The sequence below is a fragment of the Rhipicephalus sanguineus genome, chromosome 1 (genome assembly GCF_013339695.2).
Source record: "Rhipicephalus sanguineus isolate Rsan-2018 chromosome 1, BIME_Rsan_1.4, whole genome shotgun sequence".
NCBI lineage: Eukaryota > Metazoa > Arthropoda > Arachnida > Ixodida > Ixodidae > Rhipicephalus > Rhipicephalus sanguineus.
In genome coordinates this window covers 219,120,180-219,264,358 of record NC_051176.1, presented here as the reverse complement: position 1 = coordinate 219,264,358, position 144,179 = coordinate 219,120,180, and the positions used below count along the sequence as shown (strand labels likewise).

General features: G+C 41.6%; 6 protein-coding genes across 12 annotated transcripts; 2 read left to right on the top strand and 4 right to left on the bottom strand.

Moving 5' to 3' along the window:
- Positions 1–3,012: 3,012 nt before the first annotated feature.
- LOC119372248 (centrosomal protein of 89 kDa) lies at positions 3,013–55,041 on the bottom strand. Of its 5 annotated transcripts, XM_037642731.2 has the most exons (16): positions 54,807–55,040; positions 44,892–45,127; positions 44,696–44,801; positions 41,337–41,466; positions 30,399–30,523; positions 30,164–30,240; positions 29,366–29,451; positions 27,257–27,416; positions 27,106–27,169; positions 18,621–18,824; positions 15,533–15,574; positions 15,153–15,242; positions 14,207–14,253; positions 10,774–10,884; positions 8,000–8,096; positions 3,013–6,193 (listed from the first exon to the last, which is right to left on the bottom strand). In XM_037642731.2, exons 1-15 carry the CDS (start codon positions 54,873–54,875, stop codon positions 8,045–8,047), a joined length of 1,599 nt encoding a protein of 532 aa, XP_037498659.1. In that variant the 5' UTR covers positions 54,876–55,040; the 3' UTR covers positions 3,013–6,193; positions 8,000–8,044. The 5 variants fall into 5 exon arrangements, 2 of the variants coding, with proteins under 2 accessions (XP_037498659.1, XP_037498654.1); XM_037642726.2 differs by lacking the exon at positions 8,000–8,096 and having other exon boundaries at positions 54,807–55,037; XR_005179495.2 differs by lacking the exons at positions 8,000–8,096; positions 14,207–14,253 and having other exon boundaries at positions 54,807–55,041.
- A 5,916-nt stretch (positions 55,042–60,957) lies between these two features.
- Positions 60,958–84,521, bottom strand: LOC119372277 (kelch domain-containing protein 4). Of its 2 annotated transcripts, none has more exons than XM_037642756.2 (8): positions 84,316–84,521; positions 84,147–84,238; positions 83,977–84,055; positions 80,775–80,873; positions 75,178–75,407; positions 68,324–68,580; positions 66,086–66,402; positions 60,958–61,415 (listed from the first exon to the last, which is right to left on the bottom strand). In XM_037642756.2, the coding sequence occupies exons 1-8, from the start codon at positions 84,421–84,423 to the stop codon at positions 61,008–61,010; spliced, it is 1,590 nt and encodes a 529-aa protein (XP_037498684.1). In that variant the 5' UTR covers positions 84,424–84,521; the 3' UTR covers positions 60,958–61,007. The 2 variants fall into 2 exon arrangements, with proteins under 2 accessions (XP_037498684.1, XP_037498691.1); XM_037642763.2 differs by having other exon boundaries at positions 68,324–68,547; positions 84,316–84,519.
- Positions 84,522–85,033: 512 nt separating this feature from the next.
- LOC119372237 (intraflagellar transport protein 74 homolog) lies at positions 85,034–100,311 on the top strand. 2 transcript variants are annotated; one of them, XM_049419502.1, is made up of 9 exons: positions 85,034–85,835; positions 89,805–89,959; positions 91,601–91,721; positions 92,092–92,217; positions 93,575–93,811; positions 94,476–94,576; positions 95,099–95,190; positions 97,227–97,408; positions 100,041–100,311. In XM_049419502.1, the coding sequence occupies exons 1-9, from the start codon at positions 85,332–85,334 to the stop codon at positions 100,290–100,292; spliced, it is 1,770 nt and encodes a 589-aa protein (XP_049275459.1). In that variant the 5' UTR covers positions 85,034–85,331; the 3' UTR covers positions 100,293–100,311. The 2 variants fall into 2 exon arrangements, with proteins under 2 accessions (XP_049275459.1, XP_037498643.1); XM_037642715.2 differs by having other exon boundaries at positions 85,035–85,835; positions 95,099–95,186; positions 97,223–97,408.
- A 7,502-nt stretch (positions 100,312–107,813) lies between these two features.
- On the bottom strand, positions 107,814–130,709 carry LOC119372198 (bifunctional polynucleotide phosphatase/kinase). The gene is made up of 14 exons (XM_037642678.2): positions 130,490–130,709; positions 130,095–130,385; positions 129,790–130,034; positions 124,199–124,278; positions 122,788–123,074; positions 121,084–121,151; positions 118,103–118,195; positions 117,706–117,807; positions 117,595–117,622; positions 115,689–115,750; positions 115,492–115,601; positions 112,780–112,867; positions 112,644–112,711; positions 107,814–108,026 (listed from the first exon to the last, which is right to left on the bottom strand). The coding sequence occupies exons 1-14, from the start codon at positions 130,623–130,625 to the stop codon at positions 107,903–107,905; spliced, it is 1,782 nt and encodes a 593-aa protein (XP_037498606.1). The 5' UTR covers positions 130,626–130,709; the 3' UTR covers positions 107,814–107,902.
- Positions 130,710–131,791: 1,082 nt separating this feature from the next.
- On the bottom strand, positions 131,792–137,860 carry LOC119372227 (protein shisa-5). The gene is made up of 3 exons (XM_037642710.2): positions 137,602–137,860; positions 137,092–137,191; positions 131,792–133,172 (listed from the first exon to the last, which is right to left on the bottom strand). The coding sequence occupies exons 2-3, from the start codon at positions 137,168–137,170 to the stop codon at positions 132,826–132,828; spliced, it is 426 nt and encodes a 141-aa protein (XP_037498638.1). The 5' UTR covers positions 137,171–137,191; positions 137,602–137,860; the 3' UTR covers positions 131,792–132,825.
- A 1,585-nt stretch (positions 137,861–139,445) lies between these two features.
- LOC119372190 (uncharacterized) lies at positions 139,446–142,659 on the top strand. The gene is made up of 3 exons (XM_037642667.2): positions 139,446–139,723; positions 139,790–139,936; positions 142,389–142,659. The coding sequence occupies exons 1-3, from the start codon at positions 139,565–139,567 to the stop codon at positions 142,545–142,547; spliced, it is 465 nt and encodes a 154-aa protein (XP_037498595.1). The 5' UTR covers positions 139,446–139,564; the 3' UTR covers positions 142,548–142,659.
- Positions 142,660–144,179: the final 1,520 nt, after the last annotated feature.

Genomic DNA, 144,179 nt, shown 5'->3' with positions numbered 1-144,179 from the left:
GCGAACCAAAGGCACTTTGGCCATTTCTATCAACTATCTAGCCACCTACGTCTAGGTGCTCACGTGCTCGTCTCCTTAACTTGATGGGCACCAAAATTGGCATAGGAGGACCTGAGTATGTGACGAACACAATTCGGAGATCATGAAACCCTTTCCATCAGTCACGTGTGGCACATACCTGCATATTGCTGCCCGTGGTATGCAGGTGTGCAGCACCAAGACTTTGAAAATCTTAACGTGACAGTGTGAAGTAGCCAGTGTCTGAGAAAATGCCATGATCAGTGGTGTTGTCGATGGTTGCAATACCCCTATAGGAGCAAAGAATGAAAATTGCAGCTCATGCTGGACTCGAACACCGGCATTCTGCGTGGCAGTCAAGCCACGGAGCCACGCCAGTGCTTCAGAAAAAGACCCTATATAAGCGTTGTGTCACGACAAAGCCATTGTGGTTGCAGTGTTCGCTGTCCGCTTCTATATCAATGTAACAAATATTGCATACTATGACGCCACAAGTTATACCGTAAAATTCCAAGCAAGCGCCCCTTTCCCGTTTTCCAGAGATCTGAAATAAGCGCCAGTGACCGAGCAAGTGCCCCCCCCCCCCTCCCCCTCCTCCCCTGCGGCCACTTTTTTTTCCAAGACGAGCATCGCTTGCTTAAAAAGAACCACAAGAATGAGTACACTGAATGCGTGTCTAATGTTGTTTATGAAATTCCGTTGTCATGTGGCCAGTCGTATATTGGTCAAACTGGTCGCTGCTTCAATGATTTGACAGTGACGAAGGAAAATAAAAACAGTACATAAATAAAGCATTTCATTAGAAATGTGGATGGTCATTTTTTACTTTAAGCGGCTCTCCCGCCGCCATGTTGAATTTCGGTACAGGACCGAGCAAGCGCCCCCCTCCAAATCTGGTCAGATTATCCTTCACCATAGGGGGGGGGGCGCTTGCTCGGCATTTTACGGTAATCGAGCGTTGCACGAATACGCCTATGGCCGCTACATATGATATGCACTTAATGGCGATTAAACTGACGTCTCTGCTTTAACGGGACTGATGATGTTACGTCGGATCATGAGTTGCACTGACACCAGTGTGCTCACCCTGCCAGATGAGCGCACAATTGTGCACAACTACTCAGTTGCACAAAGACGATTATCCACCTAGTGACATTTGTCTCGATAAAAAATCTGGCAAGGCCACAACTCGCTGACTGCTTCACATGAAATTGATTCCCACAATGCGTGGGATCTGCCCACTTTTTTTTTTATTGCGCGAGCTAAAGTGTGTGTCCCTATGATGTCTAACTGGTCAGACCATGTGACCGCCATGATGGTTGAGTGGTTGGACGGATTCTTGCTGCAAAAAGCACTTAAGGTTTTCCAGTGAATGTTTGACTCATATCCTTGCCTGCCTCTTGCTCTCGCATGTCACAGTATTGGTGAAATACAATGTGCACCGCTTGATCGCTGATGATCGTGCAGTACACCCCACCCACACACTTAACCATGCAAAAGCATGGTTAACTGTGTCTCCTGGTAATGCTTCATTGTGGAACACTGCAAAAATAGTGTAGCAGCCACAAGATGGCGCGCACCTCGGCGGAACCGGAACCAGCCAGAACCACTCTACCAGTGGTTCTGGCCGGTTCCGATTCTTTCTGCAGGGGTGTGCGCCATCTTGTGGCCGCTACAATAAATTGTGTTTTGTTTTATTTTGCGCTGTTCCACAATTGTCCATTTCACCATGCAGATATGAATCAATATTGCTGGTGTTAAGCATACCACAACATTGCGCGGATTTCCAAGTACAAGCCGATGCTACTGTTGCTCATCGCATGGTTCACTACCACAAGATAGCCAGTGTTGCTAGGTTTTCATATGGTGCCGCACACCAATGTTCTCCAGCACTTAATAGCCATGATGACTGGGCAGGCCCACGAGAGAAGTACACACATCTACGTGGCATGTGCTTGCAACTGCATGACCAGGCCACTGTAACTGCATGCACGACTTTATTTGGTGACGTACCCCTGTAGATGTCTATACGAAGTGTTTCAGCTAACTTGTTAATTAAGCAATCTTTGTTAATTATCCAGCTTGGCAGATTGGAAAAATATCCTGACGTGCTGCGCACAACAGAATAATACTGGGCCAATTCGACACATGTAGCACATAAGTTTTTGTAATACTAGGTGCAAGTTAGCTGAAACACCCTATATATACAACAGTTCTTGTTGGGATAATTGGTGAAACATCGCTATAAAAACGGAGCTTGTCCTATCTCTATTATTTGTGATTGTGCCACCCATCATTTTATAGCTATTCAAATACATACTTATCATTGACGTAGCCAGAAGGTAGATTCAGAGAGTTCAAGCCCCCGCCCTAATATTTTTACATCTTGCATATATATTGTGTGTGTGTGTGCATGTGCACATACAGACTTGCATCAACATACATAAAGGGGAGTGAGACCCACCCCTAACCCCTGACATAAATTTTTGTCTATGCCCCTGATACTTACAATGAAAGAAGGTTAGACTAACAAGGCTAGTAGTAACATAGTAAATTAACTGAACAGCGATGCACTTCATATCACATGTGCAAAAAAAAAAACTTGTCACTGTAGTAGTCTCATCAGTTAACAGGTCCCCACCGCAAAAACCACTTAAGGTTCCCCAGTGAATGGTTGCCTCCTTTACTCCTTGCCCGCTCCTTTCGCTTTCGAGCGCGATAACATCGGCAGAATTCAAGGTATGCCACCTGATCATCGATAATCGTGCAGTTCACCCCACCCACATAATGTGGTGTTCAGCGTACCACAACAAATGTCGCTCATTTTTGAATACAAGCCAATGTGTCGCTCCTTGCACGGTCCACCATATATGGTTCACATTGCAAGTAAACCCAGCGCTGCTAGTTTTCCATCAGTTCGTCACCAAAAGCCCAGCATGTGTGCATCAATCACTTGTGTGCCAAAGATTCATTCAGCACAGCTCGGACAGAAAATCGAGGTGAGAAAGAATGTTTATTCATCGTTCATGTGAACAAGTATAAAATAAAGTCACTGGGTGCACATCACTTGCATAAAGTGCTGAATTGCACTTCAGTCCCAAGGTGTCCTAATGGGGGAATGGGATGCGACAAATGCAACATGGGAAAATGAACACTGTTCAGTTCAAAGCTCTCTCCCCGCACAGCATAAGGAACCAAATTCAATGGCTGCAAGATGGCCAAGGCATGCCAGTTTGCTCCTTGAGGTTGTTATTCTGTAATGCCGTATAAGTAAATGCTACCACTACCCCGAGTGCCTATGTGGTTCTAACCTTGGCAAAACTTTTATTTACAAACTGCAACATTTCTGGTTCCTTCATAAAAATGGTCGACTACTATTAAGGAAGCTGCACAATATGACCAGAACATGAAGAAACAGACATGCAAGCAAAGGCTTCCAACTTCAATAAATAGAAAAACCATGAGTGCCTAGCTCTAGAAAGCCCATTATTGGTTACAGCTGCATGTGAATGCAGATTTTTAAAGTAAAGCTTTTAAGGGGGTTTTGTGATAGTTTTCATGTGGCAAAAGCTGGTGGGCGTGTTTGACAGCTGATGTACTCAATATGTGTGCTAAAGCCCCGAATTTGCTATTTGCAAGTATACATCATTCAAATAAACTTGTAGGCATAATTTGTAACTTTTGTTTCTCGCGTCTTTCAACACCTCCACGTTGTAGGTCGACTAGAAGTTTGCACATATGAAGTGGTGGAACACAACACGGTACTGCAATGCTACCTCTGTGGTAGCAGTTGCTAAAAACAGCCAGCCACGATAGTACATGTAACTTGGCAGCTCCCATTTGAACGAGGCCATGAGCCATCAAATGGACTCCTAGTATATATACATCCAAAGGGTGCGAACTTGCTTATGCAGTTTTACTGTAATTTATGCATCAGTTTTCAGACAGGCATGGAAATAAGAAGGGTCTTTTTGTCGTGCTGTTGTACTGTTTGCGTAAAAAGATCAAAATTTTAATGGAATGCTTGACATCATAGGTTGCTTGCAGCTATTTCCTGCTCCCAAAATCTTGTCAGCATTCTCGCTTTGCCTAACGCTCCCATACTGCCACTTCTTGGCAACTCCAACACACACAGTGGCAGTGTTAAATCGCACGATTCCACTGTCCTCTGGGGCATTGTGCTACACCCGACATTCAAGCATGCCAACTAATACCAGGAAATGATGCCAATGCAGCACGTTCAATTGGAGAATTGCAGGAAAATTATAATACCCCTATTTCAATTCTGCTGCAAATAAAATGCTGGGCCATCTTATTTTTTGTCCACAATATAATTTTTTATACTTCTGCATTCTGGTGCTAAACCGGGTTGAAACTGAATTCAGTTAGCTTCTCAAAGTGCCTAGTGCTTTTTTTTAGGTGAAAAATGACATGGCAGTCTTCAAAGATACAACAAAAAAGCAAATAACAGAGGTAAGTTTGTGATAATATGAGTGCAGTACAGACAGTATAAACGAGCAGGAAGTCTCTGGAAACACTGCTGCACAAAAAGGAGCTTGCAGATTGTTATTATTCTGTTCAGCTTTGTCAGGTTGACATATCTGCTAATTTATGGTTTGTATTCTTTTGGGGCATTACTTTTTATGGTGTGAATTGGCATTACTGTATACATCTTTCTGCTCACCATTCCCATGGTGAGTAGAAAGGTGTATACTGTCGAGTTGAAATGGATTGAAACTGAAATAGTGTGCTGCTTAAAGCACCTATTGCTTTTTTTTTATATGGAAGTAAGTGCGGAGTGCCATCATGTTAAACTCCAATGTTCATTAGGAAAGCCAACGTAACCACTACAATGCCTATGCAGTGTTAGTTTCTGCACTTGTTTATGTAGCATACAGTTGTTGCAATTATTTTTGCTTAATGCTGACAGTATTGTTGAGAGAGGATAGTTGGTCCTGTGCTTGGCCAAATTATGACCATTGTTATCGGAAGGGAACACAAGTTTTATTCCTAATATACTGCATTGTTGCTCTGAAAATGAACAGGGGCGATTGTTGCAAGCATGCTTTATCTGAAATCATTATTCATTGTGTCGTACTGTTTGTCTTGTTCATGTAAATCAAAGTGCACTATAGCAACATAGCACCATCTGCTGCCAGGGAGATGCTATTCTTTTTAAAACATTTGATGCACATTACTCTTTTCAAACAATGTTTTCGAAGGGGAACATTCATGTGTGCAATAAATGCTATGTTACAATTGTAATAATACACAATAAGGTGCCAAAGTATGTTTTGGCAGTCCGTAACATGGTTTTCCTTAAGACAATAAATTTAGATAAGACAGACCTTTGCATAACTGTACAGTTGCGCTCAGTATGACTTGCAGCACGGGAACATGTGGCCTCACTAGCTTAAACATTGCACATAGCTTCCGCTAGCCCTTATTTCCCCAACTACACACAGTTCTCTCAATTGGGGATCCCAAATGAGATCATATCATTAGTTGTGCGAAAAAGAACAATTTGAAGCTGTGCGCAATGTTAGAGCTTGCGGGGCCACGTGCTCCCGTTTTGCAAGTCGTACTGAGCGCGACAGTACATCATTTGTGCAAAGGAGCATACAGAGGTACCGAGTGTACACGTACGCAGACTCATCCACACAATCTACAAGGAAATTCATGGTCTGGTGTTCATCTAATAAAGGCTGGAAGGTTATTTCCAGGGTTTACGTTGTTTTGTGCTACCAACTTCCCTCACTAAAGTCCTGGATCATGGCATCTGTAGCACATGTCAAGCTTCCCGTCTGGCTGACATGAAGCAAGGTATATGCCCAACATACATTTAGCAGTGCCAGTTCACTGTTGTAACTGTGCTAGCTGTCTTTTAGTACTTTCAGCTGCAGTAAGTATTTCAACAGTTTTTTGTTTAGTTTTTGTAAACAATATATTCAACTGTAGATCAGCATTGAATGCTTAAAATCACATGCCAAGAACACACAGTTGTGAGAAAGGCCCACATTGGATTGCTTTCATATTACTGTAAATTGCACAGGTTTAGTTTTGTGATGCAAGCTGATGAAGAGCAAAAGCTTGTGCTGTGTCACCTGGCAATGCCTTAAGTTCAGTTTCATGGGCAAATACCTGCCACAGCTGCTCGAGCTCTCTCTCCAGCTTCCTGAAAAAGAGGAACAGGTGGCATTTGAATCAACACCAAGAATATGCAGGACATGTCACTGTAGAATACCATGCACACATCGAAGCTGCACAATTATATTTGTGTTTATTTCTTTACTTGCGAAAGACAATCGCAGTAAAATGCATGCATTCAGACAAAGCAGGAAAAGTTTCTATGGTTCAGCTGTCAACTTCATATGTGATAAAACCAATCCTGCATAACGAGTGTACAGCGTGTCTAGAGCACAACCAAAGATGAGTAAGCCACTTTGTGTTGCATGCTCCGCAAAGTAGAGCTCTGCTTCCAAAGCGCTGCTAAATTGGAAGGACAATGCATTGGAGTGTCTGGGATAAAATATTGGGCCATGCTGTGTGGCCATGGACCACTGACATAAAGCTGCACACAGACTTGGACAACGTTCTCATGAATGAAAATTAGCATAAAGACAAATTTCTGCTGGTCAAAGTCCATGTCGTGGGTAAACGCCAACCATTGCACAATTACTTGTGATCTGTGAGCTATATTTAACACGTAACTAGAATCCAGTTTCCAGACGTTCATTCCCTCCTTCAAAAAGTCTTGATATTGGTGCTGGCTAAGTTCTTACTGGTCGGTTTCAATTCTGCAATTGCAACATGTACACTAAAATAAAAATTTTTAAATTCTACATCTTCAATTGCTAAATGGCAGGTAGCTGTCACTAAAACATCTCATGCATTACGTAATGCATCATTTAGCTAGTTTTCTTGTACTGGTGGAACACATAAGCTTTATTTGCTAGCTGCTTGAAGGCTGCTCGCATACATTTAGCAAGATATACAAACTAAAGTATTTTTTTATTGGTGTCTTCATGACCTTTTCATCTGTAGGGCAGCTATGAAGCCAGGAAAAGGCAATAAAAGTTCAGTGTGTGTGTGTGTTGCACACTATCACTTGCATTTATTTCTGCATAGAATCTTGCATGTATTTGACTAAGAATTTTTCTCATGAATGAGAACAAGGAGACTGCAGACTTGTTGAGCAGCCTGCCTTACTTGGCAAAAATCTGCTTTATTATCATCTGCAATAAACCACATTGAACAGATGACTGATGAACTTGCTTGTGTTAATTATTGTGTGCCTTTGGAAAGCATGCACTCCCATTTAATCTTCTTGTGCATCACATTTTGAGCAGAACACTCTGCAAGGACAGCTAAATAATGTACCACTCTTTAATTAGCAAGCAGGATGGCTAATTCCTGGAGAAGTAGAGTGAGTTGTTGCCATAAGAATCGCAGTCTGTTTTCCCTAGTCTAAAAAGATAGCTCAATCCACAATAGTTATCGTGCTGCCAACCACAAAACCTTTCTTTTTTCTCCCTCACTCTACAAATTCAGTCTTGTTTCACAATTTAATTCTTTCACTACTACTTGGAATGCACATCCAGCTGTGGCACTTGCAGGCGTGCTGACTTGACATGCAGCACAACCAAACTAAATTGAGTGCATTTATTTTCCCTGTGCCAGCATCACACAAGCACTATAATTAAGTTCCATCCACTTGCCTAATTTGCATATGGCCACATAAGCTAACAATGTCGCAAAGCCAGAACAGGCTTTCAGACTGGCAAGCAGGTGCAAAAAGCACATGGTGCCAACCTCCTTACGCTCTGAACCAGGTGATCGTGCACCTGCAACAGTGCAGCATAGATTACAGCGCTACCAAGGGTGCCCTTGTATTCAAGTGTTCACAGCTTCCTGGTACTGGTGTCGGTGACCACTACTAAGAGAGTTTGCACTGGTGCTGATACAGAAGTGGGGGAAATACCCTGCAAACTGCTTCCAATGATGGTAAACAGGATGATGGTGAGAACTACCACGAGTGGATGATGTGTCTGAGCAGAGCTTTACTGTTTTTGTAACACCTGCAACAAAGGCACATTATGGAGGCATGGTTCACTGGCTAAAGGCAAAGTTCTGTGTGATGTTCAACAGCTGACACCATAACTGTGTCATCTGTGAAGCTCAAACAAGCAGATGGGATTTTATTTTGTCTAAAATAAAATGGCTCACAAGGAAATCTGACATGAAGAAATACTGAAGCATGAATAATGTCGCCCGTGAGTGTTATGGTTGTTGCATCACTTTGTAAATAAATATTTGGTCATATCTTAGGTAGAAATGTGCATATAAGTACTACTATTTAAATTGCCAATAAAAATTGCAAAATTTATTCAAATTAATAGCTGAAAATCTGCTGTTCTTTAAAGCTGGCCATTGTGAAATAAATACAGTTACTGAGGGCTTAGAAGAGACAATTTTAAAGTTGTATGTCCGGGTAAGTTGCTTCAAGTCCCTGCTATTTGAGCCTACTCCAACAAAAATATTAAGCCACTCTTGTGACCTATATAGAAAAATTCTCCTGCAGGAGGCAGCATTGCTCTGCACAGGCAGTTTACTGAGCAGTGATGTAAAGCTGCTACTTTATTTATTATAAGACAAGACCGCTTGTCGAAACGTCGACTCCAGCAACACCCCGTGTTCCAAGGATTTTTCATCGCTTCAAGATTCCATCTTCCCTGCAACTTGTACCTTATCTGTTTTTTATAAGCAGTCATACATGTAACTGGCACATGGGCTTTAGAAACGAACATAAATGTTCGTTTCTGGACATAAAATTCTATTTCCTTGGTGAATTTTACTATCACTAGCGTGATCCTCAGTGTTTTTACATATTATATGCTTTACTCTTCTGAGTTACATGAAGCAATCATTTTTTCACCCTATATTGCAATGTGATCAACCAAACTTCGATCACCATATTCATTTTGAAAGCAGCTAATTTGTTTAGTTACTGTTATATTGTAACACGGAATGTGGTCACCATTTTGTTCTTTCTAATTCATAACCAGCCTATTTGCCTGGGCTTTCATTTCTCAGCATTAAAGATATTCTAGAACACCCTAAAGCTTATATATAACCATTTGTCTCCATCGAGTTTTTTAAAATAATTTTGGAAGTGCTTCATATTCTATGCTCAACTGAATATACAATTTTTTTTTGTGTGCTATATGAACATTTTTAATGATGAAAATATGTAAACTATGTGAACACTCCCCCTAATGATAAAGAAACTCTCATACAATGAGCAAAAAAAACAAACAATAAAAAAGACGTTTTTAATTCAACTTCATGATTTAAGCCTGTGTCAAACAAATAAAATTAAAAAGACACCATAAAGAAACACTACTAACTTCATTTAGAGTGATAAGATCTTCGTTGAAAACCCTACTTACATTGATTTTGTGATATAAGTTGATTATCAGAAGAGGACATGAAGGTCAAAGTTTCATTTTTTAATTTCATGTGAAAACCCCAATACCAGCATGTCAATGTGACGCTGCACATTTCAGTTTTTTTTTTATATTTGGACCACAATGACTATAGTAAACATTTCTAAGACTTGCCATGCTCCTTTAGAATAAAGCAATGTCATCCATTTTTTACTGATAAATAATTAATTGGGTTCTAGCAGATGTGGGCAAAATCTACAATGTCATGGTTGATTAGAGTGTGAGCCATCTACATTTTATATTTCTGCCAAAGAACTGATGCCTTACACAGGATGCATCATATTTTGTGATTTGTGCCAAGCTCAGCGAAAGAAGTGCTGTACTGCAGATGAACTTTGGGAAAATGAAGCATTTTTCTGCAAGGTGCCTAATTAGTAATAGTTGTGCCAATGTTTACTAAATGTTCATTTTGGGGCAGAATGGTCATTTAAGGAGTTAAGCTGTGGCACACCACCCACATCCAACACATGCACATGGCAGAGAAAAGTTAAAAAAAAAAAAGGTGAGAACTCCTGCTTCATCTGCCTACTTCTGTGCACGATAAAGAAAGCTAAAAAAAGTAAAGCTTAAATATTGACAAGGATAGTGTCTTAACCCATTAACTTGGGAATTGTTTACCTAAGAAAGACCAGACCTTGGGGAGGCTTTTTTTTTTTTTTTCAAAGTGTTATATTCAAAAAGAAAATTGTTAATCTTTTTTTTAAGACTGCCATGCAAGAATAAATAATTACAGTTATTTAACATCGTGTTTTGCTCTTTTTCAGTTCAGAAGCTAGTCTTAGAGTACAAAACATCGGAATGCCATGCAACACGCAGTGCAACATCGCTCTTTGTAGCGATAGATTTTCTCTCCGCATTATGCATGCTGCACAGTTTCGCTGTCTCTCGGAGCTCTTCACCTCTTCAAAGAATCCACGTTTGAAAGTTGGCTGCTTGTGTGAACGTAACTCCTTACAGTGGTTTCCACACTTTATTTTCTACAAAAGCAATCCGGAAAACACCATCCAGCAAAGAAGACCTCACCACCATTTGTTATTTTTTTTAAAGGGAGGATAGCACACGTCCTGCCTGAATAAAAATGTAATTTGAATTGCATTTTTCGATGCAGCAATAGGTTTGTGTGCCTGAAGACTTGCTCCCCATGGCATGGTCAACTTGGCTACAGACGCCCTTTCCAGTAGGCTATAAAGTGAGGCGGTCTGAGCAAAAGGTATAAGCGCTTCTTTGTACCACGAGAATTATGGCTTACCTTTTTTCTCTATGAACGCTTTCTAGTTCTTGCTGCTTCTGCTCCACCTTTGTGTGCAGGTGAGATATCTGCTGTTCATATTCTTCCTGAAGGTTTCCCTCTACTTCTCGCCTGCAACAAAGTTAGAACAAGTTCTGTACATTTATTTAAAAAAACACACCGTCACCAGACCTTGAAAACTGCAACTACCTCGCAGTAAATTACCGAATCCTGTCCATAATGTTCGTCAGCCGAAGAATAGCAACAGTCGATGCCTGGGAGCATAATATATACCCTCAATGGCTGAGTAAACTGATTATAGAACTAAATTTGAGTGGTCATTATCACCTTTCAAATTATTACCAATATCACTTGGCGGGTCCTGACTAGGAACACTGTAGAACTGAAGAGAAGGAAAATAAAAAAAAGATTGGCTGGGAGTGAACTACACAAAAAAATGGAGAGCTACCATGCATGCACACCTACAAAGGTGTATATGTGCAGTCAAGCAAGAAAATGATGCCCCAAATATCTTAATTTGTGCCTCATCATCATCACCACAGAAAAAGGGTGACACATTACCATGCTGTTATGTTTTAATCGTGGCCAGAATGGCTAAAATTATGCATACTTTCTTTAATTCAAAAGCTGCCCATGCTAGTGGGAACACTGTACTACTGGGTACAGATACATTTTTGACCAAGAATATTGCTATACAAGAACAGGTATTGATGATGTGAAGTGGGTGCAGATGTGACTGTACGTACATGCTATGTGAGCATTAGTAGATGCTGTGGTGCCTAAGGACATGTTTACAGAGTTTGACCTCTCCCAAGCAAAATTATTTCTAGAAACCAATGCCAGTGTAATACAGGGCGTTTTTTTTAGAGAATATACAGATTTTTTCATAAAAATGCTATGACAGTCAGGATCCTGTCATCTTCGCACACGAACTCTACGTCAAGGTAGAAATACTTTGTCACACCTAAAGTATTGTTGAAATTATTAATTAACAAAAATTTACTAATTAACTTTTTTTTACAAACTTGAGGGCAGTTGTTTATATAGAAAAGTTGTAGGATGTGACAACTAATGGCATACCTATTTTTTAGAAATCCCAAAAAACACACATAGATAGTAATCATCAACATTCGAGGCCCTGATCGAGGCGATGTCAAAAATGAGTGCGCCAGGTGTGCAGGAAATGCCACCAATGTGTCATGTCACACCGAAACTTCACATGACAAACTTTGAAAGAAGGTGCGTTGCAGCCAAATCTGGTAAGGCAAAATGTCAAGTCATCTCAAATACACAAGTGGACCGCTTATTCTTTGCATTTGGTTTGTAGTGCTTATCTGTTCTTCCTTAAACAACTCTTCCGCTTGTCTGCGAGAAGCACCACAGTGGCTTCTCCCTAGTTTTATGCTGTATGGAGAAGATAAAGTGGAAATTGCGGTTTTGTTGAGTACAGCTCGCCAGAATCAGATAAGCACAAAACATCATACGCAATGAATAAGTGGTCCACTTGTGTACTTGAGATGACTTGCCATTTTTCCTGACCAGATCCTGCTGTGAAGTGCCTCTTTTCCAAAGTTTGTCACATGAAGTTCCAGTCTGACATAACACAGCAGCGCCATTTCCAGTGCGTCCGGCACGATCAGTTTTGGTATCGGCTGGATCGGGGCCTTCAATTTCGATGATTGATATCTCAAATTACATGTCTTTTGGGATTTCTCGAAAAAATGTTTGTGCTACAAATCATCACATCCTACAACTTTTCCATACAAACGACTGCCCACAAGTTAGTAATTAAAAAATAATTAACTAGTTTTTGTTAACAACTTCAATGTAACTTTAGGTGCGGCAAAGTATTTCCACTGTGACGTACAGTTTGTGTGTGAAGATGACAGGTGTCTGACTGTCACAGAATTTTATAAAAAAATCTCTATTGCCTAAAAAAAACGCCCTGTATAGCGATTCCTTCCACTCACTTCTGCTCCAGAGTTATCCATAATTCTGTTATCCATAATTCCGTCGGCCCTGTAGATAGTATGGGTGGAGTGCCACTTTAACCACTGATGAAGCATGAAAATGAATGGCATGGACTCATTACCTTATCTCTGCCCAAATGTATTTCTGGCATTTTTTTAAATCATGCCAAAGGGGCCGTTACATATTACATATGTACAGCCCTTTTATATTTAAACCATTTAGCACTGTGATTTTCAGAGCTCTAGTTACACTGAACTGAGCATACTGGAAAATATTCAGCTGACAGAGGAAGGGGAAGGAATAGCTGTCTTAAGGACTAGGGTTCATCCTTGGCAGTATCTTCACAAACTGTGAAAAATAAATACAACATTGGCAGGCATGTTAAACATTGCACATTCAATCAACAGCTGGTGCAACAAAAACGAAAGTGAAGAAAAAAAAAACAGTTTTTGATCATAGTCTGCAGCTGTTATGTTCCAAATACAGTTGCATGTTGTTATATAGTAAAGCCACACCTAATACCAAAAAATTTGTTCATCATGTTCTATATTCATTACAAGTATATATATTCGTTACATGTTAATAATGGTGAGAAACATTCAGATTATTGCTTTGCTTTTTATTGCGATAGCAATTATATGGACACTCTCGGCTGATTTTTGCCGTCGCCGTCATGCCCTGGATATGTATATGTAGGTATATATATATATAAAAAAGGCACAAAGAAAAATAAAGCAGAAGAAAAAAATTCTGAAGTACCCAACTGCGGATTCGAACCAGCAACCTCTCGCTCCCCAGCGCACTGCGTTAGACAACTCAACCACACGCCATGTAAGCGCCGGTGAAATAACGGCGAGCTATTTATATACACCATTTACCCCTGGTGGTAAGCAAATCTCGGAGGAGCGTGAGCGTGTTTTCTATCGTGCAATGCTCCTAATTTTCTTTCAGTTCGAAAACTGCCCTTGAGATGCGCACGACAAAGTGGCCCTTTTCTGTACCCGCTCGTGATGTGGAAGGAAACAAAAAGAAACAAAGACCAGGCACACCTTGCATCAGACGCCCCCGTGTGGCACGAGACGCAGTGGGTCACTCCACGTGCCGCAGTTTAAAAGAAAAAGAAATATCTAAGAGCGTCTGATTCTCAATTATTGCCACTTGCAGTGCGTTGCTCAAGCACATAGACGTAACAACTGTGAGAGTTGTTAGTTCACGCTTGCGCTGTGCATGCCTGTGCGTTCTTTTAGGGCGTCCTTCTCTGTGTTTCAGCGGCGCGCTGCAAGTATTGAGCTGCTTCTGGTTCTTCGTCTGACATTTCAATTTCTTGCTATCGCATTCATGCTTCGCCCTTGTGGCGAAACTGTGACTTTTCTTTTTTATGTTCATTAATTTGTTACAACCATTGTGGTTCAGTGGCAATGCAAATATGTATATCTAGCAAGTTTTGTCTTCACAAACTCACCTAAGCTTTGCTTTGTACTTCTCATCCTCTGTTTGGTCCTGCATGCTCTAATTAAAAAAAAAAAGAAACATTTTTTTTTTCTTTTTCTTCAGTACTGCAGAGCAAGTAACACCACAACACAGAACTATTCATCAAATGCGATACACGAATTTCATTATTTCTCTTAAGTCACACACTGTTCTTAGTTATACATATAGCTTCTCATTTGCACAGTCGGGTCTTTTGAAATTTATAAATTGGGGACCTCACATTAACGAGGGTATGAAACATCATTGATACACCAGCTGCAATGATAAAGAGAGAGAACAGTGCACCACTAGAAACATTGACAGTCATTTCAACCGTGGCATTTAGCATAGGAAAGTACCATTTCATAGCTTTACATTTTTGCCCCACCAGTATTTTTTTATTCCTTGACATCACTCTGCACTATTTTTCAAGCTTGCTGCTCAAAATTTAATGCAGTAGCAAAACTGCAGTTGTTGTTTAACATTTATGGCAAGACAGTTGCCATTTCAACAAAGAGCAATGAAGCTGCTTGTGTATCTGAATAACAAGGTGGCATGGAAAAGCAGCATCTATATGTTCCAGGAGCTACAACCTTGCTCTCCATTTTATGAATCATAACACATTGTTTTATTGAGTTATTTTAAAGACTCAACAAAACTATCCAAGCATGGTAATTTTGCAGTAAAGGGCAGTGTGCAACTTTTAAGTTACTTTAACAAGAGCAACCAAACAAGGTCAAATTTCGACCCTTTTCAAATTTCCATTTGGACCTCTTTTTTTATTGTGCTATGATAAAAGCTGGCCAAAACAAAGAAAACTGAATGATCAAACCTTATGTTCTTAATCAAGAGAGCTTTCTTTAGAGTACCTATTAATTAAAAAGAAAATTTGTGCTGTCATAAAGAAGAAAAGAAACAGTAACACCATTTACACATACCTTGAGATATTTGTTCAACTGATCTATATCCACATTATGCTGTCCAAGGAGTTCCAACATGCGTTGGCATTCTTTCTCCTTTTCCTCGTTCTACAACATACAAAAAGAAAATGATCATGGAAGATAAAAATGCTGGTTCTAGCAGTTTATGTGAGATCACAAACCATAGGGCTTCTCGGCCACCTGTATCTCTAAACTACATGCTCTGTCCCACTCATCACGTTATGTTTGTGCAGTGGTGACTTCTTGAGAAGCTTAACAAATTAATCCAAGCAAAAAAACTTTTCCAATACACATTGCACCATCACAAAAAACAAAAGAGAAGTGATTCACTTAAACATCTTCATTTTTACCAAGCAGTAAGTGTATTTTTAACTCACCTTTATTTCTAAGCTGTCTCGTTCAGAAACTACTTGGTGAGCCTGGCAATGAAAAGGTAAAAAATAATAACAAATTACAAGCACATTTTTAACAGACAAGTAAATGAATAAAGGGCTTCACAAGCTGAAAAAAAAACTGCAAAATTGCCAAAGTTTGGAACATATACAGCATGTAGGAAGCTGGGCAGCCTTCACTATTAGAGTTTGAAATTTAATACAGCTGCTACCAGCATTCGTAGGAGTACAAGTAGCAAGGCCCAATCTTTATATTGCCTTGTTTTTTATTACTTTGGTCACTGTAAGCACTGCACAGTAAGTAATGTTGGCTGATAATGCTTATAGTTATACAGCGACCAAAATGCAAAATTAAAGCATTGCAATGTGAGCTACCAATGTCTATTGGTTAGAGCAAGATTTTTTTTATTATTAGTAAGCTTAAGTAGCAGTGCACATGATGCATCCCCTGTTACTATGCTGTAAAAAGCAGTTATACAAGATGTCAACGTACTTTAACAACAGCTTTATCTGTACGTAGTACAATAAAATCTCTCAAGAGAAATCATTTAAACAGAACTACTGCTTGAACAGAACAATAGTTTTTTGATTGATTGATTTTGTATTTGGATAGTGCAAAAACATCTAGCAAAGCCTAGTCCACTGAATGGCCGTCAATCGTGCCCCATACCATGGGACAAACTAGCTACTATATTCATTTAGTTATGCTTAACACAACCTAACCATGTCAAAAGGGTGTATGACAGATAGTGCTGCATCTCTGCATATCCTTCTCGGTAAACAAAAGTTTCAATAATCAGAACACATTCTTTCGGTTTCTTGAGGTTCCGTTTGACGAGATTCTACTGTCGTTAGTTCATGCTTCTTTTTTAAAATCTAGCCTGAATCCACAAACAGGGCGTAAAGGCAGCAAAGTGACACATGGCTGACTCACATTATGTATCATGTTGCCTCCTTCATATTTTGTAAATTTTGGCTGTACACTGCAATAGCATCTATGCAATTTTGTATGGGAGGACTATCGCAGTCGAAATATCAACAGGCGTGAAATCAACATAGCGTTGCATTGTTTTCCTTGGAAGCATTAACTACTCGGAGAGTCATCTCCTTTTGTAGGACCCATGGCAAATAAACTTCTGGTGACAACAGTAATTGCTCAATTAGTTTAGTCTGTAAATCCTTTGAGGCCATCATGCACATGCCGTGTGTCATTGAACAAGGTGCAGAAACCCCTGCAAAACTTGCATTGCTCCTGAGTCCTTGCTCAGTGCTTCTCACTCAACTAACCATCAAGGTGCCGGGCATTACATGTTGTGTTACTTTCACATATTTGGAGTTCTTTTTTTGTCTGTGGATGTGCAGAAAAAGTTTAGAAATGCTGAGGCTGAGCTTTCATTTGAGTTTTAAAGCTGTGGAATTGTTTTTAATAACTAACAATAAACTGTGTATTCCTGGCAGATATTCACACATGGTTAAAATACCCAATTTTTCCTTTTTGCCTGTTTCTCTTGCACACAAAGCCTCCCTGCTCAGCAAAAGTCAGCTTTTTGCTATTCCAGCACTGAATTACTTGTGCAACATGAGTAAGCACAAAACTCACTTTACACATTTGCATACAAAACTTATTAAGAATTTATGTACTACTATATGCTAATCTTATGTGGTGAAAGATTATATGTTGCATTAGTATACATGCATAAATTTACTTCCTCATCTTTTGTGTCCCCTAAAAAGATTCTTCTCAACATGTAAAGGTTCTTATAGCACGCAGGTTATTACAGTAGCTGAGCTTTTTATCTTTCAGTGTTCTGTAAGTACTTTTATAAAAAGGAAATGCAGACTCAATAAAGATAACACCAACGTGGTGCTCTTGGAAGTGATGAATGCAAGTAATCATGTTTTGGCTCAGTAAAAGTTAATACTACTAACTATGAAAACATTGCAAAATTTTTTAACAGAAAATTGTTCTGCACTGCATTCAATGGGCCAGTAGTACTGGTTCCATATTTGTTTTCTCCAAGCACTGAATAACGGGAGTAAATCAATGAAATCGAAAAGGATTTGGTCAACTGGTACTGCAACTGTCCTTGTGATGAGACAAGGAGAGGTCATAAGGTAAAACATGGTGCATCTGAGCTGTGGTCCAGCAAGGACAATTACAAGAGTACATGTCTGCTGAGCTTCTACGTCCATAGCTTGAAGTAATTTCCATTATACATATGACTCCGTCATATTGCATATTAAAATAATGCCCTGCAGTGCAATGAACAAAAGAGGGGAATCAATTAAGGGGCCTGTCTTTTGTTAGACACAACCTGATGAAGCCGAGGAAGGCATAGGGGCATTAATTGTAGCTTTTAATTGAAATGTAATAATTATAAGATAAAGTAACTTAAAACAGATGAAAAAGCAACATGCGACTAATGGGAACCGAACTCGCAACTCACAGCGAGTGTCTTAACTCGAGCAGGTTTGACAGCCTTGGGTAGCATGCAAGGGTTTATTGGTCAGTGACCTATTCGTAAAATTCACATAGTACATAGCATCATTGAGTCAAAAAGAGTGTTCCACATTTGCCATCATGGCTAAAATTGGCACTAACTAACACTGCCAGCATTACACGTATACAAATAACGAAGAAACGTGGACAGGGGAACAGCCAATGCCCTAGTACAACTGGTACTGCATTGCACTTGTAATGTGAAGGTTGTGGGTTCAGTCCCCACCGGTGGCAAGTTGCTTTTTCATACTTTCATTTTCCTTCATCTCATAATTACCACACTTCAATTAAAAATTACAAATAATGCCTCCTATGCTTCCCTTTGCTTGATTTTCTGTTGGCTTCATACTGTAGTACTACAAGGACACTTTACATGGGCAGCCAAATCACTCTAACCTTCCAAATTTACATTCAAACTTTTTCTTTCAGGCTTACTCCAGCGTTACCTTTTTGTCCATTGTGCCTCATTTAATATGTACTGATTTCTCTTGCTTGTTTTTTTTATAATGCGTAGGTTTTTCATATGTGTGTGTGCATATGTACAATCAGACACTCGTAGCAAAAGTGACATACAGTGACAAGAAGTGATGACAGGAGTGAGTGCATCTCAGAGTCATCATCCTGAAGTTCACGAAGATGGGTGACTAATGTGTGGTTTTGGCGAACAGCTCGGCGGTAGGCACCTGAGAGAGCACTATGGTCACTCCGTAGCCATCCCACTTCTTCTTCCAGCTGTACCAGCTGCTGTTTCAGCTCCTGCCGTTCTTGTTCGGCCAGCTGCACAATTAGAAAAAGGGAGATGTGTGCTTTGTCTTCGAACAGCACATAAATTTCACTGTCGTGGAGAATGCAGACACAAAGATGTCTACCATCACAAAATCCAACAATGTAATGAACAGATGCCATTTGGCCTTTCAGTGTTAGATGTACAAATGTGACAGAAAAACAAAACATCAAAAAGCCAAACATATTACTCATACATCTATGCTAACCTTTTTATCTGAATTTCGAATTGAGGAAAGCATTTCCTAAGCCCAACATTCATTATAAATTAAGTATGCGTGCATTTATGCAAAACAAGAAATCTACATGTTTTCTCTGTTAACCACATAACCATCATTAGCTAATCTTTTTGAAAAATTTATAATAGTTCCTGCAGGCTATGTATGCAGTCAACATTCAACATGCTCTTGCAGTTATTGTTTTACTAAAGATAATATTACTAAAGACATTGCTATGATAAGGATATGGCTTGTAAACGCACACATTGAACATGAGTAAAATGCGTGGTGAACTGCTTTGGTATTCAATGATCCTGCCTCCCAGTCAATTTTACCTAACATTGGTGATGAAGATTCAAGCACTGGGCCAAACTTCAGGACTTCTACTAAAGAACATGCTTTGAGTGCAATAGATATTGCGATTTGTTGTACATGTCATGGTTCTTTTTTCTTTTAAGAGGCAGATACGCACTATCTGCTAAATAGAGTTTATTAATATTCTGGATGAAAAAAAATGTCAGCAGTCATAAGGCGCACTAGGCAAGCAATACGGCAGCTGAGTGATGTGTTAGTATTGTACTTTCACAGCTACTGTACACTTTCTTTTTGCATTTTACCGCGTGTGGAGATGCTAGAACAGTCCTTAGCAGCTTCTGACTTTAAGATGAAAGGCAAAGATGTGTCATTTTTCGCTTTACCCAGTGATGCTGAGTGGTTGAGAAGTGTAATCGGGCTATACAGCATGAAGAACACAACTTCTCTTTCAACTCTTTAAATGTTCAAATGTGCAAGAAGAATTTTTAACTGGAAGACATTTATTTCAATAAGTGTGTCACGATACACTTGTAACATTGCTGCACCAGAGATCAAAACTAAGGGCCAACGCCATTCTGCGAGTGTTTTGAATAATCTGAACTGCACTGGCAAGTATATGTAGAACAGAACCAAACAGCACAAAAGACAGGCTAAACAGCACACACGAGGGCTGTGTCTTACGCCTGCAGTCTGCGCCATCTTTCGCACTGATGCCCCAGCTTATTTGTCAAAAAATGAAATCAACACCTCAGCTGTTACCACAAAGGTAAAAATTATATTAGCCTGAGCATGCCAGCCCAGCACTTTTGAGCTTCAAATTATATCTGCTGTTTTTGTCGTTACGCATACATGGTGTCAAAAGGAAACCGAGCACTCACTCGGAAGGATCGCATAAAGTAATCACATTCCACAGCCTTTGAGAACAATTTAGAGCCTTGAAAATTTTCATGAGTATTCTGTTAAAACTTACTTTGGGCTGCTTTTCAAAGCTGGACTATCATATGTACATGGTCATTTTTGTAAGCAACTATGAACGTGTAATCAAAACACACATGGTGTGCATTTTATTTAGCGGCTACACTGTAATACACATACGTTTGCTGCCTGCTACAAAAAAAAAAAAAGAGCTACAATATGTCAACGTCATTCAAGTTGTTGATAGCGATGCTTCGATGTGGAGCTGAGCAGTGAGGTCATCTCAAGCACGCAGTTGTTTCCAGTGCCATTTAGCTAGAGATTTAAGAGCTTGAAAAAAAATGACAGAATTTTGGTTTAAACAAACTGCTCTTCTTTTCTTTTTCGGAGGCATAAAAAGTGAAAAAAAAGCTTACGGTTCGAGTTTACTTAATGAACTGCAGTGAACTGTGCAAACCACACAAATGTCAGGTTGGTGTCACTTTAGAAAATGTTACATGTATTGTTTCATCCAGCTTGTGTAACATTTTTTATGTTTGTGGTGAGCTAAACATCCATAATTTGTTGCACAGAAACACAACCTTGATACACGTTTCATAGCCTACTGTGCCACTAAAGGCTCTGGCCTTTCATGGATGATAAAAAAAAAAAAAAAGAGACACGACAAGAGGGCCATTTCACTTGAAGCTCTCATAAAATTCATAATGATGAAGAAACTGGTGTTGAAAGCCATGTCAGATGCTTGGCTAGCTTATTAAAAGAAGTCTGAGTCAGTACACAGAACTTGGCAGTTCAGTGCAGCATTTTCAAGTAGCTTATCCTTCAGGTTAGGTGTCAAAGCAAGCACCATGATCAGCTGAAGTTGCATTTCATTTTCACTATGGTGGCACAAAGGCATGCCCCCTTCCATCCCATGGCTGTATTCCTAGGAAAATTAAGCCACAAGCTCTTTTCTGCAAAGAAACAATTTGAATTTGCTTTCTATCATATACTAACCAGGGAAGCCTCAACAGAAGTTCCTTCTTTTTTTTTTTGACCATCATTTTCTATTCAAGCCTTCATTATGCCATATTTGAAGGCATTCAGTAGGCTGTCTGCCTGCTGAAGTCAAACTGACACACTTCTAGATGAGGAATGAGGATGTTGTTTCTTTAAGATAAATTAATTTACTAGATTTCATGCCATGTGGATCTCTATTCTAAAATGCATTAAACATGTTGAGCAGTGTTAGTCAATTACTCCTCAAAAATAACAAAAATTTCTCTTTTATACTGCAAAAACCAAGACAGTAGAAAATGCAATTTATAGAGTCCTACTTGGGACATGTTTTGCAACCAGGCTCATCAAAACGTCAATTTTCGCAGCATTTGCATGGATTTATTTTTCACTGTTTTTCATAAAAAAAGTACTACAAGCCCTAAATCGAATTTTGAATCAGGCAAAGATTTAACCTAGTAAGTTTTAAAAAACTTATCTTGTGCCAAAATGTCCTATATATGAGAACAAGCACTGAAATTCGAGATGGCACATGTTTGGATGAAAAGTTCAGAAAACAAAGCTTACTCTTTATTTTATGTGTTCGTACTGACAAACTTTTTGTCACAAAAGAAATGAAAACATTTTTAGAAGAATATATTGCTCTTGTCAACTGCTTTCAAGAGCACCTACTTGTAAATGCTCCATTCTCACCTATTCCATACGTCCAAGCACATCTACACATTCAACCTATGGTTTTTGCCATTTTGAACTCGCGACACGTAATTGCCCACATGACATCCAAAATCTGGAAAACTAATCTGCTAGAAGTGTGCAAGCAGTACACTGACTTCTCCTTACAAATTGGGCAATATAGTGAAGCTTTTGTAATCAGTAGAAAAAAAACCTGAGCTACCAAGCATGTCTGAGGGAATAAAAAAGGATGTTACTTGTTTTAAATATCAACATCTAGCCAAAACTTTTGAAGATTATATATATATTAAGACTATAAATATATTAAGAAAGGCTAGCACATTTTTCCAGCCTTTCCAACTTTTCCATGAAATGTGCTCTTTCTTACGTTTTATAACAGCTTCAAAATTTTCGTAAGTTTTACATAACCACATTGTCTACATAGCACATGGTCTTACATTGGAGATTGTCTACTACTTCTATCCTCTTCACTACTTAACAAAGATTTAGGCATGAAAAAGAAATGCAGCTTGCAAAATCTTATTTCTCGGGCTTCCAAGAGAGGAAAAAAAAGAACATTGCGAAAAAAGTTTTGTTTTCAATTTGCGTAAAACTCGGTCTCAACAAATGGGAAGTTTAGTTGCAAACATTGCAAAAACACAGCCGATAAATGCGAATTCTGGCTTTTTTTTAAATGATTGCTCAAGTCCAATGGAATATAACTTCTGTTGGCACTACTTTGTATGCCAAAGAAATATTAATTCTAAAACATTAAGCAGCTAGGCCTATGCGGCTGCGTGCTGCGTGATCTGCACACCACCTTTTTGTTTTGTTTGCACACCAGTTGCTAATGTTGTCTTTTGCTGCTCACGCTTGGAGTATGAGTAAAGGACACTCTGGGGGACAACGGCGTGAGTTTTCAATGACATTGATCAGTTTCCTGTTGTGTAATTTGTTTAAGAAGTCATGTCCGCAAACGTGGACGCTGGTAGTGAAGAGGTTATGCTTAGCTGTGATGCTGTAAGATAACCGAAAGTAAACTTTTAAAGTAAAATCAGTCAGAAATATTTAAGCATTGCGCAGCATATCATTTTGGTACAAGAATCGCTTCAAACAGCCAATACAGTGTCACAATGAGCATCCTCATGTCACTTGAGTGTTCTGCAAGCTATAATTTTACCCTAAATTTTTTCTCATATATTAAGGCGAAAGCCTTATATGCCTCACTAAACACGAAATCTGACCGTCGGTGTCGGTGTCTCGTGTTCTGCGGCGTTGGGGACGAGTGGTGCAAAAAATCATCATCATGGGATGACGTCACCAGATGATGTCATCATGACGTCACAGATTGCAAAAATTTGTGACGTCATCATGACGTCACAAATTCTGGCGTGACATCATGTGATGTAACGCCACATAATGCCGTTAAGTGCCCTCCTTTGGGCGGCGAACAAAACCAGAGAGCTCGCGACCTCAAGGAAATAAAGGCGGCGTTTCTCAGTGGCACGTGAAGCCACGGCTCGTGTTCCCTGCTGGAGTCGATTCTGGTTCAGCCGTCTCATTCATTCACTCCTATGGCATAAGCCTATATCGTCGTCACATGACATCGTAGCTTGGTCAAAGGTGGCCTGATCACGGAGGCAGTGCAAAACCAGGTGAGGTGCCTCCGATCCTGGAGGCAGTGCAAAGCCACGCTAGGTGCTCAAAGCTTTCGGAGGGTGGCGGGGCAGGATAAATACATCTAGGGAGCCTACATGACTGGCCATTCATGTAGGCTCCCTGATACATCGACTGAGAAGAAAAAGAAGGTGGCTTTTGCCTTCAAGTCGTCTTAGGTGATTGCACAAAGGACCCTGTGAATTTTTTTTCTATGCAAGCGATAGGCTTAAATCATTACTGCAAAACTATGTGAGCAAGTTTTTGCAATGGAAACCGCCAAAGCAAACCAATATCAGCATCAACTGTAGCCCCCTTGTCCGCAGTGGCACCCCTCACAGCAGCTGCTGTCACTATATCAAGCTTGACTAAAATTTTCATGACAATTAAAAAAAAGCATTAAGATACTGCAATGCTGGTGAGCAACAATTAATTAGCAGCTTAGACGAAATTGCACGAAGTGATACTCTGTATCATGAAAGAATTTGGTACAGGCCATTTTAAGTGCATAACATGTCTTAGCAAAGAGGAGACATGATCAAGGTACAGCCAATGATGTCAAAATCTGCAACATCAATGCATTGTGTAGTTAAGCGAATTGGTTGCTCATAATTCATCCAATGAATATGTCTTCTGAACACCGATTCACTGATTTTAATATTGTAAAGGCTCCAAAAATGGCACACGGGAAAATATGTGCTCCTGAAGTGGAATAACAATGTGGTTTTGTAAGTTTCATCGATATTGTTTAATGCAGTGTGCTTGGGTGGAGCAAAGTATCTAACCTTGTTAGTAGAGGATGGTGATGGAGCAGTTAACTTCATTATTAGCAAGGGTGAACTGAACAAATTGGCATTTATACATGCACAAAAATCTCGGTCTAAAAATTAGAAAGACGAATGGAGAGAACAATTGTGTTTGTGTCTTTCATCTTTGCATTGTTTCCAAAGCTAAATTTTATGACATGAACCATCATATGTTACCTGAAGGTGTCAAAGCTGATACGAGTTTTGATGGCTGCTTCAATGCCCTTCAGCAGCATAAGCATTATTGATTAGTGACCCTCTCCAAAGTTCTGAGTACCATGCAACACCTGTGGTTAAAAGGACGAGCCACATCTGCCACCATGGTCATGAGTGGAACTGGCCAGAACTCCCAGGGAAAGATCTTGTGTACTTACGTACATACCCAAGAATGTGGACGTGAGGACAGCCGTCTCCTTAGCTCGCGTGCATAAAAGCGTGGATTTGGCTTCCACTGGTGGTGAGCTTCTTTTTGTATACTTTCACTTCATAAATCTAAACATTTTGATAGAGATCTCTCTGGCTGAGTGAAATAATTCTAGATGCCAAAATAGCTCCAGCCAGAGTTTTTGAAACAGACCCAACATTTCGGGTTCTGTTTGGTCCCGAAAGGGTCCTGAAACGTTGAGTTCATTTAAGAAACTGTGGCTGGAGCCATTTCAGCATCTAGAACCTTCATTTCTCTAACCCATATAATTTCTGCATTTCAATTAAACAAGCAAGTAATTTCCCAAATGCTTTCATGTTGGCTTCATGTGTTCATGAACAACTGAAATTATGCTGCTCTTTAATGTTACGTTGGCTCTTTTACAGCATTAATGACCTCCACTCCAGTGATTCACTTTTTAAGTGCTTAAAGCATGTAGAGAACAAGAAATGTAAAAGCCACAGCGGCAAAAGAATGCTACATCGACCACTGCCAGTATGACGACTTGAGTGCTTGGTGAGTGCATCACAGTCAACTTGCATTCCGACAACGGCATGCTCAGGTGCAATTAAAATTGCATGTCCGGTTGAGCATCAATTCTATGTACGTCTTGTATTTGATCTCAATGTGATGAAGAAAGACTCGCAGACCAAAAAAAAAGCCATATGAAAGACCAAAGTATCTTACTCATTGTTCTATTGTGCAACGCTCATTAACAGTGAATCTCCAGAGCAGCACATACCTACTTTAACACTTCCAAGGAACTTTGTTGGTGCTTTGACAACAGTAAATGCAATACCTAAGTAAGCAGTACAATTAACCTAATTCAGATGCCTCTTTGTCACAATTACAATGTCACACAAACAAAGAATTCATACAATGCCAATTCGCTGTCCCTACATTTGACAGAGCTCTAGTTACAGAAATATCTTTTTGTAAAATGCATGTGGGATGGGCCGACACAGTCTTGTAATCTAAGTATTTTTTATTAGCATATTCTTTTGCAGTTTGAGTGTGCGCAGAAATCTTTCCCATTGCACAACTATATGTGTCTATAAAGGGGCCCTGCAACAGTTTTCCAAGTAGCCATTGAATGGCTTCATAAAGAGTTTATTGCCTCACGAATTGACCGCCGCAAAAAATTTTAGAATCCATCAAGTACGAGCAGAGTCACAGAGGTTTGTCACACGCTGTAATTGCTTTCTCTCTTCTCTCGTCCCGGCGAGCGCGCTGGAGGCTAAGCAGGGAGGGATGGCATGGGGGAAAGAAGCTACGTCACGCATGCATCATGACCTTGAGCACTTTTTCTGTTTTTTTTCTTCGAACACGTGGCTTACTTTCAGTGTGATCGCGAGCGTGCGCACTAGCAAGTGGTGGCTGCCCGTGGCGGCCCTGGTCACACAGCTCACGATGCTCAAATCAGCCAATGGCCATGAATTTGGGTATATGGCATCATTTGTAGAAAGAAGAGGGAGCGATTTCTATCTGACTTCGATAATTAATTGTAAATTCCAGGCTGCGTGCTGCGCTATAATGTTTGGCTTGCATGTTCTCAGGAGCCTCGACTACCGATCGGCAGCGTTTTCTGATCATGCTGAAAAAGTGTTGCAGGGCCCCTTGAACACATCACTGCCTATCGAGTGAACTGACCAGACCAAATGCAGTCAGCTGCTTTAGATCACTGCACTGAATATTGAATTTACATATTTTATGTTTTTTTCACTCTTTCTGCTTTTTCCTAAGAAACAGTGATTTGTTTTATAAGGTCAAATGACATCCAAATTTGCAGGGAGCAACCAGTTTACAAAACAAAGTGATATAACAGAATGTGTAAAAAATTGGAATGAGAAAGTACGGCATGAGCAGGTAGCCAGTCACAAGCCACACTTGGACTGCATAGATCTTAAGCATAACAATTTGTAAATACACCAGCTGTGATCTTAAGCAGAGGGTGCTAAAAGGCGCTTTGAGGTTGGGTTGTATGTGCCTAGCTCTGCCTGAGCATGGCAGAAAAGGGCTGCAAGATGTAGATTACATTTGTGCCAAAGCAGTTCACGGGAGAAAAGTGGGAGTGTTAGTACTCTCCTGCTTTGTCATTATTTCCAGGCAAGGCTGCTAAATGTGTCCACGCTTACAACAAATAGTGTGCACAGCAGCTCTAGTGATTGTGTGCTAGCTTCTGTGCTTGTTTGCCATTGCATTCATTAGCGGTATGTGCAGCACGCAGCAATACAGAGGAGCAGCAGGAAGCAAGACTTCTGTTACAAACTCACCTGGACCTTAACTGTGAGATTTTCCTTGTCATTTTGGTACTTTTGTTTGAGCTCTTCTAAAAGCCTAGAAAGCAGAGAGCAGAGACATGGAGTTACCACACAATGGCCCATTTATTACTAAGGGCGGCTGCAGTTGATGTGGGGTGCGCACCTCTTGACTTCAAGCATAGCTGTTGTGTGGAACTGGAAGGAGACAGAGTTCTGAGTGGAGATGAGCAGCTGGTCATGCTCCTGCTGTAACTTGGCTAAGGCCCCTTCCAGCTCTTGCTTCTCACGCTCCAGCTGGCTCACCTGCTGGCTCAGGTGGTCCACTGTGCACCACAATCCAGACAGCATAAATAAGCACGTTAATCAATATGCACGCCATCACAAAAATACAGCAAACTTGCGCAACGTCTCAGGTTTGAACAAACCGTATTTCCAATGAAGCTGCTGCTTCTCTACTCCTGTAAGAAACATTCTTCAAGGGCCATAATGAACCTGTAGCTTTATGTGCACGCCACTGAGAGCACGCCCTTTATCCTCCACATTAGGGGTCGGCAACCTGCGGCCCGCGGAGCAGTATTGTGCAGCCTCCGGAACGATGTCAGAACCCCCGCTCTCCTTGTAACTTCCTATATGATGGCCGACATGCAGTTTCGACCTCAGATAGGGTTAGACAGGAACAAAGAAAGATCACTTCCATTTGGCATTTCCCCCCATCTTCACACCTAGCCAGATAACGTCTTCACTCCCTTTCTTTGCACAGGTCCAAAAAAGGGGAAAGAAAGATTCTTTGTAACTTTGTCACATGCAATCTTGTGACCTTGTAACATGCATGCTGTCACAAGGTGACAGACAAGCTTGTGACATGCATGCTGAAAATAAACATGATTTCTATTCCAGTTTTGTACATTCTTGTCAAATCACCGAATTTTTTCTCTTTGCCTGCAAAGACCCCCCCCCCCCCCGTTTGCTGTGCGGCCTCCGCAATGTCGGCTTCATGCAACTTGGCCTTACGCCTCAAAAGGTTGCCGACACCTGCTCTGCATTAACTAGGTGGCATGACCACATCTCCCAGGATGCCAGGAAAACATGCACAGAATAATGCTCTAACACTTACACACATTTGCGTTATTATTATCTTACAAAGCCCATGATCATTAAGTAATGCAAGTCAAACTTTACCCATACATCGCCCAAAACGCCCCTTTAATACCCACGCAAACAGTAACTGACTGCCACATTAAACGCTCCCAGGAAAGCGAACAAACATTCAACACACTTCATAAAACATGTATACAACGTTTTTGAGCGCTTGTATTGTATTGTGATTTTCAACAAAGCCTGCAACTAACCCAAACAATTTTTGAAAACTTGCCTGCACATCACCCATAACTAGAGTTCAGCATTTCCAGCTTTATTTTTCCAAAATTTTGAATACCAATCTTGGTTTTTATTTCCATCTAAACTTTTTTGTGCAATATTGTTCTCAAATGAAATTTCAGCATTAATTTCTGAGCGAAAAATATTTTGCATTGAGGTCATCATGCAAAATATATTTCCTTAGAAATGCCTGGCTTGCTAACTGCGTTACGAGTAAGACATGCAGTATAACTGCTGATTCTGCGCTTCAGCACTGCATCCAATACAAAAAATACCAAAGCTCGAGAGAAGCAGTCTAGCAAAAGCAGAATGAAATTTAGTGTGGCAAATATGTGGATGAACATGCAGATGGAATATGTATGATGGTATATGACTTTAGCACTGCCTTGATTCAATTCTGTAGCTGTAACATGCACCTTAGAACAATTGACTTAAAAGTTAATCAGAAAGACTTTTGTAGTTGAGATCAGACTACAGTTTACCTTATGTATGAGCAATGTTCGTCCCTCCATAAATTTTACTCATGCATCAGAATTTCGCTATATATATATATATATATATATATATATATATATATATATATATATATATATATATATATATATATATATATATATATATATATATATATATATATATATATATATACATATATATAAAAGTTCCAGCTATTGCTTTAAAAAAAGTTGTTGCGGTAGTAACCTCACTGAAAGGAGAGCTCACAATGAGAAATATCCATTAAGTCCAGGAAATCAGATGACACAAACTCAACCACAACGTTTCATCTTTTCATCTGCTAGGTGGAGGTTATCAGAAATCATTTGTAGTTCACTTATTCCATGATCAGGAGCTGAGTAGGGGCATTCAGCTGAACAGCAAAAATTCCAGTACACACCATCATACTTGTACTGTGACTGTGCGTCCTTGAGCTGCTCAAAAAGGTCATGCTTCTCTTGTTCTGTAGTCTTGGCCTCTGTAATGCTAGAAAATGTTGGCCAAACAAACACAGAATATTAAAGCAAACTGATTTTATAGAGGTGCAACATGATTTACCAAGACGAGCGACAAGAATACTACAGCCACACAGGAAAGCAAAATTCATTCTTTATTAACTGTCAGGAGCAGGGTTTTTTATTTAAACCCTCAGAAACTTTACAAACAATGCCAGAACTTAAAAATTTTCAAAAAAAAATTTAGGCACTCAATGTACAACATTTTAACTCCACACCAAAATAAATATTACCTTTCAGCAACAAGATTCAGCCTACAAGATTATCTAAAGCAGACAAACACAACATGCTAGTTTATAACTGACAGTTCATAGAAGTCAGATTTTGCCGTGCTATAATTTAGACCAAATTATTTTACATATGAAATGTATGCAAGAAATGTACAGGCTTCATGTTAAAAAGACAGGGCGTGTAAACATGGACACAAGAGAGAAGTCAAGACACCACAAACACCGATCACTGTCTTGACTTCTCTCTCTTGTGTCCGCGTTGGCACTTCCTGGCTTTTTAACATGAATACCTACTAACTCGGCTCTCTATTGTTCTAAGCTGTATAGGCCCATTTGCAGCAGCTGTAAAGAAGCAAATAATCTAAGTTGCTGAATTTTTTTATCTGGATGCAGCCAACCAAGAATCATACTTTGGACATGCAATGCGAATGTTACCTCCTGTAACATACTCACCATTTCTCATACTGCTTGAGCCTTTTATTTTCTTCTGATACCCTTTCAACACTCTGTTGAAGCTCCTTCATGACTTCCTGCAGCAATAAAAATGTGGCACTAATACTACTCCACCATCCTCCCTCTTAACACCTTTATAATCGATACAAAGCAAGAAGACCATGCGGTTAGTATAACATGAACATCAATTGACCAATTTCCTCAACCTCGGTACATATTAGATGGCTGTGCTTACCGATATTCCTTCAAACTGTTTTAGTTTAGTCGTAAGGGATTTTATCCGATCCTTGTAGGTTAGCAGTTCATGCTTCATAGCATAGTTGTCCTGGAGTAATGATGCCAACTGCTGACAATTGCACCCTGGGTACAGAAAGTTTGTTCATTATTTCTAAGCATTTGCAGGCACATGCATATTCTTTAATGACAAAAAATCTCTCTGCAACATTTACGAACACTATAACTTTGTTTAAAAAAATCAAGTTAAACCTGGCAGTAGTACAGTCTCACTTTGGACAACCAACTGTTAGGTAAGCAAAACCAAACCTATAGTCACACCTGAAAAAGGCAGACCGGTAGCTGACTTTCAACTTATTTGCCTTCATAATGCCTGTGTTCCAAATACTGTGACATGGCTTATCTATGATACCTGAATATGTGCAATTACATTTTAAATCTCAAAGCACCCATATCGCATTGATAGAGTGCTATGCACACCTGTACTAAAAGTAGTGACTAACACGTTAAAAAGAGGGGAAAAAAAGCCCATGGCAGTGACACACACAAATCTAGCTTCTGTGCAAGGTCTTGCCGCCTTGCCAACTCGTATGTGTAGTTTCTAGAGCACTGCACGGGCTCGGGCCTACCCGAAAACCCGGGCCCGGCCCGGCCCGTGGGCCGGGCCGGGCCGGGTAAAGTAGTTTTCACGGCGGGCCCGGGCCGGGCTCGGGTATGAAGCTCCGGGCTTAGGGCCGGGCCCGGGTTTGAGGTGGCGGGCTTGGACTCTGCTCAGTTAGGGCCGGGCCCGGGTTTGAGGGCTGGGCTGGACTCTGCTCAGTTCATAAAGGGACACTAAAGTGATACCACGAATCAGTTAATACTGATAAAGTGTACACTGAGAACTCGAACGTAATTAGTTTCATAAGGAGAAAATCAAGGACAAAATTAAGTTCCATTTTTAAATATCGCGCCGCAATCTCCGCGCATGACGTCACGGATTTCAAACTGTATTTGTAGTATTTTTGGGTCATTGGTTCAACGAAACTTCTTGAAACTTGGCATGGCCCTCTCAGAAGTAAATGTACTTCATTTTTACCGATTAGGAACCGTACGTAGATCCCAGTAGACGCCGTCAGAGGCTATGACGTCACGGTGTTTGTTGCACGATTTTCAAGGTGGCGTCCGCACCCGAATTTTCTTATCTTGAAGTGTCTGTCCCTTCAAGTGTGTTCCTCATACGTTGCGCGTACATAATACGTTTCACGTTTTATCTCGATGAAACGATTCTTTTTTTAACGCGATAGCGTTAAAGAGCTCGTATCGCAGAAATTGCGCTGTCGGCGTCGGGGCCGTTGGTTGTGAGCGAAAAATCATCATGTCCGTGACCGAAAAATCGAAAAAGCTGCAAATAAAATAAATAATAAAAATGTTGGGTCCGAATGAGAATCGAACCCAGGCCGTCTGCGTGGCAAGCAGGTGTTCTACCACACAGCCACGCCTCTGCTTGGAGCTGCACTGAAAGTAACTTTGATGCTTCCCAAAAATACGCGTCCTGTATACAGGTGTCACAGTACGAGATGTAATATCGCAGTAATATTGCGTGGTACAAGTGTACATTGCCATAGGGCGTCACACCATGCCAATATCATAACGACTTCGTGATTTAAAGACAGCCACCCATTACAAAAGGCGCACACATTAGTGCGCGTATTCCCTTAAGACCACGTAGTGGGTGCATCGCAACTTCGAAGAAGTTTCTCGCGCATAATTGCTCCTGGTTTAAAGCATGCTACCCATTACATAAGGCACACGCCTTAGTGGGCGCATTCTGTTAAACTCTCGTAGTGTTCGAACTGCGCAGTAGGAGCAGAATATCGCTATCGCGTTCAGCTCTTAAAGGCGAAGCTTAAGCGTCCCCCAATTTTTTTTAGTGTGGGTCAAGCTATTTGGCGAAGTTTTATGAGCGACAAGTAGTGATCTTCTTTCGCTTCTTGTATACGGACCTACTTTTTTATCCAAAACAAGCGAACTGAAAGTAAATAGACCAGGCGCTTATATAGCTAACATCTCGCTATTCCGTGCTTTATTTGCACTCGTTATTATTTTATATCCCGAATATTATTCTGTAATCGCAGTGGTAAATGTAATATAATTATTTTATAGCTATAACTTATCATCGCAAGTGCGATCGCGGAGCCCCAAGACGGGCAAGCGTTCTTGCAAGTTTCAGCCCTCGACTAAAACGAAAAGACTGCGCGGAGTCACGTTGCATAAAATTCCTATAAAGACATTCTTTTTCCGTGGCTCCGTCTAGGCTCCCAGAGGTCATGTGACGCGAGATGGACATGCAGAGCTTGCTTTGTGTGCCCGCCCACATTGTTAACATATGAGCGTTTGTCTTGTTCCGCTATATCAGGGGCCTTAGGCTCTCCTCAGCTAATGGGCCGCATTCACGAAAATTTACTTACGCAAAGGCCAGTATAGTGACGAAGGTAGGAGTGGACGGTGGTGGGGAGGGAAGAATAGGTTCTTGCAGATGTCAGCTAACATTGAAATTTTAAAGACCTTCTTTAGATTTCATATATAGGTCATTTCTGAAGGGTATTTGGCGGCAAGTTTCCACCAATATATCGATAGCTATCTCCAAAATGACTAAACTCTGGACGGCAATTCTGCAACACAGTTTTGTTTCACGGTTATGTATCAACGCATGGTGGCTTCAGATGGTGCCTCACGAAAAGAATGCTTTAGACCTGCATACCTGTGTAGCTCAAGAACGTACTTACAAAGGAAAAAAAAAATGGGACGAAGACAGCCATGTGCGGGCCGCAGGCCGCTAGCCAGAGGTTCGCGGGCTGCGTGTTCGAGACCCCTGCGCTGACTGACGGAAAAAAGGAAAAAAAAAGTAGCCGTCATGGCTACTGGCGGCGCTGGCTGACGCTCCCACGTTTAAATGTACATATATACCCTATAAAGTGGGCGGAGGGATGGACGCCGCGGTAGCTCATTTGGTAAAGCATCGGACGCGTTATTCGAAGGTCGCAGCTCGGTCCCTGCCCGCGGCAAGCTATCTTTTCGTTCACTTTTCTTTCTTCACATTTACCTCACATTTCCTACTAAAAACATCCACTATACTTTCCTTGGAATTATTGTCTGTTAGTGCTCATTAATATTGGCTTGAAATAAGAATCACGAATTCCATGACGGGGGATGTCCCCTTACCTCGAATCATATGCATTCAATGAGTAAACGACAAGAAGCGTATTCACATCTTTATTACCAAACTGGAATGAACCCCGAAAATAGATCGCGATCACTTCGTCCACCTATTGCCAGTCCTACCAGTGTAGTCTTACCAGCGTAGGCCACCTTCTACCGGTACAACATTGTTAGGAAGGCACACACCGTTATAATATGAAAAAAAAAAGAGCCCTGTGCAAGCCGTGCATGACAAACACCGCTAAAAAGTGCAAGGAGAAGCCCTCAGAGACATTTATAGATTATATTGAAGAGTGACACAACGTTCGGGAAGAGAAATGAACGGATCAGCTGGACAGCTATTTTCATTCTGCAGAGGTGCAAAAAGGCATCCTAAATTTGCTCCAGTGGTGGAATTCAAGAACTACGACTGCCGACGCCTTCACATTGCTGAAGGCAGATGTGCGCCCCTGCAGCTAGCGCAAGCAGTGCAAGAAACTTCAGCGCGGCAGGACATGTGGTGCAACGGCGCATGGTGTGCTTAAGTGGAACCTCTTTATAATTTGATTTTTTGTACAATAAAATGCGAACAAATAAACTATAAACTTTGTCACAAAAATTTATAGACTGTATATAATAGCAGTGGTGTGGTATATGAAAAAGATGCTATGACCAATAGTTGCTTTTTTCCATTCGGCTTCTTATACGTACAGTGAAACCTCGGTGATACGATCACAGCTCATACGAATTTCGGGGTGATACTAATTTTTCGTTGGTCCCGGCCAAGGCCCATTGGCCTGCAATGTAGTGGAGTACGATTGTTGCGAACCGATTTTCCCCCAGCGACGTTTGATACGAACTTACGCTGCCGCCCAGGTACGAAGAGGTGCTGTGCGCGCTATCGCGGAAGACGCGCCAAGCACGTGCGAGTGCGGGAACACAAGCGTGGGCATGCGCGCCGCACCGCCAAATCGTCAGAACCACGGTGTAAGAAAAACACTTTTCTTACGGTCATAATAAACCTTCAGAGACGCGTCAGGGCCTCCGAGATTGCGCGCGCGAACCTTTGAGGTTCTTATGTGCCTCCGTGTGCCTTCGTGTTTAGATTACAGAGGACATTAGCGCCATGCTTTGTTAGATGCGAAGTATCTCTTGCTCGGGGGTATGTCACGCGGCGTAGTAGTCCGCACTCACACTATGCAAGCGCAACTCTCCTCCTTCCCTCTCTCCAACAGCTGCGCGTTACTCTCTCCACTTCTATACCAGCACATGCTTGCGCTTCTCCTGCGTTCTCGCTTCTGCGCTCACGGCGCATACGCTACTCTCCTCCTCTAGTCTCCTCTCCTTCAAGTGGTAGAGCGCTGCGCGCGTTCAGTCCAGCGCTTGCCTCGGTTGGGTCCTCTGAAATGCGGGCTCGACATGCCGAAGTTCTCTCCTGCGCAGCGCCGTGATGAGGGCCAGCGCATGCGTGTGCCCTCCCCCTCTCTCTTCTCTCCTACGCTGCCTCTCTCTCGCGCGCCTGTCGACCGCGTTCTCCGCACGCCCTGTGAGAATTAACGGCCAGGCTAGAGGGAAGACACGGCGCGCGTAGTGATTCCCTTCGCGTTCCACGACGCGAGGTCGGTAGCATGTCCAGCGAACGCTAACGGAACGCGATCGTGCAAGTGCTCCGGCTTCGCATCGCCTCATGGTCCCCTTTAGCGGGAGATGGCGTACTTATTTTTAAAGCGTCGACGCGGGCTGCTGTCGTTTTACTGTGTTTACACATGCCTGCACCGTGCATCAGACATGAAAGTCAACATGAATGTCAACATGCGCGACCGTTGAGGTCGCACTTGTGCGGGCACGGCCGTAAATCTCCCCAAAAACATTCCTAACACCTCCGCGGTAACAAAATCATAACACAGGACCGTGGTTCTGTAATTTTGTGGCCTTGACCAGTCGCGTCAAAGCGCTTCTTTTGTTACTTTCGCTGCAGTACTCCAGTGTCATGCAAAAAAAGCATACTAAAATATGGAGGGGGCTGGGTGGCAACGCACCTGCTTCATTAATTAAAAATACGCGCGTACGGGCCGTATATTTACGAGTGCTGGTATGATTGCCAACATCTAAAAACTTAACTGACAATCATTTCGGGTTCTTCCTGACGTTGCTGCGGCGCTGAAAAGCAATAACAGAAAATGTACGCCAGCTTTCTTTTGTCGCATGATAATTTTCCATACTTCCTGGTGATACGAATTTCGGATGATACGAATATTTTTGGTGGTCCTGTCAGATTTGCATCACCGAGGTTTCACTGTATTTCCACAGTCCACGTGCTGCGTGCAGTTCGTTATAATCTGGGTTAGTGTATTTACAACAAATCTAATAAGTTTGAATGTTTTCCTGTACTTCTCTTCATTGGCAAGGTGCTACCATAAAAGTATTGAGGGACTATGGTGCTACTATTGAGGGACTATGGTGCTACTATTGAGGGACTATGGTGCTACTATGATGAAGATATATGCTACACATCCAGAAGGGTGCACTTTGTCGTTACAGCATGCTTTAAAGGGACATTAAAAGGAGGAAACGATTGTTGGCGTATTAGCAAATTACTCTTTCACAATTCCAAAATCACCACGCCTGCCGCGAGAAGACGCAAGGGAAGCGCGAAAACGCGCAAAAAGAAATTACGGCTGGTAACTCCACCGTGAAATTCCCGCATCAAACGCGTCATAGATTGTGACGACGTCTGCTAGATCGCACGCAGTTTCTAATCGGTAAAAATGAATGTGCATTGTCTTCCGAGGGGGGGGGGAGGCATAAACTTAACGTACGAAGCTTCAGGAAATTTCGACTAGCCAAAGTCGCCAAAATACGAAAAATACGCTTTGAAATCCCTGTTGTCACGTGTGAGATTTTGTCGGGAAATTTAAAAATGGAATATTGATCTTGATTGTCTCCTTTAATAATGAATCTCTGTTGGTGAAACTAACGACATTAGATTTCTCAGTGTAAAATTTATCAATCTAAGCCGATTCATTGTTTCACTTTCGTGCCCATTTAAATTTCAATAGAGAGCGCAAAAAACAAAGTGAAGAGAGCGTTCTGTTCTCTGTCCCCTCTGTTTTTATTGCGCTCCTTATGAAAACCGAACGCATACTGGAAATCACTTTTCTTCCTACAATATCTGCTACAAAACGCTCTTGATGATCCCTATTATAGTCCTAGAAAACTAGGTACAGTATACCACAGCCGAACAAACGTTCATCGTACCCAGTATGTCCTTTCAACTGTTTCCACGGTGAGCCAGCCCTTTTTTACAAGAAAGCACCGTAGGTTAAAGTATACTTGCTAGTGAAGCATGCTCCAAGCATGCGTAGATAATTGCCGCCTAAAACGCCCTTGCGGTCGATTGTATCTTCAGGCAACACCACCTAGAATATTGGCTCGGGCCTCTGTCGGGCCCGATCTGGGGTCGGGCCGGGCCGGACCGGGTAGGCGAAATTTTTTCTCGGGTTTGGGCCGGGCCCGGGTCTCGCTTTGAGTCGCCGGGCCGGGCTCGGGCGGGTAAATTTGAACGAGTCCCGGGCCCGGGCCGGGCCCGGGCCGAGAATCACGGCCCGTGCAGTGCTCTAGTAGTTTCCAGTGTATTCGAGGAAATTAAAGGAGAGAGAAAGCTATGCACTGATGCAATATGAACCTCCAACTCTGCTCATTAGAACAATTAGAAATTTTTGTTGCAGCAAGATATTTGCAAGGTAATGTATTCGTGAGGCAACAGTCATTCTGTGATTACTAGAAAGTTTTGTTTGGGCCCCTTTAATTGTATGATGTATTTTACCACTGACAATAGTGACTAGGCCTCTGATGTGAAGATACTTATTTTCACGTGAAAAAGGTTAACCAACTGCACGGCAACATAGGATTTTGAAGTGTCAGTTGGTACAATTGCATCATCGAAGCAGCGTGAAAAGACGCAAACAAGAAAGGCACGAACAGCACTCGTCCTATGTGTTCGTGCCTTCCTTGTCTACATCTTTTCGCGCTACTTGGATGATGTCAGTGTAAAATTCAGTACACAGCACGTAAGCTGAAGTTTTAGGAGTGCAAGCAGATGTGCGCCTCTAAAGCAGCCTTCATGTTTCTTCTCGCGTTTCTTTCTCTTTTTTGCTTTTTTTTTCCACCTTCATGCGCGCATGTGTCGCGACACTTTCTCCCATCTCGCTTGTAGTCCGACGCGTCTGACTTCCTCACTCTTGCTGACGAGCAGGCGGGCCACAGCCGCCCAAGGTCAAAGGGCATTTTTTCTCGCTTCCTCCCGTTCACAGCAGCCGCTTGAAAAGAATCGTGTTTTTCTTTTTTCTTTGTTTCTTTTCTTTTGTTTTGCATTGGACTTATTCCGCATGGGATTTTATTCTGTGCGTTGAGGCACGCCACCTCTGGCCAGTTCGTTATCCAAAAGCATATACTGAGTGTGCATGCCGTGCCAATCGGCCATCAAGGGCTTGCAGGCTTTTCCTTTTAGTTTAATTTTGATTGGATGGAAAAATGACATAAGCGGAGTCATTCTGTGGTTGAAGTGCTGTGAGAAAGCGAGCCTGACGATCTAATGTGTGCCCTCTGCAGCATTCCGTACGACAATGTACGTATATCAGTCGACGAGATGAAGAAATCATTGATCAGTGCGTTCATGAATTTATTAAGCATTTTGAGAAATTTGTGCTTTCTTATGAAAACACACTTCTTCCCCCTGCACAGCTGCATGCATGCCCGCCAGCACTGAAGGCACTGTAGAAAGCTTCGGAAACAAATAAAAAGGAAACATGCATGACAGAGGAGGTGAAGTGGGAGATTTTTGTTTGTCTTGTTCGTGATGAATGACGTCAGATCGTGAATCTACCTCCTTTCTTCCACCTTTTATCCACATAATTTCTTCAAGAAGTAAAGTTGAGGACGCAGAACCTTATTACACCCACCTCATTACACCCCAAGGGAGTATGGTCCAGATGCAGGTAGTATTAAGGAGAATTGCAGCCCTTAAAATGCCCAATTAGGCTCGTTTGCGTTTGCAGTGTACCACACACAACCTCTGTTTCCCATGGTCAGTGACAGCCGCAGGTTCCCGAGTTGCAGACCTTACAGGTGTGTCACTATAAGGGTCGAAACCCATTTCCCGTGTTGTACGTTCAATCCGTGCTTGGAGTGCTTGGAGTTCAATCCGTGCTTGGAGTGCGGGATCTACTGGCGTGCTGTTATGCATGCTGCCGACGTATGCGCACAATCGAAAACAAGCCGCACACAGAGGACGTAAGCATGCGCGCTTCCGAGCCAGTAGGCGTGTGACTAAGGGAAACACAGCGGATTACACGAGTATCAATGCAAATAGATCGCGTCAGCGCCTAGACCCCACACGCGATACACCATGCCAGACCACACAGCTACAGTGCAGCGAGAAGCAGCCACCTGGAACTATTAGTTGCCAGCAGCAGCCGTCAGCACCGCCAAGTTACGCGGAAAGGAAACCACACAACATTGAAACGCGGTGACGTGATGCACTGGGCCGGGCACCTTGAATGGCGTTGCCCTCTCCTTCGGAATGAAGCGAGGTGAGAGGGAATGTGTGAGGTAAATATAGCTATCACTATATCTCCAGTCCTACTATAGCTTTTCGAAAAATTCTTTCGACTATATATTCCTGGGAGCCGTCCATCTCATTCCAAGGTGTTTTTCATGTCAAGCGCGAGGGGTGGTTCATAACCCCTTTGAGAGACATGTCATAGTCAACTCCCAGAGCAATGGCAATAAGACCCTCGCTAGAGTTGATTAGGGAACTGTCACCAAGTTTCATCACATGCAGTAAGAAAAGCTGTCACTCACTCACTCTCTCACTGAGGTATTTAATGGATGTATTGCAGGAATACCCCTGCTATAGTGCAAAATAAGGAAAATATTAAGCTTATATGTATCTTCATTGCAGATCAAATGGCCAGTAATCTGATTCTATGTATTATAGACTTTGTATAGGAATCGTTTTAAACGTGCCTGTGGCCAGGTGTCACGAGCCATGCAGAAAGTTCTAAAACACCCGTTATGAGGAGAGTTTGATTTTGAGCAGAAGGTAGTAAGTGCTTGTGATGAGCTGTCATAGTGAGGAGCCCTTAATAGCACTATTTTTATGAATCCTGCCAAAAGCAATAACCAGTATGTCAATCATTCACCATTACCTCTCCATTTTTATTTTCTGAAGAGACAGATGCATTTGTTTACCCTAAAATGGTTCTGCTTTATTTAATCTGCTATGTCTCTGCAGCAACAAAATGTTTTTGAGCAAGGATTACAAGACCTGATGATGAATAGAACCTGTACACCACTATGGATGTGTGTTAGAACCTGTCTAGTTAGCAGTGCTTTCTTCTTGTATCTTCCTGGTTATTAGTACACAGAGTGTGCAGTCCTGATAAAACCTCAAGAGACAGTAGCACACTTCCTTTCCATGGCAATACCATTGGAAATGGCGATAATGAGTCAAAACAGGAGAACAACAGAGACACACTATGCAGCATGACAGCAATGAATTGCTCTGCTGCTGATACAGCACAAGAGAAGATGCGCAGTAGCAATATCATATGTTACAATCACCACTGATCAACACTGTCACCAATGCAATCTTTCCTATTAGACATTCCAATCACACATGTTCAATAGCTGGCACAGGAATGAAATGTGCAACAATCTGAATGACTAATGTGAAGGGTCCCCACATGTTCACATTGGTTGCCTCTGCTGTGAGCCTTAAGAATGAGCACTCAAACACATACACTGCATACATTTTTCATTAAGCACTAGAAGCACCTGAGGGTGCCCCTTGGACTCTGGATAACCATGAACGATCCCGCTCAGGATGTCATGCACCTACTGCTAGGCACTCACTTCACTCTGCCTGTGCTCAGAGCAAGAATTTATTAAAAAAGCATAAGAATACATTTTCAAATTCTACTACTTAAACATGCCAATACCATGGCAAAGACATATTCAGGTAAAAAAAAACAAATAAGAATGTTCTTCCATATTCTCCAGGATAAGCCCTCAAATGAACCCGTAATCCATGTGCATTGTTTTACTCCAGTGGGCTTGTTTTTTTCCAGAAATAAAAATTAAAATGCAAATTAAACTTTGATAATGCTGAAGAACTGATATCAATTTGAAGAACACATGGACGTAAAAGCAAAAAAAAAAAAGTATCAACATTGCGCAGAAGTGTGAAAAACAAATGGAAAAAGTAACATAGCGTATCACCTAACGGCACATGTGCTGAGAAGATAGGTGAACTTCTTGTCCATAAGAGACAACAATGCCTCACTTACGCATGCGTTACCCATTCGGTTAATATGGAATGCCTTATCACTTCTTTAGTTGTATGGGAACTATGTTTTGACAATATCTCCGCATTGGCAAAGTTCGGTTTCAGCATCGGTTTCAGTTGTGAGTCAGCGTTCATCCGTATCCCTTCTGTTCTTTCCGTCTTTGTCGATCCTCGCGCTGTACACAAACATGCTGCCGTACCAACTAGCCCAAATTTCAATACTGTTGCAACTGATATCAGAGTTCATTCCATGGAGTTTACCTATAATAAAAATATATTTTTATATATAGCAATATGTCATGCATTAACACATTGTTACAGCTTGTACATTGCCTTTACATGACAGCACAAAAAACTTATCAGTAATTTTCTGTCGTAGGTATATATATTTTACGTTAACCACCTGCTCACCAGAGGAGCTCTGTGAAGGCTTTGGGGGGCTCTCTTGCGATATGTGCAGTTTCCAGAGTTGAGGGCCATCCTTTCCATTTCCAAAATCCTTGGAGCCTCGAGACCCTTCCCTTGATTTAGATTTCTTTGGCTTAAAAGAAAAAAAAAAAGCAATTGTGCACTGAAAAATCAATACTGGATCACCACAATGACCATTCCAATGCTACAGAGGTTAATGTCTGTATAACGATCTGCAACATTTTCAGTATTTATCACACAAAAATGAGTGCAGTTATGTCACCTTTTGTACACTGCAGTTAAGCACTGTTCAACCAAAAGCATGTTGTCACTTATACAAGGCAATTGAAAATAAATTTACATTGAACAACTAAATTGAACAACAATGTGTGTTGAACAGCAAAATTTATGCTTGTGCGTGTACACATTAGAAAATACAAAATAAGACAAAAATATCACGATTATGCTTATGCACAATAATTATTACTTAAAGGTTCCGAACAGTGCATAAACTCAGTAAGTCTATCCTTTTAACCTGAAAGCAATGCCAAATAACAATGAAGCATTATAGAAAATAGTGGCAAACTATCATTTCTACAATGTGTACGTTACAATGCAGTTTTCATAATGCAGTGACTACATGATTTATAAGATATTACTATTATCACTGAGTGGGGTCGATGCGTCCCAAAGTGAACAAAGCGTAAGACATGAATGGTGATGTGTTTGTGCAAAGTTGAAACCAGTGAATTGACAACAATTACCACCATTATTTGGTAGACGCACAGTTTTAGGGGTCCACAAAATCTAACAAAGTGGGAGGCTGCACTGAACCATCGTCGCCAGTCCTTTGGTATGACTCAGTACGGGTAAAGTAAAGCATGCTACAATGTTTGCCAATAGAACACTAGTTATACAGTCAGAATACTAATTACTAACTGGCAAGTGAACATACCCCTGCACTTACAAAAAAGCACATTGCTGATGCCATATTGCCACTTCTGGGAATGATACTGCCTGGGTGCCAATGCCAACACATGTGCTCATGTTCCTCACCAGTAGGTACTTACGCGTTCACATGAAGAGGGAAAAAAATGTGTGCATACCAAATTGCAATTGATCCTATCCGGCCACTGGTGCACTGTTATTCATAATGGGGTGATTGGGGACGAGCAACTGAGATTTCAAAGCTAGGCCCCATCAACATTATGGATGTTGTGGATGCCAGTAAGATGCTCTGCATCTTCAGCTCAACTAAGTACACAGAACAGCAAATCCAATATGACTTTCTCATCTGTATAAAACTCCCTGTAACTGGTTGTATATATTACACATAACCAATCACTTCGAACTTAAAGGGGTCATGGCATCCTCACCGAACAATTTGCGTTTTTCAGTGAAAAATAGAAGTAGAGGGTTTATTGTGCCTGTAAATATACAAAAAATGAACTGCAAAAGAATATTTCAGTGCAAAATGAGCCCTAGAAGTCACCGGCTATAAACTCTGCCCACCGCCGGCGACCGCCATTTTGCCATGCCATGTGTGACGTCATGTTCTGCATAGAGCAGAGCCGTCGTCGTCTACTAAGGTTTCAGCCACTGTAAATTGTTCAGTTTCAATGCCAAGCTGAAGAAAAAAGCTGAAACAGCTCGATTGTACGTGCAGCTGACCACGGAACAAAATCGTTCGCCGGAATGCAGACGCTCACAAAGCAATCAGCTCATCACGTCACGGCTCGTGAGAGCACCAGCGTTGCCCAACTCTCAGGCCGCTCGCATGTTTATAAAAATATTCAATTATAAATTAAGTGCCTGCCCAAATGCACTAACATTTTGCTAGCTTGTTTGTGAACGCACAAGGATTAACCCACATAACACAGATTATGATCGAAAATTGGGAGTCATGGCCCCTTTAAATGGCCTCTCACATCCCAACTCTGATGGAAGGAAATGACAACGGCAGAAGGCAATTAATGTACGAGCTTTGACAAGACCGAGTTTGAAGCAAAACAAAAACAAAAAAAAGTACAGCAATACTTTAGTATGTGACTATTGAAATTATAACGCTCAAATAGTACGTTGTGCCAATGCTAAGACGACTGGACATACAATTAGTGTGTCAGACCATACCAAAGTGCCACCCTACCAACAAAATTAAGGAAGTGTTTTAACACAGAATCTTTTATGCGAAATAAACACTGTTTAGACATCACCTCTGCTAGGAAAATATACCAGTATTGCCAGTGCAGCCTCCATGGTCACTGGGCATTGTCGCCATTGAATTTATGCAATACTCTTTCTCATAGAACAATGATTACAGCCACAATAAGGTTTGAAGTAAGTAAGCCAGTTAGCCCCTGAACCATTCTGCTCATAAGTGGCTCATTTTCACCTGCACGAAGAAACACAAGTTTAATGATGACAGTGCTCAAATGGCCATATACGGTGGACATGAGGCGTCAATATCAAAAGTACAGACCATTAAAAATTCAATAGCAACAAGGTGAATTTCGGCAAACAATTGCCCAATTACGTTGACTGACAACTTGGTAACCTTAAAAAACTTGGAGGACTCTTGAGCTTCGCCTTCAAGAGTAGAATGCGATAGCGTAATTGGGCCCTGTGCGTATCCTTCTCAACTGCTAGTCTGGCTTCGGCACTAGGTGCATGCCTCAACTGTGCTGTCAGGAAACGAATGACTGTGCATGTAACATTGGCTGTTTCAAACTATCCTAGAATGCCTACTGCAAGTACAGTTGTTAAGTGCCCACTACGCCACAATTCTTCCTTTTGTGAATCAGCGAAGGGCCCACTACACGTCTGTAAGGCAACATGCGAACCTACGCAGCTACTCACTTTGTTGATGCTTTTGCAGCTGATGATGATTAAATATGTCTGTGCGCTTTGTAATTGGTGGGCCTTTAAAATACCCACTCGTTGCTCAATTCACATGTTTTGATGCCTGGCGCCATTCTACGCTTCTGCCACACCATATTACATGCATTAAGAGACTCCTTCCACTACATGACATTCATATAGTGTTTTTTTTTTTTCTGAAACAGTTTCAAGCAATAGTGTGGCTTCAACCCACATGCCAGTGTGCAAAACTAGCCAGAAAGGTGAGGGTCTTTACACAGTGAAGCATGTTAAAATGTGGGTGCGTGCATGAATGGGATAGATATACACTTACCATGCATAAAAACATGGAGGTCCACAGTGATGACTTCTAAGTAATCTACTCATGAGTAACTTCACAACAGAAATATGAAGTGATCAACCACAAGTGACAACTTCTTTAATGCGATGTGAAACCAGTGCACACTGCTGTGTAAATACGTATAGATGAAACTAACACTTCCTACCTTAATAGGCTTGGTGTAGAGAACCTCAAGCTGTTTTGGAGGCAGGGGGGGAGGTGGTGTTCCAGGACTAGATCCACACTCGTGTTTTGGCTGAATTGTAGAATAACTGCGTTCATTCAAAGCACCCATAAGGCTGTGCTGTTGCACGCCACATCCTGTACTAAACAAGCATTATCATGTAAACAAAATCACTTACAGAGCTTCTTCTTGGGGCTGTTCCAAGCCACCATCAAAGCTGGGGTTAGTGACGATATTGATAGCTGACGTTCGTCGCTCTGGTGGAACAGGAATATCCACAGCAATAGGAAAGCGAGAGGTCTTGCCCGGCGAGGGCCCCGACATGTTTGGGCGGGCTGGCTCCAGGCTGGCTCCTGGCACTGCCAGCAGGCTAATGGCTGGCAGGAGGGCACACGCCACGGGCGAACGCAGCAGCTACGCACACCAAGCATAATACGCCAAACACATCAAATGCAGCCTTTAATCTCGCTTGCACTTAATGCCACAACCAGAGTTCCAAACGTCACAGAATGCAACCTAACCCACAGAGCAAGAATTCTTGAGGAGGTGAAACTGCACTCGTTAGGGCGTTCTAATAAAGTCACGGAATTGGGCACAGCACTGACGCGCCTTCTGTCATGAGAGTCCACTAGCAGAGAGGGGAAAACGCGCGCGTCGCACTCTCCGACGAAGCTTGCTGGTTCAAGGAGATTCGGCGCCGATTCGACGTTCGTGCTTTACGTCCAAGTGGATGTTTCTTGTGCGTTCTCGCCGGCTCCATATTTTTCAATAAATTAACTGGAAAAAACGGCGTCACATACAAGAAAATTACCCGAATGAGAGATCTTGTAGAATGCGAAATCTATAATTTTTGGAAATCTATAATGCTGGAGGCAGCGCAAAACCTCGTTAGGTGCAGAAAGCTTTTGCACGGGGGGTGGGGCAGGACAGACACATAAACTGAAGAAAAAGAAGAAGTTGGCTTTCGCCTTCTAGTCGTCTTAGTCTAATGCATAAGGGACCCTGAGAGTTTTTTCAACGTATGATGGAACTTACTCTCCGAGAAGTGCTTCTCGCAAACGTAGTCACGAGGCGTGAGCTCTCGATCTTTCCGCGATATGGCCCGAGCTCACGCTTCCAACCACACCAAGTCACTAGGAACTTTGAAGGTTGTGTACCCACTCCTTGCAGGATGCGTACCCACTGTTGCAGTTCGGCACGACAAATTTCTGGCCCATCCTAAATGGTGGAAATCTGCAAAGTGCTCTCCTTTGTTCACAGAGCAATACTTCTTTCTATGTGCCTTTGTTGCGGCGTGAAAAGCGCCCGCAAAGTTAGAGAAGTCAGCTCTGCCGGCACAACGCGGAAGCCACTGAGCGCGATAAAGAGACAAAAAACCCGCAAATCGTGAAGGAATGCACGACGGCTTGCCCGCGCAAACTGGAAATTTTCCCGCCCAAGGCCATTTACGCAAGCGTGTGCACAACATGCGAGCAAGGAGCGAGGGGCCCATGCATGCGGCAGACGTCGTCGGCTCAGGGGCCACGACTAACAGCTCGTTTCAAGCACTGTACGGCCTATAATTTGGGCATTATCTATTAGCAACAGCCGCTAAAATATTTGTCGCATCTATAAATTGATGTCGCAGAGAGAAATCTGAGAACTTTTACAATGTACAAGACGGTATCACGATTTTTATATGTCGTCCATAGAAGAGCATGTAAACGATGGCAACACGGCGGAAGCGTCATCTGTCGTGCTGCAGCAAAAACCGCATTTCCTCTGTGACGCTACTGCGCCGCCCTCGTGCGCTGCGGCGGCCAAGCAGTTTCTCCTCCTCAAATACTTCTTTCTCCGTGACCTAACCTAAGTGGTCTGCCACACATCCTACAGGAGAAGACGTGCAGGTAAGTATATAAAGGCGAACTTTTATCAAAGAACAGAAAAATAGAAGTGCACATAATAACTTCAATAAATTCCAAAGAAAACCACATGTGGGGTGCAGTCCCAGAATATTTACAGCACCGAACAACAAGCTCAGTTTTGGGCATGTTACCAAGCACAGCAGCCACTTGCTGCCATAAGTACTGCTGCACTGAGAAGCAACACTTGAAATGAAAAGCAAACACTACACCTCTTTCATAATGAAACAAGCGCAAAATATACGAAGACTCAGAAAGGACACAGGACGGAGCGCTTACTAGCAACTGAAAATTTATTTTGGAAAGAACAATCTTATATATGCATAACATGCATCCTCGTCACCACACACCACCCTTGTTATCACAGAGTGAATCAACAAAACACCACTTCGATAACCCATCGCATACATCAAGTAAACACGTGTTAAGCCCTCCCCCCCCCCCCTCCAAACAAGAAAAAATAAGAAAAAATTTGCACTGGTTCATGTCATATCTAAAAAAGCCAAAACTTTGTGACACAGAGATAATTGATATGCACAGAAAGCGAACGACAAGAGAGATAATTGAAGCATTTCGAATTAAGAAAGGAGGTGAGATGTGTGTTAGCCAGGCGTCTGTTCTGCTAACCGATTCTGAGTTTGCTTTTTTAGATATGACATGAACCAGTGCAAATTTTTTCTTATTTTTTCTTGTTTGGAGGGGGAGGGGGAGGGCTTAACACGTGTTTACTTGATGTATGCGATGGGTTATCGAAGTGGTGTTTTGTTGATTCACTCTGTGATAACAAGGGTGGTGTGTGGTGACGAGGATGCATGTTATGCATATATAAGATTGTTCTTTCCAAAATAAATTTTCACTTGCTAGTAAGCGCTCCGTCCTGTGTCCTTTCTGAGTCTTCGTATATTTTGCGCTTGTTTCATTATGAACCTATACCAACACGCCCAACTGGCAGTCATACTACACCTCTGTTGCCAATGGAATCATATGCACCAGCCATATGATTGCATATTGAAAGTTGCACTAGGGTAGCATTCTACTACAAAAGGACAAGAGCAGTGACTAAAAACTAAAAATTTGTTCTACAAAGAGAAAAGGACAGCACAGAAGAGAAAAAGCAAAGAAAAAAGACCAAATAAAAATACGTGAAATGAAAAAGAAAAGAGAGAGAGATTGAGATAGAGCAGATAACAACCACCAACTGTTTCACTGCATCACTGCCATAAACAGCATAAAGCAAGAAGTTAAGCAAAATAAAAACGAAATATCAGTGAGTGTGAAGTCGGTCCAGTTGGTAGATTAACATTCTAAATAAAGCTTTTGCTACGGGACTGGACTGTTATTTTGTCTTCCTACAGTCCTGCAGCTAGCACCATTTTTCCTGAACCCTTCAAAGAGATTGTGAAAGCTCAGTAACTGAAAGCACTAGAGACCATAGGTATAGGCAAAAAAATTGGAGCTCAATCAGACTCACTCAACAAGTATATTTTGCTGTGAGGGCTCACTCGAACTCAGACTCACCAAAATTTTCCTCAACTGGACTCATTGGATTCACACTCACTAAACTTTTTCTCAAACGAAATCACTCGGACTCAAACTCACCAACATATTACTCAGCCGGACTCACTTAGGCTCACGGCTTGACCAGAGACTGAGTGAGCCTGAGTGAGTCGACTCATGAGTCTGTTAGTAAAAAATGAACTTTTTCGATCACGGTGTCAATTCTCTATAACACCAATATCTCACATAATCGCTGCTTTACGATATGCCTTTTGATCTTGTGCCTGCAAGTACGAGTTATCAGTGTTTTCAATCCAGTAAATCCAGTAAGAATATTTTTATGAAATACGCGACCCACAGGAGAGATCTTTATCAAGAACTTCCTGTGAAAGAGATTGCGGGGGGGGGGGGTCATGGCACCCCCCCCCCCTAACTCTACCCTCTGATCAATAAGTATTGCGGTGGCGCATAAACGCTAGTGCGTTGAGATATGTGTGAATAGACTTGAGTATAAGAGTAAGCCAATATAAGGCTGATAGTAATGCTGAAGATGAGTAGATAGGACCATAGGTCAGCAATATAAGGTGGAGCTCATGCAGACTCACTCAAAAGATATATTTTGTGTTTAAGGCTCACTCGGATTCAGGCTCAGCAATATTTTCCTAAACCGAGCTCACTTGGACTCAAACTTACCATAACACTACTCACCCAGACTCACTCAGACTCAGACTTACGGCGCGATCAGAGTCTGAGTGAGTCGACTAATGAGTGAGTTTGCCGACCTATGATAGAGACCAAGCATAAACAAACAGACTGTCGACCACCTATGCATTGGTCGAATAAGCCATACTGAAAATAAGCTTACTGAATAAGCATGTTGAAAAAAAAGGGAAAAAAAAGGAGAGGGACTTAATGAGGAGGAAGATGCTGTAGTTATGCATAAATAGAAATGGTCGTTAAACCAGACATGACAAAATGACTCCTAAAAAGTAATTAATTTACATGACTAATTACTTCAGCAACATTATTTAAGGCTTCGAGTTGGAATGAGATGTGGCTTTTCTGTGGGCCTGCCTCCCTCCCACACTTGAGGTTTAGCACTCAGATTAACCTGATTAACCTGTCCTTGCTATTTTTCTTTCCTTTTTGGTCAATTTTTTATGCCATAAAGAAAGTGGACATGCTATATTTATATTATTAAATTACCAGCCCACAAAAGTAATTCATTATACTACTCATTACAGCAAAAAGTAATTTAATTACTGTAATTTCATTACTACCAAGTCTGTTGTCAGACAACTGTATAAGGTGTAGAAGCGTGGAGAGTCAGAAGCACAGTGAATCAAAAACGCTAGACAGAAAAAAAAAAAACAGAGAGAACAAAATGTAATAATTAGGTTTGTGCGAATATTCGAGCACTTCGAATATTCGAACGAATAATACAGTAGTCGAATTCTTTTTGATTGGAATTTAAATTATTGGAAATTTCGAAGTATTCGAAATGAACGAAAAAGTACATTAGTCCGCATATAACACCCCTGTAAAGGTGGTTTCACTGCGATGGAGGCGTGCTATACCGTGAATACACCTTTCCAGGAAAAATCCGCACTGTCGTGAAGCCCTACTTCAAGGTTCAATGAAAATATTACCCTCACATCGATACATCATTTTTTAAGTTTAAAAGCTCGTTATACCGGCTTATATGCTTCAAGTGTAGCAAATTTTAAAATGTAACATATTTTACTGGTTATTACTAGCATTCTACCGAAAGTCAAATCCTGCTACTATTCAAAGTTGCTTCCACTTCCCTTTGAACCAGAAGGAATGAGCAAATGCCTTGTTCCAATTTTAAAAAAATATTGTGCAGGATAGTTGGGTCACGACAAATATGATCATTTTTTTTATAATATGTGATATATACTATTCAAATTCGATTCGAAATTATTCGACCAAATCATTATTCACTTCGAATTTGCTTTGAACCTAAAATTTACTATTCGCACAGGCCTAGTAATAATAAACTACTAGGTGAGCTAATAAGGGCTGTATGTTGTAAATGGGATGATGGCCAACGTTATTTGAAGGTTGAACATACTGTCTGTCTCTTAATGATATCCGGAATTATGCCACGCCTTTTAGTGATTCCAAATTGCCATTTTCCAGATTTATTCCTGAGGGGTGTAGGAATTTAAATTTGTGTATGAGGTATGACTCCACGTATTTGCTCTCGCCTGGTGAACGAAAATGTTTGTAGTACATAAAGTTTTGCTTGGGCAAAGTGGTGGTCCTGTTGATTGAAGTGGCCGGCTACTGCTTTTGGTGAATTGTGCATTGCATCTGCAAGGTGGTTGTTGAGTGTTATACGATTTGGTTTTCCAGTCTGGCCTACGCATTGTTTTAGGTGGTACACTCCAGACTGTTGACTAGGTTGCTTCAGGCACAGGTGAAGATTGCCATGTTACAGCATACTTACACGTGCACATAAGGCTTTTGTTCAATTTGAGAAGATACTACCATGCTACTCTGTGTTTTCTGACCTGCTCTGCCATGAACACAAGGGATATGGGAGCTTTGTCAAGCTGCTTTCTAGTGGCTTTTACTCCCATATGCCTCAAACATGTATGTAAACATGCTTGTTGGAAAATAAATAAATAAATAAATAAATAAATAAATAAATAAATAAATAAATAAATAAATGTGTAACGAGCACTGTCCATGCCTTTGTTTTCCAGTCATCACCACATGATGCCAAACAGGCAACAAAAATGCCTCTCAGATATAATGCCATCTGATGCCACCCTTCTGCACATGTTTGGTTTATGTTCGACTGATGAATCTGCCGCCATATCATCCCGTGGTTGTGACGATGAATAATGCAACATCCAAATCGGTAAAGATTGAACTCTTACAGGGTGAACTTGTACCCAGCAAAACAAAACACTCACAATTCAACAATGGCAACAAGCTTTGCCTCATCGGTCGTGAAAAATTTGATCCGCAGATCTAATGTGTCAGCTCTGTACACGAGTCACGATAGATTCCAGAATAATTGCTGGAGCTCTAGTATGTTTAAGAGTCTGCTCCATCATTTGCATCATGCAAGCATTCTGAATAGAACAATCGAGAACATTTGAGAAGGTTCCAACAGTTCTGACACAATTACGCACAGCTTGTGCTGAGCCTGGTAGTACAGTGAGGAAGTGTCCACTTGGCGAGAATACGAACAGTGACTGACCAACTAACCAAGGTGAAACCACATGATGGTGGGCTAAGAAGGTGCTGCTTTAAATGAAGTACACATTGCTAATTGCACAGACATTTGTTTTGACTTCATTGTGATTTCTTCACAACACTGCCTCCAGTTTCTTTCATCCTGCAGTTGTTAGGCTTCTGATACAATGATATATATGGTGAGAAACACTGCCAAAACTACTATTAACTGAAGCTATGCTAGACCAGCTCCTCTTCAAGAGCAAAATGCTCTACTAAGGCACCTTGAGCTAGTTCCAATGCTTGCAATACTCATATCCAGCACATTAATACAGTGCAATAATGTTCATGCTGACAATATGTAAACAGCAAATGACTTAGCCAAAAGGCAAGCTACTGCATCAATTCGAGCCGAGGTTGACACCACACTGTTGTCAGAGTGAAAACTTCACACAGCCAGGAACCATGTGGCATAACTTGCACACAGGTTTTTTGTTTAAGCGCTAATAATATTCACTCCAGAACACATGCTCAAATGTGAAGCTTTGGTAATGAAATGTCGCACAGTTGAGCTGAATATAAGGTGATGTGACATGGTCTGCTGGCTATTTTTTATTTTTTTTTACAGAACTCCCCTGAAGAAAACACTGGAAAGTAACTAGTGTCCAGAAGTGAAAAAGCAGTCATAAAAGCTACACAGTGGATAGTGTTTCTTCAAAAGCAATGCCAGAATCAATATCTCGTAGTGTGTTGAGAAACCACTAACCAAACTGGATTATTTCTTTAAAAAATTGCAAGTCTCATGGCACTGCATTGTAGTAATGCTTGTTTCTCATTATTTACGTTCCTAAAGTGTTTATTTCTTTTTGTATTTACCTTGCCCTTGCTGTACATCTTGTTTGAAAAATTGAAGCACATTTATTTTTCTTGTATAAGTGACTTTATTGCATAATTGCTATGTATTTCGGTAACAAAATTTATTCATGCTTTCTTATTTGGTATGAGCTGCGTATATGTTGGGCAGCATACAGGTGGCGGGGCCTACGTCAGGCAGAGGATTTTCTGCCTTTAGCCTTGTGATCCCAGACCATCTCCATCTCTAAAACAATTCAAAATAAATAAAACAAATAAATCAGTTGCAAGGCTACTGATCACCAAAGCCATTATTGCTTTCCAGAATGTGGTATGTGCAAAGTGGCTTTATAAAATCTTTTTTTATTTTACATAACACAGTCCTGCCAATGCGATGTTAGGTCCAGCAGTGGGAAATATGGAAGATAAAGCATTGTGAATGCAGGAAAAAGATAAAAAGACTGGTTTGCAGTCCTTTTATTATACTACCATTTGATCATCCATACAGAGTAGGTAATATGTGTAATAACGGTGTTACGTGAGCAGTGTCAATGTAACTGAAACTTGCATATCTGTCATCTGTACAGAAGTCCTCACTCATACATTGACTAACACACAGTCTGGCAAAAAAAAAGGTGTTGAACCTCATAGCTGCTTCGCTATCACCTTTTTATTTCCTTCGCAGCTGTAGGCAAAAGTGTCGACACCTATATACTAAAATACTTAATGGAAGTGAATCCATACATGTTCCTAATTTGAAAAGGTGAATAGTTGGGTGAGTCCGTATTCGTTGCGCAAAAGAGGTGCACGCACATGAGGAAAACAAGAAATTCACAGTCACTGTTATCCTCACAAATCTTTATCGTGTCTGTTCACCTTTGCTAAGAAGAGGTTTCTTTAGATATGGAAAAGAACATTTAAAGAGTGTAATCTATAGATTCTTTCAGATTTAATACTTTCACATCTTATCATTTGAAACAGTAAATACATAACAAGGGTAAAACAATAAAAACAAGGTTTTATAAACTTCATTGGAATGTGACAAAAGCGTATTGATTATACATAAGCTCTCCGGATTTGCACAACTACATAGACCAGCCTTAAAATGCATGTGCAGCTGTGACAGCTATTCGCATGTTCAATCTCGGGGAAAAGCACTGCCTGCGGGTACGACATCAGGAAAAGAGAACTAGTCTGACCTCAATATGTCTTCCAACAATGGCACAATCAGAACAACTGTGCATGCTATGCGTGTTTGACAATGCTCCCCAAGCTGAGACTAGCCATACAAAAAAAAGTAATGTTCACTCTCACAGAGGTCACATTCCTACATGTCCCATTGCTTTACTTATGTAACTATTCACTCTGCCTGGGTGCATAACTGCTCTTGTTTTTGAGCATATTTTATTCTACACACAATTTATGGATTTTTGTAGCTTAATCTTCCTAACTGAATGAATGACATAGGAAGCCTGCACCAATATGAAAAAGCTAGTGGTGTGTACGTGTTTCACCCTACCCATGCTATTTCCATAATTTATCCACGACACCCACTATTCAATCTCGGCTTAAACCAGCTGTTTTAATTAAACAACACGTGTACGCTGAATTAACTGTCCCACAGTATCCTGCTTCACATGCAGGTCTGCTATGATGACCCCTAGCTTTTGAGTATGTCATTACAGTTCGAGTTGGTGTTCAATCGGTTCTGTCAGAGCAACAGTCAAAGCCAGGGCTTCCATAATGGCATGAGTGCTGTGCAAACGCTCTAATGTTCCTCTTGAGCAGCAGCGTGCAAAGCACACATGATGCACACATTGGAAGTCTCAGTGGAACGGACAGTAAACATCAAAATAAGTCTATTTTTAATCCTTTATTTGTGCGTTCACGAATGCTGACGGTTTTCCTTCAGTCTCGTATGTCATGCTCGACAGAGGCTGCGTAGGCAAGAGAATAGTAGTTCCTGACAGCATTTTGGAAGTCCAGTCACCATTGGTGGCTGAATCATAGATGATAATTTCATGATTAGAGTGCACATGCACCCGGGCGACCAAAGTATACAATCTAAAATGCGCACATGAAAACAGTCTATTCACACGGCGTGCGGTTGGACACCTGTGCATTAACTGAACTTAACGTATATTAAATCGCGCTAAAATTCGTTGCGATATGATTAACCTTACTGTAACAGAAACTTATGGATGCTGTTCGGCTGATGGTGTAGCAGCAGCCCAATGTAAACGCAATCGGCCTGCGGTAAAGTAAAAGATCGATACCTTTTATGTTTTTGTAGAGCGACAATCTACAACGCACTTGCGCGCGCGAGCCAACACGCTTTGGGCAAGATTAGGGGTGTCGTGTAGCTGTTGTGCGTATTGTAAAGCATGTCATCAACTGAAATATCTCATACAACACTGCTCCATGTGAACCTCTTGCTCCACTTATATATTACGGAAGTATCAGCCAGGCGCTCCAACTGGCAGCAGAAGTCAATCGATCGAAACTGCACTACTTCCGCATCACCGTCACAACGCTTTGCTGTGCATGTAGGCGTTCAAAACATAATCCAATATTGCTAATATGTGCCATGAACACTCACATAAAGTGAAAGCATGCAGGGAACATGTTTATACCTTTTCTTGTGCGCGCCTTTTCTTTTTCGATGTCAGCGTCGGTGTGCAGTAAACTGCTCCCTCCTCCATCACACCACCACAGAAGCGTTGCCATGACGACAAAAAACAAGAAAAACAGTTGGCACTTGAAAAGCGTCAAAGGTCTTTTTCGAAAGCCTAGCCTTCCTAATGCCAAAGTTTACATTTGTGTGTCGTAATAAAACCATTAAAACGAACGAACGAACGAAATGCGGTCGATGCGGTGCTAGCGGAGTAAGGTGGCACGATTCATCACAGTTTCGGTTTCTGGCCAGTACATGGAGTACTCTACGGTACATACATTTGGCGATTTCCTTTTGAAGTGAAATTACCAGACTGGCAAGCGTGCGGTTGATTTAAGCAGAGATCTGCGCACGAGCTTCAACCACCTCGTGGCCAGGGCCCAACCCATAAATTATTAATATTATTTTTTTAAGTTTGCGGTGGGGGTTCTGGAAGGGAGAAGGGGTGTACAAACTGCACAAATAGAATGGACTGAATGAAAGGGCCCGTATTTGTTTTAAGTTTGCGGTGGGGGTTCTGGAAGGGAGAAGGGGTGTACAAACTGCACAAATAGAATGGACTGAATGAAAGGGCCCGTATTTGTTTTAAGTTTGCGGTGGGGGTTCTGGAAGGGAGAAGGGGTGTACAAACTGCACAAATAGAATGGACTGAATGAAAGGGCCCGTATTTGTTTTAAGTTTGCGGTGGGGGTTCTGGAAGGGAGAAGGGGTGTACAAACTGCACAAATAGAATGGACTGAATGAAAGGGCCCGTATTTGTTTTAAGTTTGCGGTGGGGGTTCTGGAAGGGAGAAGGGGTGTACAAACTGCACAAATAGAATGGACTGAATGAAAGGGCCCGTATTTGTTTTAAGTTTGCGGTGGGGGTTCTGGAAGGGAGAAGGGGTGTACAAACTGCACAAATAGAATGGACTGAATGAAAGGGCCCGTATTTGTTAGTCAAACATATGAAGCCAAGGAAGTATTGAGGCGTGATTAGTGGTTTTTAATTTGAATTTTATTAAAAAACAAAACTGGACGAAAACACACTTGCCTTCCCTACGTTCGCAAAGCTTCCACTTCCCTTGCCAGAGTTCTGTTCTCCCCAAGGGGGTGAGAGGGTGTGGCAAGGATGGCAAGGCAGTTTCTGTATGTGCTCCTCTTGGGGAGCACATGCAGAAACTACTTCGCCATCGTTGCCATACCCCCCCGCCGCCCCCACTTCCTTCTCTCGCAACCTTTTCTTGAAACAGACATACTGAGCCAGTTCAGCAATAGCATTGACAGTGGCCATAGTTCTTGCATTTTTACCACTCATCATAAGACGAAGTACACCACCCACCTGAAAAATCTTCATTCATGGTTCTTATCCACTTTTTGAAAGAACCCAGCACCCGTTTTCTCCCTTTATTCCTGCCCTGCGTACTACAGTAAACTCCACTTGAACGAACTTCAAGGCACCCCAGGAAAAAGTTCGTTAAAGTGAAATTTCGCTGAACTGAAACAGCTATGTTGCAACTTGTTATCAGGAGCTAAAGAAAACATCAGTTGTTGAAATGAAATTTGAACTCTTTTATTTGCAATGCTGCTTATTTAAATGTGAATTTCCACTTATTTAGCATGTTTTGGAGAATGTAGTAATCTTTTGCTGCACTTGTGCACTTAGGACTGTCGTGGTCACGAACTGAGTGAAGTGTCCAAGATCTCGTAAACCTTCTCTGGCAAAGCACTCTGCTGGGCAGCAAAGGACATCACTTTTTCCAAGTACATCAGTGCTTCTTTTTTAGCTGAAATTCTTGGTGCTTCTTCTACAAAGGTTACTTCTTCCTCCTCCTCCTCTTCTTCCATAGGTAGGACGCTCGCTACAGTCTCCGATTGCAGACAGAGTGGCGCATGTCTCAGTGCAGGAGTCAAAGGTGACGTAGTCCTCAAAACGCAAAGTGCTGTATGTACCCAGTCTTTCAGAGAATTTCTGATGAATATGACGCAAGGGGCATTGGATGGTGTCAAAATATGTTGGTAGAACTGAAGTGCGCTCTGTATTAATTTTGTTAAACTGAAATGCGTTACTATTGGGTCCAATGACTCTTCAGCGGGGTATTCAAAAAAAGTTCATACAACTGAATAGTTTGTTCAACTGACGTTCGTTGAAGTGGTATTTTACTGTATACAAAACCTCCCACTGTTGTTCCCATCTTTCCATCTCCTGTCCCCAGTTTGAAAGAACAACAAACCCAGCCTTGGAAGACGTGTACACAAGAAAAAATTTTCACGAACAGGCGCGCTAGAACACCCAGCGCGTGTGTTTGTGAAATTTGCTCCTCTTGTGCACGCATCTTTCAAGGATGGGTTTGTCATTCATTCATCCTGTCTCCACTTCTTTCTTTTTTGCAAATTGTTGTCCTTTATCACCACCGAGGGTGGCGGAGGGCAAGCAAGGCATACATAACGCTGCTAAGGAAAGCAGTTGCTGCTCCTACAAAGGCAAGTCCCCTTGTGGATATGCTGGCACCAGCATTTCCTGCTCGATGATTTCTCATCACCTGAAGTCTCCATCTTTCCCAGATCTTCCAGCTTGTTTGTACAGATTTTCATTAGATTGTGTCAAACAAAGGAACGCGCCCTTGATCCGTCCCCCCCCCCCCTTTTTTTGTGCAAACTAAGGCTTATATAGAGACTCTCCCAGTTCGTTTATCTAGCCACAAGGGCTACTAGTCGTCATAGATACTGCATATGCAAGAAACAGATATACTGTTAGCTGCTCTAACAAATACTGCTTGGAATATATTATATTACAAAACAGACATGTCAATTGTATCAGGCTGGTGTTGACAAGTGATGTGATACAGTAGACGCTGCTGTATGTGCTTGCTCGCTCATACAACTTTTTGCTGTTCACCCGACACCTGAAAGTGAGCCGCATGCCCACATCCCGCACAGCACCGTCTGCTATATTTCATTGCTTGCCAGCACCTGCCTGATACTGACCAGGACGGCTTTGCTAGTTGTCACTTCAACTTCTCATTGATATCAACCCACATATTGCAGTACTGTAGAACTGCCTATCAAGTGGCAAAATATCACCTTAAAGGTGATCGTGTTGTATGTGGCTATGTCAGGGATGACCAAGGGTGGAAAGACTGAAAAATGAAATCGGTCACCATAAAATACACCACCACTACACTGTGCAATGCACAGTGTAGTGCATTGCAAAAAAAAAAAAGTGACCTTATTTTTAGGCCTGGCAGTCCCATGCCACCAATTTCCCACAAAGTGGGTGCCCTCCCAAGCGACTATGAACTTCGTTCTGCCGAGCACCAGGCCGGAAGTGCGCTTGTCCGTTTTACCGGTAGGTACCTGGCGGCAGCAATTCTCTGCCTCCCACAACAGAGGCGGATGCTCAACTATACACAGCACATGGACTGTGCAATGCACAGTGCATGTGCTGTGTATCGTTGCATCCATGGTTAGATGGTATAGCAGGTACCACATGCAGAGAACCTTTGAACCAGAAGCCATTCGATACTACGAGCAATGCGTAGCACAATGAGTGCACCAGACACAGGGCAGTGTGGAAGCGGCCAGGAATGGCGGAGCACGGTGCAAAGCTGCAGCGTATGTCTGCGACTACGTATCAATTCAGCACATGGGCAGTCAGAGTCATTTCAGGTTTGCACAGGTTTAGGCCAATAGCTTGCAGGTGTTCTGAACTGTTGTACTGAGAAGATGCAAATAGCATACAGGGAACCCAAATTTGGCCTTATCAGTGAAATGCGATCAGTAAACCTTCATTTAGGAATAGAGAAACTGTTTGCTATATCATTTAAAGAAAACTTCTACTTTGTACAAACAAGGTTACACTGTGTTCCTTTTACAGTAAACATCAATTTTTAAATATAGAAGAATGATGTAGGCTTTTAAATATATTTAAATCTTGCTTCAGCAGGCCTTTACATGGCAGGGTTCTTGAAGTGAACTGCACAGCACCACAGTTGCTACATGCAACAGAAAACTGTGCAGCACCAGAGATGGCTTTCCTTTTGAGTACATGTGACAAAAAGAAACTGTCCCTGCACACTGCCACTGACAGTGGTGCAAGCACAAGAACTAATAACTTAAACGCAGTTCTGCGGCAGCCCGCAAGGTGGTGGAAGGTCCGTGGTTTAAACCTGGGACTAACACCTTTTTGTGATTGCCCCATAAAGGAGGATGAATTTTTCAACTCGGAAGCATTGTTTCTAAGGAATCCATATGGCAAAAGTAGGCTTGGGCATGTTGGTAATCCATTTCACTATTTTACACAGACACAGAGCTATTAGTAGTGCTACAAGTGCACTACAAAAATTCCTGTTACAAATGGGTTACTGTTACATCTCAGTAGTAGCAAACCGCATTGCAATTTAAATTGAAAACTATGTTATCGTTATCACTTATTTTTGGCTTTTGTGCAAAACTTGCACATACAAATCACAAGCAAAAGTCTGTGGAGTTCCAGGGGCTTTGAAAATTTATTTTTCCTTTGGAGCCTAGGCATGCAGCTTGATATAAAGTGGTACAATTCTCATGAACCGCTTCGACCAACACAATGTATTGAGAAAATTTCATATTGCATGGCTGCACTAAAAAATATTGATATTGTTTGCTGATTCCATGGTCCACAAACTTTCACTCATGACCTCGCATCAAAAATGTGCATAGCATATACACCCTTAGCAGTCATTTATATAGAGCCGAAAAAGAACTATGCATTCCTTGAGATGCAGCACTGCCTAACAGTGAAACACATTAAACATTACGCTTCACCATGTATAGGTAGGTAACTGCAGCAGTTGATTCTCTGCACATAACGTGTAATAGCGCGGTACATAAAAAGAACACGACACAGATGTAGAGATAGGTAGGTGCTAACCTATCTCCACGTCTGTGTCGTGTTCCTTTCTTTTATGTACCGCGCTATTACACGCTACGTTCATGGATGACCAACTTGCCCGATCAGCAACCCTTCCGATTCTCTGCACTGATACGGATGCAGTAACGTTGTAGCATCATACTACAGACACTGAATGGCAATCTTTAGAAAAACCAAAGCGTAAAAAATGAGATTTCAAACTAGCATGACTATTTTTCATATTAGTGGATGCAATTTGTTTATACAAGAATGTCAGAAGTCTAGTTACGACACTGTTACATGGCCGTTATTCCTCCCCTTATCACTGCATCAAAAAATCATATCCAGTGCACCACTACTTCAATTGCAACAGTGCAACTATGATGAAGTCTCTATGACTTGCGATTGTAAGGTTTAAAGGGACACTAAAGGCAAATAACAACTTATGTCAGAGTGAAAGCTCAATGTATGACAACGTCTAAAACGGCAATATTATCAACAGAAATGCCCTACTTACCGAGAAATTAAGCTAAATATATCACACGATGAGCGCCACGAGCGGGACATTTTGGAAATGATCCCGATGACGTGAGAGAGTGCAACTACAATTAATCACTTGTAATCAAACTAGCTGCCATAAAAAAAAGAACCTTCCGTGCATCAAGAGACGTAATAAAATGCTGCTTGTTCGTTTCTGTTTGATTCATGGAAAAAAAAGAACCTCTTTGGCATTGCCATGGGGAACAGCGCGCATGCTTCAAAGGTTCCATTTTCGCCGAACTGCGCTTCGCCCGGCACCCTGCTTCGCTCACGCGGTCGCGTTTCAGTGGTAGTTTTGGTATCACGTACTGCCGCGTGTTTTGCGCGCTCGTGAAAGTCGCTCTGACAGAAAGTTCGACAAAATGCCGCATGCATGTGTTGTTACCGGATGCCCGAATGGTGCATGCCATCAGTGAACGCCGCCGTGCAGTAAGGGCGGGCAACGTTGGTCACGGTAACAGTGACGTGAGAAAGGCCGCTTTCAGACGGGTGATTTGAAGTGCGCTAACGCGATGCAGACCACTAAAACATGATTTTATTTCAAAATAAACATTTCCTTGGCACAAAAGTAGCACTAAGAGGTTTCTGGAACGCTATTTAAACAATCAATGTCCACTTAATATTTGTCTTTAGTGTCCCTTTAATAGTCTAGGCAAAACACCGAGCCACTACTTCACAACATTCTTGAAGAATGGACACTTAATCACACTGGAGCAACTCATTTATATGTAGCTGACATAAAATCCAAAAATATTATTTTTTTGTGTCAGGTGGAGCACATGCACCTTCCTCGCTGTCTTCGTCTTCATCCTCTTCATCTACCTCCATCTCTTCAGAGTCGGCATCTGAGTCATCAGACCCAAGCCATTCATGAGCTTGTGGATCCAATGGTACAAGCACTCTCCACTTATCCAACTTGCGCAGGTCTAGTGCATACATATCGGAAAGTGTAAACTGCCGGTCCTCGTCTTCAAACATCCCTCCGTACAAGTAGAGGATCCCGTGCTTGATGGCCATGCAGCTTCCCATACGAGGGACAGGTACAAAGACATCCTTAGGTTCCCCTGAAGTTGTTGCCTCTTGGCACAAAGCCTCAGCTGGTGCTTTGTCCTTTGAGGCACCAATTGTAACTGTGAAGACACCATCATCTGATGTCACAACCTGAAGGGGAAAAAAACTGCACAATGAAAAAGTGTGAACCCTACTCGAATAAAATTGTTACACAGGTGACCTTACATGTTACCCACTTAACCAAGGTTCACACCAACCACGGTCCTCTGGAGTTAAACGGGCCTTCTTAATGACAGCGGTGATGCATAAGGCATGCTGCCAACTTCAAAGTGCCACTAGAATTATAAAACACCGCTGCATGAAATTAACTATTGCTTTAACACAATGTTAAGATGTATACATGCTCAACATGCCTGACAATTCATCAGGCATTTTGCCATCTTTGTTACTGATGCATCTGCACCAAACGTCGAAGTAGATGCGCCAGCGTCACTGCAAGTTGTTGATCACATAATTCACAATGCAGGCTCTCTTGCATTGCACACATGTTTCAGTTGCTTCAGACAGTTACCAGCAAAAAAGATGTTCGAAAGCAAAACTCAAGACAGCTTTTTACTAGTGAAAACAATGCATTTTTAAGCAATAAGGGCAACCAATAATTAGTTTATCTGTTAAGGGGAGACCCTGCTTCTGAAACATGTTTCTTGTTTTTGAGCTTATCATTATGAAACTTTCACAGCTTATGTATTTTTATGTGCTGATTTCAAACATGCAATTACTGTTCTAATACAATATGTAGTTTTGAAACAATTAAATAGTTTTTGTATTTATAGGAGCAGGCTTTATTTCTAAACTGTGAGAGTTATCAAGCAAATCAGCCTATCACAATAACCTGGAATCAATGCTGTATGCAATAAGACAAGAATGGATGTTCTAGGCCCATTTGAACGAAAGTTATGGTATGTTGAACATTCCCAGCTTGATCCCAGTTTGACCGAACTCGACATCGCTGACTTCCCAAGTGTTCAACGTACTATAACTTTTGTTCAATTGGGCCTAGAACATCCATTCTTGTTTTATTGCAAACAGTATTCATTCCAGCTTATTGTGATATGCTGATTTGCTTTATAACTCTTACAATTTATAAATAAATCTTGCTCCCAACAATATACATGAAATGTTTGATATTTTGAAAACAGCATAGTGTACTAGAAAAATAATTGCATATCTGAAATCAGGACATAAAAATACATAAGCTGCAAAAGTTTCATGAATATGTACTCAAAAACAAAGAAATATGTCTCTGAAGCAGGGTCCCCCCTTAACAGCACGCTTTGTTTTTGCTGATTTAGACCAAGGCAAAGAAAGGTCAAAGTCAAGTGCTCTTTGGTTGCTTAGCTACTATGTTCTTACGAAGTGCCACTAGCCACCCTGGTGCAGCGAAACAACGACTTGCTGTATACTTATACAAGTTGAACTAGTCAACTGCCGATTTTTCAAACATGCTTGAAAAATCGGACACTTTCTCGGCACTGCCACATGCCCCATCGAGTCAATGTATAAGGGTGTCTGAAACTTCGAACACTGAAACTCTTCGGCATCCGACTGTTCTGAGTTCCTGGTCAAATTACAGGCCTGAAATGGCAGCAATTCAGGTCACCATCGGCGCTGCATCGATAATCTCACAGGCTCAAACCAGCAGTATCATGGGTCATTCCATTTGCAATCGCAGATTTCTAAAGTCAGCTTTGCCACAATGCTATGGGGCTATAGGGTGAGGCATATCTGAAGGGGCCATTGTCACAGCGCAGGGCAGCATGGCTGTGGCCCCTTCACATGTGGCCCCACATGCACTACCGAGCTTACTGCTATGTAGTGTATGTGGCCTAGTGCAGTTGTGAGCGTACTGTACGCTTTTAATATGTGACAACCCAAATGTGCCGTGCCGCCATTCACTGCTGCCTCTTAGTGCGAGACTACTAAATGTACAGACACATTGCTTCGAGGAACGAAACCAGCTTACCACTACCGTGCCCGTGTGCAGTCGGGAACAGGGTGGGCACTATGAAGAGCATGTGTACAGTACAGCAAGCGTCCCGGCAGTGACTTTGTGAGCTTAGTAGGCAAAGTGCAGCACACAACCACATGGCAGCAAATGCTGCGTTTCAATGAAGCAGCGGAGCTTTTCGTACAGTAGCACATCATTCACGTGCACACACGCATCGGGAAAAGCTGGACAGTTGTCCACCATCCTGCAACAGCCTTTGTGTTCCACAGAGAGCAGCAATTTTTTCCACGCTTTGCTGACTTCGGAGGTGCTCATCAAGATATGCAAATTTGGCACATAGTTAAGCGGGGTTCCCGGCAGGTACCAAACGTATTCACAAGAGCCTGTGGGAGCACTGAAATGCCTGATAAGTGTACTGGGAGGTCTTGAGAGCTATTTCGGATGTGACCGTGGCGATTTGACCGCTTGAGAGAAGTAAAAAAGCATGAACTCGTTTTTTCGGACTGCCCAATTTTTTGGACGATTACGTGGTCCCTAAGGAGTCCGAAAAATTGGATGTTTACTGTATACCATTCATAGCAAAGTAAGCTCTAAGATTGCTGCTAAAATGCAGAGTGGCGTCTTGTCATTTTTCAGGTAGTTCTTGTTTTAAGGCAGCTTGAAGACCCACACTATATTGCAATTTATGGGTCTTGGGCAACATTATCCCAAGACCCATAATTCTGCACATTCTGCGCATGCGCACTGGCAGCGTGCCATTATCGTGGATCCCCGATCCTCAAACTCTTCCGTAGCTAGCAAATTTTAAAAATTTACTGCCGCACTCCCACATAAGAAATTGTCCGTCATAACTACACATAATAAACACTGCGGTTCAGAATACATGTAGCCTTGTAGCAAAAATGTCAAATACTGTCAGAGACCCACTTTTGTGATACCAATTTTTTAATTTTTTTTTTTTTCACTGGCGACATTACTCAATCTTTGCAGCACAGCCACCTACCACTAAAATGACCATAGCACCTATAATTAGGGGTGTGCGAATATTCGAAATTTCGAATATGTTTAGTGTTTACTATTCGATTCGATTCGCACTGGAATTTCACTATTCGAACAATTCCCAAAGACAAATACAGTCAATGTCCGATTGAAAGTGACCCCTTCAGATTTTCAATATGCTTCACCTCATTACACTCTCGTACTGCGGCAAAGCTGCCTTTCAAGCTCTGTTGCGGTCGAACTTAGCCAACACACAATCAACGTCCGATTGGACTATTGCTTCATCAGCGCTTGTCTGTGTTTCCTCCTGGTCCTTCGTCCTTTTTTGCGCTGTTAGTAACATTATGGACCCTAGACTTTCAGTGTGCTTCACCTCATCACACCCCCGTATTGCGGCAAAGCTACCTTTCAAGCTCCGCTACGGTCGCAAATGTATTAACTCAAGAAAACACTGGTTCCAACATGGAGATGAAAGATGTGGTAGAGGTGGGGGCTCAATTAATGCTGTTTTGGACCTGAAATTTCGGCAGGAAGCCCGAAAAATCGGACGTCGAAGCTTTTTCGCATCCAAAATTTCAGATGTTCTCATATATCAAAGTCGTCTACAAAGCAGATTTGAAACTCTGGACCTGACGGGAGCACACCCTTGTCTACCACATCAGTTGGGCCTCCACAGAAGTTGAAAGAGGAGGAGAGGCTGAGGAAATGGCATCTTTGCCTATCACATGTAAAGTGTTGTCGGCAACACTTTGGTTGCATCAAATCATGTACGTAAGTACAATTCGGCCTCTACATTGCCTCATTCTTGATAAGACAACTATAAAACACCACCCCGACAGTGCTTCATCAACCTAGCGAAAAGAAACACTCTCATGTTGCTATCTCATAAAAATATGCTTAGGAATCCTCTCCAACTTTTTTTTCTGCAATTTCACTTCGAAGTATTAGAAAAATATTTGAGAAATATTCCAAAAATATTCGATTCGATTCGCTTCGCACCCAAAATTTTGCTATTCGCACAGCCCTACCTTAATATTAAGTGAAAATTCCTGACACAGCACTGGTTTGTCACTCATTTTTTCAGATTATTCAGATATGATACAGCAATCGTCACCGTAAACAAATTCGCCTACTCCCTATGAAGCAATAGTGGTTAGGCTTGCCAGCCTCAGCAGACTGGCTTTGATGAAAATTTGTCAATCAAAGGCACAGTGGCTGGAAAAAAGCTGTTGCGAGGAGCTCATTGTCAACAAGTTTGTACCACTTGACCTCGTCAGCGACCAAGCATGGAAACTTATGCATTAGGTAGACAGACGACCAAGGCAGCAGGGCTAGGGTCAGCATGCATGCCCCTCTTGGTCGGAAAAAAATTTGGTTCGTTGTTCAGTGACTGTACTTGGCAGACACCAATTGCATGGTTGTGTATTAGTGAAAGAGCACAGCGTGTACATGTAGTTATTGTTCTCATGCCAAGCACTGGAATAGCAAGTCACCAATGGGTGTTAACAATTAGCAGGACACCCTTTGCTAGCCCTTAAAAGGCATTAATATCTGCTTTTCTTTTGCATAGACCTGATAAAATTTTTTTCCCCTATGTAGCATTCGTGTTTATTACAAATGACGGATATCACTTGAGCATTTTAATATCGAGTATAACTGTTATAACGAGGTTCAATTGTATTCAAACAGTCGCAATACTTGATTTGTATTCATATACTCCTACACCTTCAGATAAAATGGTTTCTTTAAAGCTACATGCTTGACCCCAAGCAAAGCAAGCACAACTCAGCAGCCTTTGCAGTGTCATACTTACAGGCTCTTCTATGTGGAGCTTGTGCAAATCTTCATGTGGTCCCTGCTCTTGAGAACTGCCATCGCCCAACTGTGCAACGTCCTTGTCACCAGCGACATTCAAAGTGACTGACCGCCAGAATCCCCTGTCCATGTCAAGGCAAAGTAGATCATTGAAGAAGTGGCCCACCAAGGCGTCTTCTTCCTCCTGGTCCTGGACACCCCCAAAAAAGTAGGCCCGGTTGCCTTGTTGGCCAGCTACTGACATGCCACTCCGAGGACCCGGTCGGCATCCTGACTGCTTCACTGTGGACCACTTCCATTTGTCTGAGCTGTGTGCTATGGATGAAGAGCACATTTTACATCAACCTGCAATCTGCTTTATACCGTTGAAGATAAATTTCTAAGCCCAAGTTATACTGTAAAGTCTATATCAATGCAGAAGGTGGTTCACCACTCCCAAAACGGCACCTCCCACTGTGCACCTCCGTAAACCCCATCTCGGAACAAAAGGGTCTTTTAGCAGTGCCGGCTGACTGTATGGTAAGTACAGAAATACCGTACCATCGTAGTCGGCACGTAGTTACTTTTTATTCTGCAAGACCTCCATTAAATGTTACTTTGATAATCTCATCATGTTACCTACCGCCCACAATGAGCAACTTGTGCAGCTGAAAAGTTTTTGAAAAGCTGCGTGTCGACCACGACGGTACAGTATTTCTGCACTTACCGTATGGTAAAGGGGTCCTGCTAAAACACTCTAAAATAATGTTTACTACAGCTACTGTACCAGGCAGCAACATGTCTGTAAGGAATAATGAGAGGCACAACCACAAGGGCACGCGATGGGCCATGACAAACTGATCTTTAAACAGACATTAACCTCCATTACAACTCCCGCGACTTGACTCTACTAAATAGCCGAAACGGCGCTGCAGTGGCCATCATGAAGCTGTAACTAGCACAAAAGAATGGGTGCCAAGCACTGCAAAAGCGACCCTGCAGCCATATTTCCCCCTTGTTCCACCCCCTCCCCCTGCTCTCTCTTTACAATCCTCCAAAATGAAGAGGTCAGAAATGAGGTGAGGTATTCCTGGCAGGTTTGAAGGCAGAATGGTGCTTTAAGCATGCGCTGATGGAATCAGTCGTTAAAAAACGGTACGCATAAAGAAGCTTGAAAAGACGTAGGGTATATGACATGCCACAATTAGCTGTAAAAAGTAATAAAATAGGTGAGCTAATGAGGGCTATATGTTTTAAATGGGCTGAGAATCAAAACTAATTCGTGGCTGAATGACTTGTCTCTTAACAATATAGAAATTATGCCAGCTAGTGCCTTTAGCGATTGCAAAATACCGAGTGCCAACTGTATTCCTTGCGGACGTAGTTACTTAAACTGGGGTATGATGCATAACTCCGTGTATTTAATCTCACGGGAGGAACAGTAATTTGCTTGTAGTTTTGCTCGGTCGAAGTAGTGGTCCTGTTTGTTCATTTGATTTAGCGCATCTCAGTCTTCGGCGGGGAGCTTGTATAGCGTCGTTTCACCTAAACCTATTCTAACATTGTGGTCTCATGCAGTGTTGTACGGAACAGCGTTCCAAGGAGTAACGTTCTAGGAACTAGTTCCTTTATGGAGGAACGAAGGAACGCCAACGTTCCGTTACGGATAGGTGGAACTGTAACGGTAACTCGTTACGTTTATGAAGAAACGACAGAGGGAACAGCGTTCCATCAGCAAACGTTCTACTACTGACACGTTCTAATTTCTGACAATTCAGTGTTATTTTGAGGTGCTTGCCTAATGCACTTTGCAAAACAAAGAAATCGTGGCTGCTTTTTGAATGCAGCACTGTTTATATCTGCATACTGGGGGAAACATCTAAACTTCCGAGAGATAGGTGGTTTGGTTTACTGCTGAGGCTGTGTTGTGGGCATAAGTCCCGTTGGCGGCAAAAACGGAGAGGAATGGACAGACATACACCACATACTAATTTCAATATAGTATATGCACATGTCACATATACAAGCTACCTTGCCTGCAGCAAATGCACCATTTCAACTGTGCTTTTGTTTGTCAAAAAGCACAGCTGCCAAGGCCGCATTCTTCAGTGAACAAGATTTGATGAACACATTTACTGGCAAATGCATTGGGCAGTGAGCATCACTGTAGCAGTATTAACTATCCTGGTGGCCTGAACATGCAGTTAACACTTCTGAAGTCACAAAATCTGCCAATATGACAGATTTTAACACTCACTGTCAGCCTGAAGAAGGAACATGTCAGTGTGTGCCTTTCCCTGGTCAAACTCCTTTCTGATCCTTTCACGTGAGTAACCGCCATAAAGAAGGACTTTGCCTTCAGCCACTGGCAACAGCTGGCAGCCAGAACGTGGTGAAGGCCGAGAGTTGCTGCACTCCACTTTGGTCCACGTTCGTAGATCCAAGTTGAAGAGGTACACATCGTTAAAGTAACGGTAGTCTCTGCCAGCACAAAAGCCAAAACGTGTGAGTTCCCTGCCAAGTAAGACACAGTTCGCAAATTGCAGCAGCTTTCCTAAAGAAGCAAATCAACAAATACAAATTGCCCTCAAGCGCCCCATCAGTATCAAAGAAAAAGTAGAATAAGATGCTCTATATGTAATTATTCTTTGTTTTTCTCAGCAAGATTGAAAGCATATGATATTTGAATATTTACTAGGGGTGTGCAAATATTCTTCGAATAGCATTTGCTATTCGATTCGATTCACACCGAAATTTTACTATTCGAAGTAGTCGAACTTCCGAAAAATAAATATAACAGTTTCATTCCCTTGAAATCAACTCACAGCACTTCTAAATGACGCACGTAAAGACAATTCTCCTGGCAAACTTTGAGCTCTCGAAAGGTTAACGGCCGTCACCACACCCTGACACTATTTTTAGACAAGGTAGTTCGATCACTGCAACACAGATTAGGAAGACCCTCGCAGAAAGTGAAATTTATTCTGCTGGCAGTTCCTTTCCTTCCGTAATCCAGTTTTGATGGCTTTCAGGTCACTTCTGGATATGCCTCGATTGCGTTCCGGTCTAACTTATATATGCCCAGTGTCCTGCCCATAGGACGCGTCTTTGATGCACTCTAACATCGCTATTTCTTTAACTGATGACTAGCGCCACCTACAGCACACCAAATGTGCTGTAGGTGGCGCTAGTCATCAGATAAAGAAATAGCGATTTTAGAGTGCATCAAAGACGCGTCCTATGGGTAGGACACTGGGCATATATGGGTTAAGGGCCGTTACATTGACGAGCTCCGTCTACACACTGCTGCTTGAGAATGCCTGCAAGGTTCAAATCAAATCAAATCAAGTTTATTTTTTCGTTCCGTCACAGAAAAAAAGGAGCGCGAAAAAAAAAAAAAGCTGTGTACAAAACAGCTTGACTAGTTCACAGCCCCAGAAAAAAAAGTACAAAAAAAGAAAAGAAAAAGTCGGAGCGGTAGCAGCGACACTGTAAACATAGCAACACGACACTTCACGCCATCGTGATCCGATGACATGAAGTGTCATCGAGATCCGAATATTTTCTCATTTTCGGCTCACAGAAACTTCTTCTGGTCGACAGGCAGCTGAAGACTTCCTTCCTTTGTTTGCACCACTCACGGACACAGGTTTCGGGCATGCAAAATAGATGTGATGTAGCTGTCCTCAGCGCGAAATAACTTTTCTTCGATATGAACTTTCATAATGAAAGGGGCGTGTCACCATTTCCACTCTGCTTGGAACAAACTCAACGCAGACAGACCGTAGTCGAGCACGAAATTAGCCTGTTTTAATATGCATTCTGTCGCCATCTTGTGATGGCGATGTCACTGGCGGTCGGCTGTTGCTAATGCCGCAAACATGGTTTCAGTTTCGTCCTCGATCGACTCGTTTTGCAAAACGTGCTTTCCGAGTAATGTCTTAATGCTGCGAAATTAGCGCAATATAAAATTAATTACTATCACCCAAAGAATGGCGAAATATCAAGTTATCCAGGCTCATGGCAATACTGTACGTTATGTCGCCCGCGTCACTACACTGCTGCAAGGTGTACGGGTTGTCGCGCATGTTTTCTTTTGGGCCATGTTTTGCACTACATTTCAACGCGAAAGTGTTACTTGGCCAGGTTTCTGAAAGCGCGCACTCGCCCGGCCTCTCCCACCACGTGACCTCTCTCACTGGCACTGTCACCGGCGCCAACGTGTAAAGTGTTGTCGACATCATTTTGGCTGTTCCAAATCATGTAAATAAACACAATTCGGCCTCTGCATTCCCTCATTCTTTATAAGACGTCTAGGGAACACCACTTAGCAGCACCCCTCCAGTGGTTCACCAACCTAGCCGAAAGAAACGCTTTCATGTTCCTATCTCGTAAGGATATGCTTAGGGATCCTCTGCAACTTTTTCTGTAATTTCGCTTCGAAGTACTATTCTAAAAATATTCGAGAAATATTAGAAAAATATTTGATTCGATTCACACTCAAAATGTAATATATTCGAATTCGCTTTGCACCCAAAATTTTACTATTCGCACAGCTCTAATATTTATCAAACAAATCTGCTTATTGCCTGGTTAGGTCACAACTTGTCTCCCTCCCCCCTCCCCAAGAAGGAAAAAACATAGAAAACAAATTCAACAATGCAGCTGTATGCACTGCCCTCATGTCAAACATGCCCTTTGTTTAACAGTGCTCAATGGGGTGTCGATCTTGAACTTCAGCACTGCCATCAATAGTAAATATATAACTGGATATTCTGAGCACTACGTCACTTGGTACAGTGGGATCACAACAGCAAAGCCATGAGCTGCCTTTCATTCATTTCAAAGTTTTGTCCTTACTATTCCTGTCACTGCTTGCACAATGATGATAAATGTTTAATTGTCCTTCTTGCAGTGCCTAGAATAGTCTTTTTCTTGCTCAATGAAGCGTGAGGTGAACTTTTACTACTGCTTGATCGTGATTTTGAATTGAATCTTAGGCCAGTTAGTGGTCAAGCTATTAAGTGCCTTTTTTTTCCGACATGCAGACAACTTTACAAGCGCACACCCTCTGTCCCATTCTGCATTTGAAAAATGCATTCCTGTTTCACAGAACTAAATGGTATGTTTAAAGGGGCACTAAAGGCAAATAACAATTTATGTCAGAGTGAAAGCTCAATGTATGACAACGTCTAAAACGGCAATATTATCAACAGCAGTGCCCCTACTTACCGAGAAATTAAGCTGAATGTACCACACGATGAGCGCCACGAGCGAGACATTTTGGAAATGATCCCGATGACGTGAGAGTCCCACTACAATTAATTACTCGTAATCAAACTAGCTGCAATAAAAAAAGAACCTTCCGTGCACCAAGAGACGTAATAAAATGCTACTTGTTCGTTTCTGTTTGATTCATGGAAAAAAAGAACCTCTTTGGCGTTGCCATGGGGAACGGCGCGCGTGGTTGAAAGGTTCCGTTTTCGCAGAACTGCGCTTCGCCCGGCACCCTGCTTCGCTCACGCAGTCACGTCTCAGTGGTAGATTCGGTATCGCGTACTGCCACGTGTGTTTTGCGCGCTCACGAAAAAAATGCCGCATGCATGTTATGTTGCTGGATGCCCGAATGGTGCATGCCGCCAGTGCACGCCGCCGCGCAGTAAAGGCGGGCAACAGTAGGCACGGAAACAGTGACGTGAGAAAGACCGCTTTCAGGCGGGTGATTTGAAGTGCGCTAACGCGATGCGGACCACTAAAACGTGATTTTATTTCAAAATATGCACTTCCTTGGCACAAGAGTAGCACTACGAGGTTTCTGGACCGCTATTTCAAAAATCAACGTCAACTTAATATTTGCCTTTAGTGTCCCTTTAAAGGCCAACTCCAGCGATTTTTCGAGGTCAATAGATTTCAATAAAGTTCGCTGGGTACGTTCCTTTTCACATTCCTGTCATTTATGCCAAATTAAAAACTGGAGAGATATGCAGATTCATTACAAATGAATTTTATTGATTACCCCGACTCTCTCCACATTGTTTCCCAGAATTTGTCAACATTGTGTGCATGACGTCACTTTCGGCAAAGCGGAAGTGACGGAACCAAGGTGCCACTACAGCGTCTGCTATCCACAATGCAACAATTGTGTGCGTTTGGCCAACGCTTCGTTGGCTGGGCGAGCGAATTGCAGTTCCTTGTGGGCATACGTGTGATGGGTGGCAAGTGGTGTTGTGTCATGGGCTGCACACGATTCCCCGTATATAATTACCTTGACAGTCACGAAATACTTGCACCTAACGATTACCCCGCGTCTTTATATTAGTGTTTTAGCTAGCAGGGCCGGTTTACCGCACGGAAAGTGCGGTAATACGGTACCGGCTGAAGAGTGCACACGCGTGAACATTACCGTACGGAAACGCTTTTTGTAACAAATGTCGTGCGAAAGGTGGCTCGTACTTGGCTTATATTAAATTCCTTTGGCCCCACTGACGCCATGTTGAACGCCGCTATTGCCAAACTTATGCACTCTTCCCATAGCAATATTAAGAAGCTTTAGTTAGTCCGCAAAAGCATTTTACCCGATCACGGCCCCACAAACGTGAGCCGCCTGGACAGGTGGCGCCATCTGGCGGTGCAATGCGCAACCAGGCAAGCAAATAACTAAACAGGTGTGTTCTACTTCATCGAAGAGGAATGGCGGTTTTAGTTGGCCTCCGAATGCGTCCAAATCGCAGCTGTCATTTTCCGACAGCTCCGGGGAGCTTGTGCACATGGCACGGTCAGTCACAGACATGGTACGGCTGTTGCGACAGGGTCACCTTTCCCCTGAGTGCCTGCTCTTCGCCGTTTTCGCAGCTTTCATACTACACGCTGGCGGGACCGGCATGCCTTGCACGATATCCAGTTTTTGCCGACTTATACACCATTTTCCGGACACGCTCAAGCGCCGTCTTGGACTGATAACATTGCAGTTTTGTATCCGTATCAAATAAACAAACAGCGCTACGGTTAAACGCTTGGGCCGGTACATTCAACGTTTCATGACCATGATGATTTCATATTACGACATAGAAAACAGGCAGAACAATTGCTTATCAGTCCAAGATGGCGGCGCCTATTAATCAAAAATAAAATCGTGTATACGTCATGCGAAGACAGTACTGTTCGGTTGGGTTTCGGCTCCGGTGTTGCGCTTTTTTTGCTTATTTCAAATTATTTTCCAATATGCCGATATTTCTGCTATTGAACCCGTGACACGACCGTCTCAGGAACATAAAAGCACCACTACTTTGACATGGTAAAAAATCACCGGAGTTGGCCTTTAAAAGTTATAAGCATACATATGAGATCAGGCAATTGAAACCCACCGTTACCTCTCTAAAGAAAGCGACCACTACTGAACAAAAGAAATGAGATGAATTCAAAGAAAAAAGTATATGCTGCAACACCGTCGCTCTCAGTCTTCTCAAATCTGAAATGAAGATTCAAACAATGCTGAAGCTGAATGCTCCAAACACATGTTGCTTAAATGGCACTCACTGGAGGTATTTAAGATATTGCTATGCTAAAGCAAAAGAGCAATGGTGGACAAAGAGGAGAACCAAGTGTATTTGTTTTTGAAGCTGCTTGGCATGGCAACCCTTTTTGGTAACTTCATCTTTTAAACAACGCATCCCATGACAGCAATATTTTCACAGTAGCTGATGTAGTATATACACGATATTATTTTCAATTCATGGGCGCCGCCATCTTGGACTAATAAGCAATTGTTCTGCCTGTTTTCTATGTCATAATATGAAATGATCATGGTCGTGAAACGTTGAATATATCGGCCCAAGCGTTTTTGTGTGTGCGGGTTCACCGTATCACTGTTTGTTTATTTGATACGGATACAAAACTGCAACGTTATCAGTTCAAGATGGCGGCGCTTGAGCGTGTCCGGAAAATGGTGTATACCACTGAAGAAAATCATAGCATGCATGCTTTGCTATATGACAATCTTTATGCGTCAGCATAAGGTATGAAGCATATTAAATAAGTAAGGACCATTTAATATACACTGAACTATTGGAGGGTCACAACGAAGTTGTACACATGCATGGCCATCTACTGCCTGCTTCTGAAGGCAAAGAAGTTATTGTGGTAATCCACAAGTAGTTGGCTTGTTGGTGAATGCAGACGATAATGTCCGCGGGATTTGTCACTCCCGCCAGTTGCAAAATGTGTACTGTAATTCGATTTCTTTTTGTGAAAAGGGATCATCAGCTGCCGAAATTCATTGGCAGTTGTCTAGTTGATGGACCTACAGCAATGAGTGAAGGATAGGTTCCACAATGACATCAAGACTTCAAAAACGTCTGCACAAATGTGCATGACGAAGAGTGAAACGGTAGGCCCAAAATACAGACTGATGAAATCGCTCAACAAGGAGACTGAGAACTGCAATTTTATACGTGAATGACAACTAGTGTCGACTAATTCCTTTTGTTGAATGCTACACTATAAACTCGACTGCAGCAGAAAATCCCAGATGTTGAAAATTGCGTGCAAAGTGGGTACTGAAAATGCTCAACAACCAGCGCTCGTGTTGTCCTGACCTGCCTTGTGTCTCTGTTTGCATGCCCACCAACATGAATCCCTAACAACTAGCTCAGCTTTCTGTAATTCTAAGACTAGCACAAATAGGAAATAATGTCACGTGGATGACTGTTTTTGAAATGATATCGACAAGACGAAAATTGTTTTCCCATTATTTTACACGCTACAAGACATGGACATACTACACTAGTGCAAAAACAAAAAGAAACAGTTAATGCAGTGGCGAAATTCTTCACTGAAGCGTGAAAAATTTCAAGGCCATCATTGTGAACAGGTTCAATTCCCAGATAGCCAAGTTCTATGCATATGGATTAAGGAAACTCGTGCAGCGTCATAAAAAGTGCTCAGAAGTTAGCGCAATGGAAAAGGCTGGTGCAAAACTAAAATGAACACAAAAACTTTTACAAATGAAAATATTTTTATTTATGAACAAACGGCCTTTACTTTTTGAATATGCCTTGTATGGACGCATGCAAGTTGTGTGGTCATACTGTTAACTGTGGCCATAAAACTGACCTGGTGCTCTCATGAAAGCCACCGAAGAGCAGCAGCTGACGGCCCACTTGCACCATGCGATGACCACTGCGTGCGCTGGGTCCTCCCGATGCACGCACCTGCTCCCAGCTCCGGCTGGCAATATGGTAGACCCACAGGTCCTTGTAGTGATAAAACTGCGACTTGGTTGGGCTGGCGAACTCTCCCCCAAAGATCCACATCTGGCCCCCTCCTTGTGGCACCATCACAGCCTGAATGCAGGGAATGAAGACTATAATTTCAGGCTTACATCACGTTTTCCAAAGTAGTCTACACATATATACATTGTTGCTTGCTTTATTACACAGTCTGAAAGCCAGCGAAGCACAAGAAAAGTAGGTGTTTCAGAGGCAAAGTATTTCTGTGCATATTGTACCACATGTGACAACATGAACAAGTAAGGGCTCAGCAGTGAAAGTGTCCATTGCATTAAGGGGAGACGTGGGTCTTGAAAAAGTTTTTTATATTAGTTGGGCTAATTGAATGAAATTTATTACACTTATTCAATTTGTTCTGCAGATTCCAAATCTTCAAGTAGATTTTTATTATCTGCATTAGAACAAAAGATATGGGGTGATTCCACGCAAGATCGAACAAACGATGGCTGGTCGACCTCTCAAATTTATTTCAAAATTTTATATATTATTGCCTGATGAGTGGAAAGAAGAGATCCGCAATTTGTTTTGCTGCCAAAAAATTTTTCGAAGCACAGGAAATCAATAATGACGAAGAGGTGGAGTGGAGCGCTCATCCGCTCTGCTGTTTTGGCCAACTTTCGTTATGAATTGCACAAAATAGATTAAAGTTAGGTAGCTGAAATTTTTTACCTAAATATACGCATGTTTTTGCTTCTGCGCAGGTATTTTTAGTGTTTATGTGGAGTGTAGATGTTTTTATAAAAAACCTCCAAAATGGCCCAATTGGCAAAATTTTCTTTACTTTGAAGGTCTTTATCTCAAAAAAGCCTCGTAGCAGAGCGACAAAAATTCCGCATTACATTCTTCGCATGCTTATCTACCAAACTGCCAAATCTTGTATTTATATAACTTTTCAGTGAAGAGATGTGATCGGGCTAAGTTCAAGAAAACACCGAACAATGGAAACTTCTGACGACAATTAAAAAAAAAACCCATTTTTTAAATTTCTTAAACTTTGTCCACTTATTCTCCTCCACATCAGCTTTCACAATCATTAAAAACATGTTGCATAATGTCGTTGTACTAATAGTTACGGCCCCTCCAATGAGACCCTTAGGCAAGGATGGGCAATTCCGACTTCTTGCCCAGCAAGTGTATAAAATGCAGGCAGGATTGAATTTCTTTTTATTAAAAGGGCAGCAGGTACTGAAAAAGGTGTCGCCGGCACTGAAGACGTTAATTTTGAAATTATTTGGTCAGTGCAGCGGCCACGAGCGCGGAGCTACCGACCAGGCGCGCGCGCACCCGAGATGCTCGTTGTAAGAGACGGCGCATTGAGAGCTCGTTCTCGCGTCCTCAGACCGATTGTGTTCGAAACAGCAACACCTCTCGGGTGACTTGAACGCACGTGCACTGGAGCTTCGCTATTCTCTCCGCCCTGTGTTCGCACTGCATGCAGCTGGGCGCTGATAACACGGCGGAGATGGAAGCAAGATGAAAACTCTATAAGGGAGCTATGAGCGCTCGCTTCACGCACGCTGCTGCCACAGAAACTGCGCTGCGCCAGTTGCGATCAGTGGAAAGCGTGAACGTGGCGCTTCAGTGGCAAAGCAAAATATGGATTGTCAAAGGAAAGAAAAGCAAAACTATCGGTAACCGGATGCGCTTGCCTATATCAGATGTCGGCAGCAGACGGCCTGAACTGGCCGCGCGTTCGGTGCGCTGTTCACACTTCATTCGGCGCGGATAGTTCTTGTGCTTTGCTCTTACTCTACTCCTCCTGTGCGTCTCATGACGAGAAGGTGTAGCTCTGAATGAGTCTATTGTGTAGACTACCTTTCGAAGCACAAGAAGCTTAAAGGAGTACTGACACGAATTAAAAAAAATTTCGGATTGTTGCTCTAAATAAAAATACTGGTGTTGAGAAACCTAAAACGACTATTGTGGTGTCTGGGAATGCATCCTATATATTTTAATTAGAGCCACCTTAAAAAGACACTTTCGGTTTCGATATCGAGGGGGTGGCTTCTCAGTGTCGTTTCATAACAGTGTGACGTCACGGAGATACAGAAACTTGCGACGTACTAGAGGGAAATCCGTCATCTGCTCGTGGTGCAATAGACAACGATGAGTGAATTATCGTCCAGTGACCCTGACAGTGATTTCTACGATTTAGGCTGCATGCAGGACGCAGAACTCGCGAACTCGGAGGAACTGTCTTGACTCGTCCGGATAATGTCCTTGCAGTGTAGCTGGCTTGCAAATGCTCAGCGACGAAAACTTCAAAGTCAAATTAAAATATTTTATAGGTGTTCTCCGACTCCAGTGTGTGGACAGCGTGGACACTGCATACCAACGAAGAAAAAAATGTCCCCTTTGCGATGTCTCAAAATCGTGTCAGTACTCCTTTAATTATTGCAAAGAAGCCGAAATTTCGCAGAGTTACCGACCTAGACATAAATGCTTTGAAGGAACGTTTAACGCCCGAAAGATCAGTGACTGTCAGTGAGACGGACTACTTGTGCTACGCGTGCTTTTACTACCACTGCAATGAAAGATCTTCACGGAACGCACAGTTAACGATGACATTCTTATGCCCCCTGAAAAAGAAATCCACGCAATTAACCAGATCACTGCGACTACCGGTGCACGTGCGTTCAAGTTACCCGAGAGGTGTTGCTGTTTCGAACTCAATCGGTCTGAGGACGCGAAAACGAGCTCTCACTACTCCGTCTCTTACAACGAGCATCTCGGGTGCGCGCGCGCCTGATCGGTAGCCCCGCGCTCGTGGCCGCTGCAGTGACCAAATATTTTCAAAATTAATGTCTTCAGTGCCGGCGACACCTCTTTAGGTACCTGCTGGCCTTTTAATAAAAAAAATTCAATCCTGCCTGCATTTTATACATTTGCTGGGCAAGAAGTCGGATTTGCTCATCCTTGCCTAAGGGTCTCATTGGAGGGGCCGTAACTATTAGTGCAACAACATTATGCAATATGTTTTTAATGATTGTGAAAGCTGATGTGGAGGAGAATAAGTGGACAAAGTTTAAGAAATTTAAAAAATGGTTTTTTTTTTTAATTGTCGTCAGAAGTTTCCATTGTTCGGTGTTTTCTTGAACTTAGCCCGATCACATCTCTTCACTGAAAAGTTATATAAATACAAGATTTGGCAGTTTGGTAGATAAGCATGCGAAGAATGTAATGCGGAATTTTTGTCGCTCTGCTACGAGGCTTTTTTGAGATAAAGACCTTCAAAGTAAAGAAAATTTTGCCAATTGGGCCATTTTGGAGGTTTTTTATAAAAACATCTACACTCCACATAAACACTAAAAATACCTGCGCAGAAGCAAAAACATGCGTATATTTAGGTAAAAAATTTCAGCTACCTAACTTTAATCTATTTTGTGCAATTCATAACGAAAGTTGGCCAAAACAGCAGAGCGGATGAGCGCTCCACTCCACCTCTTCGTCATTATTGATTTCCTGTGCTTCGAAAAAATTTTTGGCAGCAAAACAAATTGCGGATCTCTTCTTTCCACTCATCAGGCAATAATATATAAAATTTTGAAATAAATTTGAGAGGTCGACCAGCCATCGTTTGTTCGATCTTACGTGGAATCACCCTATGCAACTTCTGAGAGCATATCTCTTACGGTACTTTTTGGCAACTTTGCTTTGTCAAACAGAAAAACTAAATATGTGGCAAGACTGCCAGAGAGCTCGTCTAGCCGATGATGCTAATTTGATTGTTTTTATCGAACTTGGGAATGCAAGATAAATGGATGCAAATATGAGTGAAAAACTTTTGCTTCGTACGCTTTATGATTATAGAGAATTATCATTTGGTAAACAACATTATAAGAAAATAAATAGCATCATCGGCTAGACCAGCTTTCTGCCAATCTTGCCGCATACTTTGCTTTTGTGTTTGACGAAAAGAAGTTGCCAGAAATCCCCGTAAGAATTGTGCTAGAAAGCTTTGTAGAACTAGCATATCTTTTGTTCTAATGCAGCTATTAAAAATCTACTCAGAGATTTGGAATCTGCAGAAAAACCTGAATATGTGTATTAAATTTCATTCTGTTCACCCAACTATTAAAAACACACTTTTCAAGAATGTCTCCCCTTAAGTGTTTGTGTCCCTACCTTTTCCTTTTTTTTTTGTTTCAAAGCTCTGCTGCTGCACGTTTACATAGTGAAACCTCATTAAAAGAGGGGCCAAAACTTTTGATGTTCCCTGCACCCACAGCAAAACATTGCCCAGCAAGAGAGAGGGGGAGGCATTCACCAGTGGGCAAGCTAAAGCCAATACACAGCCTGCTACATGTCGTCAAAAAGCATACAATGTGCATACAAGTGAAAAAGCACATAGGTGCCAATTTGTAACAATCTGGCAAAATGTTATTGCTACATGCTTAGATTAACTAGATACCTAAGGCTTCACAGCAATGAAGTCTGTGATTGTCTTACAGCCACAATGTCGACATGAATATTTTTTATTTGTTTTATTGGATACATATCAAAGGAGAGAAGCAAAAGGCAGTACACCACCTGACCAAGGGCCGCACTTCTCGTAAGAAAGAACAAACATGGCAAATGGAACAGAAGAATCACCAATTAAATTAGCAAACAAGGTGTCACACACACAGACAGGCAAACATGAACAGATCTCATTAGATGACAATGAACACTCGCTGTCATAATGCTGATGGGATTAAGAGTGTAGACAGAGGTGATCAAATGCACTGCATTGCTTCTTGCTGCAATGCATCTCCGAATCTTGGGCATAATGGAACCTCCAACACTAGGCATGCGGGAGGACAGGCAGTCAAAACCAGTAGTCATCTCAGCGAGCCCAGCCTGTGCATTTGGCAACGATTACCTACAAAATATGGTGCACAGACTACCCATGCACTCTGACGTGTATAGAGCTAGCATGGCTGCTACAGTAGCGGTAGCTCGAGGAAATGCACCAACTCAGCCCCCCCCCCCCCCCCCCCTGCATGCGTGAAGGAAGACAGCGCCCATTATTAAGCAATCACTCTTATAAGCTCACCCTCCTATGCTCTCTGTCACACCCACAGAATATTGCATGTAGGACATGACAGGTCTTATTGCACTTGGGGTTCATACAGGACATCAAGGTGATGACAAATTTTCAGCTAAAAGTTGCTATATAATTACCATTGCAATATGATGTATTTCTGCGAAGTCCAATATTCATAAAAACAATTGTAGCTAGGAAGAGAGACCCAGTTGTTCAAAAATGGGGTAGGCCAAATGTAAGAAATATAAGAATTATAATTAAAAGAACTTTCGAATCAAGCACTATCCCAGATACCACCAGTGGGCGCATTACAATCAATGTGTACTGGAATCTCTGAAATCTCTGAAATTACCTTATAATTCAGGTTGCAAATGAGGTGGGTGCAACAGACTTACCTGGTGAGCACATCGTGGAGGCGGCAAGTTGGGACACTTTACAAGAAGCCAGTTGTCCTTCTTAATGTTGTACAAGAAGAGGTCATTGTACATAAATGTCTGAAAAAAAAAAAAATGCAAGAAAAAGAAAAGCGATCAAAAGGATTGCACGTGGCTGTGGGTCATAGTTTCCCCCACAGCACATGCCACATGCTGCATGAAGTCAATGAGTACAGAATGTCACTATTACATTTAGCTTTTCTCTTTCCTTCCAAGTGTGCGCTAATTCTGCAACCGACAAATGCAGCTCTGTGGCACATACATCACCTTGGGCAATCTTTGCAAAGGCTACATATTGTCTACATAAGCCTACATAAGCCTACGATCTCGACTAGTATTATGAAGAAGAAAGGGAGCACAAGGGCTACAATAAGTAAACAGGATGACTTCAAAGCTTGGAAGTAACTACATCACACATTAAATAACTCATTTTCAAATGGTTTGTTAACATCCGGACGTTGAAGGTTCTCGTCAATGGTCTCACAGTGCATCCTTAGGGCCAAGAACCAATCCAGTGTTCACAAAGTGTAGAGAAATAAGCTGCTTTTGCGGAAACCGGGCACTGCTCTTTCATAAAATATTTATGAAAACAGCGCAGGATGTCAGCTCAACATAACGAACATAGGTGGTCGGTTGCTGTCTGTGGGCATACACAGGAAGATTCCTATGGCTGACAGTAAGGCAGATGTGCCGGGGAACTGCTTTGCTGTAGCAGACTCCAGATATGCGTGCCTCAAGTGATGACGAGGATAACCAGGAAAGCCCAATAACATTGCCTTCAGTCAGGAGTGGGGCCAGGGTAGGTGAACAAGGAGGGGAGGGAAGGGGAGGGGGGGGGGAGGAAGTTGGCAACTGCCCCACTTCCCGAAATTTCTGTTTACCATACGACATACAGTAGAATATCTTTAGATGGAACCTAAAAGGTCCAGGAAAGTATGTGCTATTTAAAGCAGCGGCAGCCAGAGGACGTAGAGAACAAAAAAGCCTCTCCACAACATGTGAGGCTGTTCTTCAATCAGTGCCCTTTATTATTTACACACAAGCAGCACCAGCAAAAGAAAGCACTGAAAATGGACCATGATGAGTAAATGTAGACAAGGAAGATGAAGTGGATATGACTGCTTATAATATAAGCAAATACAGAGCTTTTACCTGCTTTTCCTTATTTATTTAATGTTACAACTACTGGAAATGCTAAGATAGAACTGCCATTATAGCCGCCAATTTTCACTGCTGCTTTTCTTTTTGTTTCAGTATACTATTATTAAAATTTGACGTAGCCTCAACAGCTACCTGTGCCTATTATATGGTTGAATCAAATGGGTCCTTCTTTTGTTCATAAGCAGTCGTATACATCACATTATAGCAATGCCAATTTTGGCCATATCTGGCAATTTTTATTCTAAATAACCAAGGACCTAACTTAAAGCTATAAGCACAACTTGGCCCCACGTTTTAAATGCAGCAAAACCTAGTCAGATTAGCATAAAGATCAATCTATTAAAGGAGCTATGGCGCCAAAGTTTCGAGATGGAACTGTACATTGCCCGATACCAACATTCTTCCCACAACAACCTGGCAAAGTTTAAGCACATTTGGTGCAGTAGAAAACTTGTACTTGAATTTTTGAATGCTACAGCAGATGAGTTCACGATGGACCGGCAGCACAACCATACACAGACAGAAAAAAAGAGGGAACACGAAAACAGCGCTGTGTTTTCGTGTTCCTTCTTTTCTCTATCTGTGTGTAGTTGTGCTGCCGATCCATTATGAAGTACGACCAACTAGCCTAAGTTTCAGTCTTGCTACAGCAGATGAGGCATACATTAGCGTGGCAACCATGAGTAGTGAAGAAATGAATGGACACCCCTCCAAACAACTTCCTCAGGTATGAGAAACCAATCCTAAAGGCCATGCTTTTGTACAGCATGAAAACAAGGAGTGACTGCAACAGCTCGTGTAAATCTCAAATGTTTGCTGCAAGTGAAGTAAGTGAAGGAATAGCAAGTGAAGTGAGTGAAGCGAATGAAGGAGATGCCTGTGTTGTGCCATTCGATGCCAGAGCATGCGGAGCAATAGGTCCAGTGTGGCGTCACACTGTTTCATTGCAGAAGATACAGTGGTGGCTCCTCATTTCCTGATGTCAGAAAGTGCTTGCCAAAACGGCAGTCGTTGTCGACAAGAGTTTAGAAGCAGCACTTTCACATTAAAACTTCAAGTTAAAATGTGTGCTTAGAGCCTAGTTTCTTGTGTGTGTGTCTAACCATATTGGGCCTTTACTCTCAGTTACAATGATAAAGCTGAGATTAGTTGTACGACCGTATCATGGCCCCTTTAAGATATCTGAGAGCCACAGCCGATGTGTCCTCTAAGTTACTGAAACAAAATGCGGCAAAAGACAACACAACCCCATGTTGTGACATCACACTTGACCAATACATTTTATGTGCTCCCAGAATACCCAGACCCATCATGCAGGTAGACGCCATTTCATGAACGTAGTGTGTATTAGCGTGCTACATAAAAGAAAGGAACACGACACTGACATAGAGATAGGTAGGCGCTACCTACCTTAGTGCCTACTATTAGCGCCTACCTATCTCTACGCCTATGTCGTGTTCCTTTCTTTTATGTACCGCGCTAATACACGCTACGTTCATGGTTGACCAACTCGTCTGATCAGCAACCCTTCTAGACACCATTTCACCTCAACATCAGATAAAATGCTTGCTGTTTGAATAATTTCATCATGCCAAAGGCGGTACAAACATTTTTGCCTTCCACCCCCACCGGAATCCGCGACATCGTATACAGCATTTTTAACAAACACGTTCACTAACAGGGGCCAAAAGCTCCTGAACAAGTGAACAGTTTTTTTTTTTTTGTTCTCTGTTTGGTAAACCCACTCTTGAAGTGAATGTTCTAAGCCATTGTAACATATACCTTTCGTCTATTTTCGGTGCAGGTAACATCTGCTTTATCGCAATGTTCATGTGAACACGCGCGAAAGCTTCACGAATTCGTACGGTGATATCGTGATGCTAGCTTGTTTTTACACGCTGGGATTTTGCTTAGTGAACAGCTTACGAACCTCTCCCGACCACTGGCGACTACACGTGTTTTACGATCGAATTCCGGCGGTCCAAACAGAAACGTGCCATACCTTTTGGCCATTGAAGTACTCCCCACCAAACAGCAAAAGCTGGTCTTTTTCAGGATGCACACACAATGTAGCCCCGCTCCTGCAGCAAAACGAAAAACAAACGCGTGAACGACAGAACAGTAGTGAGTGAACCGTATAACGAGTATGGCCAGGTATGGCCAATTCAGTACCTACAAGAGGGAGGCCCTACGAGCTCTTCGGTAACTGCTAGTCTTTTGCGATCTTCTTCGACAAACTGTGCGATGAGCTTTTCAATGTCATCCTAAAATAGGGAAAAAGAAATGACAGCTTTATATGTGTGACGTGCTACTGGGGCTACCGGCGCTACCAAATATTTACCTCGCCCTTCGCGGCCAATTCCTTCTTCAATTTCTGTGCTGCTTTCTTCTCTGTCTTTGCGATAGTCTTTTCCGCGCCCTTGCCCTTCTTTTTGTCCTTTTTCCCCATATTTACAGCGGTCTGTAAAGTCAAGTTCTACGACAGAACAGAATCACGCTGATCCCTCCTCCATGCGCTGACCCAACACCACCTAGAATTGGCTGACCACATGTCACACTCTCACAGTACGCAATATTTTAAAACCTACCTCTAACCACGCACTATTTTACTCCGCTCTGCGCTGCACGCTGCACTAAGTGTTCTGTGGCTGCACATCAAGCCCTCCCCTGCCGAAATAAGCGGCGCTTACTAGTAGCACAAATACGTGCTAATTAGTGTTAATTTTGAACTAACAGTTGCTACATTAAAAATTGTTCTTCCGGGAAATAGGATAGATAGCGGTAGCATTTACTATATTAGCAAAACCAAACATCAAGCGCCAAAATAACGAGGGAAAACAAACCAGTAAAATGCGGCGAAACTCCAAGTTCATTGGAGTTGATGGAAGGATTGTGGGAGGATTGGAGGCGGTTGGTTGGAGATATTGTCTTGGCTAGCTTGACGAGGGAAAAGAGGAATGTAGGGCAGAGGGGACAGGTGTTTTCGGAAAAAGATGCGGGTGCGCGGAGAGAGAGGCAACGCAACCACAGTGAACACGCCGTCCTAGCGTGCTCTCGCCCTCCTTTTTCGCGACACAAAGCCTGTGTTCCGTTGTAAGAGAGTACGATCGTGGTCACCATTACAATCGCAGAGGTGGTCATACGTGACTTTTGCTGTCATACGGCCCACACACGCACACATTCACAAGCTCCATAGTTACCATGGCAACTGCTTGCAAACTCAAACTGCCATGAGTGCGCGAACATTGCTCGAAGCACCTCCAAAAGAGCGCCTTCTACGATTCCTGCGACGTCAGTGAAATACTCTACACATCGTCATCCAACCCATAACTGCGCGATCTCCGTCCGAATTTCAGGATGATGGATTCTCGACCAACAACTTCGTCATCTAACAGACCTCAGTCTCCAAATATGCGGTCTTTCACAGCAGCCACACAGCGCAGTGGGCTTCTCGGCGCAGTTAGTCGCCTAAGCGGGCGACCGGGCACGCGCGCAGGCCCTCCTACGGCAATGCTTTCGCAGATGAACATCCCGGAGCGGCCTATGACCCAGCATGGCCTTGTGGCGCCGAAGACGGCTTTAAAATCGTCACAGCGACAGATTCAAGACAAAACTTATTTTATCGGCTTGCTGAGAGCAAAAATGACAGAATTGAGTGCGGAGACTAATCGTTTGCAACGAGAAAACGAATTACTTGCTCAAGAGCAAGCTACTTACTCGTCATATGAAAAGAAAGCAGAAGCTTTAAGTGCTGAGCTAAAGGAGCTGCAAGGCGAAATGGCTGACTACAACTTGCTAGTCGACAAGTTGAACACGGATGCTGACATGGAAGATGTCAAGGAAGAGTACAGAGAACTTAAGGTAATAATAAAATTTGTTTATCTTTTAGCTGGTAGAACAAATTTTCAAGTTTCATCGCTTACTCCCTTATTCAGAAATGTGCGTTAATGTGAAGCGACAACTTGATTTGGTCAAGTCCGGCTCACAATAACGCCTGACCTGAATACACCCAAGAAAACACCGTTTGTGTTTTTGGTATGTTCATACCAGGTGTTATCTCAAGCCAGACATAACAAGTAAAGTCGTTGCTTCAATAAATTTAAGGCAGAAGCTCCTCAGTGCACAGGTGTTAGTTGGTGTACATTTATGACTGTGCAGCACCATGTTTTTACACACTGAAAGAATACCAAAAAGGAAGGATGCAGTGCTCTTTGAGCTTCATCCTTTCTCCTTGCATCATGTGTTCTTTCTGTGCAGAAACTCAGAGCTATGCAACCACGCTTATTATTTAATTTTTCACATGTGAGCTCCATCTGTTTTTTTGGGTGAACTGTATATATATTTATTACTATTTTATGAGCACCAAACAAAATGCACAATACAGTCGAACCCAGATATATCGCATCTCAAGGGATCACGAAAAAATTCTATATATAGGTAATTCGATATATAAAATATTTTATATGTCGAAAATATTTCAAGGAGATCTTACATTTGTTTGATATGCACAATAATTGCGTTCAATATGCACAATATGTGCATTCAATATATGCGAGTTCGGCTGTATATGTAACTGATGCACATAAACCACACATATGCTAAAACACTTTGTTGTAGAACTCTCTCACATTTTAGAATTATTACAGCTTTCTGGTAATTCTAATAATGAGACTCGGGGGTCGAGGCATCATGAGGGTTGGCAGGGAAAAAATTCAGATGCAAGAGAGAATACAAACAGGCACTACAGAGTTGGTACTATCTGTTGTGTCCTAACTTCTTTAATTTTTCTGGAAAACCACTCTTTCACACTCATTAAACCTTTTGCAGCTTATTTGTTGCTGACATTTCCTCCAAGTTCCATCATTTTCCAGCATCTACCCATGTGGCTAGCAGAGCACTAGTCACACAACTGAAGTTTGCATCACGAGTCTATTTTTCAAACCTGAAAACATACTGGAATGAATGCAGTGCCTTTAAATGAAGTTATTCCTGAAGACATTTTTGAAAATGACATAACAACATAGATATAACATGTGATATTGTCTTTCCCAATTCCTCCTAAAATAAATGTCCCAACACATGGTTTGCAATAAGATAGGAGGCATGTGTGCTTGTGCAGAAGTGACTTATAATTATCAGCAATCATCCTAGGCTGTCGCACAATTTATGAAGCCATTGACAGTAATGAAATGCAGGGAGCCTTAGGACTGCAGCAGGAGGAAGAGAGATCAATCTTTTACACAGGATAGTGGGCTCTCTGTTCCATGCGGCATAATTATATTTGTTTTGTGTGTTCATATCAGCAGTGTCTAAAATTTCTAATAATTTTTGCTATGTTCAAAAAGTGTTGCAGTGTCTCTTGTAAGTATAGTTTCCAAACTCTTCACATATTGCTCTTACCAGCCCCCATTATGTCATTTAAAATCATTAAGAAACTATGTTTGCTTTCAGAGAGAAAAAAAAAATCATGATCACTGTGCCAAAGTTTTGTGAAAATACAATATATACCCATAAAAGTCAATTAGAATGGACCGTAAAAATCTGATCGACCAGATTTCTATCTTAACAGAACTACTCCACAAAACTAAAGATCTACTATTCCTGGTTCATGTGAACATTCATGAAACAGAACAATAAATTCAACAGCATTCAACACAGAAGATAGACAAAATGAGACGTATAATTGGATTTGCTCGATTCAGATAAAAGCGTTCATGTTGAAGAAAGTGCATCAAAGTATTCAGGGCATCAAGAGCTGCACCATGTCTGAGCACCACTACGTATTGGAGTGCGTGGGTGGTACTAAGCTTATAAAGACACCTGAAAGATCTCCTAAATTGTTTTTGTTGTTTGCCCTGGAGGTATCCGTGTAATTATTGACACTCTTGTCATTTATAGACACACAGAAACACCATTTTCTTGAGCAGCTAATAGAGTCTCCTCTTCCATGTCAACCAATACAGGCCTCTCGCTTAGCCCAGTAGCTAGAATCACTGGCAGGTGTGGGAGTTCGGTTTAATTGAATTCACAGTTCATTGGATTTGTTTTCTGCACTGGAGGAAAGTGACCAAATGTTCACGAAGTGTTGCTACTGTCTGTAAATTTGGCTTAATTTTGTTTGTCTTAACAGAAGTCTATTGTATATTGCACTTTTGAACCGAGGGAAGATAATTAGATGGGAATTTATTGTCAGCACCCCCTGTACGCTAATGTTAGCATCCTGTACATTTCAGTATGAAATATGGTTCCTGTTTTTTATATTCAAAGAATGAACACAGTAGCAAAACTGTAATAGTTTATATTAGGCTTGTGCGAATATTCGAGCACTTTGAATATTCGAACTCGCTTTGATTCAAATTCAAATTTTTGGAAGTTTCTAATTTTTCAAAATGAACAAATAGGTGTATTTTAGTCCGCATGTAACCCCCCCCTGTAAAGGTGGTTTCACTGCAGTGGAGGGTGCTATACTGCGAATACATCTTTCCAGGAAAAATTCGCACTGCCGCGAAGCCCCACTTCAAGGTCAAATGAACATATTACCCTCACATCGATTCATCACTTTTTAAGTTTAAAAGCTTGTTATACCGGCTTATATGCTCTAAGTATAGTAAATTTTAAAACGTAGCATATGTTACAGGTTATCACTTGCATTTTACCAAAAGTGAAATCCTGCTACTATTCAAAGTTGCTTTCACTTCCTTTGAACCAAAAAGAATGACATTTGCACATGCCTTGTTTCAATAAAAAAAAATATTGTGCGGGTTAGTTGGGTCATGACAAATATGCTGATTTTTCTTATAATATGTGATATATACTATTCTAATTCGATTCAAAATTATTCAACCAAGTCACTATTCGCTTTGAATTCACTTCGAACCTAAAATTTACTATTCGCACAACCCTAGTTTATATACATTTAGTTCTGCCTTTGCATGTCGTAAGAATAACCACAGTCATTTATAATTGCTGGTGTCTCAACATCATCGCCACTCAAAATTTGCATAGTACTTCATGCATTCTTAATTATATTTGCTTCATAACTCACTCTAGAACAAGAACTAACTTCTAGAAGAAGCTGCAGCATTTTATGTGGTGTTCAATAAGGCACTTAATTACAATAAAACACAGGGATCACTCAGTTTTAAGTGCGGAGCACTTAGGGGCTCGGCTTGTCATCCATTCATCTCGTGGCGTGATCACACTCACAGTAGAGCACTCAGTACAGGCCATAACAAGGCTAGCAATGCTCAAATCTGGGTTAAAATCAACGGACAAGGTCTAAAATAATATAATTAACAGAAATAGCCATGAAGTAATCGCACTGATTAACTTAAAATCACTAAAACGTTTCGGAAACATGGGGCTGACTCCAGCGGAGTGCAAGAGAGGGCACTACTGCCTCGCTGAGCGAGCGAATGGCCCTCCCCCTGCGCTGCCTGTGCGTCGGTGCTGCGTTGCTACGTGACGTTGCTACATGATGGGGGAAACAACCTGACGGAACTCGCTGCAGACGATGCATATCTCAACTGCCGTAACAAGCAGGAAGTCGATAAAGCGCAGCAAAAAGTAGCGCACATGTCGCGCACCGAGTTTGTGAATCTGCCTAACAAGATTCTACTCGTGCCGGGGAAGCCCTACATGCTTACCTCAAACATTGGCATCATTGACACTTTGGTAAATGAAGCAGTGGGAACTCTACGAATGGGAATCGCTGGGTGCCACTGCAACGCACTTCCTCAGGTTTCACAGTAGTGGAGCTGCCATACGTTTTTTTTTTTTTCACTGTGATGTCACTATACACTTATCCATGGCTTCTTTTATATCTTCTAGAGCCAGAATGACCAGGAAGTGAACAGCGTAGAACTTCTCTTTGAGCAGCGACAAGACCGCGAGCGCCAACTTCGGCAGCTTGAAGTGGAGATCGAGCAGGAAAGGAACATGGCTGATAACATAATAGCAGCAATGCAACCAGAGCTACGTCACAGGTACCAAAGGCCAGACACACGAAATAGGCCCCTAGCAAAATCCACCTTCACCTTTTTAAGACCGTTTGCAATTGCAGCCACCTATCCATCAATGTTGAAGTTCCAGGTTAGCTTTTTCACCATAGCGCTGCTTGCAGAGCAGTGATGCATGTTCTATAGATGACCTCTTATTTTACAACCTTACCAACATACACACTAGTATAATGGGTTGACTTGCAAGCCAGTCCCCAATGCCTCATGCTGATAGCTACACAACGGAGCATACATGCATATAATTCCACGATCATTACTGCAAATGCCAACTTAATTAACAGCCCTTGAGCTCGTGATGTTTTTATGAGGTGGCTTTTATACACATGAATATGACACAGTTCCTGACAAGCTAAATTTCCTTTTTTTTTTTGTTGTATACAGCTTTGAGGTAAAAGCTGTTGGTATGCTACTGCCGTATACTGAGTACTGCACAAATAGAAGTGCCAGCTAGTCATGCATGGCTCTTCCAGCTAAACCATTAGCTGATTTCAGCTCAAATTTCACACAGGGGTAGGATTTCGTGGTGGTTTGAGTGAGTTTCACACTGTTTTTGTGGGCATTGTTTGCCTGTTGCATTCAAAATAAACCGAAAGTGCATCCTTCACGGAAACACCACGAGAAAATATTGATTTTGCTGCAATGGAACAATTACACCATCAAGCACCCCTACAGTGTTTTGAAATATCAGTGGGTGATGCACATTTGGACCTACGCTAACTTTCTGTGAAATTTGGGGAAAAAATCGGCCAGTGATTTAGCTTGAAAGGTTCTTACATATGGGGTCCCTATTTATGCAACATTTAGTAAATATAGGCACAGCAATTTCTTTTTCAAAGAAGTAAATTTCATTTCGCATTGGTTTCACAAATGCTTTTTAAATAACATTGCTGCTACATCTTGTGTTTTGATTCTTTTATGTTCCAAAACGCAAAACATAATTTTAGGTAAAAGGGCCTCTCTTATTACAAAAAGTGCTTATATTACTTCAACAGTCTATTGCGAATACTTGAGAACAGGTGTGGAAAGCCTCCCACTCCAAAAAGTATTGTATCTAAAGTGCAATATTGTTTGTGCTGTAGTCTCCCAAGCAGTAAATCTGCTTCACTTAAAACGACAAACAAACAAAGCATCATGAATTCAGAAACATGCCATCCTCAAAGTGGACGGGAGTGCTAATTGATGTTTTACTGATGAAGTTTCACCAAACTGTGATTTCCTTTTCTGCTAGGCCAAGTGAGTGCCTTTTACAGTATCTTATTATCACGTAAGCTATCTGAAGTATTTAAGAAAGAATAAACTTTAGTAAAAAAAGAAGGATGCTAGAAGTTGTACTCTTTCACCTTAATATTTTCACTACAGTGACCAGTAAATATCTAAATATTTGAATTTAATTGAAATAATTTAATACACACACATCATTCAGAAAGTAAGTTGCACAGAGGTTCATCCTGCTTTACATAATAAGTAAAAGTCATGGCATTGGTCCTTGATATCTGCCAGATGCTGAATTCAGTACAAAAGAACTGGTCAAGATCTGTTGCACTCTGCATGGCTTACCTATTACAATATTTCTCATTTTAAGATAATTTTTGTTTTCTTATGGGCTAGATATACAGAGCAGAAAGACATTAATCAATCACTTGTTGACCAACTGGACAAACTACAACAGCAGCTTCAAGGTCTTCAGTTGCAGAAGACTGCCTTAGAAGATGATATTTCATTGTCTCCGGTAAGCTGTGACCTTTTTTTGAACTACATAAAGTACAGTCTCATTTATGCTGTATTTGAGCAAATATAATAAGATATTTATTTGTTCTTGTGAAGTCACTACCTCAAGAGAGCATTTTGTGTGGTGTCTATAACCATGCTCCAAATATAATGAAAAGTGTGTTTTCTATACAGAGTTTAAAAATACTGCAAGCTCAGCCACTAGGCAACTGAGCTCTGCAGAAAAGCCAACCTTTTGGTTCTTGGAACAATATACACACTTGTGTGTATTTTGTATCGTGATAAAAATTATGGCAGGTGAGCACGCATTTCATGTGTCAACAAGCTGTGAAACAACATGATGATGAGCCAACTGTTTCTTGTTGACACAGGTGAAACAAGAAGCAGTGAAGCTCTATGAACGGTTGAGGGAACTAGGAGAAAAAAAGTCACTTTTGGAGGAAGAACAGAAGAAACGAGGGACTCCAGCCCAGGAACGGGAGCGACTGCTTGCTCAGGTGTGACTTATAAAAGATTGAATGTGTCTTTGCTGAAGCGTGAAAAATGAGTGCAATTGCATCTGTTCATATTTTTATATTTGCAGTAAGATTTTCTATAACCAGTCACATGTACATTTACCATATGTGTACATATGCTACAAGAATGTGGATAAAAAGAGTATCGACCTAACCAGCATGACCAGTTGTCTCAAAGAGATAGAAAATGGCCCATAATGACCTTTCATGTTGTGCCCAGACAGGGTGCGTAAGCTTTTTTTTTTTTTTAATGCCTGTGGCACGAGAATAGTAAAATTAGTGTATGGTATATATTGTGACCGGCAAAAAACTTGGATATAGAGTCAATTATGACCTGCATAAAGCCACTGGAACTCTATGAACATATCAATGTATGAATACTTTCACTGCAAAAACAAGCCTGGACTGTGATTTCGTAGTAGTGCCTTTAATTCTATGTCACCCTTATCATCCACTTTAGTAGTGTTAGCTACACTGGCCGAGGTGGAGCAGTTTCGCGTGGCAGTCCGAGAGCCGTGCTGCGCATGCGCGAGGAGAGAGCGCAAATGCTGCTAAGCAGCACAGAAGAGCAGAGAAACTTTACAACCAGGAAAGCTAAGAATAATCAGCTGAACCTTAGCTAACGCTATGTATATCCTGGCATAGCTGAGCTAAGCCCCTGCAAATTTTTTTTACGACCAGCTGATCTTATTGATAATACGAGTCAAAAGTAGTTATGATTGCTGACAAAATTAAAGCATGAAAAGAAATGGCATCTGAAAAGGCATCACTACAAAATTTTTACCCTGCTTTCTACTTCATCTGCAGCTGCCTTGAGAAGATAAACTCTTCTTGGTGTCTACAAACAACAGGCTTGGCCTTATTCTCTTCTCAAAATCAGTTCGCACAATCATCACGGTATTTTCATTAACTCTGCAAACTGGTGGACCCTCATCACTGCAGCTTACAGCTTGAAATTTACTTCACACGAAACTCAGAAGTGCTACAATGTGCTGTGACACTTCATCTCAGTGGCCAACAGCACTGCTACAACTAATTGGGCAGAAGTGTGGGAAAGCAAACATAACAAATGAGTTAGGGCACTTGTTCCATTGATAGCCATTTAAGAAACTGATGGCGTTTCCTGGAAAAAAGAGAATGCCTTACAAGTGCTGATGCATAAAACAGCTCTTCAGTAATGCTTTGTGGTTTTGGTGAAAGTTACACAACATTCAGGAACTTTAGGTAATGTATTATGTATTAACAATGCAGTATAAACTTATTCACATGTTCACCTGAATGCCTGTACTGACTGTGCTGCATGTTAAGGTGGCGTTGTAACCAAAGTCCAAGCTTGCAGGTCAAAGAAGACAACAGTGAACTGTCAAGCATGGAGAGGCAGGCATCTGAGGCACGTGAGCGCTTAGGAAAACTGCAGGAGGAACTGGCTCAGCTCGACCAGGAGTTAGAGGAGCACAATGGAGAACGACAAGCTAAGTATCAGGAACTCCGCAAGCGTGAGGAAACGATGGATGCTTTCCTTGATAGCTTTGAAGAGGCCCGTCAAGATGAACACAAGCGCCAGGAGAAGCTCCAGGTTTGTGGTTCAGTATAAGTACATCTTTTTTTTTACGTCTCTCCAACTTGGCTGCACTGTCTGGCATGGTTATGCTTTTCCACTCAGTTAAGATGAGCAACAGCACTATACCATCTGCACAGCTGTACTTGGCTTAAACAAGGGTGTAGTCACGCCAGAACGTTTCTCGGTATTTCTGGAAAAGCATGTGCCAGATGCTGGCAGTATCTTGCATATAAGAGGTGTTGAGTTGTTGTACAGTGAGGCTTGTATTTATGGTGTAGATATGTTTTTATATATTAATGTGGCCAAGTGTTAACTGCATTACTCCCTCACACAACCGTCCAGGAGTTTTGCAATAATTTAACATTAATTTATTACTCCACTGCATTTTAAGACATGTAAATACATGTTTTTGACAATGTATAGGGGCAAAAACTTTGACTGTGGATGGCATGTTAATGAAAGGCTGCCTGAATAATTAAAAAAAATGGCTGCATTTTAAAAAACTCATAACTCATTTGCATTGCGAGACACTGAGGCAGTGCACACATGAATTGTAATAGCGCATTAAACATTGAAATTTAAAAAAGCATTGTCTGTGTACACGTGCATGTAATTGTGGAAAAGGCAATTGTTCTGGTTAGATATACCTGCCTTTGTGGATTTCCTACCATCCCTGCAGGGGGAAATAGTGCAACTTCTTGAGAGCTGCTCACGCTCTTTACCCCACTTTTTGACTTTACCAAGCCAAGAAGAAATGGCCGTACTCAAGGATGACCTGATGTAAGTACTACACAGATAGACAGAGATTATGAACAGTACTTAGAAATTGAAATGTGACACTCAGATGCATGGTGGCCGACACTTTTTCTGCCACTGGAGAGCACTAGGTGGTTGCTGGGAGAACAAATTCAGTCACACCATGGCATCAATTTATTAGCTGTCATGGTATACCACTCCGTACCAGCTTGGCACTGCCGGCGTTGAATAGTGGCACAAAAACCACCGATAGCCACGCACTCCAAGTGTTGCATTTTAATATACATAAAAATACTCTTTCCCAACAGCAGATCAGAATTATTACTCAATTTATATTGGCAATTCATACACATTTATGTACTTGTAAACATATTAAAATTTACAGTAACAAATCTGCACAAAAACAAACTGTTCCTTTTTTTTTTTACTTTTTTGGTGAGAGTAGCTTTTCCACATGGCAATGTTTCTTGTTTGTTTTTAATAATTCAGCAGCTGGCAATACTGCATTCATGCAATATTTAAATTTGTGTTTTTCTCCTGTTTCAGATTCAAGGAAACTGAAATGGAGAAGTCAAAAACGACACTATCTGCTCTAGGGCTGGAGCAGAAAAAGCTGGCAGTGGATTTGCAGAAGGCAAGTAAAACACTTGCACCTTTGTGTGCTTATTTCCAGATTAGTAATAGTCACTGAAGTCGGAAAAGCAAAACTTATTTTTCATTATATGCTTGTATTAGTTTGCTTTAATTTAAATTCATGATAAAATAGTAGAGAAGGATGGTAGAACCAAAGGTAGTAACAATTCAGCAATATACAAACTAAGGCCTTCTATGTCACATGCATTGATATCTTAATTTTGTTGTGGAACACATGGCTAGATTCAGCATGATCAGTGCATCTCTTCACATTAAATGCTTTTTTACAGCTATTATCCAGCTGTCAGAAATTTGTTATGCATTTTGTTAATGTACGCAAGTGAATATTAAGGCTATTACGCTGTTGCCTTTGCAGTTGGCAATTTCAGTTCTGCCTATTTGTCTATGTACCAGTGTACAGAGTAGTGTCTCGTTCTGTGATGCTTTAGTTCAATTAGGTGGAGATGGTAGGGTGGTGGGTCACCTTGTGTATAGCTCTCTATCCTAGAGCTACAGTATGTGTTAATGTGAAACTTCGTATCTGAATGGGGTGCTATTTAGCCTAATTACCTGCAGGTTTTTTTGTTGTTGCTGCACCACCATTAACAGTTTCTGTGCTTAATTACCCAACTTTATTCAGGGTTCCGTATTATAATTTATTTTTTTTTTCTTCATGAACCAAAGATGTAATGGCCATTAAAATTGGCAGGTGCACTTCATATATTGGTGCCGTCAAACGCAACTTAAGAAAAATGTATTTGTACTTCCAGCATTCCAGGGAGGGGAAAAAAAAAAGAACCGTGCAAACAGTTGTTACGACAGATAAAAAGCTTCAGGATTTTAATTTTTGTGCTGATAAAAGTAATGTTTTGGTGCGTTAAGTACAGAATGTTGGCAAGAGAATATACTTAAAGGTTTATTTTTAAAAAATGCAAAAATGAACTTGAGAGAAAACACTACCTTCTGCAGCTCTGCCTTGTAAACATGTTTCTTATTGGGCTGGGCAAGAGCACTTTTATGCAATACACTTTTTAGATACCATATCAGTTTAAAATAACACCTTTTGCATCATTTTTATCACTGCCCACTTTTCATTTGTTCTTGACAGGTCATGGCTTAATAACGTAGCAAGATTGGAGAAACTGGGTTAGATTTAAATTGGACAAACATAAAAGAAAAATCCATGCTGATAGAATACACTACTATGCGCTGTTACTGGAAAAGTTTGCAGTGGCAACTAATGAACACAGGATCAACTAGATAGTACAGTATCTTGGCAAATTGCTTGTGTAGAAGCCCACAATGTGTAGGAAGTTTCAAGAAAGACAAAAATTGAAATTCACCAGTTTGTAGCAGGATGCTACAGGGAAATCTGTCTGAATTTACTAGTGGCTTACTGCTACAAACAGGCAGATGTCAATTTTTTTCCTTTCAGGCATAGTACCTTGCATATAAAGTCACATTATTCAATAATTAAGCAAATACAATGGCCAGCACAACCAAGAATGAATGCAAATACCAGAGTGCTCGCCACTGTGCTACCTCACTTTTTGGGCTGTATATAATTATTTCACGCTGATATCTGAAAATTGATTTTTTGATTGGTTTACTCAACCATCTCAAGTAAGCAACTTCTCCATTCTTACCTTTATATAACATAGCAATGTTACATACTTTCTACTCACCAAGACTACAAGTACTAAATCTTTTTTTTCTTTCAAGCTAGTGTTCCTACCTGGACTCTCTCCTGCCTTTACTCAATGATGAGGCACAAAGGATTGTCACACTGCTGTGCACAGCTCACACATAGAGGGTTGATATCAGCCTTCAAGCTAGGTTGAAGTAGCTTTAATAATCTGAAGATTCATGCATCCCTTGAGGTGAAACTTGACAGAGGTTATTAATATGGCAAGCTGTGTTGATCATGAATGTAGCTGAAGTGAGCTACTTTAACTTTTGTATTCAAGAATTTCCTCACATGATTAGGTCGTTTGACTGTAAAAGAACAATTTTTAAAAAGTTGCATTTCCTTTTCAGATAGAGCAGCTAGAAAGCAAAGTTCAGCAAGAGCTGGACAGCCTCAGAAACAAGACTAAACAGATGGAGGAAGAGATGATTGTGTTTGGTGACCTGGACAAACTGAGAAATTCCTCAGAGCTAAAGAAGCAGGAGCTGTTGGCAGAGAAGGAAGCTTTGCAGATAAAAAAGGGGCCAACTCGAAAGGTGAAAAGCTGCTTTAACACTTTTCATTATATACTTTCATGCCGTAAATCACCTGCCATTGACCGTCGGTGACTGAAGCCAACTTAGCTGTTTGCAGCTAATCTGACCAAACCCTTAATTACATCTATTTACACCAAACAAACACTGTTTGCTCCAACTTGTTTGATATATAATAACTTTTCAAATACTACAGTAATTTGACAGCCCATGCTCATCTTCCAAAAGTGATGTAAGAGGCAATTGGGTACAATATTCGCCATTTGTCCACGTAATTGGCCACACCATCTCTACCATAAATTGTATCTCTGTTGTAACAGACACTGTATGGAGAAGACAATCGGTTGTAAGGAACAAATGATTCTTCGATTTTCGTCAACAATCTCACTTGTAACAGACATTTTAACTTTAAATGCAGGGCCTTTGGCTGCTAACTGCAGTTGCATCTGTGGAAACAAAGGGAAACAACAGACATGTGCACTCACTGTTTGCTACAACTTAAGCAAATGTAGAGCGAATGCGCCAGCTATATAAGGAAGAGAAGTTCCTGCAGTGGGAATGCATTGTAGAGAAGCAGTTCAAGCTTGCCAAGGGTATGAGCGCAACTGCACCTGTGAGCATGTGTTGAGCCAAGAATACCGGGAGCACATGGTGTGCTTTCCTGTTAGTGCAGCTACCAATCAAGAAGCGCTGCATATGTTATGTCCACAAGGCTGAAGTATAGCCTGTGTGCACTGCAGACACTACCTCTTGTACTGTGTTCCGTTAACGACAAATCTGCCTGGAAAATGTCAGCAAAGCAATCAGCTGCACATTGGCTGGTGTGAACAAGCCACAATGCCAGCTTCCAAGAAAATCAGATAGTAGCCAAGTAGTGCAAGAAAGTTGTGCTGGAGAAACATGGACTGTGTGTTCCATGTAGCAATCGACCAAGCAAATTGCATAGTACAGCAAATAGTATATAACAAACATTTTATAAAAGGCTGCAGCCATCTTTTGTGCTTATTTTATTTGCAGTGTGCCTACATTGAAGAAAGATTGATTAGTAAATGAAAACATGGTCCCCTGCTTACAAGGGAAAAGAACTGCTTCCCAGGGCGTGTGTCTTATAAACGGGTTCAACTCTATACAGTACAATTTCTTGTGGAACATTATCTTTACTGTGCCCGTACCTGCCGTGCTGAAAACTTGCCATGGCGGTGCAACTGTTAACCTCTACGGTACTGCTCTCAAACATGCTTCAAACTACTAAACATGCCCAATGGGCCAAAGTTTGACCCTGAACTTGCCTGTATCTTAGAGGCTGTGTTTCTGTCTGTCTGCTATTGAGCCACTAATCAGTGTTACATTTTGCATAGATTTGAGTGTGAGTGACATAGTGTGATAACAGAGTAGCCTGTGAAAGCCAAGTTATTAGGAAACGCACTGTGTGCTCAGAGTTTACCCTGTCACATGAAGCCAATTATTAAACAAATGCAGTGACAACACCCTGCAAACTGACAAGCAACAACGAATAAATTGCTCTATGTGCTATAATGAGTTAAGAACTCAATTATTGAAATTTTGTAAATATGTATCTGATTCATTTCAATTTATTGTGAAAATAATGTCAGCCTCTTAGAGTAACCGAGCTTAAGGACTAAAATCATGCTATCTGCCACAGGCAAAATTTAAACATTCTGTATAGTCTAAAACAAAATAAATATTCCTGCTAATATTGCAAATTCCATTGAATGTAAAAGAGGCCTGTCAGGCCATTTATTAAGCGCAATAAGAAGTGCTTGTCCATAAGTGCAGCACTGTTAAGGAATGCAAGTGATGCGGAACATTATGGTGTGGCTGTGATACAAGAAAAATTTATTCAGCAAATATGCATCAATTTGGACACTACTCATCTGTCATAGTGCGTAAAGGCTGTGTGGGAGCATGCATTACTAGAGCTCTGTGTGCGATCTTACATGTCTACCCACTTTTATGGTTCAGGTAGAGTTCATTCGGAATGTTCTAGTATAATCTGTGGGATTTGAAAGATATCGCCGCTCTCGGGACACACTGAGACAGTAGACGCCGTCGGGCAAACCAACACGTGTACATTTATTAACCTCTTTTACATACGACAAGCTCACCTGCTGAATCTGATACACAACTAGTAACACGCTAAGTAACCTTATACAATGCCAATACAATATACATAAAACATAACAAACACAAACCAACATAAGACATTCAATGCACCGCGAATGCGGTGTCGCCGATGTTCGATTTACCACGAGGGGCCCGCGGGAAACGAGCCGCGGTATCGTCCCCCACGTTCCCATCGTGGGAGACGCTACCAATCCTCAAAGAGAGCGTCCCTGCTGTTTCCTGCACGCCAGCCTAACCTCCCGGGCGGCGCTGCTGACGCCACCATGCTAAGCCTACATAGCGTGAGCACAGCGCCGCTTTCGCTCGGCGACTTTTAAACCCAACTGTGGCCAATACGCATGACGCGCGTGTGCCATGAGGTGCAAACGACTTTACAGGGGGTGATAGCACCCCCACAAGTCAAAGGTACATGTTTAGTGTGATGCTTGCAACCAGTGTTGTTTGATGTGCACTCACACTATGCCAACGCTGTGCTTTGTTCCTATGAAAGGTGGTCGAAGAGCTGCAAGCCCAGTATGACGAAGCAAGAGCTGCACTGAATGAAGAAGAAGGCTACACACGCTTAGTCAACCTGGAACGCCGCTGGCAGCACCATGAGCAGAATAACTTTGCTGCACAAGAGTACATAGAAGCTAAGCTGGCAGAGTACAACTATCACCCCATCAGGCAGGATGTGCAGGCACTGCTGGAAACCTATAATGCTGCCTTGCAGGAAAGCCTTGCAAAGGCATCTTATGGCTGAACTGCCTAGCATATTATTAGGCTTGCACCAACAGCAATATTTAAAATATTCAAACATAAATGATTTGTAAAATGGTGAGTAGCTGCAGAAAAAAAAGCTTAAGTGCTTAAACTGACACCGATGTGAAGTACACTTTGACGTCCTTTAATACTAGGGATCAGTGGTTCGCTTATGAACCCTTCTAGGATGTGGGCCTAAATGAATAGAATTTTTTTTTAGTAAAAATGATAATTTATAAATAAGATGGGGTTTTCTTTTTTTTTCTGTCACAATTCATACTAATTGGCCTAAAAAAAAATTCCCAAAGAGGGAGAAAACAACGCAAAGGGATCATATACAGTTTGCTTCATGCAAACTGTATATGCACTCAAAGTGGAAAAATGGAGCAAATGTAGAACAATTAAGTGAGTCCATAGATTAAGCACAGTTTTCTTTACCTTAACTTTAGATAAACTGGTCACGAGTCAAAATACTGACTCTGGCTCAAAATCAACTCACAGTGCAGCTTGCTAAGGGACAGCTACATGTTCTGTGTGCACAGCATAGTATGCAATAGAATCTAGTTCAATGCTTCAGCAAATCGTATAGCAGATACATAGGTTTAGTATTGTCAAACACTGCATAGATGTTTGCTTAGTTTCTAGTACCTTAAATACATACATTTAATGAGCGCCCTTTCTTACGTAAAAGTGACAGCACAGTGTACCATCATCAAGAGAGTCCCTCGTGAACTTTGCTGTTTGCTAAGTTTGTAACATCTGCTATAAAAAGAAGGGTACAATTGATTATTAACTCACGATCAGCTTAAAGAAGGAGTGAATTAACGAACTTTTTTGCCATGATGCAGAGTACTGAGGTAGTCATCATCATCATCATTATCAGCCTGTCTGATGTACTGAGGTAGTGCCATGCTGCAATTGTCATAAAGCATGTTCTTTGACGCTAGTTGTCTAAAAAAACTTGAAAAAACAGTTTCTATTCTGTCTCTCTTTTCGTTCACTCTCTCACTGGCTTGGTGCTTAAATGCATCAAAGCCTATGGGACAGTGCTCATATATCCTGTCACCTTTTACACATTTGAAATCATGAGGTCTCAATTGAGCAGCAACCTAACAGAAAATTCCACATGAAAAAAGAAAAATAAGCAAGTAAATACAAGTCAGTGAAATCACACAAAATAAATTTGCACAAAAAGGCGCATGAGCATGCTGTGGACATACTATGGTCATGCTATGAACATGTGAGCATGCTTTGAATGTGCTGCGACTCTCTGACCAGAATGTCACGATATGTCCCTTTCAGATGAGAGGAGTCAGCATTGAAACACTCTAAAGGCCACAATAGCGTACAACAAATGCGCCGGGTATAAGGTGAATATTTCCTTTGTGAAATCCGACAGGTTTAATGCTACATTCGTCGTGGCGCATGACTGAACTGTGTGCAAAGCACTTCTCTGAGGTGATTACAAGCTTCAGTGGGATCCCCCTGTGGGAGTGGATACGAAGTCTTTGCTTACACAGATTCCTCACAGTGCATGGAATCTGCACTGAATCTCCATGAAAACTTGCCTCTTCCAGCACTATCAAGCTTAAAGTGTCAGTGAACAACACTGTATATTTATGCAGACACACCTGTCATGACAAACACTATTGTAGACATTGCACTGTCTGCTCCATTGTGTCAAAGGAAAGCTTCAGTGGTGCAGGATTGACAAGTTACGGACCAATACAATTTGCACATCAGCTCCTACAACTGGCTTACAACCCCACAATAGCTGTCGCAGCACTCACTACGAGTTGATTTCAGGGCATAGTATATGTATAAACCTTAAATCTGAATCCAAATATTTAGTTGATTATGTAAAATTTGAAACTAGGGGTGTGCGAATATCAAATTTTTCGAATACGAATCGAATACGAATATCCACCTTCGAATATTGAATTGAATACCGAATATCAAAGGGAAAATGCCTCCACAGTAACAATATTTTATTTAACATGTAGCTATTTGAAAAAAGAAACATTAACAGCCTGATTGGCAACACAACATACACTGCTATCTCCAGAACACAATGTCCAGGCTAGCACAATGCACGTCACAAGCGAATATCACGGCACAATGAAAGTAATCACTAGATGTAATCATGAAGAAATATGAGTTGCTCCACATGATCAGGCAGCAGGCCCTCCCTTCTAACAGAGACAACCCCCCCCCCCCTGCCACTGAAAAGGCACGCTCGCTTGGAACAGAAGTGGCTGGTATGGGGAGGTATATGGGGCAAAGCTTTGCCAGACTGTGGTATCTGAAGGTGCCTACAGTCCGCCACCAGTCACATGGGTCACTGTCTTTCTTCAGAAGTGGTCCCGCATAGTGAACGAGTGGTAATGCGGCACGTTACGGCCACATAATATTGAAAATGTACGGTTAATGATCGCCAACAGCGCTGCACGTCGGAGATGCACCAGCAATAAATCATACGTATTTGGGCGCTCGTCGCAGGCAGATATTGTGCCTCCGTGCACTTACGACGTTTATCGCTCCTCTCGGCAACGTTTTTAGCGATATGAACGCAGCAGAAATGTGGAAGACGAGTTATTTTATGCATGGTAATTGAATCGCATATTCGAATGTTTTGAATATTTGAGGTTATTTGAAATTCGAAACTTTTCGAATACACGATTTTCGAATCGAATACGAATATTTCGAATGTAATATTCGACGAATATTCGAAACTTTCGAATATTCGCACACCCCTATTTGAAACACATTGATACATGGAATACTGGTTTTCTCGCTGTGGCCAACATTTATAGGAGCAGATGTTATGAAACCATAGCTTGAGTAAAATAGTTATCGTTGCCCTGGACATATAAGCAACATTTCTTCAAAAAAATGTGAGAAGGCCTGCTTACCAGTCTGTTCAAGTGCCCAGATAGAGGTACTATATATAAAAGAAGTGCATTATTTTCATCACAAGTTCGACACTTGCTAGCAGAGTGTCGGAACGGAACGAAAACTGAAAACGAAAAACACGATATTTTTGACCGGAACGAAAACGTAACCGGAACGTTATTTATTATTTCGTTCCGGAGTTAAACTGAAATTTTTTCAATCGTTTTTCGGTTCACGAGAAAATTTCGCAATGTGGAACAATTGAGCTCATGCAATGTGAGCATATCTCAGGGTATAGTATTAGCGCGTACCTCAGACAGGAAATCCAAAGCAAAGATATGTTGAAATTGTGCGAAAAACGAGAACAGTGGCAACCAGAGATGTTTATATTAACGCAAGTGGACTTTTGCGCGCCTGTCAAGCAGGCCAAATGGAGAGGGCATTGTCGGCACTGAAGTTTGTTACAGCGAAAGCTGTTATGAGATCACAACAGCCGATTTTGGCTGCATAGTTGTCCACAGCCGCCGGTGTACGTAACCGCTATCGCATGGTATAAGAAAAAATTAAATGAGAAACAAATTTCTACGATCCGCGCCCTCTGCGTGGCAGTCGGGTCTTCCACTACAGTGTCACGCTGGTGCTTACAACTCCATCGCAAAAATACTCTACACAGGCGTCATGTCGGGCAAGGAATCGCGTTAACATATATGTAATATAGCGTGGCAGAAGAGTAAAATAACAACTAGTCATCACACAATGCTAATAGCGCAAAGAGTGTGTGGTTTAATGCTTCCCACCAGTGTTGCGGAGTTACCACTCCGGAATTGGAATGACTCCGGAATCTTCAACATTTTCGCGACCCCGCAATGGAATGGGGACAACGCTCGGAAGAATGGAATGGGAATGGAATTACGTCTTTTTCCAAAAATAGAGGACGTTTTCGTCTACGTGCTGTTTTTCAAGCTTCAAACGTTAGTAAGTCAGAGCCTCGCAAGTTAACACTAAAGCAGTATTTTTAAAATGGCTTAGCTGATTACAAGCACGGTACACTTATAAGCAACGCGCCTACTACGAAAGGAGGCATAAGTTAGTGTAAAAACAAATGCATTATCCCAGCAGATACCGAAGGGAGAAACAAATTACCCCTGCGCGTTGGTTCCCATTGATACCCCCACCCGAAAGTGGCGAATACTCTATGCACAGCCTGATCTTTATCTCACGAGCAGTTTAGTACCTGACACACGTAAATAACCTTTGCGACAAGGAAGACATTGCATACCTGCGCACAGGCGAACACAGAAAGTTCTCCTCACCCCATCCATGCTTGCGAGGCGCGCTTGACAAGCGTGAGTCCTGACGAGCAGTGCGGCCCAGTGTTCCGTATTCGATGCAAAGGCGCTTTTGTCAGCATAAAAATACGCTATGTCATCATTTTAGCATTAACAGATTTAAGCTTAAACAATATTGAAACACCACCATTCGTTCAAACATGTTGACCACGCAAATACTATCGGTAGTGGGAGAACTGCCCCTATGGGAATTAGTAGGGTGGTTGTACTGTACGAGATATGTCACCAAGCTACTATTCCTCGACCTTGGCAACGTGTTTTGCGTACTTTTGCAGTTCTTAATGCATTTGATGACATCAGCTTTATGGGGCGTTCATTCTTAACTCGATAAAACTATCAAGATGCCTTTCCTACGTTGAGGAATTACAGGAACGGAATCGGACTGCCACGCCATTCCCCGAGTGCCAATGGGCTAAGTTTTTTTCATTCCGAGGAATTGAAAGGAATGGAACTGCGGCAAGTTCTAATTCCCCAGAATGGAATTGGAATCGAATGGAGGTGCCCATTCCGCAACACTCCTTCCCACCCACTGCAATGTGCTCAGCCATAATTCTTCATTATCAGCCACAGCACAAAGTGCAGATAATACAGATGTGTAGCGGGTACCGCGATTCTCCGAAGAATAAAGAAAAATGGCATAGTGGGAACTTCGCTACTTCAGAAAACTTGCGACGATTTATGACGTAGTGGGTACGTTGCATGTTTACTTGTATTAGTTGCCCCAAGAGATAACAACGGGCTCTACAAAGTCCACTCTTCTAGCTTTTGCTGTGACTTGCTGCGTGTTTCACGCAGGCCTGGCGATCTTTTCATCAGAACAGCGGTCTCGCACATCAGAGAGTACACTCAATGACGTGCTGCTTCTGAGATCGTGCTCACTCCCTTGACACAAAGAATTAAGCCAACTAAAAAAATTCGTATTTGTCTTGTGAGAAAATGAATACTATGACTTTGAAATGAATACTGGTTTGTGCTAGTTGGTAGGAATACGTGGTACAGTTACTTCCGCTCCTCTGAAGAATGTGTTTTACCCTTGTCCCACTTTCTTAAGAGGAGGGCAAGTAACTACATCACAAATCGAATGTTTTTTTTTAATGATTGCTTTACCTTTTTCATACTTTCTTTATTTATACAAAGAAAAAAAAAACCGTTACGTACTGTTACGGAACGTTTTTTTTTCGTTCCGGAACAGAAACGAAACGGAGCTTTTTGCGGTGAAACGAAACTAAAACCGAAACGAAAAACATTTCGTTCCGACACCCTGCTTGCTAGTTGATTATTCATACTAAAGCACCAAGAACATGTAATAAGAAAAATGAAGGTAACTTTAGCTTTTTAAAATTAATAATTGTAATTAATAAAACACATCTCTTTTCAATGTTCTCCAAGGCAAAAAACATACATTTAAAATTTGATTTACGCAATACATGGTCCTTCACTGCATGTAGCAGTTATACTTAGTAAAACCTGTCTGAAAAATTTAAACATTTTGCAGCACAAGCATGACGCTCACAAAAAGTAACAGTATATTTGAATTGTCCACAGGAGTGATATCAAGTGCACATGCATGTGTGCAGCAATCGGTCTCCTTTGCATGTCTCATTCTCTTTGGCACTGCTGTTGCGAATGTTACTTGCATAGTATTGTAGCCCACTTATTTTGCGATTAAAATATTTCTTTATTCCTGACTGATTATTTACAATCTGATTCTGTTAAGTACTATGTGTTGTCACAGTTACTTGACTATGTCGTACCTTAAGTCCACCAATAAACTTAGCTACTGGCATAACTAAAGAAAGGGTACACTTGTGGACACCAACAGATTGCAGTGTTGCAGCGTCACCCACATTCACAGCTACAGTAAATTAAGTGATGGAGAAAACAGATACTGTTTAATTTTAACACAACAAAGTTTGGCCACACATTGCATTTTTTAGATTTTACTTCACCTTCAGGCTTGTTTTTTGCTGAGCTAATTCAGCTCATGCTGAATTAGTTCAGCTCTCTTAATTTTTCGTCTGCAGATTTCAGTGCCTCTTCAATTTCAGCTCAGTTACTGTGAAAGTTATGGACACCTTAATCTTGAATACGTTCAGACTCCCTCCAGAGAACCTCAGCTACTCTGAAGAAATATTGAGAGGTCTTAGCGTCACTGGATGAAATACTGGAAACTGCTGAACAAAGCAGAGAGGTTCTCTTACATTCTGAAGATGCATATATATGACTTGCGTGCAGCAGGAGCACTATCAATTATCAAGCAGGCCATGCAAGGTGCATCCAATCAGCTAGCCTCCTGCAAGGCAGCATTTACAGCGCCCACCTTAATTCATGGCACATTTCACATCTCAATTTCTTTCGTTAGTGTAAAAGACTTTTATCTTCATGAACAAATGAATCTTGCAGGCAGTGCATTCAGTGCCATGTGAACATTAAAAGGAAAGAAGAACTTGCCGCACTGCACATGCACTAATACTGTAGCACACCACAATGCAATGCATGTTTTAATGAAAGAACATGCAAGCACCACTGCAGACAAATGTGTGAGCCACTGAGCAATTACCAATGTGAACTTTGTGCTTCAAACGCACAAAAAAAGCTTCCTCATCACAGCATCATGTAAATGTGACTTTGAGGATACTGTCTTTTGCACATGCAGACATTAGTTCCTATTTGCAGTCCTTATTGTTCTAGCACAATTACTTCTTCAAAGCCTCCTTGCAAGAAGCGTGGGACTGTCATAATAAAACATTTAGAGCAAGTAAATGCTTACTCAAACACAAAATGGGAATGCGTCCTGTGATTTGAATTATTCTGAAATAATTTAACATGTCCTGCTGAGGTGCAATTAGATGAGGTTATCTGTATCAGTACAATTTTAGCAACAATTGCAATGGCCTGTCACTTACAGAAAACAAAGCTTTTTCTCCAATTCAGAAGTGAAGTTTTTATTTAACAGTGAATTGCATTATAATACCATGTAACTCGGTAGATACAGTGCCATACGCTGCATTTGAACAACAGTCAAAACAAATACATCTCGTGTAGCTGTAAATTATGCATATATTGCTGTTGGCTACACAGTAAGCATGTGTTCCAGTGTTACAAGAAAAACATGAGCAGTTTTCTTTGCAAAAAAGTATTCATCCTCATTCTGTGCATAAGATCATACAAGAGTTAATCTGGTGGGTGTATAATATCTACAGGGCCTTAATCTTTACAAAATCCCAGAACAAAAAAATCCAAAGGTCACTTTGGATGAACAACATTCAAAGAAGCAACAGTAGTCCTCACATGTTTATTCACCAACTAAGATGTTACTTGTCTTTGAGAAAGCGCAATGGTAGTCCTCGCATGTTTATTCACTAAGATGTTACTTGTCTTTGAGAAAGCATCTGTATAGCTTTTCATCCTCAGGAGTGCTGAACTTGGGAACAAAGTTGATTTTTAAGATGGCTGAGAATCCTTCAGATAAGCTTGGCTCTTTGAACTTGGACCTGAAAAGTGATTTAACGAAGCGCCATTACAATTCAATTAAGGGTAATTTTTAATTGAAGAAACAAGCATGCACGGAAACAATATTATTGTAAATAATGTACACTTTAAGACATATTGTGTGCAAAAGCTGCTGAGACACTGGGTGTCCCAGATAACACAAGAAAAGTAGAGTTGTGCGAATATGAAAATTTTGGGTGCGAAGCGAATTCGAATATTGAAGTGTGAGTGCGAATCGAATCGAATATTTTTCAAATATTTCTCGAATACTTCGAAGCGAAATTGCAGAAAAAAATGTTAGAGAGGATTCCTAAGCATATTCTTATGAGGTAGCACCATGAAAGTGTTTCTTTTCGCTAGGTTGATGAAGCACTGGCGGGGTGGTGTTTCATAGTTGTCTTATCAAGAATGAGGCAATGTAGAGGCCGAATTGTATTTATGTACATGATTTGGTGCAACCAAAGTGTTGCCGACAACACTTTACACGTGATAGGCAAAGATGCCATTTCCTCAGCCTCTCCTCCTATTTCAACTTCTGTGGAAGATCAACTGATGTGGCGGACAAGGGTGTGCTCCCTTCAAATCTGGAGTTCCAAATCTGCCTCGTAGACGTTGATATATAAGAACATCTGAAATTTTGGATGCTAAAAAGCTTCGGCTTCCAATTTTTCGAACTTCCTGCCCAAATTTCAGGTCCGAAACAGCATTGAGCCCCCACCTCTGCCACATCTTTCATCTCCATGTTGGAACCAACGTTTTCTTCAGTTAGTACATTTGCAACCGTAGCAGAGCTTGAAAGGCAGCTTTGCGGCAATACCGGGGTGTGATGAGGTGAAGCATATTGAAAATCTGGGGACCACTTCCAATCGGACGTTGGCTGCGTCTTGGCTAAGTTCGACCGTAACGGAGCTTGAAAGGCAGCTTTGCCGCAATACGAGAGTGTAATGAGGTGAAGCACATTGAAAATCTGAAGGGATCACTTTCAATCGGACGTTGACTGTATTTGTTTTTGGGAAGTTCGAACAGTTCGAATAGTAAAATTCCAGTGCGAATGGAATTGAATAGCAAACACTATTCGAAAAATATTCGATATTTCGAATATTCGCACACCCCTAAAGAAAAGTTAAAAGAAGCAAAAAAGCAAGCTCCTCTTGACAAATGTAACTTCCTAAAAAAACAACTCCGGTATCTTAGTCACAATTGTAAGAAATTGTAGACAATGAAGTCAGAAGTGTGTTTATTGTCTGTATTTTTGTATGACTGTGACTAACAAAAATTCGTCCCCCATGTTCCCCTATCTTTCTTGCTCTGGTATGTTGTATTCCTGTTAATTAGGAGTGAATAATTAACATTTTATTCATGAACCTTATGGTCACAATGTCGATACAAGGTTAGTAGAGCACATTAGAAAACATCACATTGAATTGCAACATTTTTTTCTTTTTTTCTGGCATATAAAAGCAAAGCAGTGGCATGCAGGCAGTAGTGGCCGTGGCAGCCTTTTAAAGGGACATTAAAGGCAAGTCTTAAGTCAAAGTAGCCTTCTGGATTACCACTCCAGAAACTTCGCAGTGCTTGTGTTGTGCCAAGAAATTGCATTTGAAGGGTCTGCATACCCCTAGCACAATCCGATCGCCTAGCCCCCGAGCAAAAAGTTGTGACATTGTGTACACCATCACTGCCCTTTACTGACCGACAACTGTTACCATGTTTCTTGTGCAAAAACGCAAAAGTATGACCGGAAACTGAGCCAAAGACATCACATAGATATGTCACTTTCTTGTGCAGTTGGAGCGAGTTTTATGAGCTAGCAAAGTCAGTGCGGCACTACACAGCAGCAAAACTGCCAAAACAAGAGTGCGTGGATGCTGCAGAGCAGGGTGAAAAATAAACTTTTTGATCGTCCACGTGGTTTTCAAGGGTAGCGTCAAAAAAGTTATTTCTTTCCCAAGAATCGAGTACTGAATAGAAATACACAAGTAGCATTTTATTCTATCTTACAATGCACTGCAATGATCTTTTTATGATGAGTCATTGTGCATTACAGTGACAGAGTTACAGTGAGGAACAGCTGGATCATCAGGTTAGTGCTGTAATATTATGCTGGAGTCTCAAGTCATGTCCTACATTTACCATATCTCTCAATTACTAAAGCACAGTTGTCAATAATATTGATATTCTAGACATTCTCAAGCATTAAAATATCACTGCAGTGTAAATATTTATTTGCCTTTAGTGTCCTCCCTTTAAGAGTATTGGGAGGATTTCTTTGAACAATGACAGCCTTGCAGGTACAGTGGTTACGGTGCTCGGCTGCTGACCAGAAAGTAGCTGGTTCGATCCCGGCCGTGGCGGTCACATTTTCATTGAGACAAAATGCTAGAGGCCTGTGTACTGTGTGATGTCGGTGCACGTTAAAGAACACCTGATGGTTGAAATTTCCGGAGCTCTCTACTACGACGTCTCTCATAATCATATCATGGTTTTGGCACATAAAACCCCAGATATTATTATTCTTTCAACAATGGAGAGAGAAAAACAGTGCAAACAATAATAACGTAGAGCAAGAAACTGAAAGGAATGCGCTATGAAACTTTCGCACTGACACTGCAACTATATATTTAATCGAAAAAGGTTTTCATAATCACTAAATACTCAATCATTAAGAACACAAAGATAGCGAAGACTTCTTCAGGAAGTTCCTAACAACATAGTTTCACGTGCACAAAAGGCTTTGGTTTTTCTTTTCACTTGCTCCATGCTAGCTAGGGAACTTGACATGCCAAATGATTGCATAAACAGGACACTAAGGTGAAACACTAAATCAGTTCAAACTGATAAATTGCTCTTTAAGAACTCTAGTGCTGTTAATTTCATGATCATAGAAGAGAAATTATTAGAAGAGGAGATGAACATCAATTTTACTTCAGTACGACAGCGCAATGAAAAAACACGGACAACAGAGAACAAGACACACCCAGCGCTGGGTGCGTTGCGCCGGGTGTGTCTTCTTCTCTGTTGTCCGTTTTTTTCGTTGCGAAGTCGTACTGAAGTTATGAATTACCAACTTTGCCCAAAACGCTGCTATCAATTTTACACTGAAATCCCAACATCGGTATGTTTGTGTGCAGCCGCAGATTTCAAAGGATCTCTTTTTTGGGAATACAATGCAATCTATCCTTACCAGCAATGCATCCCGTAGGCTCTGGAAGGCACTGTCAAAATCTATGACGCCATGGCGAGCTGGCATGGGTACTTCAAGGTTGCTTCGCTACCAGTCTTCTCTTTTTGTGCCACTTTGGGCTTAACAAGCACCTTCTTGCAGTAAGAGGGGTATTTTTGACATTGTGGATTGGCAACTTTCTAATACAAGTGAAATCATTTTTCTGTTTAGTATTCCTTTGAGGGCATTCATCATTCCTTACACTTGGTCATTAATCGACTGCACAGTGCACAGTATGTGAATGGTGACTCTCTCTCAAAACACACATTGTATGGAAGTTTTATTTAAAAATGCAAACGAGGGACATGCCGGTAGCCAAGTTAACGCCAAGTCTCGAGTGTGAGCAACAAGCTGGATTGCACCTTGTTTCTTTTAAGGCAAAAGCCTTAATTAAATGTTTATGTTTCAAGGTCATGGTACAGATAATATGGTCCAAAAAAAGTGAGCTGGCACTCACTTTCTTTAACCATATTATTTGTAAAAAGTATGTGCCAGCCGTGAGTGAGCGCACCAGCTGCGTGTGTACTTCGTCGAATTCGTCTTTGCAGCGTTGCATCAGTGAAAAAATTTTAAAAAGCTCATGATGAAATGGATGTGCACATCGCACATCCATTTCATCCACTTCATCGGTTGCATCGTTCGCATAAGCAGCAGCGCAGTAAGGGCGTGAAGAAGGGCAAGACGCATGCTCCACACCGGTCCGGCGGCGATGGCCCTGCAAAGCATGCACGGTCTAGACGGAGGGAGACGCGACAGCTGCGTTCGCTTCTAGTCGGGGACGGGCCCAATCTGGCTGCATCTACTCACTAGGCTGTGGTTTCTTGCAGTGCTGTTGCATTTGAAAAACTCCACAGCATGGCACTTATACGTCGGTCGCCGCGTGGGCTCAGAGCTTTATTCAATACTGCTGTGGGTCCTCTTCTTCATATTCTTAGAAAGTTCTAAGCACCTTCCATAATTTCTTTCTCCATCGCAAAACGTGCGTGTGCTAAAACCTACATAAACTATCATAGCAAAGAAAAAGAAAAGTGGTTTAGCTTTGCCTGAGTGACAGAGCTCTGTGATTAACATTGAGAGACCATCTCTGAGAGATCATTGAGATTAACGTTGAGAGACCATAATGAGAGACTATCTCAGCATGCCAGAAACAATTTAGTGTACCATGTCAAACCAGTACATGGGCAATGAGAGATACTGTAGTGGAGATTTCTGGATTATTTTTTACCATTTGGGTATGTGCACTTACAGCATTGCACATATGCGTTTTTGCATTTCAGCCCCATTGATATGTAGTAGCCATGGCGGTGTGCTCAGTGACAGAGTGTCAACCACTAAAGCATTATGCTAGGTAGCATGCGAGGAAAAGAAATTTCAAGTATTTCATCACAATACTTGCCGATGGTTGTACAGCACCATGTCTGTGACAGAAACATGGGGTTGTCCTTTCAGCTTAATCTCGCGAAACTGCAATTATAAATGTCACGGTTAAACATGGGTATGAAACTGGGAAGAAAAAAACAAAAGCATCACACCTGGTTATTGTGCCTCGCCCTCTCCAGGGTGCAATCCATAACAAAACACCTGCATTCACAGCCATGTTTCCGTGCTATGTCAATAAACCTGCAAAAGATTACGTGGTAGTCATCATACTTAACTTTAATACTGATGCATTACTGTACGCATAAGATTTTTCAAGACACAACAGACAAAAAATATTTGCTGCTTAGGCATGCAATGTGGGATGAAAAGGTCACTACAATGTCTGCAGACATAAGTACAAATGCACAATTTCTCATGGGATGTTTCAGTCATTTATCAAATTATGTAGATTATCTGTGTTGTTGCTTCAAGCAAGATGCTTCAATACAGCAAAACTCTTTTTGTAGAAATATGGTGATGTTGAAATGAACCCTGAATTACAAACGTGGGCAGTGCTTTCAAAGTTATGTAATTTTAATAAAAAATATTTTCCTAGCTGTGCAAATACTATTTTGCATGGGTGGTTTATGCTCTTTGTAGTATTCAAGAAAAGAGTACAGCCAGCAAATCCACAGCGCAGACTTGTCCACTTTTTCAAAAACTTCATGATTATGGTACAAGTCTATATTAGAACTTGAAATCATATTCAATGACAATTCTATTTTGTTTGGCTTTGCTAAAGTGCTTCCAAGATATTCATTAAATACAACACACTGTTTCAGATTCAGAAGTTACAAAATTACTCGAGTGTCAAAGCTAATGATGAACATCCCAGAACACAAATGATTTGGAGGACTCAAACAAAATGGAGCTGTCTTTGGATAAAAATGACCTCAAGTTTATAACGTTAACATAAACCATAATTGTGTAAATAAAAAGTTAACATACTTTTTATACATATCTGCACATTTCATTTATTTGTTCATGAAGACTGATCGGCTCACGCAAAAGGAACACTTCTAGTGCTTCCCCTGTCATGATGGTGCGCACTGTGTACATTGATTTAAATGTACATTCAAGATAACGATGGGCCTAATTACAACAGACAGGCTACTCTGGTGCGATCGGGTGCACTATTTTGCAACTATATCACATTGTGATGGCTGAAAAAAAAAAAAGCATAGCAGGTACAAATGCACATTAATCATGTTACAGATATTTTTTTACCTCTGTGCCCCTTTTGTGCCCCATTAAAAGCTGTAGCACATTGGATGAAAAAAATGCAACTTGTTTTTAATTCACGTGGTTAATGTTCCAAGTCTGTGTTATGTGCTATGAGTGGGGCTACTGTGGAGGGTTCCAGGTTAGCTTTGATAACCTGGGGTTCTTTAATGTGTGTCAAAATATCAGCATACAGGAAAATTTGCACTTAAAGTTCCATCACCATAAACAGGGATCAAAAACCCACATATTCATGTTCAGCACAAGGATGTCAGCCTATGAGCCATGGCTGGTATATATACACAATGGGCATACTTGTGCACAGTCCTTGCTTGTTTCAATGAGACTGTAAGTGCTGCTAGTTCATGAAACCTGAGGAACTTGTTTATACAAGTACGGTGCTTTTTAAGAAATATATTTCTAAAGGAGTCGTTTAAAAGGTTTTAATGCGAATGGACACATAACCAGTGCAATGTTTACTTTTTCTATTCATCTTTAACTCATCGGTTCCTCTCAGCTGGGGTAGCTCTGCTAGCAATGTCCTGCGTATCTTCTTTTCTTTTGCTTTGTTCTGTGGTGTGCATATGGTAACTTTCTGAAGTTGCCCATTAAAGAAAATGCCTGAGAGTGAAAGAAGGAGCTATTGTCTCAGGGATGTGGTCTATCAGCTGCTGCCGTCTGACATTGGCTGGCGGTTTAAGAAATGGTGACAGGGTGCCCTTTTCGATAAGAGGGATAACTATCTTTATGTCCTTGTTAGGTCCAAGCACTACTATGTTTAATGCAAAGCTTGGCTAAGACATTCAGAGCCTTATGCTCTTTCTGCAATATGTGAATACTCTTCAAGCTCAAAGGCAATTGATGTCCCCTTTCTGTTCCACACAGTTATCCCGAATTATGGCCAAAACTGGACAAATGATTTTTAAAAACCCGATTTGCCAACATGTTTTACTTCCTCCACCAGAATAGACTCACTCCTGCTTGCACTGCCCTGTGGATTGTGTGCAGCCATCTGGCAAAAACATGACAAAGCACTAAAACCAAACTGGCATGTCCATTAAAAAGAAATACCATGGACATCCTGAGCTTGTTTGTCCTTTAGCCATTTTTACTAGAAACACAGAGACAAATCCAGGTGGTCCATGACATGGCAGGGGTTCAAACCCGTCATGCCTAAAGAGGGCTCACTTATTTTTATATTCATGATGACTAGTTGAAAAAGCAGTCTGAAGCATAAACTTTAATGTATTTAATCATACTTAAGTACATCTAATAAATATTTATGTTACATACACATTCCAAATACCACTTTTAATATATGTTGCAGTATGCATTGTGAGAAACCTAACATGGCAGGTCAAGCCTGCAGAATACTACAAGATGGGAGAAGGGTCACAAAAGGGAAAATTGACAACCACCCATTTGTGGAGCAAAACAACAAGGAAATCCATATACATTTCTCAGAAAGCAAAGCTTCATAGTTGATAAAAAACTTCTGCTACAAATGGGTTGATGCCAATTTTCCCTTTCATAATACACCTAACATCAGGAGAGCAGACGAAAAATTTACTTAGCATATATAATTGATGTAACAATTTCTTTACCTTTTCCGGCTCTCAGGATCCGGGTTAGTATTGTCTACCACTGCACTCTGACCACGCCTCAGTGCCTTTTCACATTCCTCAATACACTTCTGTGCTGACTTTAACATATCCTGGAACCCCGAACAACACAAATACATTAATGAGTGAACATGAATGTTGTATAATGGGTACAAAAACTCACCACCAGTAAAACTTACACGGTTAATATGAGCGTACTGCTTTGATAAAAGGTATTCCTTTGCAAAGTGACTTTTACCAGCTGTGGAAGGAATGCAGTGATCATAACATGTTCAAAAGCTACAAACAATGACTTATGCAGTGCATACAAAATTACAATCTGTCTTCACAAAACTATACCGTGTTGCTGGTACCGTGTGCCAGCAACAAACAAGTGTTGTTTGTTGCTGCTTCAAGTGATAAAAGCACAACAAAATACCAAAGAAAACAAAAGCTATAGGCTACAAAAGCACTTTCTATCTCAATGTCATATACTATCAATTTAAACAGAACAAGTGATAAAAATAGCAAAGAAAGCAAAAGAAAAAGTGAATAAAATCTTAAAAAATTAATTCAATTCTGGAGGCTTACGTACAAAAACCACGATCTGATTATGAGGCCCAGCATAGTGGGGGCACTGGAATAATTTCGACCAAATGGTGTTCTCTAACATGCACCTAAATTAGCACTGTGTTTTTATCGATGGATCCGTACCAACGAGCTCAGATCCAAACACTTTTAAGTCAAATAAGATGCTGAACAGCTCCTTTTGTAAAAAAATATACTACTGTTCATGTTCTTCACGAGCGATAAAGGAGATATTAAAAGTTAACACACTGAGTGTTGTGCATATTGGTAGCATCCAAGATTATACATCATGCTACTGTGAAATGCGACAGATTCTTCATGGATTTTATACAGAAGCAGCCAACAAAAGTTGCGTGGCGAAGTACGTCTTTACATCAAATAACCAGAAGTTAATAAGCATCAGCTAATCATGACCTGTGTTGGAAACCACAAGGGAAATAGGTTGGTTTGTGGGGTTTAACATCCCAAAGCATCTCAGGCTATGAGAGACACTGTAGTGGAGAGTTCCAGATAATGTTGACCGCCTGGGGTTTAACGTGCTCTGAAATTGCACAGAACACAGGCCTCTTGCATTTCACTTCCATCGAAATGCAAATGTTGTAGCCGGGATTCAACCTGCGTCTTTCGGGTCAGCAGCCAAGCACTGAAACCACTTTGCCACCGCGGAGGTACATTGGAAATAGTGCCATGAGCATCAACCTTCCAACTTTTGTATTGCTTTCCAGCATACAGGACATCTATTCTTGATAAATGTGGCCTGTTTGTCATTGAAGACACACAACCTAGCAATCCACCTTTCTTTATCATAGGCTACATAACAGGTGTTTCGGAAAAAGTGTCCAGAAATATTATCAAACACATGAGATTAGATATTTGTGCACTCTTTAGTGGAATTGCTTTGGTAATTGCAGCCTGCACTTTAAAATTAGTTGGGGTGAAAATTAGAACAGTAATTAACAAATATTAACCTTTAAACCAGGAACAGGGAGTCACTCGTACCTAACGAATGAATGGGAGTTCTTTGTACAGGGCATCCATATCTGTTTTGAGATTTTCAAATGGGCGATGCTGCTAATTTCTGCAGAATGATAAAATCCGGCTAATTTCATGCAGGAAACCACAAGTGAATTTTCAAAGCACATAGTTGTCACAACCTTTCCAACACCCAGTGTGACATCATTGTTTTCCTCGCATTACTGAGCAAAGGATGAGCAAGCGTTGTTACCAAGTGGCAATCTCTCTGATTTTGTTGCTACACCTGATCCTGCTTGCAGGAATAGCAAAAAAAAATGCTGCAAAAAACTGCAGTGCTATCAATCTGCAAACAATACCAGTGTCGAACACAAGGCCATGCAATTCTGAACAGTTTTTCAGAGCTGTCATATGCAGCAACAAACTTCATTCTTGGAAAGTATTTTTGAATTTTTGACCCTGCTTTGCACGGATCCATTATTCTTACTGTCCAGATCTCTAAATGTCCTACCAGCTTCAGAAAAGATAGAGCGAGAATATACTTACATGCAGGATATCCAACGAGCACCACAACCTTTGAAGCAAAAAAAAAAGGTTAATAAGCATAAGCAGTTATATTTTTCTCACACATGAGCACTGTAACCTTGAAACACGCACCTCGGTGTGATCTGCTGGAAGATCATCACCATTCAAGAATTTGCCTTCACATGGCTTTGTGGCTGCTACTACTTCAGCAAGAGGGAGATCTGGCACTGCACGCTATAAGCACAAGAAAAAAAAAAAGCAAATATAGTAACATGCTGTTACAGGTACCAATGGTAGCATACGATAGACAAATAAAGAGTGCACAAAAGCACAAAGCAACAGATGAAAAACACCCAACCCAGACACGTGGTTATGCGACAGAGTTTTGTTTTTCATTTAAAAAGAGGTGTTTAAAAAGAGAGATGGAGAGGAAAAAATAAAAATAAAACTGTAGTGTGTGCCTATAGACGTAACAACTAGAAATAGGAAGCATGTATTCTGGCACCGGGGCACATAGCGACATACTCACGGGGTCGAATTGTGGGAGATCAAATTTAGCTGCAGGTCTCTTCAAAAAGAACTCTTCTGGAGTATAGAACCTAATCCCAATGTTGAGGGCAAACTGAAATGAAGTTCAATGGCACTATATCACCTTATTGCTGCAAACATGTTGGAAATGTTACCTGATGAAGAAATAGAAAAAAGGAAAAGTACAAGGGAGAAAGGGTTCTGTAGTTAAAAAACAAAAGCAAAAAAACACAGAGGTTTGCGAGCATAGAAGTATTCACTTACATGCTACTCTGCAAGGGAGGGAGGAGGAGGGGAACACAATATAACAAGAATATATAGGAGCATGCTGATGCTCTGGTGCAAAGATGGTCAATAAACACAAATTGTGTTTGTAATCTTATGCCCTTCAAAAACACATAAAAAAAACACCTTGACGATTTGTATCACCCTGGTTTTGTGTAGAGTTCTTGTACAATGGAAATGAAGTTGGCTTTATTCAACACTAGATCGCTATAGAAGTTTTTCAGCTGCATTTGCAGTGTCAATGCCACTACCCACGCAACCAGTTGCAGCAATTGATTGTGCCACCATGGCAGTGACTAAGTGCAAATGCAAAGACGGGAGCAGCGGCTCACAAAGCAGCCACTTCGATGACTGGTATGGTACGCGAGACATTCATACAGGTGAAAGATGTTATAATTGAAGCCAGTAAAAACTGCACAAATTTTTTTATCGGGTGAGGCCAGCAGTATGAAGTTAAACTAGGGTGCATTAACTAGAAGAAAACCAAACAAGGTGTATGAATGAAGAAGAACCACAAGACACAGTTCTGAGTAGATTAATCGCATTTCACTAAGGTTACTTCCTACAACCTATACTGCTCAAGATATAGTCAGTTTTACTTTGGTATAATAACATGCTATCGTCATCACTGCTTTGCACTTTTGTTAAAATACAAATTTATTTAGAATGAACAGTATTTAACTACATAAATATAGATTTCAGTTACAATGTTATAAAGAAAATCAAAATTATGTGATCAAGTTTCCTACCTTACTCAAATGACAGATAAGTAATGTATAAGTAAGGTTGACTTAAAGGAGTACTGACACGATTTTGAAGTGCAGCAAAACGGACGTTCCAGGTTTCCTTGGCATGTAGTGTTAACGTTCTCCCCACACCGCATCCGGGAAACACGTATAACTATTGAAGTTTGATTTTAAAGTTTTCATCTCCCACCATCTGCAAGGCAGCTTCACCGCATGGAGAGTCCTATGACGTTTCAAGTCAGCTTACTTGGTTTGCGAAATCTGGGTTCTGCATGCAGCCTAAATCACAGAAATCGCTGTCGGAGGCACTGGACGGCAGTTCACTCATCATGAACCACGTTCGACTGACAGCAAAGGACAGCAGATGCATATTTCGTGGGTTGCAGTCTGCCCGTGACGTCACGGGCCGACTTGACACGTCACTATGAAGCCGCCCTCTCGAAACCGAAACTGAAACTGCTGGTTGAAAGAAGCGGTATTAAAAATATATGCAATGCATCCCCAGGCACCAGGACACTCTTTTTAGGGTTCTCGACACCCGTGCTTTCATTTAGAGCAACAACCCGAAAAATTTTTAAATTCATGTCAGTACTCCTTTAAATGCAAATCCAGAACAGGGCACAAAAAGCATTGCAAGTGAATGGCAAGCAGGTCTCTTGACTATGGTGAACTGGGCAGCCCGATTACTATTTCTTGTTTTCAACAAAATTTTGATATGTGATAGTTAAATGTCTGATGAAATGAATGCATCTTGTCCTTACAAAATACCTCACAGCTTTTCTGGGAAAAAAAAAAGGAGCCTGGGTCTGTCGCTGAAAGTGAAAAGCTATTTCGTTGAGGTTAGTAAATTTTGCAATTTTGAAAGCTCATATCACAAGAACTAAAGCAGTGTACTGAGTAATGGTACTTAAATTGTCACTGAAATAACTTGTTCTAATTTCACACAATCTCAGCTCCTTCTGGCACAAAATAAAACAGGAACAATGAACAATGTGCCAATGTTGGCTCGAGGAGAAAACTTTTTTTTAAATTAGGCAACAAGTGGCTTACTAGGATTGCTCATAGATGAACATGCAACTCGAAAGTTTGGTGTGTATTTCTTCAAGCGCTTATTGTAGAAAATGTTGACAAGTATCGGCTACTTGTAAATTAAAGCCCTAAGAGGTCACAAATTTTGGAGTGGCAATATTTGAAGTTTTTTTTTAGCACCACTTAAAAAAATAATCAGTCTTCAGAAAAAGTTCCACAAATGCCTACTTAGCACTGGTAGTTCAAAAGCTACAAAAACATATAGCACCATTTCATGTCTTTTTTTAATGAACAACTAATCATACATTCGAACCTATGTGTTATCCTTCATGCTATTCAAATAAAGCGAAGCCTACATGCACACTTAGGAAAAGTAATCTTCATTTACCATAATAAATCTTACTCAGAACAACGCTTTAGCTCTTGTGACATCCTCCCAAGATCCAATAGCAGCTCAACATTGACATATACAAGAAGTAACAAGAATAGCAGGTGTATGCCTTCGAATTTGCTAATCTCAAGAAAACAAGTTTCCACTTTCAGTGATGCACCCTTTCTTTTGTTTACAGAAAAGCTAGGCCAAAACAAATGTCTTAGGAGAATATATTTATGTAAAAAAAAATTCTATATACAAAAATTTGCCATCAGACATCCAGTTCATTATTATATGAACATAGATATGTAAATGTTAAGAAACCCAGGCAGATGTGCTTGCTCAGTGCAAGGATATGTATAACAAGTTTAAACGATAACATTTACCGCAAGTAAACAAGCAGAGTGCAATAAAGCATGGATGAACAAATCCTCAGAAAGGAAGCCAAGAAAAAACAAAGGCAGTAACAACATTCAAGGCTATCAATAAGAATGCTCCTGAAATCAGTATACATATTATCCACATCAATAGTTAAGTATTGCTACTAACCAGTCTGTCTGAACATGAAAAATCTTTTTTGCGTTTTGGTTCCCAGTTTGCCGGTCTCCCCGCAGCATCTGAACAATGGACAAATTATTATGATAAAATGAAAAAGTAATAATAATAGTAAGCATACACATCTGGCACAACTACGTTTGACTCTGGATCACTACTTGTGCAGGGATATTTGCTTCTGTAAAACACTTCTGCATTAATATATTTTGATAATGATGGCCCTCTAATAAAGCACTTGCAAGGGAACCACATAAACCTCATAGAAACTTTGCGGCTTGCTAATCTTAGACTTGCGTGGATGTTATAATATCTGCTCTGATGCTTGAGACTGCACTCAGAAAATGAACAACCCTTAGGGTATAATCTTGTCTCCCAGAGACAGTCATCAACTTGAGTGCATTTCCATTCTTAAGTACTGTGCAACTAGCATTTTCCCCTTAAGGATGCCATTCACATGTTGGCATGCCATAGCATACCTGACAAGCACCCAGGAGGTTCAGTGTTAAAAGTTCTCTAAATTTTTGTCCTACCTAATCATACCACCTAGAGAGCTTTCCATGAGAGAACCTCTCCACATCTTGCTGACAGCTGTCAGCACTGCACTATAGTTAACCTTAGTCACATTTTTGCTCACTCCTGCCTTCCTTCCTGTTGCCTCGTACATTTAATGGAGGATCCAGCATTCTGGATGAAACTCTTCATACCATTGCTTTCCTTGCAGAGGTGCAAAAACTGACATATGGCAGGAAACAGCTGCAGCAGATGATCCACATTCTGAGGCTGAAGAGCATGCACCAGTGATTTGAAGAAATGTCAGTGTTTGTAGCATTAGTGTTTCCAACATTACAGGTACACAGTTTATTTTGTATACATACTAACAGAGCCTACTGGAGTGATATGCTTGAGCTATTTTCAATGACAGCATATGAGAAGCCCATGAGATGACTTGCATGAGTGACATCACTCACTCATTCCATGTAGAATAGCCAAAAGGGGTAAAAATGTGGTCAGAGACGGCACTCTGATCCTTAAATATTTTTTTTACGAATTAGAGGTCTCACACAGAAAACTTAAAGTTGACCCTTAGAGGACCTCCCATAATGTACTATTGTATTCATGGGCAACCACCAAAATGATTTCAAGGGCCTTTCAACTAAAGGAAATGCTCACAACATTGATAATTAATGTTGGGAGACAAATCTGAAGGGCATACAAACTTTTTACATTAAAAGCTCAAGAGTGTTCAACACTGATAATCTGGCAATTTGATGCAAAAATAAAGAGGGGAAAGTGAAAGTAGCAAAAGATTATGTGAATTTGTACAAAAGTGTACCTATTTGGACCACACTAGCCATAGTTTCTTGTCCACTGCTATATTATTGTGAAAGAGAGTGTAGCAATGAATGTCCAATGTTGCCAGTCTACCACTAATTCAAGGTAAGATGTCACACTTAGGTGTACCTTGAATCTTGATGTGAGGACCTTCTCAAGGACTCAAGTAACATCGTCCAGCCTTTTTTTTATTGTGGTGGGGTTACCTGTGTGGACTGTAATCCACTTGAAATTAAACATTGCTTTAAGGCACAAAAGAAGACACACAAAAACATACACACACACAAAGCACCACTACCAAGTGATTTAATGATCACGATGGGGACAAATACATAAGAATGGACTGACATGTGCAAGTACACTCACCTCCAACGTAAAATGACTCCTTCAAATTGATGGGGATACCTCCATTTCCATGAGACTCTAAATGATGCCATATTCCTGGTGCTGGTTTGCGATAGAAGCCGTGGCCAACAGACACATACACTTGGGCCGGGACAGCCAATGTCTTTAAGATGCGCTCCACCTTGTTTTTGAAGTCAGCTTCGTGGCTCTGGCTCTTAGCCAGACCTCTCTGATTGGTTATGATAACAATCTTGTAGCCTTCTTCTACAAGACTACGTAGGCGTGCCTCAGTTGCCGACAGCAGTATCCTGAAAGATTATTTTCTTTTCTGAACTTATTCTCTGTATATAGGTACTCCAATCTCTCCATGTCAAAGAGATTAGCCGGAAGAAGCTCCACACGGAGTATGAATCTCCACGTATCAAATGAAATGTTCAGTTCATATGATACTTAAATGACCTTATAACAAGGTAAACCAGCATAACCTGCCTGAGTTTAACAAAAGAACACTTGTAAAATCTCAAAGCTCATTCTGCATTCACATGATCGAGATTCTGCTGTTGGAAATATTTTCCTGAACTGCACGCACTTTGAGCGATTGAAATGTCACATTACTCAGTAACATGTTGTGCAAGACGACAGGGCAGCCATAGACATGAAGGAGACGTGTGAAGTAAATATTGTTCTGCTAAAAAAATGAAAGAAACAGTCTTCCTTGAAGCTTTCCTAAAGTGTGCATGCAATTGTGGTCATGGAATTCTAAACTAGTATCTTCAGAAACAGCCTCAAATACAGAAGTGGTCAAATAGCCGAGTACGTGACTTGCGAAAAAATCAAATGTGAAATAAAATTAATGTTCCCAGACCCATACAGGCCCCTTGCAAAAGCAAAATTCCTTAGTGCAGATATGTACAGATTCGGGCAGAAAACAGGTTGTTGGCTATCTTTGATCTGTGTGAAAGGTTCATATTGTTACCAGTGTTTGCAAAGCATTCAGCTGAGAAGCTAGAAGCCATGCACCCTTTGAACACATCATTTTGACACTGCCTTAGTTGTTTAAAATTTAATTGCTGGATTTGGTAGGTCATGAGGAGGGTTACGTGGTATTGGAAGTTTAGTCTGGGCTCGCGGGCTGAACCTTCTTTGTGATCTTTTTCACAAAGAAAGCAGCCTCTGAAATACATGTCAGTATGCATCTTTTGCTACCCAGAAGAACACCAAATGCAACCCAATGAAAGTGCACAGCACTGTGCGCAATTAAAAAAGGAACAAATAATGTTGCAGCACCGTTTTTAGTAGTAATATTTCACTTTTTTACAGAGCTGACACATGCAGCTCCAGGGAAAGGGAAAAAAAAGACAGTAAAAGAAGCTTATGCATGGACCTACAAAACCGAATGAGAGAGATAGACAGAGAGAGAAAGCAATCTTACCGCCAATCAGCAGAGTTAACGGGAAACACCTTGCCAGACTTGGTAGTGATTAGAGTTCCATCAAGGTCAAATGCCGCAATCTATATACATGAAAGGATCACAGCCTTACTGATTAATTCACAGCATCACATACTATATGAAGCAATGACAAAAACACATGCACAACACATTTGTGGGCTTGCACATGATGAAAATGACCCTTGTCAGATAACTGGGACTCTCTCCCTCTTTTTTTCACCTGTGTTCTCTTCTTTTCATAGCAGGATGCAATAGTGAATGATTAATTTGTCAGGGTGTCAAAAAAGAAGAAATCCTTAATTTAGCTGAATATGAAACCAAGAAAAGAAAACCTTCCTATGTTGAGTTAAACACCAAATATTAAGGTCATGTCAGTATGGAGTACGCACAGTGATAAAATATTAATGAGAACTAACAGACAATAATGCCAAAGAAAGTATAGGGGATGTTATTCGTTGTAATTAGGATAAAGTGTGAAGAAAGTAAAGTGGACGAAAAGATAACTTGCCGCCGGCAGGGACTGACTGGCGCTGACTAACACTCCTAGGTTTAAGGGGAGACGCTCCTCGAAACAACTTTTTTTTAATTTTTTGTAATAGAGACTTGAAAATTCTGTTATATGTATAGTTTTTCATGCAGATTTCAAATATGTCATTACTTTCCATGTAGCTGCTACAGTTGTTGAGTTATGTCATACACAATAGAAAAATGTTACACTTTTTGCGGGAACTCTTTTATGTACTAAACTTTCAGTAAAATCATTGGGTTGAATCTTATTAGACTCTTTGTAGACTGTAGAGTGCTAATATCTATCCAGATATTCCACATAGATAATGGAACTAATAAAAAAAATTGTACTCTGTAACTGATTATTTTCAGTCTCCTTTGAAACAGTAACCGAATGTTTTCACAAGTAATGCTGATAGATATTGCAATTTCAAGTAGATATTTGCATTCTACATGTCTTGAAGAATACGTGTGCCAAGTTTCGTTACTATACAATAAATATAAGTTTATAAAAGGCTGCCCGCAAAACGTGAAATTGTCGAAAAAAATGAAAATGAGAAAAACAAGTTTGAAAGTTTGAAACGTTGGCATTTATCAGAAAAAACACTATTTACATCAAATTGGGCCACAATCCGCCTCCACGTGTGCGTGGACGAAAGTGTAGACTCGGGGCAATCGGAATTTTCACAACACAGTTCGAGGAATGCCGAAAGTCTGCGCTTTCCAGCCGCCTCTCGGACGCCGAGCTTCCGTTCGCGGCAAGGGTGGCATGCCGAACCCGCCACAAGTGCCGTGAGCGCGCCGATTTCGCAAAGCATCGTGTTGACAGTAGGAGCACCTACAAGTCTAGGCTCACTCTCAAAGAATCCAATCTTCTTTTGGGATGCACTGATAAATTCCACCGCAGCGTCAATTTCACAACCACTGTCGCGGGGTTCGGTATCGGCGTTAGGCCTATCCGATATCGGAGCGTCGGGGGCATCGTCCATCGCTGTCGCTTTGGGAAGCGTCCGACGCCGTTTCCCTCGATACTTGTGGCGAGTCCTGAACTTTCGAACATCAGAACTGCGCTTTTTAGGGCTTGCCATGGCACGAAAATACAGAAGAAACGCAGAACAACTCGGTCGCGGCGTTTGAGGCTTCGTTCTTTTGCCGGGGAGATGGGAGGGAGGAGAGGTGGAGCGCGCCGCCGTCCAATGGCGGCCTCGCGCTGCGTGCCGCGAAATTCAAAACGCTCGACGTACGCGTTGTTTTTCTCGTTTTTTCTTTATTCTGCGTGAAGATACGAGACTAACCCCTGGTGTATTGTGGAGAAGACAGCTTTACGCTGCATGCGGGCAGGATTGCAATGGCGGGCACCGCGTCATTTTCGCAACAGAAGGACGCAAACTACACCATTTTTTCGCGATTTTTGCGCATTTCTCGCGTCACCGCTTCTCACTTGGAAGCCTTTTAGATAATTTTCTCGTGCGAATTTGAGCTTGATATTTTCAGAAATAAAAGATTATAGTCCAAGGATGACAATACAGCCGGAAAAAAAAACCCAGATTTTTTTCGGAAAACCGCGACTTTTCGACCCGCGTCTCCCCTTAAATGGACATATATACCCCATAAAGTGGACGGGACGATGACCGCCATCGGACGCGTTATTCAAAGGTCGCAAATTCGGTCCCTGCCGGCGGCAAGTTATCTTTTTGCCCACTTTACTTTCTTCACACTTTATCCTAATTACAACAAATAACGTCCCCTATACTTTCTTTGGCATTATTGTCTGTTACTTCTCATTAATATTGTGTCTAACTAAGAAACGAGCCCTTAAAAGTCATATTCTTTCCTTCATACACAGCGATAAAAACATTCGAATATGGCAAAACAATTCTTTGGAGGAAAGTATCATGAAAGAAAAAAAAAAGAAACGTCATTCACCTGCGAGCAGTACAACGCTACAAAGGAAACCCACACGAGGTCAGTTTCACAGTTAAAAAAAAAAAGCCCTGATGTGGGTATTGGGCCCAGGACAAACACCTGCCCCGAACAATATTAATGAGAACTAACAGACAATAATGCATTATTGCATTACTGTCTGTTAGTTCTCATTAATATTGTGTCTAACTAAGAAACGAGCCCTTAAAATACATTCTTTCCTTCTGTCTGGAACAGTAACTCAGCTAATCAGATGGCTAGGAGACTGCAGGATGAGTGAACTAATCAAAGCATAGGGACAGTAAAGATGGCAAATCAGTTCTGAAGAAATCGGGAGAAGTTTCACGGAAGAAAAAAGTTATCTTCCAGTTTCGTGCTAATCTTGGGAGGACAATTTTTGCCTTTCAGCAGAGGCTTATGTTACATTATTGGATACATGCACGTAATGCTGTTCACAACTGAGGAGCTTGAAAATTATAATATCTTTCAGCTATCTGGTACACCATTTCAACAACCAATAAATCAAGAGGACAAAACATCACCATGTGCACGTATTGTGTTGGATTTGTCGAAAGAGCGAACTGCTATTTCGTATCACAAACTACACTAGAGGTGTTTAAATAAACGCATTCAAAGAATGCCTAGAAAAATTTCTAAAAAGTAATTAAATATCACTTGGCAGGCAATATACAACAGCAAGTCTTTTGTAGTTATTTCTAATATAGTTGAAACTCAATCTAACAAACCTCGATCTTATGAAGTTCCCGATCTAACAAAGAAATTTTCCAGTCCCCAGCTGGTACCCGTAGAAATCAGTGTTGTTATTAACCCAAATTAACAAAACTAAACTGACTTCACAGCCGATTTAACAAAGGTTCTCCTGAAATAAACCAGAGAAAAAAAGAAGTGATTTCTTCCTAATTTTGACATAGATGGGACAAAATTCAAGCATGTGCTCTACAGTCATCGTGTTAAAACATATAGCCACCCTAGTCAGGACCACAGTGTTAGTTTGACAGGGCTACACGGAACAACGGGTTCAACAGTCGGCAGCGCTCTTACATACTAGATGGCGCTAGGGGCGGCAGTGGTTTACTCTCTGCAAATGCTCCTATCGAACACTATGGCGGTTGCTTTTGGTTTATGGGTTTTGTATATGGGTTTATGCAAGAGATGGTGCTGACGGTCTCCTTGCAACTTTCTTGCTCGGCCTGCTTGCACAATCACCGCGTGCGTTTTCAAATTGGCAGCCTATCATAGCTTCACATGAACGTCTACCCAACCTGCATCGCCCGGCCGCCCTCATGGACATTTCACACATGCAGTTGTGAGTTAGAGGCAAATACAATGCCGTGGTAGTTTGAGTGTTACTACATTACAATTTTAGGTTTTGAAGGATGGAAAAATTCCTTTCTCGATTTTATGAATTTCCTGATTTAACGAAATAATTCAAACGTGGGCATCACTTCGTTAACTCGAGTTTCAACTGTAGTATAAAACATTTATGATATGATCAGTTTCTACACAATACTGAGATACTTGCTCACAATGCTTGGAGATGTCAATAAAGAGAACAACTCCACCCTCACTCCGAATTCTTTGACAACTGTGTAGAAAATTTCATAACCTACAAGATTCAACATGTCACAGGCATAGTAACACTATGTGACAGCCATTATAAATATATAAAAATGGAAGTATCTGATGTTGTTGTGTTTCCCATATGCAGAGCAGACACTGATACGCAAGACCGAGCTGAAGCGCAGACAGTGAAGGTGAATACACTCACGCAAAACAAACTCATGGGAGTTTGCGGTCACTAGTTGAGGTTGCGTTAAAGGCCTGTTGCTGTTATCTTTACCAGGCTTCCTCATAAGCAATCTCGATGGCAATGGATGAATCAGACTTGCTTGGCAAATAATTTTGCCATCAAATGTACACTATGATTTCAAGTACTACTCCTGTCTTATTTCCAGAGTCATGCCATGTGGCTTCTTTAAAGCTGGAAGGAAGTGCTGAAAAAATAATTTTGGGGTTTCAAGTGCCAAAACCACAATCTGATTACAAGGCACACCGTATAGTGGGACAATCCGAATTGCTTTTGGCTGCCTGGCATTTGATTACGTACATCCACACCACAGTGCACAGGCTTTTTTGCTTCTCACCCCCACTGAAGTGCAGCCATAGCGGCCAGGACTTGACCACGCGACCTCGTGCTTGACGGCACTACGCCGTAACTGCTAAGCACCATGACAAAGGCGCTACTTTATGTATAATGGTGCACCAGTGTTGCCATTGGTGACTCAAGTTAGTTTCAACCACTTTAGAACCAAGTCATGCTTATCAGAAGACATGAGATGCACAACTGTATTGCTTTTTTGAGGGCTAAAAGTCAGTACACACTGAAAGCATTCAACATACCTTTCACAGGTTTGTTCATTGATCATATATAAATTTTAGCAAGAATAATCTCAACATTCTCATACTCTGCATCCGCAACACTCCCCCCGAAAGTTAGCATTCCTTGAACACTGTTAGATGTGAATAAGACAATTATTTCACAAAGGTTTTCATAGAAAACCATCGCCTTACAATGAAAATTCGTAAATAAAAGGATGTCTCTGCAACGTGTTGAACTATTAAGAAGCCTCAACAAAACATGTTGCGGGGCTAGTTGATACATTCTTACTTAAAATATTCCAGCACCACTTTTGATGAGGACACGACAGAGAGGTGCACGACAGGACAGGTGCTGACCAAGTCAGTGACCATTTTGTCATGCGAGAAGTGCATAACAAAATGGGCACTGACTTTGTCAGCACCTGTCCTGTCATGCACTTCTCTGTCGTGTCCTCGTCAAAAGTGGCTGTGTACAGTTAGTAATTAGGAATAATACTGCAGCTAATTTTGCAAAGGACGGTTAGAGATCTAACTGACATTTAGAAATAAAATAAGTATGCCACATTAGATAAAATTTTATAGTTTGGGTTGGTTATTAGTCGGGCATCACACAGAGTCGATTTTTAATTATTGCACTGCAAAGAAACAGCGACGAAAACAGGCATTTCCAAAGTAGCTGTTTACAGTAAGTCGAGCCGGCGTGCGTTGCACAAATAAGGCTAGACCATATTCATCTGACTTACCTTGGGTTTGTGTTCAAGTTTTTCTGAATTAAGCATCAAAACATTATGCTCTGTCAAGTCTGTCCATCCACTCTTGCTTTGGTGCGCCACAGGACTTGCATGATGACGTGAAACATTAGTTTCACTTTGTTGCGTCAACTTTTCGGAGGTGTGACGCTTTCTGTAGCTATTCTGCATGTGTTTCAACTTGCGAGATACTTCTTCCACATGCTCGTCATGTTCATCATGTGTGTCGGACGAGACATCTGCAAAATATTAAAAATAATTACACACGGCTACGTTATGTAACGGAGGTTTCCACGTACGCTTCTTCGATAGTGGCATGTCCTCGTCATCAGATTTACGCTTCAAGGGGCGCTTTTCGTCACAACTGGGAAAATCGGCCGCTGCAGCAGCCGACGATGGTGTGTCAAGACTAGAAAACTTCTCGAACACAACCACGTAAGGCAGTTCCTCCGCAAGCAATTCCAGTAGATCACCGTCACACACCGTCACCGTCTCTCCTACTGCAAGGCGCCGGCCAGACACCCGGCATGGGTTTTCTCCAAGCTGCGTTAGCTGAACCGTGCCTTTGCTGAAATCCGCTCGTAGTCTGACTGAAATCGAGAAACGCAAAGTCGTACTTCCTCGTTCATACAAGACTGTAAAAGCGATCTCTTCCTGTTGCACTTTTTTGCGATAACATCCTCCACACGCTCACCTTGACATCTGGAGCAGCGCTTGTTCCGAATTTGAGTGCTGCGACTTCTGCCAACAACGGTGTCTTGGTTATGCGGCAGGTCAATGTCAGGCAAGGATGATGACTGGTGCCGAAGTCTACAGTTTGAGTAACGCATATTTAATGCTTAAGACGTTAAAATGAAAGCAAGCGCACTTTACCGCGGCCGCTTCGTGCGCGCCGAATAAGCCGCATAGTAGCATAGCCGCACCTACGTAATCCATAGATGTTCTCTGCGCCGGTCGGCTCGGTTACTTTATCTGCTGCCGACAAACTTTCTGTAGCAAATGCGATACGATGAATGTTTAAGAATGAACTGAACGGACGTTCAGTCGGCCAATCGGTCATTTGCGATTCACGTGGTATTCGTGATTTCAAGAACTGCTGCGCTTTACCGTTCGTTTAAAAATGTGAAGGGAAAATGCAGGCAAACTTCCTGGCTATTAGCGCTGTTAGGACGTGATGTCCTACAGCGACAGAGCAGCAGAAAATTTTTGCGAGCCAAGGCAACTGACGACGCTACAACAAATGAACTAATCTGCAATGAAGGCACACGTGTCCGCGCGACGTGACCCTCGAGCATGATCCGAATTCAGTTTCCTACAACTTTTTCCAATATCCAGGTATCCGAATATTTTCCGTCTCACCAGCTTGTGTACCAACATTGAAACTTGCACAGTGCTGGCGAAAGCCAACGCCAATTTTACTCGTGGCAGGCAATTTGAAAGAAAAAAAAAAGGCATCCCCCCAAAAATTGCAGCACACGCTGTACATCTCCAACGAAAGGCCCTAGATGCGAACACAGAAGACCTGCTCCACATTGGCACTCTTGCAATTCCCTGAAGGCCTTAGTAGGTCTCTGGTGTTACACTGTGGCTGCTCTTCTGAAGCACATGCTTCAGACGCTGCACATGCTTTAAACTGCGCGGTGAATTCGTGCAAAAAAAAAGAAATGCAGGTGAACCTGTTTAAACAGGCCATTTGCATCTGCCAACATGATGCAAAAACACACTACAGCATGCTAAGGAGAGGCATAAACAAGCATTCACAAGCCATCAGAGATCACTGAACTGAATAACGCCATGTATCTTTACCGATGGCCTCACACATCAAATACAAAATGTATTCGATGCTACATATCTAGGGCAGTGTTCCTGAATGTGTACAAAAAGAGCAACAGCAATGGACATGTGCATCTGGGTCTGGGGTAGGTCAGCATGCAGTATTAGCACACAAAAAATTGAATGAAGTATACTCTCAGTGAGCCTCCTTCATCTGAAGAGCTTGTGAAATTCACTAAAACAATTTTATTGTCTGGACAACAAAATGCGATATATAAGCTCCAATGGCCCAGTGCAAGCACCACTAATATCAGTCTGTGATACAATTTAACAAAGCGTAATGTCACAATATAATCTCAGTGAAGATAGACTGAGTGTAAAATTTTCACATTCTTGCTATTTCATTACAATGTTTTGACAACGATGCCGCTGAGCACTGGATCCAGCCAGTGGGCAGCTAAAGAGGGCAACTTATACATGTGAGAAATAATGCTATAGCACCATATTCCTTACACAACCATACTTCAAAAATTAAAATTTGTACACATGCCTGTTCTCAAGAATAGGAGTTTCTGACGTGAAAAATTACAAAAATTTACTTTATAAGTACTTTAACATGCAGTCATCACTACATGTAACCATAACAGTGCAACATAGTAAAAATGGCATTTGTGGTATACTTAATATATATATATTAAGGCAGGCACGTAAGAATATTCACTTGAACAGTAATACCATGGCTTCTTGTTCAAGCAGTGTATTTTATGTAAGAGCAGCATTACAATCCTGAGTTTAAACAGTGCTTCACAAGACACCAGAGAAAGTGCTGCACTTTGAGATCAGCACCTCGAAAATAACTAGTATCTGCTGTGTTTTTTCCAAGACAAGTCACACCTTGGGTATTTAGTACCATGTGCCTTTACAAAGAAAGAACACATGTAATGCCTTAAGTAGCAAAACACAAATCACCAAAGTAATCTCAAGTACAGTGACACTCAACCTGTTGTGCCACAGAAGCACTGGTGGTATTGGCTATTCGCTCTGTGTCACACAGGTACAGAGTACACAGAGCATATATTGTGAGCCACAGCCACCACTCAATGCCATCCCGGAGTGTCACAGGCCGAGCGTGCAACCTACAAAAGCACCAACAAGCATTGTGGGGGCATAACAAGGCTAGCAGGAGCTGAGGTGTAGACCACAGGTGCATCTTTTCTAAGCCACAGTCCTCGTGTCATTCAGTCCAGCACACTGTAATCACTTGTACTCGTACGGTGGAGGTGGCTCCTGGGGCATGCTGCCATATGGGTAGCCAAGGAATCCCGGTGGAGGTGGCTGGCTCTGGGAGGGTGCTGGCGGCTGGCTGTAAGGTGGACTGTAAGGTGGATGCACAGGCTGAGTCATAGGTACTGGTCGTGCACCTGCTACAGCGGGTCCATATGGAACAGGGCCTGGAGTGTGAAAGGGGTCAACCGGGACGGCTGTCGTGGATGCCAACATGGCTTCCCTGCGCCGGCACTCTCGGCAAAAGCAAGCACAGATGGCTATAAACACAGCAAAGCACACCAGGGGTCCAAGAAGTGAAATTTGCCCTCCCAGGTTATCTGCAACAAACAGAAGTTTTTTTATCGCAACTTCATAAGGCACATTTCAGGTCATAACTTTCCACGCGAGAAAGTGCCATGAAGCTGTCAGGGTGATTAGATGAGTTTGAGACAAAAACACTAGAATTCACAAAACAAGGCCAAATGGCATAACAATAAAAGTTGTTTGTACATCTACCAACACAGTTCGTATTACCAGGGTTCTCCGATTATGCAGTCTTTTTGAACAGTTAATCGAGGTTAAGCTAATAATCGCAAGGCACTTAACACTTATTTGATTTAAGTAGTGACAGCTCTACATTTTTATGGCAGTGTTTTGCAAGTGTGTAGTTCACATACACCTAATCATGTACCGAATGAATATAGTATGTTTGGCATGTATTCATTGATGAAAAGAAATACTCCAATGCTACTACATTACTGTGACGTCATGTATTTCAAAGCATTTTTTTTTATTATTCGGGCCACAATGGCTCAATAAATGTTCCCACAATATGCCATGTTAGCTTTGCTAATGCAAGTGAAATTTTTCTCTTTAGTGGCCCTTTAAAGATACAAAACTGTCGAACATCACTGATGGTTTGAAAGACATTATGCGACATCTGAGAATGCTACGAGAACACTTCCTGATCCCGGTGCTACTACAAATTCAGAGAAGGTCACCTATGATAAGGTTTCAGGTTCAGCGTACTGCGCTAAAAAGTGTCTTTTCAGAACAACAATAAACTTTTAACTTAAGATTCCTCTTCCATCTAACTTCCAATTCACTGCTAAATATAGGTGCATTCTTGGAAACATTTCGGCGCGCGCACCAAAGACGGAAACGAAAGGCGAGAAGACAAACGGGCGCGAACTCACAACTAAGTTTATTGAAGGAAGTACACGAAATATATAACCCATATATATAAATATATAGGTGCATATAATAAATCTGAGTTTACAATCCATTACAACCACGAAAAATTCTTGATGGCTTTTAAAACTTTTGGGAAAAGAGAATATGACTTCGAACTAACTGCAGTCTGAACATCATATGCAACACTTGCTCAGTTCATTAAAAGCAAATGTAGCTCAAGTGTAAGTCACAGTTTGAGAATGAAATCTAGTACTATCACTAAACTGCATATCTGCTCCAACATTCGATCTAGCCGGGAAGCAAGCAAATGTCAACAAAAGGCTGAAATAGAAACTTCAAACACTGAAGAATGTGTTAACACATTCACTGCACTGTGGGTCACCGATGGGTTATGGCCTGAGCACCTTCTACACAGCAGCAAAGTTACGTGTAGTAAATGACTGCGGTTGTGATAACTGAAAAACGTTTGAGTGCAGAGGTATAATTTTTATTGCGTGAGGTCACAAATAACTAGTCGAAAATCTGGCTAAGGTGAGATGTTGAAACCCACTGGTGACAACACACTTAATGAAAACAGTTGAATTCTATGTGCAGTGTGACCCACTGGTGACTCATGCAAGCTATATTGCTCCTAGGCTATGATTTCAAACTGAGGCTTTCGTGTCTTTTATATAATTACACAAGGGTTGGCACTGATAAAACACGCGAGCGCAAGGTGGTGGAAGCATTTGTCAATAGTGTTTCAGTCACACTTCTGCTGCAGTTCTCACTGGTTACCAGGGGCGTAGCCAGAAGTTTTTTTCGGGGGGGGTTCAACCATACTTAATGTATGTTCGTGCGTGCGTTTGTATGTGTGCGTGTATATATACGCAAGCAAAACTGAAAAATTTCGGGGGGGGGGGGGTTTGAACCCCCCCAACCCCCCCCTTGGCTACGCCCCTGCTGGTTACTTTAGTATATGCCATGTTTCCGTTCCTCTCGGACATTTTGCTGTACCTTTGCTTTTACAAAGCAAAAAAAAAAGCGCATTGAAGAGCAAACAAACAATTTTCGTTTTGGCAGGAAAGAGTCACTGGTAGCTTGTGATGGCAGGTGGTCGAGTCAAGTCCATCAGATTATGGAGTCAAGCTCCACATGAAGTGCACTAAGGAAGGACAAACAATGAAAGTCTACTTTAATGCTGGAAAGCCTGATCATGGTATGTGTGCATGAAACTTTGCCTGCTAAAATGTATTACGTTTACCTGCGGCACAGTTCAGTCCAAAGGGAAAGGGCTGCCGAAAGGTGTAACAGAAGCAAAGGTTACTGAAGGCAGTGCTATCAGACTTGAATCAGAAGATGGGGTAAAGGTGCCAAAGTGGATTTTCATAAGGCCCATTGTGATGCTCATGTCTGTAAACGAATGACACCATTTTGATCGACACCAAAAAAGAGGAGGGACCCCAGTTGGAGCATCAAGAAACCTCAAGCTGTTCTCTACTATAATGCAGCAAAGAAAGGCACAGTTCAGTTCTAGTTCCAGCCTTGAAGAAGACAAGTCCACTTGTCGAAGCGTCGGCTCGAGCACCCACCCCCTGTTTGCAGATTTTTTCATAGCAAAGAAAGGTGTAGACTATGGTGAATAAGTGTTATCATATTACAGCTGCCTTCAAAAAGGAGTGAAGTTGTACCGAAAGGTAGCTGTAGGGCTGATTACAGGTAGCACCATGGTCAATATATGGAACATTTGTTGCACAGTTGAAGGAAAATGTACGGCCATTCTAATATTCATAGAACAAGTGGCTCATTTCCTATTCGGCATTTGTCCAAAAAGCAGCAAGGATGCATGTGGGAAGAAGCACACTCATGTGCTCAGAAAGACTGACTGGACAGAATGCAATAGTCGACGGCGCTGCACTGGCTGCTATGAGTCCATCAAAACCAGCTGTAACCCGAATGATACCAGAGCAAAGGCGAAGGAAATGACCACCTTCTGCGGAGGCTGCCCTGGCAAACCGCTCGTGTGCTTATCATGTTTAAATTCTGGACATAAGTGAAAACTGTGAAGTGACCAAACATGAGCAATAATCTGAGTATGATTTTTAGGTGAACATTCGAGTATCAATTGCTTTTATTTTCATAGAAATGTTATATAAACACTCTCTATAATAGAAATTTATTTGTCTATCTGTTTTCTGATAGTCCAGCACCCTGAAACAATGGGATAAATGCCAAAGGTAGCTTAACATCTTTCAAATGAGTGTACCAAGACTGCCAAGAACGGTGGCAGTCTTGGTACACCACATATCTGACGACTGAGAAAACTGGAGAACAGCGTCATCCACAGGTGAATAACGATGCATGTAGGGGATATAATGTATGGCTGACCAGTGGGCCACAATGCATGCATCGCGCCGCAAATGGGGACCTAAATAAATGGTGCCACAGCAAGCATGTCAAAAGAGTGTGGCTGAAAAATAAATTACTTAATGAAGGTCTGCAACAATCTTGCTTGCAGCACACAAATTTAAACTTTTACAATTCACAACAATGCTATTCAAAGAAAAAGAAATTGTGCATGACCACGAAATTGAATTTTTCCACGAGATAACTGCAAAGAAAATAATACAGTGGCTGATAAAAAAAGAGGTCCCCAGCGAAAACAAAACATTGACCCTGTACAAATAGCAGCAGAAGCACTTGCCAGTAACTTGTAATAATCAGAGAAGGGTTTTTCAAAGAGTGCACAAAATTAAGTATTTAAGCCAATAAGCAACAAGTCAATGACATAGAAAATAGGGCTGGTGTTTTTATTCAAACAAAACCTGGAGTACCGCACTACTTCGTTAGAGCAGAAGAGCGCAGATAGTAGCGTTAATTTCAACAGTAGAGTAAAATATACACAGGCGTATTGCACATAAGGGCATAAAATCCTTGTAAAGCCCGGCACTGGGGTAGTAAAGGCAAGTCAAAAGAGGAGCATAGCTAAGCAAGTTATGCATAGCTGTAGCACCACTGCATTCATTGAGCATTGCTTGACACAAAGGGAGTGCAAATTAGGCAAATAAATAATTCGCAACCTACCTTCATATATGTGTGCATGGACGGGTGTCCATACAAAAAAAAAGTTAGCCACAGCAGGCAACCAAGCCCCGAAGCTCATGACGTCCCTTCGCACAGGTGCCTGCGAGCACGTTAGAAACATCGTCACCTGTAGCACAGTCACAGTGTGCAGTTCGCACGGATTCCTCTCGATACGTCGTGCAATGCAGACCTGTCAAGACACTGCATGGGAACGCGGTTGACCTTGATGTGAAGGCTAGCGTAAACAATTTGATCAGCGCCGACTTCTTTTTTTCCTGCCCGACAGCTATGCTAAGGACGTCTCTAGAGAGGCGTGCGTGGCCGATGGCAAGTAGACGTGATCGTCATGAGCTACCAGCAAGCAACAGAAAAACATGCTACGCGTCTCTCAGTGTTGAGTTTTGTTGATCTCAGTTCATCGACTGGTGTGATCAAGTACCGTGCCGCAAACTGGTGAACTTCTGATGCCAGTAATGTGTGCGAGCCAAAGAAACAACAAACTGAGCTTACCTGCGCAACTAGCCCTCGGTAGTATCCCGCTGTTGGTCACGTCTACTTTCAATCAGGCCCAGGCCCTGTGCGGGCGTTCTGGGTACGCGACTATTTGAGTGCGTCAAGTGTCCACGCTTTTCCAAACCACGCCAAATAGTGCAAAATACTGTAACGGGCGGCCAGTATACAAGACGAACGAAGGCGCTAACAGTGCAGACAGCGCATACGCGCAACGGGTCCCTCCGCCTCACACTCGCTTTTTCCCCTCCTTGCCCCTCCTCGAGATTTCTCGCGCAGCTGAGACACGCGGGTTGCCAGAGCGTTCCTGATATGCTGTCGCCGGCGGCGGCAGGTACTGAATTCATGGTAAATGCTGAATCTTCCGAGCCAAACCTGTGGCCAAACCTTGACGTTAAGTATTCTAGTTCACTTTACTTGAACAGACCAGAGAAAATAGTGTGATTAATGGTTGCAGTTGCCTCATCGCATTTGCGGCATTCAAAAAATGGCTTCCAATGGTGCAAGTTTCTCCTAAAGGCTTTTTTTTTTTTTTAACGAACACACGATGACAGGCGTAATTTCACTGTATGCATGACGTTTTTTATTCATGCAATGGCAGAACTGCATGCATGATCACTCTTTTTGCGACGTGGATCACGCTGTCAAGTCCACCACATGTTCCCCGATTGTTGGTTGACTCGCAGTTTCTGAGGTGGTCTGGGAAGTTCACCCCCTTGAAACATTTACATTTTGTGCGTGTATCAGGCCCGTAACCAAAGGCAGAGGCGGGGGGCGGGATCTCACTAAATATAAATAATGAAAATGATGTTTTTCTCAAATAGTCAAGACCTTCAGCAAGTACCCGTCCCCCCGCAAAAAATTCCTGGCTACGGGCCTGGCTTGCATGCATAGGAACCCCGCCCCCTCTCCTGGAAAAAAAATTTGTTTACGCAGGTACAAAAGCCGTTCCCACCATGGAATGTTAATGAACATTCTTTTGCGCATCCCACACATTTTGGTTGCCTGTGGACGCGAAGCTTCGTGACGGTGCAGATGGAATGCAAGCGCGGGTGGGTCTTGCACCAATCTGAAAATTGCACAGCAAGCCCTTTCGTTCTCCAAGTTTATGTTTGTCGCACTTTGTCGCACGTCTTTTCTTGGCATCGATGTTGTAAATTCACATAGCTGCACCTGATCGAGTCACGGCACTACAGTGGATCATCTGCCACCTACGCCTTCGGTTGCACTGCCATGGCACAGGGCAATGCCCTAATGGGACTGCGGCCGAGGCAGCATCTACATCACTATGCAACAATGTTCCTTGTTCCCACGAGATATGGTATAAAGTTGGCAAACCGCCGCACCACGGACCAACGCCTCCACAAGCGTTGCGGAACCATATCTCTTGGGAGGCAGCACGCTCGGAGCAGTGGGAGGCACAACTTGGCAGCTCGGACCCACGGCGCAAGCCAGTGGGGCCCTGGACTTGGGGGCCCAACCAACAGGCTCCTGAGTACCCCCTTTTCTACCCATTCCCTCAAAATAAAGTTTTGTTCTTCTTCTTCTTCCTTGTGCAGCTCACTTTACCCATGCTTGTGCCCACTGCAACTCTACGCCCAGTAAGTTTGTTTGTTGCCTCCGCGATTCGCAACCTACGGTGCGTTCGGTGCGTTGGTGGCATAGAGTTTCTTACAAGAAACGTAATGAAACCAATGAAACTCTATGGTTGGTGCTAGCTAGGGCACTGGAGCGGAGCTTATGGTTGAGGAATATGTGGCCATGTGGCGCTGCCGGCGCTGCCTTCAGCCCGTTCATGCCGTTCAAGCCAGATGTAGACAAGTCAAGATTGCTGATTTATTTGTTGATTTCGTTATGATTTCATTCTAGCTGGTTGAAAGCAAGAGAAACTGACAGTTCTGGGTGTGATGGACATGCCGTTCATCTTGTTCTTTGGCGTAGCGAGTGAGCTTAGTCGCGAAAAATGAAGGGAATGACACTCTCGCTCCTCTCTGGCTTCCTTGCTGCCCTCGCTTCCCTCTGCGGGAAGTTTTCGATGGCTGGTGGAGAAACTTCCAGTGTTTGTCAAGTTGTCTTCTCGCATTGGGTGTCTGGCCCATCAGCTCATTACATCTGCGAAAATGTGAGTTTGGGTTCTTCCGTGAGCAATAAAGTGAAAGTGCTTAAACAGACATATTCTGCTTTGCAGCTCATCACGGTGATACGAGTTGTATTTTTCTTCCTAATGATCGCCTGCAATGCTGTCATGTGGACAGTATTTACAAAGGCATTGCGTCTTTGCACAACCACCTTGGAGGCTGCAGTGACCAACACGGCGTCTAACTTTTTCTTCACAGTAAGTTTCGTTCTCTATGTAATACCTAAGCAGGTGTTCCGGCCCCCGTATGATACCCCAGACACACGATTCATTCGGATCAACTCCGACCGCGATCGAAAGTGTCCCACCTTTTTTTTTTGTTGTTGTTTAGATCGAGAAATTTTCCAAAATAAATGCATGCTGCCTTGTTTGATGCAAAAAAAAAAAGAATGCCTCCACAAAAAGCAAGCATGGAAAATGAATACAATTAATGGAGGCAATAATGTTAGTATGCAGCGGTGAGTTGTTATACCTACATATCTTGTACGAAAATATAGCCAACTTGAAAATTCTCGCTTGGAGCTGGTTGGGTGCATATTAGTTTTCGCTGTAATATTAGGTCTTCACATATGTTGGTTTAAAGGTATGCCTTATGGTGATCATAAAAGCAGCTCCTAGACACCACCGTTTCTGCTTTTCTTCTTTACCTCTACCTTGCTTCAGCCAGAAGGCTGTCATATTGCAATACATGCAGCTGCCGCAGTGGCCTAGTGGTTATGGTGCTCACCTGCTGACCCAAAAGACGTGGGTTCGATCCTGGCTGCGGCGGTCGCATTTCGATAGGAGATGAAATGCTAGAGGTCTGTGTACTGTGCGATGTCAGTGCACATTAAAAAACCCCAGGTGGTCGAAATTGTCTGAAGCCCTCCACTATGGCACCTCTCACAGCATGAGTCACTTTGGAACATTAAACCCTATAAACTAGCCAACCACCAGCAATACATGCACTTTATTTGCATACTTCATATGTGCAGATGTTCACCTCAGCCTGTATGTGACAGGCAATATTGCCAATTTTAAACTCGCTTAAGAAACAGAAAGTTGAAGAATCTTGCCAAAGGTAGCAAATCATACTTAAGGAAATGAGCTTGCATTTCCAAAGTTTGCTTAATAGGTCTCCTTTATTCTTGCTCCTGAAAGCATACCTGGCAGACTGCGTCATTGAACATTTTAGAATTGTTTCATAGTGATGTAGAAAATCCTGTCGTTTGATTTGTTACTGTGGATAAGGGCTTTATCTACCGACACCTTCACGAGACTAAACAGGGCAATGGAAGCTATGTCGTCCCATGCACTAAAAAAAAAAGTTTGGGGTTGTACCTTTAGTCGGTATAGTAACATATTATTTTTCAAGGACTTTGTGATGTCATGTGCTGCCTTATTGTTATAAAAGGTCTCGTACCACCAAAAAAAGATAATTTATCTTTGGAAAGATTTCATAGGCAAGGTCTGGGTGGAAAGGGCAGGAATGCTAATTAAAGGAGTACCGACACGATTTTGAGGCACCACAAAAGGGACATTTTTAGTTTCCATGATGTGCACTATCAATGCTCTCCACCCACCGGAGCCAGACAACACATATAAAATATTTTACTTTGATTTTAAAGTTTTTTGTCGCCCAGCATTTGCAAGCCAGCCCCACCACAATGGACATTATCACGACAAGTCAACACAGTCCACTTGGTTTGCGAAATCTGCGTCCTGCATGCAGCCTAAATCGCAGAAATTGCTGTCAGTCTCTCTGTATGACAATTCACTCGTCGTTATTTTCGTGAGCCACATGCAACTGACAGCAAACTGACAGCTGTTGCTAGTATGTCATGAGTTGCAGTTTTCCCGTGACGACAGACTAGTGTTGACACGTCACTGCGAAGCCGCCCCCTCGATATCGAAACTGAAATTGCTGTGTTAAGGTAGTGGTATTAAAAATATTCAATGCATTGCCAATCATTACGACACTCTTTTTAGGGTTCTCGACACCCGCTTTTTTATTGAGAGCAGCAACCCAAAAATATTTAAAATTTGGGTCAGTGCTCCTTTAAGGAAGACCTCTTCCAAGAGGGTAATGTTCTAGCCCTTACCTGAGCATTGCCATGGCAACTATACACAATAGTGTATTTCAGATTTGTCCTGTGTACTTCACCTATTGAGAGCATTTTCAAACAAAGTGACATTATGATAGTTGTCAATATTTTTATGGCATGCAGTTGACAGTCTTTCTATACAAAAATTGGCATCATCGACATTGTCAATATGTCTTACTTTGTAGAACTTCTCCAGCATGATAAATGCATTTAAGCACGACCTGAGCAATAAGTGTTTTTCCTTAGATGGCAACTAAGCAGATTTGAAATATCTGTACTTTGTTTGGTACCACTAAAGCTCAGAACAGAAATGTCAGTCCCTCCTTGTAAGCACGCTTTCTGATAGATGCCCTGACTTTTTGGTGACTAAGTGGCATAAGTAAATGAGAAGTATGTAGTCATGGTTTTCCTTGTCTTGAAAAATCCAAATGTATTGAATTTATATGCATTCGTACCACTGAAAAGATGTTTTACAATAATTTTTTATGTTGCTAAATACCTCTGCAGCTTCATTTCCTAGGCTTTTGGCTCATGACAGCAAAAAATAATTGAGGAATATGTTACAGGCTATTTTCGGCCAGACCTTGTTTGGTGAGCAGCTCACACTTCTCTGGTGGCTGGGAACTTTTATGATTCTCTTTGGCCTGCTGATGATGCACCAAGCAAATGTGGAGACCAAAGCTAGCCAACCAGTGCAAGGGCTTGTTCGCCAGAAGATCAGTTGAATGTGGGATGTGTGGGACCACTTGTGATGCATGGGCAGCTGTGTCCATAACTGACTTTGCTCTGCTTACTGTTTTGTCACCCTCAGCATTTGTACTGTAAAGAATAATGATGCTCTTTGCTAATGTGTTGTGCTAAAGCACGCAATATATTAAGTAACCTATCATTTGAAACACAGTGTGTTGAAGTAAAAGCTGATAGTCCACTTTACATCTGTAGTTATGATCCATAAACCATAGTAGGATCTTTTTTTTTTTATGCTATACACCCAGAGTTGTATGATTCCTGTGAAATTAGCATGGGGATGAAAACTGCTAGGGAACGGTTTTTTTAGAATGGTTTTGGGCAACAGTGCATTTTGATGTGGCTAATTTCATTTTGGGACATTACACTAAAGAGGTAGCAGGAGCGCCTACATGATAATTTTAAGTGAGGGTTGAGAACCACAAGACCCCTACTGGCGAGCCTCTGAGCCCCCTTAGTAATTCGGTAGAATAACTTTTCTATGGCCAACTTCAGTTTTTGTTTCCGAAGAGTTCACTATGCCATGATGTCATGATACAGAAGCTGGTCACATGGAAGTAGGATGTTGGCGTCTCAAGATTTTTAGGCCACACTGTTGGATGCCTGCATCTAGTTATCAACAGTGTCTACATTTAGTTGTAGGCAGTGCCTAGCATCATGTCCTGACGTAGCAATAACAATTATTAAGGTTACTTCCAACATGGTAACAAATAAATTCAGCCTATTGGATGCTCCTTACATTTGGATTTGGTGGCACAGCGGGGTAATACGCAGTGCACTGTGCTCAGGGTTGCAATGTCCCCAGTTCAAACCATGCATATTATTATTTTTTTTTGGTTGTTCAGGAAAAAAAAAATTCACCATTAACGTTACTGCATTAGAGGAACGAGAGGAAATTACGGCTCCAAAGGACTCATAATCTTTTTTTCAAAGATAATCATGTTTTGCAGTGGCGGGCATGCTAGTGCTCGCCGCTGATGACCCTCGCTTTGGTAGTAGTGACGCTGGCAAACCAGTTTGAGTGCTGAAAGTGCACTGCAGAGTGGCAAATGTAGGTCAGTGACACCGGGCAACCACCGACATTGTAAGATAGTGAGAGCTGAAGGCATATTCTGAAGTAAACATCCTGGACGTAACTTTGGTAACTGCTTATCGTTACATCTGTATGTAACTTCAAACAAAGCCTTAGTAATTGGGTAGTATAGGTGAACACAGTGCTGTAAAGATGCATTTTGGCCTGGGTGTTTGTTGTCATTGATGCAGGATTGAAGTTGTCGAGGACCAAAGAAAATGTGTTGTGAATAAGTGTGCAAGATTGTTCATTATGAGCTGGGCTAGTACTTTGTACACTAGTTGAGTGTCTAGGGAAGAAGGAAAAATATATGCTTGATTTGCTAGTCGTACTTCACTTGAAACAGATGTAAACAGCAATTTTCTGCTGTGAGTGAGGAAAATAATGGGAACCAACAAGCCTAATTATTTTTGGTGCAACTGAATGAAGCAAACAGACGATGAAGCATAGAAAGCAAAGGGGAAATTCAGTGTTATATTTAATTGAAATGTCGAAATAACAAAAAAAAGGAAAATGTTAGTGGAGAAAAAGACAGCCT

Coding starts and splice junctions, on each gene's coding strand:
- LOC119372248 (XM_037642726.2), bottom strand. CDS start 54,875: ATGGAGGAGGGAGCAGTTTACTGCACACCGACGCTGACATCGAAAAAG. Junction 30,524..41,336: donor GCCTTCACAGAGCTCCTCTG/GTGAGCAGGTGG, acceptor TTCTGTACCCAG/GGTGCAATTGTCAGCAGTTG. Junction 14,254..15,152: donor AGTTGAACAAATATCTCAAG/GTATGTGTAAAT, acceptor TTTTTTAATTAG/AGCATGCAGGACCAAACAGA.
- LOC119372277 (XM_037642756.2), bottom strand. CDS start 84,423: ATGGGGAAAAAGGACAAAAAGAAGGGCAAGGGCGCGGAAAAGACTATC. Junction 84,056..84,146: donor GTAGGGCCTCCCTCTTGTAG/GTACTGAATTGG, acceptor GTTTTGCTGCAG/GAGCGGGGCTACATTGTGTG. Junction 75,408..80,774: donor CTCCACGATGTGCTCACCAG/GTAAGTCTGTTG, acceptor CCCTGCATTCAG/GCTGTGATGGTGCCACAAGG.
- LOC119372237 (XM_049419502.1), top strand. CDS start 85,332: ATGATGGATTCTCGACCAACAACTTCGTCATCTAACAGACCTCAGTCT. Junction 92,218..93,574: donor GGGAGCGACTGCTTGCTCAG/GTGTGACTTATA, acceptor CCAAGCTTGCAG/GTCAAAGAAGACAACAGTGA. Junction 93,812..94,475: donor AGCGCCAGGAGAAGCTCCAG/GTTTGTGGTTCA, acceptor CCATCCCTGCAG/GGGGAAATAGTGCAACTTCT.
- LOC119372198 (XM_037642678.2), bottom strand. CDS start 130,625: ATGCGTTACTCAAACTGTAGACTTCGGCACCAGTCATCATCCTTGCCT. Junction 130,386..130,489: donor GCGCTGCTCCAGATGTCAAG/GTGAGCGTGTGG, acceptor TCTCGATTTCAG/TCAGACTACGAGCGGATTTC. Junction 115,602..115,688: donor AGTACGCTCATATTAACCGT/GTAAGTTTTACT, acceptor TCGGGGTTCCAG/GATATGTTAAAGTCAGCACA.
- LOC119372227 (XM_037642710.2), bottom strand. CDS start 137,170: ATGAGCTTCGGGGCTTGGTTGCCTGCTGTGGCTAACTTTTTTTTTGTA. Junction 133,173..137,091: donor CCATGCACACATATATGAAG/GTAGGTTGCGAA, acceptor TGTTTGTTGCAG/ATAACCTGGGAGGGCAAATT.
- LOC119372190 (XM_037642667.2), top strand. CDS start 139,565: ATGAAGGGAATGACACTCTCGCTCCTCTCTGGCTTCCTTGCTGCCCTC. Junction 139,724..139,789: donor CTCATTACATCTGCGAAAAT/GTGAGTTTGGGT, acceptor TCTGCTTTGCAG/CTCATCACGGTGATACGAGT. Junction 139,937..142,388: donor CGTCTAACTTTTTCTTCACA/GTAAGTTTCGTT, acceptor AATATGTTACAG/GCTATTTTCGGCCAGACCTT.